The sequence below is a fragment of the Lissotriton helveticus genome, chromosome 11, assembly GCF_964261635.1.
Source record: "Lissotriton helveticus chromosome 11, aLisHel1.1, whole genome shotgun sequence".
NCBI lineage: Eukaryota > Metazoa > Chordata > Amphibia > Caudata > Salamandridae > Lissotriton > Lissotriton helveticus.
The window spans coordinates 1119419847-1119564025 of record NC_136072.1 but is presented as its reverse complement, the minus strand read 5'-3'; the positions used below and the strand labels follow the sequence as shown (position 1 = coordinate 1119564025).

Here is a 144179-nt window from a genome sequence, read left to right as displayed (position 1 = left end):
TCAGGCAATTTCGTCAGGGCTCTAGGTTCATTAATCACCAATCAGGGATACTGGTATTGTTCCATATAGTGACTGTCAAGGGTAACAAGCATTTACAATGCAATGGTCTCGGCATTATTAAAGGTAGAGCTATTGGCATTGCTCATGACATTTTTTTTTTTTAAATCATAAATAAATGGCATTGTCATTTACATTGCCAATAGCTTAATCGTTAAATAAATGGCATTGTTATTTACAATGCCAATAGCTTAATAACTCGCAAATGCATGACCTATTGCATTTACACCCACACCGAGCCACACACACAAAGCCACCCACACACATACAGAGCCACCCACACACATACAGCCCCACACACACACACCCAGAGCCACACACACACACCCAGAGCCACACACACACACACACCCAGAGCCACACGCACACACACCCAGAGCCACACACACACCCACACACCCAGAGCCACACACACACATCCAGAGCCACACACACACACACACCCAGAGCCACACACACACCCAGAGCCACACACACACACACCCAGAGCCACACACACACACACCCAGAGCCACACACACACACACCCAGAGCCACACACACACCCAGAGCCACACACACACACACCCAGAGCCACACACACACACACCCAGAGCCACATACACACACCCAGAGCCACATACACACACCCAGAGTCACATACACACACAAGAGAGCAAGCACAGCGAAGGGGCAGGGGAGCAAGCACAGCGAGGGTGCAGGGAAGCAAGCACAGCCAGGGTGCAGAGAAGCAAGCACAGCCAGGGTGCAGGGAAGCAAGGACAGCCAGGGGGCAGGGAAGCAAGCACAGCCAGGGGGCAGGGAAGCAAGCACAGCCAGGGGGCAGGGAACCAAGCAGAGCCAGGGGGCAGGGAAGCAAGCACAGCCAGGGGGCAGGGAAGCAAGCACAGCCAGGGGGCAGGGAAGCAAGCACAGCTAGGGGGCAGGGAAGCAAGCACAGCCAGGGGGCAGGGAAGCAAGCACAGCCAGGGGAGCAAGCACAGGCAGGGGGCAGGGGAGCAAGTACAGCCAGGGGGCCGGGGAGCAAGCACAGCCAGGGGGCAGCGTAGCAAGCACAGCCAGGGTGCAGGGGAGAAAGCACAGCCCTCTGGAGCGCCTCTGTACGGCTATCGGCAACGGTCCTACCAACTCCCAGGCATCTCGTCACACACACACCCAGAGCCACACACACACCAATGTCTTCCCAGTACCTCAGAATGGTTCAAATTACTTAAAAAGATGATGCCACAATGTTCAGTCTTTCAACGGGTTGAATGCCCCTAAAACCACTCCACTTGTGCTTCAGGCACTGTTGTTATGCTTAATACACTGTTTGTTGCAGCAGGGCCGGTCCTAGGACTTCTGGGCCCCGGGCGAAAGGGAGGATGTGAGGCCCCTCTAATTTGCATGTAACATCACAAGGATTGACATCACAGAAAGTGACATCGCAGGACTATTGATCTTATTTGACGTCACTGAAGAGACCTAATGTGGACATCAGTAACATGGACAAAAAGATAAATATACAAATGCAATAAGTACATATATTTTAAAACTGTATAACATGGATTACATTTGTTACATTGGATGGAAAAGCTAGGTGCAGGTCTCAAAAGAATGGATATTTTTTACTCCATGTTAACTGATTGTTTCCAGATGAGCGCATGATAAAAATCCCACAGCATTGTGGAAAATAAATTGAATGGCATCACTGGGAAAATGTTTGCAAAAGGGAATATATAGCAAGATTAGAGTTCAGATACATGTATTTTTCATTTTACTTTGAAAGATATGTAACTCCCTGACCATAACACAAAAGGGCAGCTGAGAACTAAGAACCAGTGCTTTTGGATTTAGAGTACAGAATTATTCACTTTTCCTCACAAGGCTTGAGGGGATGAGAGCATGGTAAACAGGTGAGCAAATCTACATTTCTTATAAAAAGCAGATAAAAGGAAAGACTGCAATCAAACAATGAAGAGAGAATCACTCCAACATTCTAGACTATTCTTGTTGAGTGGCTCCCTGGTATTGATTCATTAGGGAAGGTCTAGTATCTGGGTGTGTTTAAAGTAAAAGTATGCTGTGTAGATTCAAGGGGTTTTCAAATCAATGTTTTTGATTTGGTATTAAACTGTAAGAAGTGGTACTGGCCGGCTTTAACGCTGGTGAAGCCCTGTGCGACAATGTTTGTTGGTGCCCTCTAATGACGCCCTCCGCTACAGATTCCCTCACTAACACCCTTTAGCAGTGCCTCTGAAGTCTCCATAACCACACTCTCGCTCAGATGCATTTAATTTGATTTACAGTGCCACTGATACCAGTGTAGAGTGTCAGAACACTTTTTTTTTGTTGCAGAGTTACGGAATCGGGTATCAGAGCGCTTTACATAGCACCAATTACGTTACATGAGGACACACATTCATTTTTGTTAGGCAGGGGGAGATTAAGTGATTTGCCCAGAATCACAGGATGTTTGGCGTTGTTACCGAGACTGGAACCCATATCCCCAGGTCTGAGATCGAGTGCCCTAGCCGTGAGGCCAACTCCTCTCCCCCACTTAATATCACATACATTACACAGAGACAATAAATCATACGTGTGTAAATCACTCTATAGGAAATGTTACGTACGGCAAAGGACTCACATGACAACACATGACAACCATACTAGTAGGAAGTATAGTTTAATAGTGATTGGTCAGAGGAAACACAAACTTTGAATTTAGAATGAAACACCATGGTTGAGGGTTCTCCTTAATAACCATAATAATTGATTTCTACCTCAAAGAACCCTTTTTGCAACATTAGGATATTAACAGACTGGGGGAAAAACATAATGCTCTAATTTATACCTTGCAGTTTGCATCAAGCTCTAAGATGACAGTTAACAGCTCACTGTTCTTTGTTAGGATTTTTGACTTATAAACTGAAACAAACAAAAGGCTCTCTCTGACAAAAGCAGTAACCCACTAACATATTTATATTATGTGCACTTGGTGTTCTGCATAGTACGTGTTCTTTGCAGCAGGCACATTAACCGTCTGTACTACCTTTCCACGAATCAAAACTTCCACTTGACAAAACTCTATCTCTGACTAGGAAGAATATAAACCACCAGAGTTATCATGATATTTGTATTGTTGCCGGAAATTGCTGGAGGCCAGGAGGAGGCATTAAGTGCTTTTAAAAACATAATATACCTGCAAACATGACACCCCACCCGAAGTCAGCGCCATGTGCGATAGTACCGGTCGCAACGCCCTAGAGCCTCCCTGCTCAAGGGTCCTCTGACCTCAGTGACAGTCATAGTCGCACTATGGTGTGCTGCTTCGTAGGCCTCCGTGTAAAACTGGAGGTGAACTTCAGAATGGATTGTGGTTGCCAGACTTTCAAGGTTAACCCATGCTTGCCACTGTTAGGGCCCACCTGCTGGTGCTAAGACACCAGGGCTTTTAAGGTCTTGCAGGGCCTTCGACAGTCTAGCACGGGAATGTGCTCCCTCAGGAGAGTTGTCTAGCGGACAGGTTATGAAGGCTGTACCTGGTTCCCCAGTTACAAATTCAGCAGCTCTGGCCATAGTGCCACATCTTCTCCCCCACTGAACACCATACTGCCCCACTGAGAGAAACTCGCACTGCTTTCAGCTACAACCCAATTGTGCCCCGCTATAAACACCTGTTTGTGACTCAATTGAAATAATGCACTAGACAAGAGTAAGATGCTGCTGAAAAAAACAAGTTACAACATCCTGGAGAAAGCAAACACTCAAGGGAAAGCAAGATTAAGAAACACATGCGAAATGTAAGAAGGAACAACATAGTTAGTTACCTTAACACTTTTGCACTTATTATTCAGAAATCAGAGAGTGTTTTTGCCTGAAAAGTTAAGGTTGTGACTACATGTCCCAGAAGGGATATTTTGTTATCCAATCCACCCTTCAAGCAGGTATTTCAGTACTTCCAGGAGTGGTGCACTTCTCGACCGGGGAAAACAATGTTGTTCAAAGAAAGACTAGAAAACAAAAGTAGCGCTTCTCTGGTAAACTCTGTAATGTGGTGCTAATGTGTTTGGATTTCAATAAAATTCATCAGGCCACTTTGCAGCGCACTGTGTCTTGCTTTATTTGGTTATATTTCCCATCTAGAAACGTATTTCCCCCGTGCAAGAAGTAGGGGCCTGCCCCCAAGGCTCTAGACATAAGACCTAAAGACAGGCAAAATACTTCGCAGTAAATCTATAGGCCATCTTGACATGCCTGGGGCTCATTTGCTCTTAGCATAGCAGCACTACAAAATGGATACAAGGCCCAGGCAAGGGCCTCCCCCCACACCTGGGCCTTGCAGCTTCTCCGGCGCTTAGAGGCCCAGGGAAGGGGGCCCCCCACACCTGGACCTTACAGTTTACTTCAGTGTTTTGAGACCCAGGGAAGGGGGGCCCTCTCCCCTGAGTCTCGGAGCAGTAACGAGCAGGCACATTTCCATAAAAAATAAAACGTCGGTATCAGTGATGCGACGGTTAACAAAAGCCAGATGATCTGGCTGCTCCCTTCTCCCCTCACCCACCTCTCCTTATCTAAACAAAGGGGCCTTCTGTCACCTAGAATGGCCGGTACTTAACTGGGGCGCTGTGAGTTAACATAATTGCTGGCCCCTTCCCATTATGTTTGTCTCTTCCCCCACTGCACCCCCTGGAATGCCACCACTTTTGAAGAGAGACACCAACACAGTTGAGTTCATAGGAGTTGGTTTATTTGTACAAATTCAGGGACCTCTGGGACACAGCTTCACCTTCCCACACAGGCTTTGAAACCGTCATTCCAACCCTCCAGCTCAAGTAACCTAGTAACCCCCAAGATTCCACATGCTTTGCACAAATCATAAGAAAACATGAAAGCATATGAATATACCACATCTCCCTTCTTAAAATAAATAAAGAAAATGAAAATCATACAAATCACAAAGGAGAAAGAAAAATATATACAATTAAGAAAACATCTCTAAGCACACACATAGGGGTCGATTCCGATCCGGTAAAATGCTCTCCGAATCGTCGTACGGAGAGTTTTTTCCCCATACGAATCGTACCTGTAGACGTCCCGTACGTACGACGAAGTACGATCCGTACCAGGTGCCAAACTCCGTACGAGTCGTACAGGACTCCGTACGACTCAAATCTCCGTACGAGTCTCACTCACTCGGAACCGGCTGTACGCGACATCACTACGGTTCGCGGCTGGTTTTTACGACCCAGCAAATACGATTCGTGTTGGGTACGCGCCGTACGACCCTTTTCCTACGGGAGCCGAAAACAGTCGTAAACGCAGAGTTCGCGCCGAAACAGGTACGGAACGCCCCCCCCGGGTACGGCACGTACCCCCCATGATCGCAGGGGTACGTGCCGTACCCCTGCGATCATGGGGGGTACGTGCCGTACACCCATGTATGCTGGGTGTACGGCACGTACCACATGTACGCTGGGTGTACGGCACGTACCCCGCATGATCACAGGGGTACGGCGCGTACCCCTGCGATCATGGGGGTTACGCGCCATACAGTGTGTAGGTGATCGTGCGCTTTTCCATACGAATCGACGTGTACCGTACGAATCGCGTCCAGGTCGGCCGATCGGGATCGGAATCGTCCGGTCGTACGGCGTCCGTACGAGTCGTACGGAAACGCTCCGGATACGATTCGTACGAACGGGGATTTTACCGGATCGGAATCGACCCCATAGTCATCAAATCTTTTTGGTCTTACATGACAACGTTCTGAAGGTCTTCTAATCAAAACATTTCTATGCACACACATAGTCATCAAATCTTTTTGGTCTTCAATGACAACGTTCTGAAGGTCTTCTAATCAAGGTATTAGAAACATCACGAGCATGAACCGAAACATCACAAGCATGAACCGATGAATCATGTTTATCAGGCAATCCATCAACATTGAAACACGCTCTTCGACCAGAACCTGTAAATACCTTTAATTCAGTATCAGAACACAATGAAACTTTTCTTGTATTCCACCAATTTCCATCATCTAACTTTACACTATTTCCCTTAACACAAACCACCTTTTTTGGAGATGACCATTTAGACCAACCTTTCTTGGATATGTCACCAACATATACCCTGACAAACATGCCTTGAGTAAAGACACGCTTGGGCATGACAATATTCCTGTTGTAACGATCACAATAACTATGTTGATACTTCAGTACTCTCTCTTGTAATTTTCCTAAATCTATCTCATGTTTACCAGCTCTGTTCATCCATGCTGGCACAGCTTGAGAACATGGAACCCTTCCCTTTAGAAGAGAAAAAGGTGTTTCATTAGTTACAGAATGTGGTGTTGTACGATATGACCACAACATGTTCCTAACATGCTCCCTCCACGGTTTCCCATTGGTGCATGCTAACTGAACACATTCCACCAACACTCTATTAAAGCGTTCAACAAGGCCATTACCCCTTGGGTGATAAAGAGGAGTGGTGCTGTGTTTTATAGCCCAACTATCCAAGAAGGACTTAAACTCGTCTGAAATAAATTGTGGCCCATTATCCGTGATAATCTCTGCTGGACACCCTTCTCTTCTAAAAATGTCCTCACAAAAAGAAACCACATTACCAGACTTAATTTCCTTCACAGAGGCAACCTCAGGCCACTTAGAAAAGTAGTCAATCATGACCATTGCAAATCTCTCTGAAACACCAAGAATATCAAAAGGACCACAAGTGTCTATAGCTAACCTTTCCCAAGGACCCTTGGGAAATGAGGATGACACAATTTCAGTCTCCCTAGAACAATGAGTCGTGTCACTACATGTGCACGCAATGCAATCACGAACAAAACGCTCCATTTGAATATCCATACCGGCCCACCAGAAATTTTCCCTACACTTCCTTTTCAAAGCAGACATACCTCCATGTCCTTCATGCAAAATCTTTAACAATCTCTCTCTAATACTAACAGGTACTACCAACCTATTCCCTCTTCTGAGTAAATCATCAATAACATTTAATTCAGACCATATTAACTTAAATGGCAACAAATCTTTATGTGCTCTCCAACCTTGTTCATCAGACAAAACATCCCTACCTAAAACTTCATCTTCATCTAAAGCCTTTTTCCGATCTGCTAGACTAATGGCACAGCATACGTCCTCCACCTCAGCAACAATCCAGTCATCTTCTTTGATATCTTGTCCAACATCCAATGGTAACCTAGATACACAATCAGCATTAACATTCTTTGCCCCAGGAATATACTTGATATCAAACACATACTCTTGAAGACGATACAGCCATTTAGCTATCCTTGGAGTAGCCTTGCTTGCCCCCTTAGTAGAAAAAAGATCAATCAAAGGTTTATGATCTGTATGCAATTGAAAATGATTTCCCCACACAAACATTCTGAAATATTGCACGCCCCACCAACAGGCTAGAGCTTCCTTCTCAATTGTAGAATACGTGAGTTCTGCACCCTTCAATGTGCGAGACGCAAAAGCTACAACTCTTTCTACACCATCATGTATTTGAATAAGTGCAGCACCTAAACCATAGTTGCTGGCATCTGTGGAGACAACAATCTGATCAGCAGGATCAAAAGGTTTCAGAGAAACAGCATTTGCAATACACTTTTTAATGGAGTCAAAGCTTTGTTGACAAATGTCTGACCATTCAAATTTGACTCCCTTCTTCATCAATGTTCTAAGCTCATGCACTCTGCCTGAAAAATGATCTACAAATTTAGAATAATATTTGGCAAGACCAAGAAATGATCTTAATTGGTCCTTGTCCTTGGGAGCCGGTGCTTTTTCAATTGCTTCTACCAGATTTTGTTTAGGTTTAACACCCTCATTGGATAAAGTGTGACCTAAGTACTCAACCTCCTTCATGCCAAATTTGCATTTTTCTCTAGCCACTGTCAAACCAGCATCCACTAGTTTCTTGAGGACTTTTTCTAAATTACAATCATGATCGGATTCACTTCCTCCCCAAACTAAAACATCATCCTGAAATACTACCACCTTATCTAAACCAGATAGAACTGATTGCACCTTTTGAAACACAGCCGAAGCTGACGCCAAACCAAAAGGCATGCGCACAAATTGAAATGCACCTTCAGGAGTAATAAAAGATGTAATATGTTTGGAGTCTTCATGCAATAAGATTTGGTGGTAGGCGTTAGATAAATCCAAAGTTGTAAAATGTGTCCCCCCTTTCACAGTGGCTAATAACTCATTTATTCGGGGAAGAGGATGGCGGTCAACCCAAATTTTATCATTCACATCTCTTAAATCAATGCACATCCTAATCTTGCCATTAGGTTTCTTAGCTAAAACGATCGGACTTAACCTGTCCGACGCCTCGATAGGCTCAATCACACCAGTATTACAAAGTCTAAGTAGTTCTTCTTTCAATTTACCTCTTAAAAACAAAAGGTACATTTCTAACTTTATGAACTTTTGGAACAGCAACCTCCTTAAGAATTATTTTTTGCTTGAATTTTTTAAGACAACCCAACTGTTCACTGAATAACTCAGGAAATTTAGTATACCATTTGGAGGTATCATCCGCAGAAACTGTTAGTACTTGTAAAGGATGATTAGGATTTAAAATAATTCCAATGGCTCTTTGATCTTTCCAGCCCAACAGAGCTTTGCCTTTATGAACAATATACAATTTTACTATAGTTCTCCTATCATTAAATAGCAATTCAGTTTCAATAAAACCAATAACAGGCAATTTTACCCCACAATAGCCTTTTGGAAGAGCATCTGTTAACTGTAAATCTTCCAACTTTCCTCCTATACTTTCCCACGTGGACTTGTCAATTATGGTAAATGGAGAACAAGAATCCGCCCATACCTGTACATCTTTTCCTTTTAACTTGATGTTGCATTTAGGAGGACGATAACCATCAAGTTTATCTATGTTGCACTCCAAAACTTGCTCATGTTCAATCATCATGACTTCAAAATCATCATCCTCAGCAATGTTATTATCATCATCTATATGCAGACTATGATCAACCTCATCAACTAAATTGACAGTAGACTGAGATGAACTAGGTGATTTACACCATCTCGCAAAATGTCCTATTTTTTTACATTTATGACACCTAGTTTTTATGGCAGGACAAAAATTTGCATCAGCAGTATGTTTTGGACTACCACATCTAAAACAATATTTAGTTTTAGGTTTAAAAACATCTCGTTTACCATCTGTAAAAGTTTTCTGGAAACTCTTTTTCTGAGTTTTACTCACAACATTAACAGACTCATTATCTTGCTCAACCTTTTTTGAAGGACCATTTAGTTCTTTCATGTACCTGGAAGTGTTTTCCATTCTTTTGGCTACAGATAAGGTTTTTTCTAAGGTGGGGTCTTTTAAATCAAGAAGTTTTTCTTGAATTCTGAGATCAGACATTCTATTAATTAATTGATCTCTTATAATGTCATCTCTCATAGTATTAAATTTGCATGTAACCGCTAACATTCTTAAACTTGCTACGTACTGTTCAATGGTTTCAGCAGAAGATTGTGCACGTGAGAAAAATTTGTGTCTTTCAACAATAACACTAAATTTTTTACCAAAATTCTCTTCTAAAGCCTTTATAGCTATTTCATACACATCCACATTACTATCACCGGAAGATTCACTATCAATAATAGTTTCTACACGTACCGTTTCAATTAATGGTAATTTTTTCAAAACATTTCTTCCTTCTAGACCCAAAAATTGTTTTAAAATAGCCAATTTTCTTTTAGAAACATAAACATCACCTCCAATAGCCTCCAAGTAAGTATCAAATGTTTCCTTCCAATGCTCCCATAAAATGCATGGTTGACCAGGATTTTGTAAGAAAAATGGTGGTGCAGGAATAATCTGAGAAGACATCATTATCAGATAACTAGCGAATATCAATTACCAGTGGTTAGAAGGAGAAGAAAAAAATAATTAAAACATGTAGTATAAAAGTTATAGTTTTATAAACAATGGTGTGTGTATCACCGCTGATGAGAAATAATAAAGAAGAGAAAATAATAAATGTTGATAAATCCACAAGGTGGCGCTGTGGCGGAGATACACGAATTGAAGAGTAGAGGACACACTTTATTTGCTGCAGATTGTTGTTAGAAACGCCGAAGACTGGAGTTGTGGAGATGAATCAAATCCAGACAATTACAAGATAAGTAGCTGAATTAATGCTTTCCTCCTTGTGAAATCGTAGTGAAAATTACTATAGTTGAAAGTCTGAATGCTTTGTGAATCCTTAAAGGAAATGCTGAAAAATGTAGCTTTAATCCTTCACATACGGGTTAAATGTAATGAAACATTACATGAGAAGTGAGTCTGTTGCTGCGCTGCGCAAGAGTCAGGCTGAATGCATCATTAAACACACGAAGAATGTAAAATGACAATTGTCGATTGATTTGTGAGCCACTCAGCTATTGAAATGCCGGGCTGTATGCATCATCAATTACATGCTCGAGCGCCTTCAAGCTGAGTGTTTAAATTCAATTGTAAATTCAGCTGGCCTCCTGCTCCGTTTAATCACAGAGCTTTGAGCACTGTTTATAAAGTCAAGAGAAATTGTCTCGTCTTCGACACTGAAAACCATAAATAACATACAGTTTCTTTTGACACTCGAACACAGAGGATTATATTCCAAGAAAGCTCCCAGAAAAAAAACGTTGTAAAGCCTGCTTTGAAAATGAAGTTAATTCTCAAGACAGGAAGCACTCAGTTGCAGGAAAAACAACAGATAAAAGTCATAAAACTTCTCTTGACAAGTAGCAGAAGTTAAGAAATTCGAAGCGCATAGAAATCCAATTTTAAATGAAACTCGAAGAAAAATGAGTGCTTCTTAACAGTAAGGTGTAGCAGGGAAGCGCAGATGTTTAAACGGAGTGTTTAAACTGAGCTCCTGAGCCCTTGAATAAATTAATAAAGAAGTCAGTGTCATAAATACCTTATCCAGAGGTCACTTTAAAGTAGAAATGTTGAAATTTCGAAAGTGGAGTTGTGAAAAAAATGTCAATCTTCTTCAGTGAAGGAGTTCTTCATAACAAATGAACAATCCCATCCTCTGTCGCCAATTTTGAAGAGAGACACCAACACAGTTGAGTTCGTAGGAGTTGGTTTATTTGTACAAATGCAGGGACCTCTGGGACACAGCTTCACCTTCCCACACAGGCTTTGAAACCGTCATTCCAACCCTCCAGGTCAAGTAACCTAGTAACCCCCAAGATTCCACATGCTTTGCACAAATCATAAGAAAACATGAAAGCATATGAATATAACAACCACTACCTCACCAGCAAGATCAAGGCACCTCTTTTTGTAATTGTAATATGATAGTGTGGGGCAGGGTGCCTCAGAGGAGCAGGGGGCTAACTGTGGAAGTGTGGCCTTTCACACGGAAGCGGGCCCCCCCTGTGTTTTAGCATAGCGTGAGGCCCTGGGCAGCTGCCCACACTGCCCATGCCTAGCGCCGGCCGTGCGTTGCAGGTCTGGGCCCTCTGGAGCGCTCCTGTACGCTCCGTACGATCACGGCAAAAGGCCAACCAAATATCACGCATCTAGCGTGAGACTCGTACACCTTTTGCAATGTTAAACAATGTTATGAGCCGTCTGGGTCCGAAGCAACCCCATGAAATGGTGGGGGAAGGGAGTTCACGACTGTGCAAAAAGCTAGAGTAACCAGCAGTGTCAGTATGACTTGGCATTAGCCACCGCTATGATTACCATCGCAAAGCTGCTTGTGACTGCTGGCTTCTAAGACAGGAAAGCGGAGTATGTTTGTGCTCTGACCCTCCACATCTAGAAAAGTAAAACTCAAGTAAAACTACAAAAAATGTATACCTACCAATCGTAAAACTTTAGACTTTCATTCATCAACTGACTTAAGGCGCCGTGAACTGCATCAGTTCCCTACATTAAAAGAAAAAAAACATGTTAACTACAGACAAACTTCACTAACCTGCATACAATTTATAGCCCTCATGTCCTCATTCTGAAAAATGATAATCACTGAAAATCATGATGTGAACAGCAGAAAGGGTATAATCCTAGGACATGCGGTAAACAATGAGCACAAACATGGAAACAAATTCAGACAAAAGCGAAAGGCACGCAAGAGCAGCTTTGAAAAGGATTGAAGATGAATGCCGGTCAAAATAGGTGGTGAAATTAGTAAAGCTTCCGTTGCAGAAAAGCAGGCTAGTTGAAAGGTCCTGGACAAGTCAACTTACTTGTCATGACTGATGCTTTACTGAATCGACATCAAGAGAAGCCACCTCAGCAGCGTTCCTGTAGCGATCTCCAGGGAACTGTAAGAAAAAATAAATTATAACTGGATTTGAAAATCAAATGAAAACCGCAATGCACGACAAAAACCAGTAGCTGAAGCAGATTTTGAATGAGTGATGAAAGAGTGTAAAGGGAAACTATGTGTGAGACGCATGGGCGTAAAATCCGTTCCGCTCGCGGATTTTTGGGATTTTCGGCAAATTCGCAATCCGCGAACTCTCGCGAATTTTTCGAAAATCCGTGAATTCGCTCGCGGCGGATTTTTTTGCTTGGTGATACAATATTGCGGCGCGCGGCGCGGTGCACGGCGTTCACTTTCCGTCATTAAGCGTTTGCCGAGTTGTTTTTCTCGATCATATTTTGCGAGTGCTCCACCATTTTGGATCTTGCTGCGGGATCCCGCGGGAGTTTGGCGCCCGCGAATACGTAATCGCGGCTTGCCACCTTGTACAGCACGCCTCGCGAGAGTACGCAATTGCGAACACGTAGTTGCGGCGGACAGGAACAATCTCGCACTCGCGAAATAGAGATTTTGCAATTCTGCACAAGAAATCCACCAGGAAACAGGATAAACCTTCAGAAAATGATGATTTTTATCAGAATCAATCCTCAGGTTGACATTTGCATGGCCTTTTTTTTTGCAAGGAGTCCATTTTTGGGGGGGGGGAGGAAGTGTCCCACAGTCTCCAACTTCCTGTTCCTGTCCAGCAGGCTCCTCCCAGTGCTTTCTTCATGTGCTGGTCACTTTCATTTGGACCTTGACCTGGAAGGATTACTTTTTGTGGGTGCTGATGGATATTTGGATTTGAGGCCTTTTTGACTTTCTTTGGATCACTTTTGGATTAGAAATCAACTTTCACAAGTAAGTTTGTTTGGGGCATTACAGTTGCTGCAACTACAATTTTGGAACTTTTTCAGAACATTAAATAAAATATATTGTGGGTAGCCACAGTATCCAGTAGGACCAGGGTTGGTTATGGGTGTATGATACAACTATTTTTTTTTAATTTAAACACCATTGAGGCCATGGATGGGCTGGGATTGTGCTGATTTTTGTTGTTTTTGTCGTTTTTTTGGGGCTGCTGGTGGGGCCCTTTGCCCAGGGGTGGTGAGTGTTGCATGGGCCTAGTCTTTCTGTGGGGTGTCTTCTTGAATTTAAACATCATTGAGGCCATGGATGGGCTGGGATTGTGCTGATTTTTGTGTTTTTTGTCGTTTTTTTTGGGCTGCTGGTGTGGCCTTTTGCCCAGGGGTAGTGGTGCATGGACTGAGTGTGCCTGTGGTGTGGTCTCACTCTCTTTAATGTAAACATCCTGGATGGCATTGGATTGTGGTGATTTTTGGGTGTTTTTCTGTTTTTTTGGGGTGTACTGTTGATGTGGACTGGCCATGTGGGTGGTGGTGGTGGTGGCCATCTTGAGTGCTGGCTGGTACAGGCAACATGTGCTTGGGGTGCAAGGGGCCATTTTGAAGAGAGGCAGTGTCTGAGGCCTGCACTTATTTTGCCTACTTTTCATCCATTATGCCCAGGGGTAGTGAGTGTTGCATGGGCCTAGTCTTTCTGTGGGGAGTCTTCTTGAATTTAAACATCATTGAGGCCATGGATGGGCTGGGATTGTGCTGATTTTTGTGTTTTTTGTCGTTTTTTGGGGGCTGCTGGTGTGGCCTTTTGCCCAGGGGTAGTGGTGCATGGACTGAGTGTGCCTGTGGTGTGGTCTCACTCTCTTTAATGTAACCATCCTGGATGGCATTGGATTGTAGTGATTTTTTGGGTGTTTTTCTGTTTTTTTGGGGTGTACTGTTGATGTGGACTGGCCATGTGGGTGGTGGTGGTGGTGGCCATCTTGAGTGCTGGCTGGTACAGGCAACATGTGCTTGGGGTGCAAGGGGCCATTTTGAAGAGAGGCAGTGTCTGAGGCCTGCACTTATTTTGCCTACTTTTCATCCATTATGCCCAGGGGTAGTGTGTGTTGCATGGGCCTAGTCTTTCTGTGGGGTGTCTTCTTGAATTTAAACACCATTGAGGCCATGGATGGGCTGGGATTGTGCTGAATTTTGTGGTTTTTGTCGTTTTTTGGGGCTGCTGGTGGGGCCCTTTGCCCAGGGGTGGTGAGTGTTGCATGGGCCTATTCTTTCTGTGGGGTGTCTTGTCGAATTTAAACACCATTGAGGCCATGGATGGGCTGGGATTGTGCTGTTTTTTGTGTTTTGTCGTTTTTTTGGGGCTGCTGGTGTGGCCTTTTGCCCAGGGGTAGTGGTGCATGGACTGAGTGTGCCTGTGGTGTGGTCTCACTCTCTTTAATGTAAACATCCTGGATGGCAATGGATTGTGGTGATTTTTGGGTGTTTTTCTGTTTTTTTGGGGTGTACTGTTGATGTGGACTGGCCATGTGGGTGGTGGTGGTGGTGGCCATCTTGAGTGCTGGCTGGTACAGGCAACATGTGCTTGGGGTGCAAGGGGCCATTTTGAAGAGAGGCAGTGTCTGAGGCCTGAACTTATTTTCCCTACTTTTCATCCATTATCCCCAGGGGTAGTGAGTGTTGCATGGGCCTAGTCTTTCTGTCGGGTATCTTCTTGAATTTAAACACCATTGAGGCCATGGATGGGCTGGGATTGTGCTGTTTTTTGTGTTTTTTGTCGTTTTTTTGGGGCTGCTGGTGTGGCCTTTTGCCCAGGGGTAGTGGTGCATGGACTGAGTGTGCCTGTGGTGTGGTCTCACTCTCTTTAATGTAAACATCCTGGATGGCAATGGATTGTGGTGATTTTTGGGTGTTTTTCTGTTTTTTTGGGGTGTACTGTTGATGTGGACTGGCCATGTGGGTGGTGGTGGTGGTGGCCATCTTGAGTGCTGGCTGGTACAGGCAACATGTGCTTGGGGTGCAAGGGGCCATTTTGAAGAGAGGCAGTGTCTGAGGCCTGAACTTATTTTCCCTACTTTTCATCCATTATCCCCAGGGGTAGTGAGTGTTGCATGGGCCTAGTCTTTCTGTCGGGTATCTTCTTGAATTTAAACACCATTGAGGCCATGGATGGGCTGGGATTGTGCTGTTTTTTGTGTTTTTTGTCGTTTTTTTGGGGCTGCTGGTGTGGCCTTTTGCCCAGGGGTAGTGGTGCATGGACTGAGTGTGCCTGTGGTGTGGTCTCACTCTCTTTAATGTAAACATCCTGGATGGCAATGGATTGTGGTGATTTTTGGGTGTTTTTCTGTTTTTTTGGGGTGTACTGTTGATGTGGACTGGCCATGTGGGTGGTGGTGGTGGTGGCCATCTTGAGTGCTGGCTGGTACAGGCAACATGTGCTTGGGGTGCAAGGGGCCATTTTGAAGAGAGGCAGTGTCTGAGGCCTGAACTTATTTTCCCTACTTTTCATCCATTATCCCCAGGGGTAGCGAGTGTTGCATGGGCCTAGTCTTTCTGTGGGGTGTCTTCTTGAATTTAAACACCATTGAGGCCATGGATGGGCTGGGATTGTGCTGAATTTTGTGTTTTTTGTCGTTTTTTGCGGCTGCTGGTGGGGCCCTTTGCCCAGGGGTGGTGAGTGTTGCATGGGCCTAGTCTTTCTGTGGGGTGTCCTCTTGAATTTAAACACCATTGAGGCCATGGATGGGCTGGGATTGTGCTGTTTTTTGTGTTTTTTGTCGTTTTTTTGGGGCTGCTGGTGTGGCCTTTTGCCCAGGGGTAGTGGTGCATGGACTGAGTGTGCCTGTGGGGTCTCACTCTCTTTAATGTAAACATCCTGGATGGCATTGGATTGTGGTGATTTTTGGGTGTTTTTCATTTTTTTGGGGGTGTACTGTTGATGTGGACTGGCCATGTGGGTGGTGGTGGTGGCCATCTTGAGTGCTGGCTGGTACAGGCAACATGTGCTTGGGGTGCAAGGGGCCATTTTGAAGAGAGGCAGTGTCTGAGGCCTGCACTTATTTTGCCTACTTTTCATCCATTATGCCCAGGGGTAGTGAGTGTTGCATGGGCCTAGTCTTTCTGTGGGGTGTCTTGAATGTAAACATCATGGATGGCATGGGATTGTGCTGTTTTTTCTGTGTTTTTCGATTTTTTGGGGTGTATAACTGAACTGATGTTCCTCTGTCTTCCATTGCTTTTAGGTGCACAAGACTCAAGAGAACCACCAGTGCCAGGAAGAAGTCCTGCAGCGGTGTGTGTGTGCAGCATAACGTCACGCGACGTCACGTCTGGACACAGACAACTCTGCAACTCGTGCAACTTCTGCCTGCTGTTCTGACCTGCTCTGAAGAAGATGGCCCCAAAAAAAGTTACCCGTAGCTCCTCTAGCAAGGAAGTTGCCAGTAAGGAGCAGAAGAAGCAAGTTACCAAGGAGACTGGTGTGCCGGCCGCCCCTTTTTTTGGGAGTAAAAAAAAAAGTATGCCTGCAGCAGCAGCGGGATCTGCTGGGGACCAAGCTGGGAGCAGCACCCCCGCTCCATTGGACTCAGTGCCACCACCACCACCACGCCAACTTAAGTCCAAGCCCTTCACTGCTGCAGAGGCACTTAGTCTAATTGTTCAATCACCATCGACCAGTGAAGTTGGCTCATCGCAAGAAAGTAGCAGCAATGTCCCTCAATCAACACAGGTTGTTGTAACTCATCTGACGAGTGTTGAACAACCACAGCCGCAACAAAAACCACATGTGCAAGTACAAGCCCAAGTACATGTGGAAGGAGAGGCAGCGCAAGGAGATGCGCAAGCAGAGGTGCATGGAGGGTCACAAGTGCCCACAATAGTTGTTCCTCCCGAAGTAGGGGCACATCAGGAAATCGACAATCAAGGCAGGTATCATTTGAGGAAGACACTCCTCCTGATGATCATTCATTGTCTTCCACACCCCTAGCAAGGAAGAGATCAAGGGTGGTGTCTACATCTTCTTCAAGCAGACCTCCTTCTGATGATACGTATCAAAATTGGGAACCAGCACCACTGCCGTCTGAGAGTGAGGCACATGATCTGACAAAGGTAGTTAAGCGTAAAAGGAAGCTCGTCCAAAGTCTCAGAGTTATGGAGTGTGATGATGAGGCTCAACAAGAAGTGGCGGATACTGCTGCTGATGAAGACTCTGACAACGACAACCCAGTCATCATAAAGGTCACTGCAGCCCCAGCGGGCATGCAGCAAACAGACATTTTGACCCTAGCCCGAAAAGCTGCTGAGCGTGATGATGATGATGTTGTCGACGAGGAGGCAGTGGAAACACCACAATCATTGGAGTTAAGTAGTACACCAACTCGTACCGCTTCCATATTTCTTTCTCACAAGAAGGGACCTCCATCCACCTCGACCTTAATTAGTGGCGGTGAAAGTGCACAACGTACAAAAGTTGGGCAATCCAGATCCTCCACTTCATCTGGCATTAGCAGCATGACCACCACCACCAGTATCGCCGCCTCCTCCAGGCCCCACAGACACTTCAAGTCCCCAGTTTGGGACTTCTTTACTGTTTGCCCAAAAAGGGAAAAGTTCGCCATTTGTACCCTTTGTAAGCTTGCAGTTAGTCGTGGTAAGTCAGGTACCAACTATGGTACCGGAGGCCAGAGAGGTCATCTTGAGAGACAGCACACTGTCCAATGGTTTGCGCACCTAAAGGTGATCAAGGAAGCCCGAATTGGAAGTAAAAAAAACTTTGATGTTTCATCTGATGATGACGAGGAGGAAGAAGACGTGTCAAACACTTCACTTACACCCAGTACCCCTGTCAGCAGCACACCCCATGTGAGGCACACTAAGAGTGTTGGAGCGAGTGAGACACCAACGCGAAAAAGTTCACCAGCGAGCATAATTGGGTCAAAGAAGTCATTATCATCCCGTAAATGCTTGGTCCAGGGCAACATTAGAACCATGTTTTGTTCAGACGCGCCATATGAATGCAACCACCCACTGACGCGTCTGTATAACACTAAGCTGGCTAAAATGCTAGCTGTGGACCTTCTCCCTTTTTATTTTGTAGAAGCGGTAGGTTTTCTAGAATTTGTGGCAGCGCTCTGCCCTAAATGGAAGGTTCCTAGCCGGTTCTATTTTGCCAGAGTTGCGGTTCCAGCACTACATGAAGATGTGCTGGAGGTGATTGGGGCAGCTTTGCAGAAGAGTGCTGTTCACACTATACATCGGACAACAGACATGTGGACCAGTGGCGCAGGCGCTGATTACATGTGCATCACTGCACACTGGGTCTCTTTTTCAGGGGTTAAAGCAAAGCTAAACGCAGGTGTTGACCCGGATCAAGTTTTTAAAGCTGCTCGGAAACATGCAACACTAGCCATGTTTGGCTTGGAGAAAAGTCACACAGCACGAAACATTTTGGATGAGTTTAACAAAAAGGTCTTTCACTGGCTGTCCCCAAAAAAACCCCCAGATTGGTTATGTTTCCACGGATAATGGCGCCAATGTAGTTAAGGCCATGGCGCTGGGTGACTATTTCAGAGTGCCATGTTTGGCGCACTGTATCAACCTGGTAGTTCAAAAATTCTTGAGTGATAAAGACAGTCCAGCGTGCGAAGTAATGGCCACCTGCCGAAAAATGTGCAACCATTTCAGCCATTCTTTTAAGGCCCGGAAGCATCTGAGGAGCCTGCTACATGAACGTCGAATGCCAGTGAAAGCACTCATCCAAGAGGTGGCAACACGTTGGAACTCAACCTTCTACATGCTTGAGCGTCTGTATGAGCAGTATACGGTACTCGATCACTATTTCTTAACACTGGGTACAGCTCAGAAGGACCTGAGGATGGATGCGGCGCACTGGGAAATAGTTAAAAGCCTGACAGAAATGCTTCGTCCTTTTGAGGTCTTCACGCGTGCAGTCAGCAAGGAGGACTGTAATTTGGGAAAAGCTATCCCATTGTTGTGCATGCTGGAGCACCAACTGAAGGCGGTGTCTTCTGAGTTAGAAAAAGATAAAAAAAACAAAGACCCTTTTGTTTTGTCGGAGAAATTATTAGAGCGCCTACGTGGTGATGAACGTCTTAAAATGATCAACTCAGAAAAGCATTACATTTGTGCTACTATTCTGGATCCACGCTACAAAAAGGCGCTGGCAGGCCAAGCATTCTTTCCTTTTGCTGATGAAGATGTTAAAAAGTACAAACGTTGGCTAGCCTGGTCAGCCAAGAGGTTTGAAAAAGAACGGCAGGATATTGAAGGAGAAGGCAGTACATCAGCATCAGCATCAGCAGGCCATCCCCAGTCAAAAGAATCCACTTATGCACCTGTGGCTGTGGCACAAGTGACCTCTCAGTCGTTAAAGACACCGGCAACCGGATCATCTGCACCACACACAAGAGTAACATTGGCTGCTGAAGAGGATTGGCTATCTTGGCTTGGGTATGGTTCTCGAAAAAGAGGTCACAGGCACAGCAAAAAGTAAGCAAAGTGGAGGAACCGTTGAGGACCTTGAGTCGATGGTGCAGGACTATCTGAATGACTCAACAGAGGTCTTTCTTAATGATGAGCCATTGGAGTATTGGCATGGGAAAAAACAATTGTGGCCACAGCTCTCCAACCTGGCTATAAACTACTTGTCTTGCCCACTCGCAAGTGTGTCTTCTGAACGTGTTTTCAGTGCTGCTGGTGGCATTGTAACTCCCAAACGGAGCCGCCTCTCGCCCAAAAATGTGGAGAGGCTAACAATGGTTAAGATGAATCAGCACCTCATACCACCAGATTACAAAGTACGAGAAAGCACGCCGCATGAAGACAAGGAGGACATCAACGTAGATGAGGGAATTTGTTCTCTGTTCGGTGACGCTGACCTCATCCTGCCTGAATTCGCAGAGTATGATGACGAACTCTTATTCTTATTCCCTGACACCGAGCCCTGAAAATGAGACAATGAATCAATAACTTTCTTTTTCGTCCTTATTCACTTTTATTCCTGTGTGTCTGTCTTTCTTTGTTTTGCACAGTTAATTTAATTCAAACTTTAATCACCTAACCACAAAAACAAGCCCATCAGCAGAACTGTCTTCACTTGTTTGCTTATTGATTTGAAGGTGCCGCAGTCTACATTCCTCAGGTTCACAAGTTCAGAAGAACATGCTCCTCTATCCTCCTCCTCCAGACTCCTATTTCCCTCAAAGCAGAGGGCTGGATTACGCCCAATGAAGAAAGACTCAGCACTTGTGGAGGTGTTCTACTTCTTTGCGGGTGAGTTGACGGCTCTGGGCCCATTGCTGTGAAGCTCTAATAACGGATAAAAGTGTTTTGGACCAAATATGAGGCGGAAATTTCTTGCAGTTTTTGCTGACTTGCTTGCCTTTGAGGTGCTCTTTGGCGGGGTTCTGGGTGTTTGTGGGTGACTTTTGGGGTCTGGGAGCACTGCTGCGACAGTCTAATCTTGATTGCATTTGCTTTTCAGGAAATCCGTGGTGGAAAACAGGAGTTATGATTATTGATGACCTAGCTGCACAGCGCGTTTGGACCGAAGGCCGAGAGATATTGTAAGTAAGGGATTTTGCTTTTTGGCTGTTTGGGGGTGTTGTCGCGTGCTTTTTTGCGGGTGGGTTGGCGGGTCTTGGGGCATTCCTGGGAAGGTCAAATACCAGATAGAAGTGGTATGGACTAAATCCATGCAGAATTTCTTTTGGCTATTTCTTCTGACATCTTGCTGAATGTAGCGTTTTCGGGGGCCTGTTTGGGGGGCTTCCTGGTGTTTGTGGGTGGGTTTTGGTGTCTCTGTCGGAGCACTGCTGCGACAGTCTAATCTTGATTGCATTTGCTTTTCAGGAAATCCGTGGTGGAAAAAAGGAGTTATGATGATGACCTAGCTGCACAGCGCGTTTGGACCGAAGGCCGAGAGATATTGTAAGTATGAGATTTTGCTTTTTGGCTGTTTGGGGGTGTTGTCGCGTGCTTTTTTGCGGGTGGGTTGGCGGGTCTCTTGGGGCATTCCTGGGAAGGTCTAATACCGGATAGAAGTGGTTTGGACAAAATCCATGCAGAATTTTTTTTGCCTATTTCTTCTGACATCTTGCTCAATGTAGCGTTTTCGGGGCCTGTTTGGGGGGCTTCCTGGTGTTTGTGGGTGGGTTTTGGTGTCTCTGTCGGAGCACTGCTGCGACAGTCTAATCTTGATTGCATTTGCTTTTCAGGAAATGCGTGGTGGAAAACAGGAGTTATGATGATGACCTAGCTGCACAGCGCGTTTGGACTGAAGGCCGAGAGATATTGTAAGTATGAGATTTTGCTCTTTGGCTGTTTGGGGGTGTTGTCGCGTGCTTTTTTGCGGGTGGGTTGGCGGGTCTCTTGGGGCATTCCTGGGAAGGTCTAATACCGGATAGAAGTGGTTTGGACAAAATCCATGCAGAATTTTTTTGGGCTATTTCTTCTGACATCTTGCTCAATGTAGCGTTTTCGGGGGCCTGTTTGGGGGGCTTCCTGGTGTTTGTGGGTGGGTTTTGGTGTCTCTGTCAGAGCACTGCTGCGACAGTCTAATCTTGATTGCATTTGCTTTTCAGGAAATGCGTGGTTGAAAACAGGAGTTATGATGATGACCTAGCTGCACAGCTCGTTTGGACCGAAGGCCGAGAGATATTGTAAGTATGAGATTTTGCTTTTTGGCTGTTTGGGGGTGTTGTCGCGTGCTTTTTTGCGGGTGGGTTGGCGGGTCTCTTGGGGCATTCCTCGGAAGGTCTAATACCGGATAGAAGTGGTTTGGACAAAATCCATAATGAAAAGCCTTTTGGCACTTTTTGTAACTTAGGGTTCATTAGGGTTAGCCCTAGCAGCAGGATTGCATGTGTTTCAGGGTGTTCTAGATTTTTGCAACTGAGTTCTGGGGTCTTAGAGCACTCTTAGAGCGATGCTGGCTATGGATACTTTTGCTTGCTTGCAAGTGGTTTGAATACAATCCACGGTGCGTAAGGGGGTATTTGGGCCTACTTTTACTTTCAAAGTACGTTATGTCACCATTTTTCTGCTAGGCCTCGTTTTTTGAGATCTGATTGGGGGTCTTCTACATTTTTGCGACTGGCTTTAGTAAGGGTCTTGGTGGGAGCATTGCTGGGAAGGTCTAATTTTGTTCTAAAACACAGTTTACAGTACACCTAGCTTGAGGGGAAAGATCCGCTAAATTAATTTGGCCATACTTATTTATCCTTCAAAAGGTGACTCAGACAGAGTACGCAATTTCAAAAATATTGTTCTGTCTATTAGGAAAATCAAAGTGTGACTTTTTGCACCACACAGCGTACATACCTTATATTTATTTATCAGTGGTATTGTAATAGCACTTCCTGTTTTCCGTTCAATAATTACAGGCCGGGCTTCAGTCAGCATCCTCCAGGCAGGCAGTGGACAGGGTGTCTTCTGTCAGTGGTCACCAACATTGATGGACGAAGCGTCAGCTGGAATGGAGGAGTGCCGCTAATAAGAGGAATTGTTTGCTGCATGCAACTTCCTTACCAAATTCAACAGGACAACTCCAACAACATACAGATACAGTATCCATTGTTTTCTTCTATGAGTGTGACTGCATGTGGTTAGCTTTAGTTTGTACCCAAAGATTTCTTTATCTTCAATTATTGTTTGTCCATGCTGTGCTTTTTTTTCTTCTCTCAACAAAACCTACCCAAAAAGAAACCCCCATTCCCATCCATTTTCCAAACCCTAACCCTCTTCCCCCGGGCTGTGTGGTTTTGCTTGATGTCTGACTAAATGACATCAATAATTCCACACACTTGCTGGGGAGGATAAGGTCATAGCAACAGGCTGGTGAAGGAATACGAGGGTATATTCTAGACTTACTCAGCTTCAGTACTATTTCTTGTAGTAGTAGGAGCCAATGTCAAATAAATTCAACGCAAGTACTAGTTATACTTGCAATACTTCACCATTTCTTAGGCTACATTGTGGCACTGTTCTAGTGTACTGTCACCTGCTATATTCTCTATCGTACCGTAACCGTTGTAATGCTACAGTAAGGACAAACCAGGTTTCGTTTTCTTTTTTTCCAATAGGCATGCAACTGCCACTGTGTCACACCACTAGTACCACCGCAATGAGGACATTTCATCCGCCCAGGATTGCCAACCTTAATCCCCATTTCCCGTGGAGCCAGCCCTGGGCCTAGCCCTAATTTCAAACACAAATTACAGGTAAGATAAGCCTTTGGTGGGAGGTAGTATAATGGAGTATTAGGACTAGACGAGAGATTGACGGTAGTACTACTAAAGTCCTAGGACTCTTCAGGAAAACAAACTTACTGTTAAACCCCCACCCACCAGACTCAAAAGCAGTAAAAAACAGGTATGGTCAGATAAAGTTTAAAAAAGTATATTTATGTAGCCCTAACAAAATAATCTCCCTCAAGACCCTCCCTAACCCCAACGATTGTCTTTCAAAAGTCCCAAAAAGAACCCAACTCCCAAATCCCACCCCCCAAAAGTCTCTAAAAAAAGGGCAAGGGACACTCCACTACTGGAGGGTGCTGGTGAATTTTGCGGCCAGGGCATCATACTCCTTGCGGAGGGTGGCATGGTCGAAGCGGAGGCCCTCCACCAAGTTCTTATAGGTATGGACCTCCTGCTCCAGGTACGACATTCTGAGTCCTAATCGGCGCTGGCGTGCCTTGCAACTCCTGTGGGGGGCAGCTGGTGTTTTTGCTGCTTGGCGGTGGCGGTTGGCTTTGGTAGCCCGGCTCCGTACCGCTGGAGCACTGCGCTGGCTGGCAGCCCATGGGGGCACAGAGGAGGATGCAGCTGTCCCAGTGGAGGATGTTGTGGTTCCACCGGTTGACTGCGTGTCCTCCTCCTCCAGGGCCACCAGCCGCCGATATTCGGCGACAGTGTCATCCAGCCTCCGTTGCCGGGCCATTCGAGCCTGCTCCCTCCGTGATGTCGATTTGGAAGGAGCAACTATATGAAGAAAGAAAGACATAGTCTGTAACCAATGCTCCTTAACATTAATAACACAAAGTGATTGAGCCGAAAGTTGTGTCACAGTACAAGTAGCAAATTGAAAGCACAGTACATAACTATTGAGGACAGTATCTATCTAACCTCCCACTTCTGCATCCTTGCAGAAGTATCTTATTCTTTCTTGGTGGTCATTAGTGGGAGTTTAATGAACAAATTCTACGACCACTATGGACTTCCATTACAGTCGACTATGACAGTACCCCAGTCTTATTCTTCTTCTTCTTCTCTCTTGTTTAGGAAAATTGGTACGTTATCTTATGCAAGCCGGCAGAATGCCAGCGCAGTGAACTTGCACCCGAGAAAAACAGACGCACACCATGATGAGTGAGACAGACTTGCGTTACTGTACCGGTCCAGTACATGCAGGTGGTGAAGCTATTACTTTTCTATTACGGGTGGCACAGAGAATACTCTGTTACAAGGGCTACTGCTTAATTAATTTACCTTTCACCCTACAGTGCAAATGAGTACTAGAAAAGGAAAATGAAGAAGCTAAATAATTTGATTATCTATCACTTCACATGGGATGTATTTGATGACATATGGGATGACTTTAGGTGCTTTGCTTATTATTGAGTGAACAGTGATACACCCACACATGAATGACGTACTACTACTTACCTAAAGTTATTAAGAGAGGTACGGAGTGTCCACCGTAATAACAAGTACATTTAGAGGAGGCTACTACCTGGTTGATTTATAATACACCCGTGCAGAAAGCACACTATGCAGTCTTCAATCTCAATAAGTAAGGAATATATAGCTTACCTCTTCCCGCCACCACCGTGCGAACCCTCACAGGAACGTGCACCGCCTCCTCCCCAGAGTCCGCGTCCAATACCACCACCGCCGCGCTGGCCCCGCCACCAGATGTTCCACCTACAAAGTGCATTTATTTATTTTTTTAAAACCTTTATTAGCATCAAAAGGATATACAAGTCTAGGCCTACAACCAAATCGGCCGGCATCAATATGTAAAGCGGTCAAAGGTTCCAAGGCAAACAGTACAGATTCAATCAACAAAAAGCAGCGGCAAAACAATCATAAAAAAGGGGAAAAAACACCTAGGAACCAGACGGCCAAAAAACAGGAGTAAAAAAGGTTAATTTTATAATATGGGGATAAGGAGTACGACAGGCTCACTTTCAATATAGAGGTGTCCGAATTCCCAAAACCATCCTCAGCGACAATAAGGGAGGATGGGGCCGTAATACAGGAGAGGCAACACAATACACACCGGGAAACAGGGACATTTTAGACCTAATCTACACGTGTTCATTATCATCTTCACATGCCACCACCCAAACCACAGCCAAGCCAGGACAGAGGGCCCAAACCACAGCCAAGCCAGGACAGAGGGATCGGACAAACATTACATCAAAACCAACCCGTCATAGTGACCTCTAGGAAAAAGGGGGGGGGCCGAGGAAAGGGGGAGAGAGGGGGAAAGAGGGGGAGGGGAGGAGGGCAAAGCGGAAACACGAGAAAAGGAAATGAAACACAAAAACGAAAGAAAGAAGACCACGCCGAAACAGGCATCCCGTGGCGAGAGTACAGGAGAGAACAGGAGCATCCGTAACAAGGAGGGTACAGCAATCGAGACGAAAAGTAACCAACCCAGAAGAAGGGGATCGACGAAGCCACACACCCCACCCCAAACATACCACGGGATGCAAGGACCAACGCGGCCCTACTATAAAGAGATACAAAAGGGCCATAGAACCATAAAACAAACAACAAATAGAACCCAGCCCACCCATCCCACCCTGCACCCCTGTAGAAGGCTATGGCCTACCCTTCAGACAGCGTGCCTGTCGCCCTAAACCAGAACCCGAAATATAGCAAGAAAGAAAGAGAGAAGAACGAGACAAAAAGAAACAGAAACATAAAGAAAGAAAACAGGAGGGAGGAGCATGAGAACAAAAATCAATACGGTCGGCCGCAGCCCTCCGCCCAACCAGATAATCGCAGCAAAAACAGACCAGGACGACACCATTGCCACCGCCATAAAACTTACAGAAGAGAGGACCTCACACCTCGCAATGGGTACAAACAATCGCGCCACGAAGTCGTACCGCAATAATCCCCAGGAGTCACGCATATCACCCCCAGCCCTTCCGAACAACAAATCCCACCCACCACATGACAATGTAAAGTGAGCTACTCAATACAAAACCAGCACACAATCGAAAAAAATAAATTCTGCCATGTAGACAAGGGGGGTCAATCGATACGCAAGTGAGCAAAAGTCCAAGTAGAGAGTTTATAAACATCAGCAATCGCAGCACGGGTGATGAAGAGCAGGAGATCAGTTCCGCCGTTTGGGAAATCGAGGGGTTCTCTGTAATAGACAAATGCGAAGCCATCGGTGCAGGCGAAGGCGGCAGTCCACCAATATTTCCGGGCATCCCAGCCGAACAGGGCCGCAGCACAATATCCAAGTCCCCGGGGTCAGAACCTCGAAAAGCAGGGAGTCCCAAAGTCACCGGTACACAAAATGATCGGCGATCAGCGACGGCAACACTTGCAGCAGTCGAGGGGGCCGAGGCAATGGAGTCTCCGACACAAGAGGGAGGCAAGAAGAAACGGCTGCTCAAAATGGCGGCAGATCGTGGCGGGCTCCCGGGGACAACGGGGGCCAGGAATGCGCGCAGGGATCGCAGAGCTTCCAGGATATCTCTGAGTGTAAGCTCCCGCTCACCAGACCAGACCCCTGCGCAATCAGGCAACCCAAGCCCACCGCCACGAGGCGACACAAGGTCCAGATGGTCGGCCGCCATTTCGCAAAGGCAGCCCAGTCGCCACCCTCCGCGACTCTCAAAAACAGTTCCAAAATGTAGGACTTTACAGAGCTCCGGGGGGCTCCCAGCAATGGCAGCCTTGGTGCAGAAAGGATGTCTGCCCAATGCGGGTCTCCGCCTACACCAGCACCGGCGCCCCAAACAAGCAGAGTCCGGGCGAAGAGGTCCAGGGCCGCCGGACACAGCAGCGGCGGGGGGGACCCCCTCACAGAATCAATCCCCGGAGCATCTCCCCCACATCAGCCTCGCGGCCACCAGGGCAGGCCCAGATCAGGATCGCCGGGATGTTCGCACAACGGCTCTCATCATTGGTTCACTCTCTCGACCGGGGCCGACAGTCGTCGGATCCCACAGGCTAGGTCCCGGTCTAGGTTCCACGGAGGCCCCGGTCTTGCGGAGGGCACAACTTCGGAACCGCTGCACGTCGAGACCTCCGGACCAAACGGTAAGTACAAGTGAGGTGTTCCATCTCCAATTCTCCGATAATGTGTCGTCTCCGGACAGGATATGATACAGGATATACGATCAGGCCGGAGGGCTGCGGGAGCCGAGCTAAAAGGCGACCATTACGCTCGCGAGCTAGGCTCCTCCCCCCCTACAAAGTACATTTAAGAATGTTACAATACACCACTCACTACTATATAATATTTGGTCTAGGAGTAATAAAGAAATGTTAAAAAAACGAAATACAATGTAATAATTTGTAACTGTCTACTCTAAAGTAAAAATGTCCCTTTTTCCAGGGAAGGCTGTTGTCTTGATGCACTTTTTGGCACAACTGATGAATGCTTGCTTTTTATTTTTAACACACACCACTTTTTCTCCTAACAGAAGCTTGACTTATAAGAACACGATCAGGGTCAAGCTCAAGTTCAAACCAGGTGAGAGCTCAGCTCGACCACAAGAAATGTGTCCAATTAATCGTTAGCACTAAGCACTTTTCCATTTTCTGTTAAACGTTTACTTTTATGACAAAGTTGATTTTAATAAATGTGTTTAGTTTTAATAAAGCTTTTAAACTTAAATAGACTCTGTGGTTTTTGGTCCTCCAGACTAGAGTGGATGAGCTAAAGGTTTTGGAATTTTTGCAAACATGAGTGCCTCTGACACTTCTTGACTGTGACTCCGTACTCTTGTCCTGCGTTGGATAATCTAATCATCATTGGGGATCAAACATCGGTGACTTTGGGAGCTAAATGACTCTGCCACACTATCTAGTCAGTAAGGAGAGTGGGGGTTCTTCAAAGTCTGATATCACTGAGGTATGTGGAAAGAAAGTCTACCTGCGCCTATTATAATTGATAAACAATGCACTATTTAGTGTTCATAGGTTGGTTTGTGCAGATTTGTTCCTGTAGTAGAATAGATTGTCCTCCTACCCAAACCAAAAGTAAAGTAGTATCTTATTCTTTCTTGGTGGTCATTCACCTTTTTATTGTTGGCAATTGTCAAAGCATAAACATTTAGAAGACTTGAAAAGACATTATGGACAATCCCAGAGGACTGCACTCAGTGCATAGAGCTATTGCTGACTAGAATGGGAGTCCAATGGAATTGCCAAATGTGCAATCTTAGTTAGCTACACAGACAGACTAATAAGAATAATCTAGTAATACCACAGGGAGTCATAGTCGAGGCAGGATAAGAATTTAGATCCAGTCTACAAGAAGATCAAAGACGATTTAGAAAAAATCGAATGAGGAACGCTAGGAAAAAATAGGTACTCTATATTAAAATTAAAACTTACTGGGGCCAGCAAAGGAGCCCTCGCCTGCCCGATCCTGGCCTGCATCCTCCTGAACAGCACCCTCCTCCTCCTCCTGTGTCCTCTTGCCCTTGGGGGGAGCTGATGTACAACATGAAAGAAAGAAAGACCAGAAAACATGGATGAGATTTGTCAACCAAATCAAACATTTCAAAAGAACAATAACAAAATATTTTGGAGAAATAGCAAATAGATAGACAACTATTCCACAGGATATATTGACCAATCTCATATGGTATACTACGTTATTCGTATTGCCTGATTTGCGGACCGTTGACTTTGAAAGTTCCTATGTAACTCACTAAACAGACTACTAAAAAGGTTTGCCTAGGCCTGGCAGGCAGCAGTCCGCAGCACGCGAAGTGACAGACAAAGTCCTTCGTGCTTGCAGATCAGTGAATACTCAAACTATCAATCCACCGACCACCACCACTATTTCTTCTCATGTGTCTAAAGGAAGTACTGGACTTCAGTCTGTTGGGGCTGATTTAGAATTCCCTTGCGGCTCATTTTCCTCCATTGTTGCGCGACTTTTGTGATGCAGCGGCAGAACAAAAGAGGCGCCATGGTGCGGCGTATATAAAAAAAAAATGACGCATATGGGAGATGCATCACGTTGTAAAGCCCTGCGCCATCAGGGGGCGTTCCGGCGCAAGGGAGGGCGTTCCTGCGCAGGAACGAATCATAAAAGTGGCAGAGGGAAATCTACAAGATGTCAATCAGTCACTTTTAGGACAATGATGCGTGACTGAAACACTGCGCCTGCTTGAAGCCGACGTACGGCTTGATGCAGCATTGGGGAGATAGGGCACCCCAGAGCATTGCTGGAGCTGCGCCATCGTTGGCACGCAACTCCAGCAATGCGCCGCCTTTACGGCACAGATGCGTAAGGCTTCTGTGACGTTTTGGGCCCATGGGTGGTGGTGGTGGCATGGCGCACAATTACTGCCGCATCCCTGCTACTTTGCAGGGATGCGCCGGCAATTGAAAATATGACCCTTAGTGTCTAGCATTACGCAGTTCTTTACACTACACTCATACATAATTTCTCAGGCCAATGAAATGAACACAAAATACAAAACAAATAAGCATAGTAGCAAGCAAGGCTACTGAGAAGGAGAGCAGTGCACCTGAAATGCATAGAAGATTTTGAAATATAATTTACCTACAATGTAATCGGCAGCATTATTGCTCTTGGTAAAGAACAAAGATTTGCAAATAACAGAGCCGGATAAAACAGAGTAGTGATGAAATAGCTAGAAATAGCTACTACTACTCACCAAGCCCGGGGACCTCTACGCCGAGCGCGTCCAGCAAGTCGCGTTCTTGGTCCATGACATCCGTCCAGCGGTGGGTGGCCTGGTTATAGGTGCGCCGGACCCCAGAGAGCTTAAACATGGCCCGGCACACCTTCTCCCACTGCTTCCGGCGCTCCCGGATGCCATAGCCGGTTGCGATCTTGCCGCCTCCCAGGATGGTCTTGGGGAGGCGGCGCTGGACGTGGAATATGAGTGCGGCCACCTCCTCCGCGCTAAAGATCTCCCGTGGCATCACTAGCTCCCCCCTCAAATGCCCGCACGGGAGCCGGGCACGGGGTGCGGGACCCTTGCCCTTCTCAGGGTGCTTCCCAGCTCCCTATACCATGGTCTGGGCAGAAATGAAGTTAAATAATAAAGAAGAAATAGAATAGGGAAGAAGAAAAGGAAAGAGTTTAAAAAAGTAGTTTAAAATTAACAAAAAGTAGCAGAAAACACAAAAATATAGAGCTAGAAAAATAGAGGGATAGATAATAAGTAAAAGTAGATCAAAAAAACTTCAAACAAGCAAAGGATGGCAGAGATTCAGAGAGGATACAGAAAGCATGCCCAAAACCATAGCAATGAATGAGAAACAAGATGGCCGCGCCCGTTCACGACTGCGTGGGTAAGTTCGCGCGTGATTTTCCTCGCGATCACGCGCGAAATTGTACTAGCGAGCAGCACACTTTGCGAGATTACACATAGCGGCCGGAAACGGAATTACGTCACGCAAACAAGATGGCCGCGCCCGTGTACGACCGCTAGGGTAACTTCGCAAACGTATTCCTACAAGCGCCTTGCGAACATGCAAAAAATCACGCGAACATACACGCCGCAAAAAACAAAATAGTGTATTTGCACGTATTTGCGGCTTCCGAAATCGATCTCGCACGGATTCGCGCCCCGCAAATGGCGCGAAATTGTAGAAAAACGATTTTTGCTAAACTGAAAGCAATCAGCAGGTGCAAAAGTTCAAACTTAACATTAGTAACCATTCACTCTAGTGCTTCCTGAGGGGCCCCTCCAGAGTTCAGTTGCCTATTTGCAACTATTCTATGACCCTGCTATGACCCAAACAGCAGGCTCATAGAACAGCTACAAGTAGACCATAAAGGTCCTGTGAAAAAAAAATTCACTGCAACAGAAAGTAAATTACAAATAAGGAAGGAAGCAGGTGCCAGCCAGACTGGAAGTTTCAAAATTACTGACACATTAATGACCCCCAAATTAATTCATGGCAGTTGAAGAAGGGCAGGTGTGCTTGCTTTCACTGCAACAGAAAGCAAATTACAGATAAGGAAGGAAGCAGGTGCCAGCCAAGACTGGAAGTTTCAAAATCACTGACACATTAATCAACCCCACATTAATTCATGGCAGTTGAAGCAGGGCAGGTGTGCTTGCTTTTTTTCACCCCCATAATCTACAGTTATAAACAAACCTAATGGGTGGCAGTGAGGATGTACCAGAGGGTGGCATGGGTGTACCAGAGGGTGGCAGTGGTGAAACAGAGGGTGCTGTGAACCTGTGATAATAAACCAGACGTAGAAACAACGTAGTCGCGGCCGCAGCGAGCCGAAAAGTAAGTTCGCAATTGCGAAATGGTCCACAAATCCTCGCGAACGCTCGCGAACACAAAAAACACAAAAATCCGAACATCCGCGAGAGTTCGCGGATTTTGCGGATTGCGAATCCGTAAATACGCAAATTCGCGTACGCGAGATCCGCTAGATCCGCCCATACTTAGAGACGAACTTGAGACAAGATACATAACAGGTGACTGTTTAACACTGCCTTTGGGGAGTACTGGTGATGGTTTGTAGATGTCACCAGAACCATAAAAAAGAAAAATCAAAGCATGTTACACGTTATCCCTTAAATATTACATGTTTACTTTGGGGTATTATACTTGAAATTCCCACAACGCAGCCTAGTTTGGCCACTAATTGGAATTATAACTACTTTACCTTCCAGGAACAATAATATTTACGAATAGTGATGCATGTTACTTTTGAAAAGCAAAAACTTAATTTGCAAAATTAGTAATCAGATGCCCCAGCTCTAAACTCCGGTCGCCGTTTTAGCATGTTAAATGCCTACATTTCAAATGAAAAACTGAAGAATGAGCCCGATATTACTCTGCTCTAAGCAAGGGGCGCTTGTTTAAGAAATGGAGGAGGTGGGGGTAGAAAGACCATGGCTTCCTGTTTAGCTCCACCACTAGGTGACAATTCACCAACTCCTGCACCACTGAGGGTACATCTGCACCATTACGCCTGCTAGAAGGTATTATATTTGCAACATCTTTACGCGTCCTCGTCGAGTTGTAGAGTAATCACAGTGGTTCATAAAGTGAACAGCAGTGACAACTATCTTTAATCATCGGACGTTAAGGAACGAAGTTGCATAAACCCAAGCAAATGTAAAGACACATTAACGTTTGTCTACATAACCCATAGAAAACCCAACCCGTTCTAAATCGGCGGCAGTGGGCTGATAAATTGAACCAGCAGCACTTTCATACTTTTCGTAACTTTCGACTCCGGTACCACTGCACCACCGATAGCTACACATCTGTGAACTCACGACGTGGAAGACAGATTGTGCAGGCTTATCAATACTACCGCAACCGTCAAATGGGGACCCACGCCCGATTCAATATTTTTTTTTAAAACTGCATCAATGCACTACATAAAACTTGACACCCAAGGTTTATCGGTGCATATTTTTTTAGACCAAAGCTTCCAAAATAGTTTTAGAAGATAGCACAAAATAAAGAAGACTTTCCAAAAATGTTTTGAGCGCGCATATCATTTTTGCCAAGAAGCGACTAAAACGTCGCAGCCTCATTAAACACAGCAACAGCCCGCGCAGGGAATACTAAGTTTTGCTTTCTAGAGGAGTAAGACCGATATTTTAACCCATTGGTCTGGCTGCGCCGCCCCGTATCACTGCTTTCTCTACTATAACTAAGGAGGATCATTTCAAGCGTATCTAATTCACCCCTCTGTTAAAAGGTTGTACGGGGAGGGTAGAGTCAGCAAGGAGTAATCAATGCGTGAGGTGAATTGGTATTTAGATTACGTTAAAGACACGCGGACGAGTTAAACATCCACCGGCCGTAGGCCCCTTCTGTTCATCTGTCGCGGCTGGAAGTCAAGGAGGCAGCGACCGGTCACACACGCGGACACTCCACGAGAAAACATCGAATTCAAGACTCAGGCCCGCCACAAATAATGACACTGAGCACGCGGTAGCCATGAGCCCAGGAACCGCAGATCCGAACCTAACTACTGACACCAACCGAAAGACTCAACGAATCGTCCGACACGGCTTAGATCGGACCCGCAGGAGGCATTTTTTTTACTTGGAAATCGGTGAAGAAAAAAAAATGGCGGCCGCAAAACTCCGCAAATTTCGGATTCGGGGCGTGTATTTGTTGTTTTGAGTGACGGGTGACGTCACTGGCGAAAGAGCAGCAAAATGTACGCCCCCGAATCCGAAAGAGACGGAGCTTGTTTCGAGTGATGCCTCTCTCCTCCAATGGCTGGCCTCCGTTTAGGAAGCCAGCCAATGGAGGAGAGGTGGAGTACAGAGGCGGGTTCAAGCCCCATACTCAAAATCATTAAATCTCCGACCGGAAGCTGGCCAGCCAGCATTTCCGGTCCTCGACCTAAAAAGTAAAAAGAAAAAAGAAACACAGCATGATTACTGAAACACATTTTTCACAAGAAGAGCACACATCATAAAACAATCTACCTATTGTCATTACTATGTGGGAGCCAAAGTCGCTCGTACCAGCCCTCCACTTCGTCACACTGAGGAAAACTCCCACTGTGAGTACCTCATGTGGGCTCATACACTACTGTCATACCGGGTCTGAAAACAAGCAAGGACAAGCAATTATACTCACTGCACCCCTTCTCGATCGTGGCGGTTCCTCACTCAGTATTTCAATCTATCTACACCGCTGCAAATCAATGTCCATTACTCCCACATCGCCTATGATTTAGGCTATCACTCAGCATTCAAGTCTCACTCTCCCACTTACTTGCTTAAACTCAGAAGTAACCTCCATGGCGACACCCCCTGTTACGTGTATTGTTGCTCGGTGGGCTTAGTTAGAACTTCAAAGCACTATTTTGTTAAATGAGTTTGACCTGCCCGCAAACAGGCAGGACGGGATCTCTTAAAAAAGGCTTCATATATTTTTCCATAGCACAGCACACAGTAATGGCGGCTGCGCCTTTGGTTCATTTATGGCACCTAACCTGGCTGCATGCTTTTTTTCCAATTTTTTCTATTTTTGTTTGTAAAAGCGCCCCTGCAGCGCCATCACTTCAATGGCGGCAGTGCCCCTTTTCTTAGACACGGCTCATCAAAAGAAAAGGACCCAGCCACCCTTTAAGTGAAAGCTCATACTGGAGCGCTTTTGCAAACAACCTTTTGCACTGCAATAGGTCTTGCATTTTCGAGAGTTTCTAGTAAATGTGAGACCTATTGTATTGCAAATGCTTGTGTTTTCCTGTTTCTGAGTTCCAACGCCAGAGGAGAGATGTCAGCAACGCATATGGATCCCTGCGCTATTATCCCAAAAAGAGTCCTGAGTTTCAAAGGTACTGGTCTCTGGACTTCACAGCGCAAAGCATGGAGAGGAATGCAGGGGTGTTCCAGGTGTGGTGTCTGCGTCCCGCTGGTAACTTGTGAACTTTCTGTAGAAAATCAAACTCACCCCTCTCGAATCATGAATTTAAATGTCCAAGTTTAATTAGTAAGGTTAAAAAAAAAGAGAACATACTCCGAGTGGTAGCTGTGTCCCAAGGTGAACACCATATCATTTGATTGGTTGGTCTGTTGATTCTTCTAGCCTGTGATTGGTTATTGAGCCTAGACCCAGACAGGCTTTAGGCTTGGCTGTTTTGATTTTGTCACTAGCCAGTTTAGAGATGGTGGCTCTCCCTAGGCTCCTTCTGAAAAATGTGCATTGCTGCCCACAGCAGAGTCATTTGTGTAGATTCAATTTTAGAGCTAATGGAATCTGATGCTAGGTTTGTTTACTTTACCATCTGTTGGGTTTAACGGTCCTCCTCTCAAGTGGCGCTATAAAAACCAATGCATTTCAATGGAGACCCAGAGAGAGTGTGTTTACTTCAAGTCAAGTCAAGTAGTTTATTTACATAGTTAATTAAAACCGTTGCAATACAAAAAATGTGTTCAGTTAAAAACTATCATATACATATATAAAACTCATTCCTTCATGTTTCTTATATCCAAAAACCATGCTAAAACAGCTAGCTAATTTTGAGCAGATGTTGCAGCATAAGTGACTTCATCAGCTTGAGTTATATGTTGGAAGTATCCTCAAACTGCCTAATGTCTGCATTTCTGGCATTTTGCTTGAGCACAGTCTCACATACTTTACTGCTCTGCAGTTCAATTGTTGATCACTAGGTGCAAAGCTAGCCAACAGAGCTTGCCTCCTGGTGCGAATCCCTCATTTATTGAAAAGTTGTTTCAACAATTTATTTCATTCTTTGAGGAGTTCTTTACAGGATATAGTAAATGCAGCAGGTCTTCCCGAGCCGATCCATAAGCGGCACACTGAGCCTGTTCTATTGCATAGCCAGGGTGGAAGATGATATACACAGGGGAGGAGTCCAAATCTATATTTCATACATTTTTTTTATATTTTTGTTGTATCCCAGGTCAAAATAAGCTTTGGCACCCGGCTTCGTGTATGTATTCAGGGTCATCCATCCGTGGGCTCTCTTTGATAGTGCTGTATTTTCCTCCGGCTATGAGAGGAGTTTCACTGTCGTCCACACTAATTTTTTAAAGGTTAGGGTGGTTGTTGATGTTTACCAAAGTTGGTTCAGCCCCAATTTATGTAGATTGCTATGTAGATATTCCGCAGCTGGTAATGAGGCATGCAATTGTAACTCAGCTTTTATCGTTCCCCGATGAGCTTTTTGCACTTTGTCCTATGCAGTGATAAAGGTCCCTTGTCTAGCAAATGATTTTTCAGAATGCCAAACTTAAGTCTAATTTGCGCAGGCTTAGTGTATTGTGACAGCTCAAACATGACCTTATATGCTGTTGTTACTGTGGCATTAAGTATTTCCGTGTCCCTGTCTTTCTGTGCCTCGCTACCGTAGGTGATTGTTGGCAAGAGTTTTGCCCGAGCCACCTCAACGAGCAGCAGGATCGATGGGCCAGTTAATTTAGAGTTTAATGTTTTAGGGCGATTGCAAGTGCTAGTCCTTTATGCCTTATGCTGTTCATCTGTGCCAAAAAGCGGCAGCCTGTATCCAGCTTCACACCAAGATATTTATATTCTGTTGTATCCTCTATTCTGGTATCTCCCCAGAACCAGGCTGCAGTTTTTTGACTTTTTTTTCCGACTATCATTGTTCTCCTTTTATCCAGATTAATCGTTGGATAATTTGCTTGGGAGAAGTCCCGCATTGTGTTTAAGAGATGTTGTAGCCCTACTTTTGTTTTGCTGATCAGGGACTATGTCGTCTGTATAGAGGAGACAGGGTAGTGAAATGTCTCCTAGTTTCAGGGCATGTGAATTACAACTGATTAGCAGCGGGACTAGATCAGCTATGTACAGTTTAAAAAGAGTGGGTGCTAAAACACAGCCCTGTTTCAACCCTTTTTCCGTGGGTATGCGCCTCAACAAGAACGTTCCATTGCCCAGGTTCACCTGTAGCCACGTGTACGTATGCAGATTTATTATCAAACTAAGTAGGGGCTAAAGCAGCTCCCCCGCTATGCAATTTGGACCAGAGTCTGATACGATTGACATGATCAAAAGCAGCCTTGTAATTGATAAAGCATAGGTATAGAGAGGTCCGTGTAGCCTCAGTCAGCCTTGACCATAAGCATAGCCATGCTTAATACGTTAGTTATTGTCCTGACTGATTTTGCGAAGCTGGTCTGTTGTAGGGGAATTGCGGATTTTTCTTCCACCCATGCCTGGAGGTCCTCCAATAACAAACCAGCGAAAAATGTATCTTTGTTATCTAATAATGCCACTAATCGGTAATTTTGTGGTTCCGACTTTTCACCAGATTTGTGGAATAGGGAAATAATTTATCCTCTCCATGAGATAGGCAAGATGTTCAACGTTCTAATTTCTCTGAAGAGAGGGTCAAGTGCTTCTGCCCATAAAATGTCCTCCTGTTTGTATAGTACCTGTGGCATTCCATTTGGGCCGGGAGCACCTTCTCTTCTCCCCTTTCCTATTTGCCGTTTGATGGCGTCTATATGAATCGTTCAGAAATCTTCAATCGGTAAGTCTGGCCCTAATTTCCAGAGTCGGCAAGGTTGGTTTCGGCCCAGGCCTTGAGTGTCGTTTGGCAGTCTGATTCGTTTTGATATGCTTGACACTGCTTGCTGCATTCAGTACCTTGTTGAAAATGGGACCTGGGGTATTTTGCCAAGACTTCCTCTGTAATGTTCGAGGAGATACTGTGAGAAGTTGGCCTGGTATATGGTACTCACTAGTTCTAGTGATTACCTTGCATCAGTCCAAACAACCCTTATGGTGATTGTTGTAAGTCAACTTTATAGACCAGCTATCCCAGTGGTAGCGTGGACAGAACAGTCTTAGGCTAAAGGACTCTTGAGGGCGTGTAAAGCCAGCTGTTTTACCATATGTAACCCCTTGAATACCAAATGAAAGGACACCACACAGGATATATATAAAATATATATGTATTTATTCACTAACATACTCCTCAGAACTCTTTATGAGGTCAGAGGCAAAAGCACATAACAAGTTACACTTAGAAATACTTTAAATAGCACAATTTACAGTTAGGCCCTAGGGGCACGTAAAACCATATATTAAGTAAGTGGTATAAAAACTACGACTTGGGAAAGGAGAAGGCCTAGGGCCTAGAGAATCGCTGGGGCTACACTATCTGACCCTTAGGTTAGGAGTAGGAGGCCCACAGGCGGCGCGTGCAGAGTCAGTACACTCACGCGAGAGTCAATAAAAAGTCAATGGGAACTTAAAAAGGTAAGTAATGAAGATTTAGGACACTTCCGGTCTAACTAGGATTACACAACTAACCAAACTAGACACTAGGATAGTCAATCCCTACAGGGGCACCGAAGTACTCGCGTTACCTCACCCGCGGGCTGCGGGTGCAAAGGTGTCAAAGTGTGTCGGGTTTTCTCGTGGTTTCCTATGGAGCCTTGGAAGAAGATGCTGCAGGCGACCAGGAGGAAGATGTCCGGGTGGATCCAAGGGTGGATCTAGGATGAAGAGGACCTGAAAGCAGAGGGGACAGAGTCTAGGTCACTATCCAGTGACCGGGTGGAACCAGGGAGGAACCAGACGTCGTCGAAGAGCAATCAGGTGCAGATGTGAAGCATGTCATTGCAGCCACGCTGACCAGGAGGCATCGAGGATGACCAGGTGCTGGAGAGGAGCTGTCCCACGAAGGTTGTCCCAGATGGAGGGGTCGACTTCAAGATTGGAGCCAACAAGCCTAAGCAAAGGCATACACAAGGAGCTTCTGGTGCAGACTGTGAGAAGTTGGCCTGCTATATAGTGCTCACTATTCTAGTGATCACTTTGTATCATACCAAACAACCCTTATTGATGATTGGTTGTAAGTCAACCTTATTAGACCAGCTATCCTAGTAGCGTGGACAAGAGCAGTCTTTAGGCTAAACTCTAGAGGGCGTGTTAAGCCAGCTGTTTTACCATCACATATACCCCTTGAACACCAAGTGAAAGGACACCACACAAGTTGTTATAAAAATATAAGATATTTATTAATAACAAGTCTACCCTGAACTCTTTATGAGTCAGGGAGCTAAGCACCGTACAAAACTCTTACGAAAATACTATAAGTTGCACAATTTACACAAATGCCCGAGGGGCACGAAAAACAATATACTCTAAAAGTGGAATGCGAAACACTAGCAGGTGCGTAACACGATCCAGAGGCTTCAGGACCGCTAGGACTACCTTACTGAACCCTCAGGTTAGGAGCAGGAGGCCTAGGGAACCCGGGTGCAGAGTGGGAACTCTTACGCGGGATGCGGGACAAAGTCTATGGATGCTAGCAGTTCTTAAAGTTACTGTTTCCGGACGAATCCGACTAGGTAGACTAAAAACGAAAAAGGATCTGGACACTAGGAGAGTGAACCTGTGCTGGAGCACCGAAATGCTCGAGTTACCTAGCCCAGGGGCTGCGGCTGCATAGGGTTCAAGTGACGTCGGGAATCCTCGTTGTAGTCTATGGAGCCTGAAAGAAGAAGTTGCTGGCAGGCGACCAGTGAAGAAGTTCGGTGTGATCCAAGGCTGGATCAGTGAAGGAGACGACCTGAAAGCAGTGGGGACTTAGTTCTTAATCACTAGCCAGTGATTAGGTGGGCACCAGGATGGCACCGGATGAAGTCACCTCGACCAGGTGAGTGGGCGACGCTGGACTCTGCAGTCACACGGACCAGGAGGCGTTGTCGGCGTCCAGGCTGGAGGTGCGAGCTGTCCCACGAAGCTGTCTACTGTCGGCGATGCTGGACTCAAGATTTGAGCAACAAACCTTGGCAAAGGCAAGCCCACGCGGTGGAGTCAAAATAGCGTCTGGAGTGGACCAGGAGGGTCCAGGGCACTTCTTGTTGGACAAGAAGCAAGGGCCAGTCTAGGGGACCTAGACCAGCGGTGAAAACGTCGTGGTACCTCGTCAAAAGTGTCACTAGCCAACGGGCAAGTGACCGGACAACGTGGCAAGCAGCAAGGAAGCAGAAGGGCCCACGCAGACCCCGTGGATGCTGGGGGACTGGACTTCGGTGCTGGAGCTGCTTAGGGTTAGGGCTCCTCAAACCCCAATGCACTTACTCGAGGGTCTCTTGGGGGTCGTGCTGGTGAAGCGTCGTGCAGGTCTTGAAGATGGCCGGTCCCTCGGGTCTCGTCACACCCACGAATCTCAGCTGGGCTGGATGATGTAGGTAGAGGTCAGAGATGGCAGGGAATCCAGGTCTCGTCGAGCTGGGCAGTCTTGATCCGGAGGATAGACGTGCAGCAAACCGCAAGCGCTTCAATGGTGCCTGCTGGTGCAGGGTGGCTACTCCTTAGCCACAAGGGAGAGTCTTCAGAGATGACAAGAGTTCCTTTCGTGGAAAGTACTTCAAGTTTCAAGATGATCTAATTTGGGAAGGGGGCCTGCTCCTACCTTTATCCAAAGAAAAGGGGCTGGCACGCGACTAGGTCCTGCCCTATGGGTGGGACCAGAAGGGGGGTGGTTACACCCCTCTCCTTTGTCCGGTCTCTCCCCAGCTCAGGGGCTGGGGTGCCCCAGGAACTGGTTTGAGCCGGCATATGCACAGTGAGCACCGGGGTGCCACTTGCAGTCACCTTCCTTTCAGCCCTGCCTACCTGGGATACACAAAATCCTGTCTGGGATGGTGCTAGCACCGCCCCTGACAGGAAACCCTTTGTCCAGGCCTCCGTTGCTGGAAGGAATCCCAGCAGCAGGAGGGCAGACTTGTGTCTCGGTGGCAGCATCCATTTTGTGGAGCTGAGGCTGTGTCTGACTTTAACCGGGGTTCACAGTTACATATATGTCGTGTCCCTCTAGAAGGGTGGAATGCTAACCCCGTCGCCAGAATTGGCGAGGGGTTAGTATTCCAATTCGTATGACACCTTACTCGACATGTTTTGATAATGCTATGCCAAAGTTAGCATTTGACCGCGAGGATTATAATGCACTTAAGAGTATATGGTATAGCGTTATCATGGAACAGTTATTTGGACTTGGTTCCGCAAGCTGCAAACGGGCTCAGCTCATGCCAGAGCACCATCTCACATAATTCCAAGCACTCTGCCTTCAGGATCGATAAGGCCTGCCATAGGATTGACTGATAGGAATATATGTGTCCATTTTAGGGTTAGATATAGGTATACTATATCTAAAGCAAAGGGTGATTACACCACCTTGCCCCAGCTGTCGTGCAGCCAGTTGTGTCAGTTTGGGATGGCCAGCCAGGGGTGGCATAATACATGCTTCAGCCCCTGGTAGGCCCTGGGTACACCTATGCCCTGGATACCTAAGGTATACTGTACAGGGACTGATAAGATGACTAAGTATCCAATAGATATGTACCTAGAGAGAGCAGGAAGTCTGGGGTCCTGAATAGCAGGATCCCAGGCCAACTAAGTCAGAAACCAGCAAAACACTAGGCAAAAAGTTGGGGGCAACCATAGTCAGGTATCCACCTTCCTACACAGACCAGGAGGGTCTGAGGTACTTCACCTCTTCAGGGAAGCAAGTGCCAGTCTGGAGCAACCAGACCAATGATGGAATTTCAAAAGGATCATCGTCACAGGGCTGCGTCGAGCAGAAAACAAGCAGAAGGGCCCCACGCAGATCTCGTGGAGTGTGGAGGGCTGGTGTTCGGTGCAGGTGGAGCTCGGTGTCGGGGTGTCTCAGTCCCCAGTGCACAGCTTTGAGGATGCCTCAGGAGCTGCGCTGTTAGCAAGTTGAAGACTTTCCAAGTTGCCTGGTTCCACGGATTCCGACGCCTTCCACGGAGCTCAGCTGTGCTGGAGTCGGGTCAGAGGAGTCCTGGAGTTGAGGTCTTGTCATGCTCTGCGCTCGAGTTACGCCGGGAACGGGGACAAAGCAAGTCGTCGAGTTGCTGGATGGTGCCTGGTTTCCCAGGGTGGTCACTCCTTGGCCACAAGGGAGATTCTTCAGTCTTCAAGTCGGTATGAATGTCGAAGGGTCCAGAGTTCTGTTTCAAAGTTTCATCAGGATAAATCTAAAGTCTCTTGGGTCAGCTCCTACCTTTATACAACTAAAGGGGGCTGGATTGCTCACTAGGTCCCTCCTATGGGAGGGACCAGGGACGTAGCTAGAGCTTGTGGTGCCCGGCGCTAACCCTCAGATTGCCGCCCCTTGTTGGGGTGGGGGTGGTGGGGAAAAAGGACGGTGAGCACACTGGATACCACGCCCTCCTAGCTGTCCTGCCTGCAGATGCATAGGACTCACACAGTTTGCGAGGGGGGGGCTTTTTGTGAACTTGCCTTGCCACCTTCCACCAACTCCTGGCTAGACCTGCTCTGTATCTCTCACGGACAGAAGCACCAACATTAAATATGCCTGCTATGATTCCCCCAGTGTGCAAAAGTAAGCAGTTCGAGGACATAAGCATGTTCTCTAGCAAAGCAGCCGACACTACTTCAGGTTCGTGCATAGGAGCTCCCTGGGAGTGCTCTAATGATGCCATTCTGTCTGGTATCACAGGTTACTGGCCCGGGCAGTGGCAATTCGACACTGGACTCCATAGCTGCCAAGGTTTCAGATTGCTTATGTGTGTCATTTTCATCATTTCAGTGTAATTATGAGTGACATTCAACAAATATGAGAGACACTTTCTCGCGAACAAAACCAAGAAGTGAAGACGATGGAAACATATATATTACACCCATTTGAGCAACAAGAAACTCTAAGAAGATCTTAAAACTGCTGTAATGTACCAGAAAAGGGAAGGTCACTACCATAGTAAAAAGTAGTAACTGACAGCCAATCCTCATAAAAAACAGTTTTGAGAATAGGCTTGGTTTATGTTCTGCATGAAACAAGTTAACTCCCAGTCTCAGTTTGAAATGTAATGTAAATTAAGAAAACCATATCTCGTTAACTGTAAACTGACTGAAATCACTGGCCTGGTGGGCATAAGCACATGCTGCAGAGATCAGATGAACTTCAGAATGCAGAGCCTGTAGACTGAGTGTGCATGAATGACAAGTGTTATGACAAGTGACAGAAGTTTGTGATGTCGAGCTGAGGAAGAACAGAAACTCGCCTTCCTGACTTTGCCTCCAAACAGCCTGCTTTGTGAGCTATGGACAGCAAGCATTTTTGGCATTAAGAAATCTTAGACACGGAAACTCAAACATCAGAGAAACACATGCTTTATTTATTTGATAGGGGAAAACCATAACTGACTTTGGTATTTTTTGTGTCCAGTGGTCACTCAGTTTGTTATGGTTAAAGGAAATACAACAGTGGGCCAGAGACTGTTTGACCACCGTTTACACATTGATAACAATGTAATTTAAGTAGGCACTAATGAGCATTGCCTAACATCAAATTATTTACTCAGTCAGCCAAAAACGGGTTCTGCGGGCAAAGAGAAATAGAAAAAAAGTAATTATAGGGCTTTCCTGGTGACAGACAATTCAGGAATCTCAGACGGCATAATTAATGCGCGGTAGAAAGAGTTTGATATCAGCGACGCTGTTAGCACAAGCACCACTGAAAATATCGTGTTTCAACCAGGCCTAAAAGACATGATATTAATACTGTCCTACATACGTCCGGAAAACAGGGCCCTGTGAGACCAGACCTCCGTCTTGAATACAAGTGGGCACAGTCCGGGCAGCTGCAACCAGATTACAAACTCCTGTCCTCTCCGACTCCCTCGGCTGGGCTCCGGTATTAATTGAGGGTAAATAAAACTGCGACGGCATGCGCTAGCACGGACGGGGCTGGTGCAACGTGCAAGCTGCCTGCAGCAGGTAGTGCAACACTGACTGCAAGTGCCATAACTAAATAAATTTGCTGCAGCGGCGCCTGCAAACCACTAGCCACCTGCCACTTTAGCTTTTCTCCACAACTTCTCAGACCCGCTCTGGCAACAGGATGTAACGTCCCTCTGCGGCGCCAGCCAGAAGCACACCCGCGGCCGCCTCAAAATCGGTGCCGCCTGGGGCGGACCCCCCCCCCCACCGCACCCCCTAGCTACGCCGGTAGGTGGGACCAGGAAGGGGGGTTACAGTTTCGCGCCAGAGCTGAGGCTGGAGTGCCCCAGCAACCGGTTTGAACTGGGGTATGCATGGAGCATCTAGTGTGCCCCAGGCATGTCTCATTCTATTCAGCCCTCCCTGTCCCAATACACAAAATCCTGTCTGGGGTGGTGCTCGCTCCTCTCCAGGCAGGAAACCTATTGTTCAAACCTCCATGACTGGAAGGACTCCCAGCAGCAGGAGGTCAGACTTGTGTCTGTGGCAGCAGCATCCATTTTGTGATGCTGGGGCTCTGGTTAACTTTAACCGGGATAGTCAGAACTAACATGTCTTCTCCCTCTAGAAGGGTGGAATGCTACCCCCGTCACCAGAATTGGCGAGGGGGTAGTATTCCAAAGTGTATGCCACCTTACATGACATGTTTAGATAAAGCCAAACCAAAGTTAGCATTCAACCGCGAGGATTATAATGCACTTAGTATATGGTATGGCAATATCATAGAACAGCTATAAGGACATGGTTCCATAAGCTGCAGACAGGCTCAGCTCATGCTAGAGCACCATCTCACACATAACCAAGCACTCTACCTCCAGGATTGTTAAGGCCTGCCATAGGAGTAACTTATAGGTTACTATGTGTCTATATATAAGGTAGTTATAGGGATACTATACCTAAGCAAGGGGTGATTACACAACCTTGCCCCAGCTGAGTGATCAGCCAGTTGTGTCAATTTGGATGGCCAGCCAGGGGTGGCATAATACATGCTGCAGCCCCAGGTAGGCCTTGGATGCACCTATGCCCTGGGTATCTATGGTACACTATACAGGGGCTGATAACGTGACCCAATATCCAATTGGAGATGTACCTAGAGTACATGGAGTCCATTTTACAGTGAGAGCAGATAGCCTGGGGTCCTGATTAGCAGGATCCCAGGCCAACTAAGTCGAAAACCATCTAAACACAAGGCAAAAAATCTACGGTAACCATAGTCAGGTATCCACCTTCCTACAGATACAGTCATGATTGTGATGGATAAATTGATTTATAGTGCTCCAAAATCTGGCGCTGTTATTGTGTTTGACATCGGCATATAGTTTGGCCCAGAGATCTTCCTTCATAACTCTATTTGCATCCGTTTTTAGGTTTCGCTGGAGGGCGGAGCTCTTAGCTCCGCCTCCAGAGAAATCTCTTGATTCCAGTAAGGAAAATGGAAAACGCCCCCCTGTCCCATTGGCTAGCTCCATAAATGGAGGCTAGCCATTGGAACAGACATCTGTCCGTCAAGGCCGGACCAGATTCGGGGGCGTTCCCGAGATTTTTTCCCAGGGCGGAGTTACGTTTTTTCCCGTTCCCTCCCCTTTCACTGAAAGTCTGTCCATTCCCGCCCCCTCCGTGTGCCTTTCCGCCCCCCCCTCGCTGTCCTGTGCACGTTTCCCGCCGTCCGTGTCCTCTCCCGCCCCCTCCCGCCGTCCGTGTCCTCTCCCGCCCCCTCCCGCCGTCCGTGTCCACTCCCGCCCCCTCCCGCCATCCGTGTCCACTCCCGCCCCCTCCCGCCGTCCGTGTCCACTCCCGCCCCCTCCCGCCGTCCACTCCCGCCCCCTCCCGCCCCCTCCCGCCGTCCGTGTCCACTCCCGCCGAATATGCGAACTGCAGGTTTCACATTGAACTCCACGGAGGCACTCAACAAATGGACCTAGGCTGGAATAGGCAAGGGGTGTTGGTGCCCCGAAAGAGTGCTTGAACCACCAGAGACCCCTTCCTATGACGTGCAAGCGAGACAGACACGCCCTATCACACAGCCATTGGGGTCCCAGTCCTGAGGATGAGGGAGGGAATAAGGGCATTCCCTAGTGATTGGGCTCCCGAGGGAAAGATCCGGGTACGAGGGGCGTGGCTGTCACACTCCTCAGCGCACTCACAGTCTGCAGCGGGCTTGGAGAGGCAGGCAGCGGCTCAGGTGGCAAGCAGCATGAGCCATGAAGTAATGGATCATCGTGAAACAGGTTGTTCATCTTGTGCATTGAGTTAGAGCAGTTGGCTTCATGGAGCAGCACCTGTAAGGAAATAACAGAGAATATCAGCTGTAGTGGTTAAAGTACGAACCAGAAAAGGATTGGAAAAAGCCTTAGCGCCTGGAAAAGTAGTTGTCATTACGCATGGGTAAAACTGGGAGATGCTGGCTCTATGTATATAAAAGCTCTGCGTATATACATAAAAAAATACCGTGAGAAAAAACAAAGTTTGCAACTCGTAACCTGACCATTTACTATAATACCTGCAGAGCCCAGCCAAGGTTGTTACACCCGCCCCTAGGCTATGTCTTTGTTAATGTGCGAGCTTCCTCTTGCAACACTCCCAGCGCGAGCCCGCCTATGATGCCATTGCGGTCGCGCGCTGCCGGTAACTCCCCAGTGTTGCCATTACTGCGGATTGACGGTCTCGTGCTTCGGAGACACCACCCGGCTCTGTCCACCGTCCTCGCCTTGTTTGGGAGGGTAATCTTTCACCCGATCACTTCACGCTCTTTGTGGTACCTACGACCAACCAAGGCAATAGATTATATTAATAATACCAAGACTACCGAAGTTTAGACTCTCGGTGTCAGTGGTTTTCTAAAGGAGGTTCTTAAGACAAAGGCTCAATTTAAACGTGTACGACAGGGCACGGGCTTCTGAATTGTTTGTTTGTAGGTTAGGGATTATGTATTATGTTCTACATGTCAGAAAGGTGACTGTTTTTTTCTCTCTGCTTCCTGTTACAGCACTGTGGTCCGTCACCGAGACCCTTCTACAACACCTGGCACTGCGTCCAGCGGAGATGGAGAAGTCTGATGACCGGACTGAGGTGGTGCTGCTGGCCTGTGGCTCCTTCAACCCCATTACCAACATGCACCTGAGGTTGTTCGAGCTGGCCAGAGACCACCTACACGCCACTGGTACGTAGGAGGCCAAGGGGGATAATGGGCCCCCGCGCCCTTTGTGCAGGGGTGGGAGGCACAATCCAGGTATGTGCTGGACATGGGACACGGGGGCTCTCAGTGACTTGCATGCATGTATAGAACACTTTTCACCAGTGCTCAGCTGTACAAGAGCACCTGGCCCAAGCTAGTCTCAATGAATACTAACTCCGAAAATATCGCAGGGAACCCATTTCTGGGGCTACTTTTGTGACTGGAATTCTAGGCTCTGTTGCCTCCTTTATGTGTGAGTATCTCGGGTTATAATCTGAGATTATGCTGTAAATTGAGATTAACTGCATTTGCGAAAACAACGAACTTTGTAAGTTTTGTATATTGTGAGTGTAAATTATCTTGAAAAATAGACTTGGATAGTACAGCAAGATTACTGTTCACACCTGTGTCGTGTTTCTTGTGACATAATCTAAGCATCACACAATTCAAGCGTGCGTGCCTAAGATGTGGCTTTATAGCATGTGAACAAGATGGGGAGGAAGAAGTCAGAAGAGGGATGGGGTCTTCTACTATTGCTCTACCCCTCTTTCTAGTCCAATGTTTTCATTACTCTCTTCCATATTCTGTCTCCTCGGTTCCATATCTCCCCTTATTTTCTCTTGCTATGTGCAGTCCCATTCCCACCCAATCTCTTCGAGACTCCTCCTTCCTCTCTTTGTTTTGTTCCAGCTTTCTTCCTTAGCCACTGTACTCTTAGTCCTAGATTTCTTCCGTCCTTTCTCTTTTTCTGCTCTACCCCTCTCTTCTACATTAATTCTTATCTCTCGGTTTGTGCTTGGTTGTTTCTTTTCCCTAGCCTTCCTCCGTCACCATCTATGTTTTTAGTCACCTCTGATGTCCTCTTCTCCTTGTCTTTACTGTGCCCCAGTTTCCTCTTCTAGCATCTATCCGTACTCCTCTATGCACTGTAGGTATCTTCCCCATCCTCCTTTTTTTTTTTTTTACTCTGTGCAGGTTCTTTACGTTAGCCTCCCTATTTACTCCGTCAGTGTTCTGAACAGTTCTCTACCTTAGCCTGTCTTATCCCTCTGTACTTTCCTAGTTTACTTCCCAATCATTTCACCTCCCCCTTTTAGGGTTCTCTGTTTAAATTCTCTCCATTAGCTACACTTTGTGTAAGATTGATAATGCAGACACACCACCGCTTTTACAGTGGTGAATGTCATCTTCACTGTTTTAAGATTAAGGAGCATATATGATTCAAGTTAGTCTGCTAGGGCCACCAGTCCCTGCACAGAAAATTTCGTGGTTATTTAATAAAGTGCACGCTCAACCTAGAATTCTTAAATCTGCAGGAAATAACGTATTGGCCACTGTCAAACGTTGTAATCATTGAAACTGGATTTTCTCATCTCTGGCCCAAATGATTCGAATACACTTTCTAGTGAGAAAAGGCTGAAAGTCCATTATTTCAAGTTTCAGGCACTTGTGATATCTTCTGGCTTTTTTCCCCTTGGCGTGGATGATAAAGACCTATCTTCCCTGGGTCTATTCCTGGTATGCTGGCCCATCACTTTTCAGCATGATTGCAAATCTTACACACTCCTTTAATTTCTTGGTGGGTTATACAAAACTAGGCATCCCAGCATCTAGAAGCATTTTCATAGTATGTGGCATATAAATAAGAACAATAAATCTAACTATACTTGACCCTGTCTGGTGTCTCCCTGTTCTCTCAATTTCTTTTTTGCCTTCTTTTCTGCCCTCTTCCTCAGAGAGAATTCCTTCTCCACTTGTTCTGGTGAAAAATCTCCATGTCAGAAATTAGCTTTTGGGCTGAGAGAAGTCACCAACTTCTGTTGGTTTCATGCAATTGTATGGGCCTTATGCCACTAATAATTTTGTAGATGCTATAGATGGTTTGGTTGGAAAAGGGAGACCCCAGATTTTTCATTTTGGAGGAGTGGGAAGAGAAGATAAACGCTGGGTAAAATAATCAACTGTCTAGTTGAATCTGAAGCGCTTTTGCAGCAACTATGGTTTGTGCGCATGTATTTCAGAAATGTGGGCTAGACAAAGGGAACATCGCTATTCTGGCAATTTGTGATAAGCATTTGCTATGTCAGGCACAGTAACTGGTGTTATGATGTATGCTGTGCATATTTACATAGACTTAGTATGTGTGTATTGGTACGTGGACTTGGCCAACCAAGCTGGGGGGCAACAAAGTGCTGGAGTGGACAATAGCCTGGCGGTACGATTTAGGTTTGTTTGCAGTTAGGTGGGTAATAAGTTAGTTCATATCAAACAGACTGGTAAATCTCTTTGAAAAGACGTATCTTAAACTTCATTCTCGATTGCAGGTTGAGTCCGAGGAGTTCTCATGTCTGTGGGGATGTTGTCTCCGATGTATATGGTTCAGTAAAACAAAGCCTTTACCATTAGGGTGAGGGCTATCAAATGACACTGATTGGGTTTTTATGTACACATTTGCAAAATGTAACAATATTAAGCTACATATAATGCTACTAAAGCCTGAAAGCAAGATTGGTGATTGTTTACTTTCAAAATGAATTGTATACAAAAGTAAAAATTGTAACTTCAAAAAAGGTTTTGCTAAAATATTGTGCAGCTTTCAATATCATTTCTTTGACGCATTGTTTGGTAAAATGAGTTTGATGCTTGATATATTAAATATTGATGTAGAATTGGTGTAAGACCCTTATGGTCAGCATTAATATATTCTTGAAGATAAAGTGCACGAGGGTCCGTATTACACATGGCTGCGCTGGTGCTAGTTGTGGCTGTGCGCCAGAGTGCACCCGTTGGCATTATGGAAACTCGTCTTCCAATGTGCCGTGATGTTGACTTTGCGCTCTGTCTTCATATGCGCTTGCGACTGTGCGCATTTTGTATAAGTGCCGGTGCAAATAGATTTTTGGCTGTAGCATCCACGTGCGTGTGGTCGCATAAACGATTTGGCATTTTAGAAAGTATTGCTAAGAGATCTGAACATGGGCCCTGTTCCATATTACTTGTGCCGACTTTCTTATGGCGCAGTTTTTGCTTAAAATGTGTGATTTATTTTTATTTTTATGAATACCTCACTGGATGTTTTCAGGGCAGTTCAATTTCAACCTTTTCATAAAGGAGGGCTGTCCTACTGTCACTTTAATGTCAGTACGCGTCCCTTTGCATGTTTGTATAGATACATTTTTGTTTTGGACATTTTCACAGAAAGGGCAGCGTAACTCAAAGGAGAACATAGCCTGACTAATGGAGTGAAAGTGAGAGGGGGCTGGAAAAGGTCAGGACACGCATAAGGGACTTTCCCAGATAGTAGAGATAGGTAAACCACTGAGCAGTCAATCTCGTGCCAGGTTCCTGGATTGGGCTCGGCTCAAGGTCACCTTAGACCTTTGAGCTTCAACCGATAAGAGCGTTCATCTGCCAAGATTTAGAGAGAAAGTATTAACCATTGAAGGAAAACAAGAAATGCCCTTTTGTCAGCAATGCTAAAAACCCAGGATCAATTCCTGGTTCCCACATGCCCAATTTGTGTGATCCTCGGTTCCATGTTTCATTTCACCATGTCTCCTTTTTTAGGTCTCGCCTGAGCCAGCTCATGCACTGCGAGACATTTAGTAAGTGGGGTTTTCAAAGTGCTACCACACACTTTTGCTGGCCTACGCTTGCGGGCACGTGCACGCACGCAGCCGGCTGTTTTCAGCACCCGAGGTGCCATCTGGATCGCGATCACTTTCACTTTTGCTGCGCGCGGACCACTCGCGGGCTCACGCCCCCTCACTCCATTCCTTTCTTTGATGTATTTTTTTACGCACTGTTACCGTTTCTATCCAGGCGCCAATCACACTAGAGGTGTTTACCGTCTCAAAACCGGAGACACCGTTGTTGTATCAGTATCCATAAAATCGGCTCACTTCCCAGGCTATTTCGCTTTACATTGTGGCCCAGTATTTTTCCCTGGTTCCTCACCCTCTTGACAGATATAATTTACTCCCTGTTGCCCCCTGATATGTAATTTCTCTTCGCTACCTCAATACCTTCCCGAGCTTGAACAGTAACCGTTGGGACCTGGAGCCGTCTGCAGGGACGCTCTAATTATATTGCCCCAGAGCTTTAGAGAAACCAGTACTTAACCTTTCAAAACATTACTCGCTGTTTATTTATTGGGCAATAAGTCCCACCACCTCCGGGGATACTTTTGTCCCGCTTGGTCTTCGGTTACGTGCCCTGGAACCCACCACTGCAAACTGACAACCCCCTCTGTGTACACTGCCAGGTCCCCTCTGGCATCCTTGCCAAGCCAGGCTGGCATCGTGGGAAAGACCACCGACTCCACGCAAATGTGGCCTACCCTGCAAAAACAACTATCCGTCCATGTTGTGTTTGCGCTGGGTCCTTACATGTGCACGTGAATTATGTAACCGGAAACTCATGGTTCAGCGGATATTATTTGTCAGTTGAGTTGAAAGATGTATATTTTCTGTGCATTGAAGGATAAAGGAATTATTTGCAATGCAGTGTTTATCTGGAACGCACTGATTGTCGATAAATAAGCAATTTAAATAATTATTGATCGATTCATGGGCAAAAATTTTAAACATTTTACTTAGTGTTGTGGCTTTTTTGAAGTTTTATATAGCGTAAACTCGCCCGAAGGTATTGGAGCGCTTTACCTGAGCACCAGCTACATTATTTCATGCACGCAGAATTTAAGTGATTTGCCCAGAATCACATTATGTTGAACCAACGCAGAGACTCAAATCTGGTGCCCCAGTTCCAAAGCCTGCAGCTCTGGCTGTTACCCTGATTTCAAGCTCATAACTGGGGAATGTGGGATACCACATGCCGTCCGTGTTCAAAGCACCAAAATTCTCATACTTTGCCTTTTCCCGAGCATTTTATACTGATACATTTTGGCAGTTCTGACCTGCAGAAATCCGCGAGGGAAAACAGAGGGGTGCAATAATTCTCGAACACCTCAGAATTCTGGTAAATATTTATTTCCTGGCCATCTAAGTCCTACACCTGGTGCTATGTAACTCGCTGGTGGGAGTGGTTGAGCTTTAGCAAATAACTTGTCCGCATTTGACAACTCTACTTAAACATCGGTGCCCTTTTTGGGTTTCGCCTGCCGAAAGGCTGCGCTCTGCGCAGCTTTTCAGCGCAGGTGAAATCCTATGTCGACACTAAGCACTTCGGGAACGTCCCCCGGCTCTCATTGGCTAGCTCCATAAATGGAGGCTAGCCATTGAGTGCCGGATCTGTCCGTCAAGGCCGGACCAGATTCGGGGGCGTTCCCGAGATTTTTTCCCAGGGCGGAGTTACGTTTTTTCCCGTTCCCTCCCCTTTCACTGAAAGTGAATTCAGATGCGCTGTCCATTCCCGCCCCCTCCGTGTGCCTCCCTGCCCCTCCCTCGCTGTCCTGTGCACGTTTCCTGCCGTCCGTGTCGCCGGAATCATGTTTGGAGAGAGAGACTTCGTGGGAGCTGCCGGACGTCCCTTCGCACTCGCATCTGCAGGGGCAGCCGCCTTAGGCTCAGCTTCTGTGTTCACCCGAGCCGAGGCGCGGGCTTTCAACGCTGCACCAGCCGCCTTTGTTTGGGGCTTCGGAGGCATGTTGTCGAGCGAGGTGTCTTGCTCGCAACAGGAATCACTTCCTCGGGTCTGTGGAGTTGTGGAGTTGTGTGGGTGTCGACCCAGGTGTGCGGAGATAGAAGCGAGGAGCCGCCCGCCACACCCAGAGCAGCTTAACGGTGAGTCCCAATCTCACGTAGTTCAATCGGCAGATAAGCGCCATAAAGTACAGAAAACTCTATTAGCATGTTCTTTTGGCACACATATTATCCTTTAAAGTGCTCAGGGAAAGGAATATTGAAATTGAGCTAGGAGGATAGTCACGGACCAGAGGAGTCAAACACCAGCTTACACGGCTGACATCACGGCCGCCATCGATTGACGAATTTACTGTGGTTTCTTATGCACATTTTAGCTGAGTAGCCAGCATATCTTTGTTAAGGCCAGTTAAATAGGACAAAATCAGCAAAAGGGGGTATTTTTCACTTTCAAATGTCAACTTAAAGTAGAAAATTTGTGAGAAACCACTTTAAATGTATTTTAGAGAAAGTGTGTGTGTGCATGCGTGTGTGTGCGTGCATGTGCGTGTGGGTGTGGGTGTGTGTGTGCATGTGTGCATGGGTGTGTGTTTGTGTGTGTGTGTGCGTGTGCATGTGTGGATTCTCATTGACCAAGATATTGCACTGACAATGCTACTTCAGTCTCTTTTTAAATCACGTTATTACTTACTGTTTCTATTCATTCTTTGCTTTATTTTCCTACCCTCCACTCTCTTTTCCTTATTTCCTTTCTCTTTTCCCTCTCTCTGTGGATGCCGGCAGTTCCACATCATAGGCATTTATTATGCTTTGTATGCAAGGGAGTTCGCACTTGAGTAACTGTTCTGTGTCTGAATAAGTGTGCACTTCTGCCTGCCATTCCTGTGCAGCCCAAATTGTACGCATTCGGCTTTTTATAAACTATTTCTGTACAATCTTGAGCTGCTGCTATCACCACCTGCCTTTTACCTGTTCGTGCTGCCCTTATTTTGCATGTTAGTTAAGCTTACTGAAAACCTTCTCAGTATAGAGGAATCAAAATGATTGACATTGGCAATGCTTGGCAAGTCCCATAAACTTAAAAGTTTGTATGGGAGTTAAGAATTTAACAAGGGTGTTAAAAGCTAAGCCTGGGCAAAATTGAAATCCCTATGGCGAAATTCCTGAATTTTGCATTACGCGAAATAGGCAAAACTTCTCAATTTTGCATTATGCCATTTTGCGTCATTTTCACATACAGGAGACAATTGTGACCCAAAAATGTATCGCAGAGACATTTTCTTTCCTGGCCACTCTTTTGCTTTTGGTATGTTGCATAGCAGTTATGTAGGCGGTATGACTTGGTGTTAAAATAGCAAAAAAAAGTGGTTTGCCGTATCTTGCTTGACTAATAGTAATTTAGTTTTATTAACTTCCATGAAATTTAGTAAAACATAATTACATAGTTTAATATAGCGTTAAAACCAGCAAGTGACGTTTTCTGGCTCTTTGTTTGTAGTTTCCTCTCTGCCCCGGGTTTGAATTTTTTTGACACACCAGGGCATGATTTCTGTAGGTTGATGCTGTGGGTACTAAGGTGTATGTTTTTCTTGCTAGTGTGTGGCATCTCTGCAGCCAGAATTGCTTTTGTGCAGTTGTATTCGACATTGGTGATAGGGTTTAAAGCAATCTGTTAGGATCCAACTGAGTCTTTTACAACAGCAGCAAAAGTCCAAAACCCTTTTTATTAGGTTCGCAAAAAACTGAGACCTCATCCACACCAGAAGCTGCTCAAAGGTCCGCTCTTCGTGATATCTCCAACTGGAATCCGTCTCCCCATTCATTGTCAGCATTTTATTGATGATACAGTGGTTACATCATCACTAGAGTACAGAACACATCACAGCCCTTTCTCTTGTTTATTTTTTCACCCCATTGGAGCTGCTTTGTTGCCTCTCCTAGGGGTTTTAGAGTTTTTTGCATCAATTTTCATTAGAAGAAAAAAGGTTGTCCTCTTTGGCAACCACTTGATTACAAGCAATTTGTGAAGTTTAATAGAGATTCTGGTGACAACCAAAATGTACTTGCATGCTACAACCAAGTGGCACTTTTGGAGATTGATTACAACATTAGTACTTCTAGAATTACTAAATTGGCTATGCTGAAGGCCTGCAGACCATGATATTTTTCTTTTTAAATATACACCAATACCCACAACTTCAAATTGCCCCTTGAAAATGTGTGGTTCCTAGTCCCTTGTGTCCCTGCTGATGGGTACTATTGTTGGGGGATCTAGTTTCATATACATCTGCCTCAGGAGACTGTTGTACCCTTTGTTCTTGGGTGACTGTACTTTTGCACAGGTTCTCGTTGTGCTCCCTATAGCAATATCACCGCCAGAAAGCTGGACAAGGTAGACCCCAGAGAGTTGTACTTATTAGACCTTGTTCATCCATTCATGCTCTCACCCACTAGTCCAGCAGCCCATCTATCCCCTCATTTTTCCATCTTTGCGCTCAGTCACTCACCCAGCACTAACTTGGCACGTGTTTAATCCCGGGGCCCTCAGGATTGCTGTTGGCAATCAAGCGAGTTGTAGTGTTTTCTGTATTTTGTTGCCAGTGGTAGTGTTTCCTCTATTTACGTGCAAGTGGTAGTGTTCTGTTCACAGTCAAATGGTAGGGTTTTCTGTTTAGCCGCAATTGGCAGTATTTATTTTGTTTACGTTCTGGTGGTTGTGTGTTTTCTGTTTTACATTCTGGTGGTTGTGTGTTTTCTGTTTTACATTCTGGTGGTTGTGTGTTTTCTGTTCACAATCAAGTGGTGTGTGTTCTGGTTAAATACAAGCTGTAGTGTGTGCTCTGTTTACGTATAAGTGGAAGTGTGCTGTATTAGCGTGTATGTTTTCTATTTGCATGCAGGGGGGGGGTGTATTTTCTGTTTAAATTGGAGCGTTGGTGTTTTTTTTGTTTACTAGAATTGGTAGTGTCCTCCTCATATATTAGTAGTAGCGAGTTTTCTGTTTAGGTGGTAATGCAACTTTTTTTTTTGTTCATTTTTTTTTATATCGGGAACTTGACCCAAAAGCATTAAAGCCCTTTATATCGTATCAGATTTTTTTTTTTAAACCTGGGGAGCCGGGATGAGCTGGAAACAACCCACACCTTCAGTGTGAGAGACATTGTGTATGAGAGACAGCAGTGTCTGTAAGAAAGACAGCAGTGTGTGTGAGAGAGACAGCAGTGGGTGTGTTCAAGGCAGAGTCAGCAGTGTGAGAGAGACAGCAGTGTGAGACCTTTTATTTATGTTTTGGTTTTTGAAACATAAATAAAACGAATTATTTGCAATGTCAATAGCATAAACTTGCTTAAATACGTGACCTATTGCATTGAAAATGCAATACAAATCGCATTTGCGAGAGATTAAGCTATTGCCATTGTAAATGACAATGCCATTTATTTATCTGTTTTCAAAACCAACACATAAATAAAAAGTTTGTAATTCACAATGCCGATAGCTCAAACTTTTCCAAAGGCGAAACCGTTGCATTGTAAATGCTTGTTAGTTTTGCGAGGTCTGCCCTTTGTTTCCGTGGTTCTTGTAATTGTACTTTATCGCTGGGCTTGTGCCGAAGGTGTCTCAGTAATTGATTAAACCTTTTTTTTTTGCAAGCTTGATTTCTTGCTTTGCGATGTATGATATGGGCTTCGTGCCGCTAAACCTTTTCTGGTTTGATGGTTTGGTCTTAGTCGCATATGCTTCCATCACTGATAGGAAGTTTTTCCATTTCTCAACTTCGCCATCTCCGACCCTTGCAGCGAAATGTTCTTTGGTTTCCAGCATCTCGCTGTCTGGGGCTATTTTGAATTTTATTCTTCTTATGTTAATGGTGATAGTTAGTCCTTGAGGCTCCCGGCAGCGTTCGAATGTTGGAGTGACTGTTCTCAGTTCTATTTCTTGAGGCCGATGATCACTATCGCCTTTATTGTCCAACTAAAACAATGCAATTTGTTGAAAAAGTCCTAGAATTGAGCTTGTTTTTGTGGAGCTGTATGTTGTTACAGGAGGGTTGTCTTCAGGTAATCTTCCATTTAGTGCCCTCAAATTAAGATGTTCCAAGTCCTCCAAAGTCGTTTGTCCTATCTTGGTTTGTTTGCACGCTTGAAGTTTTCCTTGCAGCGGAATACTCCAAATTGCGTTTTGCATAAGCACTTCTTAGTCCATAGGAGGAGCCCATTAGATTATGGTTTAAGTCCCCTGTTAAGATGAGATCAGTTGTAGGTCTCCCTCTTATACATGTTTCCGCAAAAATTGCACATTTCCTTTACTAATTTGGTTTTGATATTTCGGTTGAATATACACATTTATTATCATGGTGTTAGTATCCCTTTTGTTTATCGATTGTGACAAAAAGGATACAATGACTGCTAGTGTTGATTGTATTGTGGGGCCAAAGATGCGAGCAGAATAAGCAATTGTATTTGCGACGTATGTGATCAAGCCTACTTGTAGATGTCCATGTTTTGCCCTCCTGATGGCTTTTATATAAAAGCGAAAAAATCCTTGGAGATGAGGCGGGTCTATTACCCACGTTTCTTGTAGTGCCACTATCTCAAAGGCCCTAACATAGGTGACAAATTCCAGACCAGCTTATTTGTTATCGAGCCCATTTACATTCCAGGAGAAGATCTGTACTGTACCCTTTATATTTGCTCTGTATAGTGGGCAAGGATCTCGTCAATCTTTTGTGTTATTTATGGTTCTCGCGATCCATCTTGTGTCTTCTTCCCGAGCTTGTGATATAAAGGGATTGTTACGGCTTCTTAGTTCCTCTGGTTGATACCTCATATCCGTATTACAGGTGCCTGAGGCTTCAATATTAATTGCCTGCTCTTCCCTTGCACCATTGATCTCAATCTTATTTCCCCTGTCTTGAGGAGAATCTTGTTGCGCCTCTGAGTGCAATTCATCAATCTTTTTCTCCGGGGTCTTAGGGTTCCAACTTACGGTGGGTGCTAGGCCATGTGAGGTTATTATTGAGCTATATGGCCCTTGCCTTTCCCCCGTTCATCCTTTTGATGGCAGGCCATTCAATCTCTTCCTCCTTGCTCTGTCCACTTGACGAGAGGGCAGGAGTGGTGTTTGAATACCCGCAAATGCAGGGGGGCGTGAAAGCAGGATGTCACCTGCATTTTTTTAAAAGCAAAATTTTGAGTCGATTTCAGGCTGGAGTAGCCGGTATTTTGACATTTTAGTCTCTGTCGTTAAGTTGTTTAGCCTCATTGAGTCTGGTGTTATTTCAATTATGGAGCCATCTTCCTGCATTGCCAGTCTGGTCTTAACCTGCGGCTCGCCCTCTGAACTATCAAGTATTTTCAACTTCCTTTTCCGGTTAATTGTATTGCTTAAGTTATAGCTAGTGTTACTTGTTCTACTAACGGATTTGTTTCCCCGCGCACGTGCCCTGATCTCATGCTTTCAGTTCTATAAGATCTATTTAAGGTGCTTTTCTTTAGGCTTTTATAGACTACTGTGGTCCGTGTTGCTGGCCTAGTTCAGTCCAGTGGATTTTTCGGTCTGAAGGCAAATGTTGTATGTTGAATATTGTATACTATTGAATATTGTATATTGTGTTGATATTGTATAAAAGGTTGCAGACCCCTCTTAGTGGTCCTCCTGCTGAGTGTGTGTTTTATGACCACAGAGACCTTATCCCCCCCATAAGCAACTTCCCTTCTCAGAGTGGGGATTGACTTTTTATGAAGGACTCCCTCAGGCGCGCACTCGGCTCCTGAGATTAGAGCCTTGTTTTGCGCTGCTTTAGACTGACTGTCGCACCCTCTACCCTCTGTCCACAGGCCCCTCGGACCTCTGCACCTCAACAACCCAGTAGGCCAAGTCCAAGGGTTGGCAAAGGGTAGGATTTTTTATCATGGTGCAATGCAGAGTGGTGAGGCGGGAATTCCTTGTACTGCTTATGCTATCAGTGCTTACTTTAAGCTTGCTTTACAACATGGCGTTGACTGTGGCGTTGTCTTTCTCCTCCACTCTGCTGCTGCTCCTGCTGCTCCTGCTGCTGCAGCGTTTGTTGCGTAAACCGTACAATCATGTGAGGTGTAACGCCTTGGAAGATTTCCTGCAATCCGGGTATCCCCCTGCTATGGCCACGCACGCCAGCAACATGCCGGTCTCAGCCACCCGGTCCCAGGTCTCCGTCCGGGCCGCTTCCGGAATGGGGGCTGTAGCTGTACAACCACGCAGACCAAACCATTGTCTTGCTGCCGCCTCGTTCCAATACTGTGCTCTGCCGCTACGGGGGAGGGGATGCACGGCCGATGCGCTGCCGGTCACAGCTGGTCCCTGCCCCAGTCTCAGCCCGAGCTGGTTGATTGGCCTCCAATGCTTAAACATGACCCTGGACCCCCTTGTATGGGAGAAAAAACCTCTAGGGTCAGCAAGACCGCAGGGGCCATGGGCCACACACTGCGGCACGACGGGGCACGATGCAGCAACAGTCCAGTGTGCTTCCTGCTCGCAGCTCGCCGCTCACTGCAGCATGAAAAAACCAGGTACCTCCACGACGTACCAATGCTCAACGCTGGAAACGGTAAAAAGACAAGCAGTCTGCGGCCCCTGCCATATTGAACAAACTTTCCCGGCTCCCCCTATGGCTCCCACTGTGGCCGGCAGCACCTGCCACATTATTCGAGCTTTCCTCCGCTCTGCTCCGCTCCACGCTGGGCAGCACCACTGCGGCACAGAGAGTCCAGAATCCTCAGGTGAGAGATGGCCAGGTTGAGTGGACAGAGCCCGTCTACGGCTTCCCGGCGGTTTCCCGGCAGCCGACACACCGCCGGTACACAACCTGCTCACTCGCCCTTCGCGCAAGAACCACACTCCACGCTGTTACTTGAAGCGTAAAAGGCCATTTTATTAGGACAAGGTTGCACTCCTTTAACTTTATTACATGGTACATAAATGCATCAAATATACATTCCCCATCTCATTAAACTTTATTACATGGTACATAAATGCATCAAATATACATTCCCCATCTCCTTCAGACTCATTCTCCATTCTTCCTTCTCCAAACCATCTCACCTGTTTGACTCTTCCCCCATTCACTCGGTGACCTCCTTCCTCTAACCATTCTCACCTTCACTTGCCCTCCGCACATCCTCTGTTGAATTTCCTTTCATTGCCTCCCGCGCCCCCGCTATCAGTCACCAGTGTACCGTTCTCCCCCCCCCGAGGGGTGGATCTGCCCGTATTTGACTCACCACCCCTCCAAAGTACCGCCAACCAGGGAAACCCCGGAGGGCGGTTCCCTGCCCCCCCCCCCCTCGAGCGCAGCGAATGCCTCCGCCACCGATGTGGCCACCTGTGGCTGACCAGCCATAACCCCATCGATGCCTCACGGGCCCCAAAATACCCTATTTCGAGGCAATCCCCGACCGGGAAAGATGCCCCCCCTGTCACAGTAAAACACCAAGCCCATACTCGTTTGCAACCCGATTATCCAACCTTCCTGGGACCAACCCCGCCAGTGACAGGAGTCCCCCTTGCTGGTGAACGACCATCCACCACCTACAACCCTGCCAGACACAAAGCACATCCTGTCAGGCCAAATCTGGGGCCGGGAAGAAGCCCGCTTTCCCCGTGCACGCCCATCCACCATCCAGGACTGCGCCCCACATACACCAGCACATAGCATGGGCCAATCTCCACCCTTGAAAGGTGCTCCCCCTCGCGGTCAACGACCATCCACCACCACCCTGCCCTCAGGCAGATAAATAGCATGTCTGGCCAACTCGATAGCGGCAACCGCCCCCTTTCTGGTGAACGACCATCCACCCTTTGCATACAGCCAGAGCAACAGACCATTCCCAGGCCAAACCGTCAGTGACAAGGTCCCCCTCCTCTGTGGACGACGTCCACCCATTTCGTGTCTTCCAAGCAAAAACAGCCAGGCTTCATGTGCCAATCTCCACCCTTGAAAGGTGCTCCCCCTCGCGGTGAACGACCATCCACCACCATCCCTGCCCTCAGGCAGATAAATAGCATTTCTGGCCAACTTGATCGTGGCAACCGCCCCCGTTCTGGTGAACGACCATCCACCCTTTGCATACAGCCAGAGCAACCAACCATGCACAGGCCAAACCGTCAGTGACAAGGTCCCCCTCCTCCGTGGACGACGTCCACCCATTTACTGTCTTCCAAGCAAAAATAGCCAGGCTTCGCTGGCCCGAAAGCTGCTCCTGCCAACCGCACCCCTGCGGTGAACGATCCTACCCCTTAGTGTTCGCCCATCAGAAAACCAAATTGGAAAGTGGGATCAAAACATCGTGCGGCCGAAGTGCACCCCCACGCGGTGAATGACCATCCACCCATTAGCTCATCCAAGTTGAAACAGTCAGGATCCTCGGACCAGAAACTTGCTCATGTCACGCGCCCCCATGCGCGGCGAACGGCCATTCGCCCATTGGCTTGCCGACCATCAAAAACAACCACCAGAGTCCCCAGGCCACAAAACCTTGCTCACGCCAATCGCCCCCCCACCCCATCCGGGTGAACGACAATCCACCCAAGTGTTCGCCTCCATCCGCAAACAAGTTCTCCAATGGGACCGAAAATTGTGCACCACAAGTGCACCCCCCACGCGGTGAATGACCAACCACCCGTCCGCTCTTCCACCTGAAACAGAGAGGACTCACAGGCCTCCACCATGCTCATGTCAAGCGCCCCCATCCTCGGTGGACGACCATCCACCCCCAGCTAGCCGTCCATGGAAACAGCTAGGATCATCAGGCCAAAACCATGCGCATTGCAAGTGCCCCAGTTGCGATGCACGACCATCCACCCCATTGCTCGTGACAATCTTGCTTGTGACAATTATCACCCCCGTGGTGAACGACCATCCACCATCAGTACCCCACTCTCAGGAACAAGGAACATTCCCCTGTGGACTGGCGGGCTCCACAACCCCGCTGACGTCCCCCAACCTCGATGCAATTCCTTCGCTTGCACCCGCGTTCAGTGTGGACAAGCGACAACTAGCAGTCCAAAATCGGCCATGACCGGTGACTCCCCCCATCCCATGGACGACCGTCCACCTCGTGAATATTGCAACGTGTAACAATGCACCAACAGGCCAACCCCGGCCCAGGAACCTGCTCACCCCCTTCAGCCACCTACACTGCCCTCCAGGTCCAGAGCCCCCCCTTTTGCCCCCCTGTCATAAGCTCTCCGCTCCAAACTGGGACCAACTCGCCCCCAACCCCACACCGTGCCCCCCTCCACAAGTCACAGTGCAAACCATATCAGAGAAATCCCACTGCACGTCTGTCTCTCACCCTTACATGCAGCTCGGGCCCATCCGCTGTCACGCACCAATGCCATCCGCACTGGCCACAACACCCCCCACGTCTCCCAGCATTCCTCAACCTTCCGCACTCCTCCAGGAACTGGCCATTCAGCCCCCTCCGTTGAGACACGCCCAGGAGAAGGGGCCATTCCCCCGCCAGGCGACCGCCTGGGGTCCTGCTCCACACCCAACTCCTGTAGTAGAAAAGAACAATTAGTCCTACTTGAAGGGCATCCCCTCCCCTCATCCCCCGTTCAGCAAACGCCCCGTCCCCCCGGCGTCCTCAAAAATACCTTGTCGCACCAGTATGCCGATCCAGCAGCCCCCCCCCTACCCCCCATATCTCAGTCCACCCCCGCTACCACTGCACCCCAACAATAAGCAACCACCAAAACTTCACCCCAAAAGCCCGGGTCACAGACCCACCAATCTCACACGCAACAAACGCAAAAACGTCACCCCGTTCGGGAATCATGCACCCCGCCACGTGCCCCAACAGACACGCCAGGTGCCGCCCTGCCGAACACTGTTACCCCGCCCATGAAACCGCCACTCTCCATTGCCCACAGCAACCCGCCTCCTGGGGTAAACCAGAAACCCAAGACCCCTGCAACCCTAGAGCATAGCACAGCGCCAGTCATGCCACCACCGCCAGCAGGCCTCACCAGAAACTTCCCATTCCTACCCCGCTCTCCTCCAGCCACACCCACGCACTCTACACCCCCCAAAAAGGACACCCGCTGGACATTCTGCGGACACCACTCCCTCTCCTGAGGGCCCCCCTCAAACAGACAAGCTGTAAAGACGCCTGCCCCCCAGGCCCCACGTATGACACCAAGCCCCCATGGACCCCACCGCACGAGATGACCCAGAAGGACTACCCACCCCAACGATCCCTCGCACAACGTCGCCCAGCATCCAACCGTACTGAGCCAGTCCACCCATTCGAATGGTACTCAACCAAACTATACGCCCTAGCCGCAGGCAAGCCATATCGCCTAAACTGACCCTCCATCCACTAGGCAGCCGGCCCCCCGGGCCCCCCAAGCACTCCGCCACGCCCATTGGTACAAAAAACCCCAATGCTGAAGTGAGAACACGCCCTGATCCCACCTCCGCTTCCCCCGCAACCGGAGTGCTCCTCCAGCTTCCTGTCCCCCCCCCATACCTACCCAACATGTGCCCCCGTCTCTCCTCTTACACTTGTTATTAATGTATGACGAACAGACCTCCAGCGGCCCGCCGCAGCAGCCCGCAGCCCCCTCAAGTAGCACAGACCAGTGCACCCCGGCCAACCAGCCGGAACCCCCCAACCACACCCCCCCCCATTCTCATATCCGTACCTCAGCGTCAAACCAGGACCTTCTCCTCCAGCGCCGGAGTGCCCATCGCCGTCGATCCCATTGAGAGTCCGCACCCAGCGTAGCTCCTGTAGCAACAACAAAACAGTCGTTAACCAGAAACCCCCCCCACCCCTCTAGTGGCCCCCACTCAACTGCCACCCCACACTCACTACATCATCCTTCACAAACCCACGCGCCATCCCTACCGCATCACCACAGCCTCGTCAACCAAACAAACCCCACTCCTCCGCAGACACCATACACCGTCACACACTAGCAAATGCATCATCAATTCCATGAGCTGAAATGTTATGTGCTGCGCGATCCCACGATGGAGGGGCAGGCCGCCGCGGACCCCCCTACAGCTTCTGGCCAGCGCCCCAGAGGCCGTCGTGCGCCCCCGCTGGCAGTCCACGTGCCGCCGGTACAATACCGGGCCAGGTACCCCCCCCCCACCAGGTCGCTCCAACCAGGTGAGCCCTGAGCACCACCGAGCCTCGCGCCGTCAGGCGGTCCCTCACCCCTACTTCCGGAGCCCCCGGAACCCCCACCCGCCCGCCCGACCACCTCCCCAGGCCCTCCCACACAGCAACTCCAAAGCAAGGCCTAAGCGCAAATTACCCCCCCCCCCCCCACCTAAACTGGACCCGCCGGAAAACACAACAATCCCTCTTCCTGCACCCGGGACAACAGCATCCAACGTAAAAAAAGGGGGGGCACCAGCACCGCCCCCCCATATATCCCCCGGCCGCCCCCCCCCCCCACAGGGAAAAACGTCCGAGGAAAGGGAGCACCGACAGTCCAACCAGTGGCCCCGCCCCCCCACAGCCCACGAGGCACACATCAAGGCTCGCCGACCCTCCCCCCCCAGACCCCGCGGCCACAAGGCCGCCAGCACGCAGTACCGTGCGGAACCAGCCCAAAACCGGGACATGCCGCCGGCAGCCACCCACCCAGACACGAGCAGCCGGGACAGCTCCCCCCCCGCCCGCCAAGGCCGCCTCCCGCTCTGCCGGGCGCCGGAGGCCGCCCCCCCCCCCCCCCGTCGGGACCAAACAGCGTCCTGCGCCTCCCTCCGCTGGCACAAGGCCCAACCAAGCCCGCGGACCGCACACACTACCGCCGGACGCCGACACCGGGTGCCACGTACCCACACACGGAGCCCTGGTCCACAGGCCCCAACAACAAAGCCGGCCCCACCCGCCCGCCCACGACACTGTACCCGGAACGTACACCAAATGCAGCCTACCGGACCAAATGCGAAGAGCTCCGGAACCACAGGAAAACACTCCGTCAAAATTGCAGGCACAAGAAAGTATTAAGACAAACGAAGCCCATGAGAAAAGCACCCGCACGCCCCCTACAATAGACAAAATGCAGGAACAACAAAGTATTAAAGAAAAATGCAGCCCCTGAGAAGAACACCCACACGCCCCTTACCACAGCCTGCAAACTAAACACCCACCGATCGCCAAATCGGCCCTCGCCCCAACCACCCACCTGCCGACGACAAACTTTCTGCGAGCACGGTGGTGCTTAGGAGTTAAGAAGGGCTGTTTCCGCCTCTTCCCACTCCTCATAGCCTCCTAAACCCCACCCCATCCCATTCTAATCCCACCCCTACACCTTGTCCTTCCGGTCTTGCCCCAGGGGAAGACTGGTCTGCGACCTTTACTTCCCCTGGGGCCCGCAATGCACAGCTCCCTTGCTCTGCTCTGCTCCTCGCCGCCCGGCAAAGTGTGGCAAAACGTGGATTCGAAACTGGACTGGGAATTCCCTTGTCTTCCCTCTTTAGCAATTAAACTTGTAATTTGCACAAAAGCTGAAGCGAAGCCATAACTTTGTTGTTGTTTTATTAATATCAGGCACACAACCAAGTAACTGCCTATTACTGTATGTGTATTTACTCCTATTTGGGGGTGCTTGGAGCCATGGATGGCAGAAGTATCAATTGAATAATGTAAAACAAAATAGTAGCTCTAAGCCTGCTAATGTTTACTTGAGGGTGTCGTTGGACTGCTTATCCAGTTTTAACGATCAATTGAACTGGCCTGGCATGAATATTTTAGAAGAGCCTGGAGTGCATTGGTCTTCTCTCTTTTTAGGTCTCACCTCGCATTAGCAGCGTGCATGCGCTGTCTCGCCATGCATGGGCTTCTTGGAATCGATACGGGTCCAGAAGTCATGTCTGAGCTCCACCCGTAATTGTGATTGGTGTGCATCGTTTGTCATCACTTATTATTCTGAACAGACGTTATTGATTGTCCAGGAGTGTTTTTAGTCCCTGATGGTTGCCACCCTGTCTGTTTTACGCCACGCCCAGAGGGATTAGATCTTTTACTGGCGGCGTGAGACTATTGACTTGTTGCACTTTTTTAACTATTGCATGTGTTTGCGTGTGGAATGCATTCTACGCTATTTTGGTATTTAACCTATTGCATGTGTTTGTGTATGGAATGGATTCTACTCTATTTTATTACCCTTCTTTGTTACTATACACTTTTTTTAATCTAAACAATGCATGGATGTGCACATGCAGTTGGAAGCGTTTTGAGGGGATGTTCATAATATTAGCATCCAGACGGCGAAATCGGAATAAAAGTTAAGCTTTTGTGGATGAGGGCTTGGAGCAAAATGTAAGCTTTAGTGGAGTATGCATTTCTTTAGTTTTTTTTTCTTTTTTTTAAGATTCTTTTTATTGAAGCAAGAAAAACCAAAAAAACAGTGGTCTACAGAGTCGCACCCTAGATTTACATGGCGCACAGAGGTTCGCACAGGGAATATAGCATTGCATCATTTACAAGGCATTTACATCACAATTTATATCTCTCTCAAGTTGCGAGCTGCGATGCTGGGGCGGTTCACAGATGTAACCTCTGTATTTGTTCCATTTATCCCATACCGCCCCCCATTTTTTGGGGCATCCCCGGGCCATGTACACAGTCCTCTCTTTGAGCATGCACCAATCCATGTCCCGTTTCCACTCGGTAAGTCTTGGAGGTGCAACTGCTCCCCAATGTCTTGCAATGTTGCGCTTAGCCACCATCTGGCCAAGCGTCACCAAAAGCTTCCCTCTCGCCGATAGATCCGTTGGCTCCCATATGTTCAATATGCAACGTTTCGCCTCTGGACGCAGTTCCACTCCCCAAACACCCTGCATACACCAGACCACTTTTACCCAATATGACTGTAGTGTCGGACATTCCCATATCATGTGGAAGAAGGAGCCACCATTCCGCATCCCCTCCGACACCCATCGTCCTCGCTCCTACCCATCCTCTTTAGCCTAGTGCTGGAAATGTATGCCCTGTGTAGAATTTTAAGTTGGATGAGCCTTAGTCTTGACGAGATTGCCACCTCTTTTGGGGAGGCTAGCGCACACCTCCAATCCTCCTCGTCGATCTCCAGACCATCCCCCTCCCACCTCCCCTTCAAGCCCAGAAGTAAGTCAGGTAGTTATTGATAAGCTTGAGTGAGATTGCGTGTTCCTGTATATGACCGTCTAGTAGCCTGTCCTCCAGGGGGGAGGCCGGAGGGGGCACAGTGTCATGTGGAATGTTCTTTTGAAGTGAGTGACGGACTTGCAGATACCTAAAGTACTCCGTGGTCGCGAGTTCAAATGTGTTTTGTAAATATGCAAAGGATTTTACCCCTTTAGCGTCCCAGAGGTCCTTTACCTGAGAAATACCAATGAGGTCCCAGTTTCGGAACCCCTTGGTGCGGCCCAGTAAGCCTAGACGTTCAGAGACCCAGAGCGGGGTGGCCATGGTGAGAGTGTTGTGCCAGCCCATATTGCGTTGGACAGCGTGCCACAATTGTACCAAGTGAAGGGTCGGCCCTGTAAGTGCATGTCTGGCAGGCCTGGAATAGAGTGCTCCCCCCCCGGCAAGAGCCACCTGTCCATACCATACCCCAGAACGTTACCATCACAGTAGGTACCTTGGTTGATAGCCGAGAGATGCGCAGCCCAGTAATACCTACGGATATCTGGTAAGGCTATCCCCCTGTCGTACCATCCCAGCGTCAATTTCTGCAGTGCAATGCAGGGAGTACCGGACCAGAGAAGGTCCCTCTGCGCCGCCTCAATAGCCCCGTAGTAGGAAGACGGCACAAGATCCGGGTAGTTTTGCAAGGCGTACAGGAACCGGGGTAGCGCCATCATTTTAAACAGAGCCGTCCGGCCCAACAGGGAGACTGAGAGCTTTTTCCAGGTGCTGGCATCACGTTTAAGTCGTGGAAGGGGCAGGAGCAAATTCCTAACGTACATCACTGCCTTGTCCTTGGATATAAAGAGGCCCAAGTATGTGAAGCCCTTGGTGACCACCTTTATTGGACAGCCGCATGGAAGCACAGGGGGCCTACCATGCAGGACGTAGAGGAGGGACTTACCAAAGTTGATGCTATATCCGGAGTCTGTGCCGAAATTAGTAAAAATGTCAAGTGCTCCGATCAAAGACCTCCAGGGCCGGGTGAGGTAAAGGAGGATATCGTCTGAGTACAACGAGATCTTGTCCTCCCAACCGTCTGCCCACAGAAGCCCCTTTAGAAATACATCCTGTCTGATCCAGGTGGCCAATGGCTCAAGGGCAAGAGCAAATAGGAGGGGCGAGAGAGGGCATCCCTGGCGTGTCCCTCTCTCGAGGGAGAAAGCCTCCAAGACCTTGTTGTTCACGACTACCTGGGCGAGTGGGTCCGCGTAAAGGAGCCGCACCCAAGAAATTAAACTGGGCCGAACCCCAGTTTGTGGAGGACTGCCATCAAATACAGCCATTCAAGGGTATCGAAGGCCATCACGGCATCGAGAGATACCACAGCCACGTCCTCACGTAATGTATGTACCCTCCCCAACACACCGTTGAGTCGACGGAGATTCAGTGCCGTGTTGCTGTGGGGCATGAATCCAGATTGATCTGGGTGGACCAGTGTGGTGAGGACCGGTTTGAGTCTATTTGCCAGGATTTTTGCTAATATCTTTGGTTCAGCATTTAGCAGGGAGATAGGCCTATACGAAGCACACAACTCCCTGGGCTTACCCTCTTTAGGAATTGCCACGATCGTGGCCAATCTTTGGTCGCAAGGCTCTATCCCTTTGGACTTACTTTCAGCAAAAATTCTTTTAAGATAAGGGCTGACCCCGTCGGGTTTGAGCGTGTAGAGCTCAATCGGAGGGCCGTTAGGCCCGAGCGCCTTACCGGGACGGAGATCCCCTATAGCGCGCTCCACCTCTGTCGTGGTGAGTGGCGCCTCCAAGAGGTCACGTTCTGTGTCGGAGAGGGCCGGCATGCTGATGTCCGTCAAGAGTTCCACCGAGTCCTCCTCTGGACGATCGGACCCCCGTTTGTACACTGTCTTTTAATGACGGGCAAATTCAGCGACTATATCATGGGGTTCCGTAAGTATGGTGCCATTCGCTGTATGAATCTCGACTATCACTTTACTAGCTTGGTGCTTCTTATCGAGCCAGGCCAGGAGCGTGCCCACCTTATCTCCCTGGTCATAGATTCTGCCCTCCCTGGTGGTAGCCAACTTCTTTGCTGCCTCTGTGACCAGTGCCTGGTACTCAGCGGTTTTCAGGGACAGCCGATGGCGCGCCCCTGGCGTGTCCTACCTTCGCGCTATCTCCTCCAGAGACCCAAGGTCAGCCTCGATCACAGACAGCGGCGCCTCTCATTGGTTACTGCGGTCAGCAATCGCCGAGAGGGCCTCCCCTCTGAGGACCGCCTGAAAGGCCTCCCATAGTGTAACCGCCGAGTCCACAGAGTCGTCGTTACTATTGAAGTCGTTTTCTATCGAGAGGGTGAGTGCCTTACGGAGGTCCTCACTACGGAGGTGCCAGGCATTGATGGGTGCTACGCATCCCTCTCGCCTATTTCCGACGGTAAGGTGGGCCATAACCAGTGAGTGATTGGAGATACCTTGCGCCAGGTGTGGTGTGGTACGGACTTCTGTGTCACGATGTAAAGGAGTGAGGATATAGTCCAGGCGGGAGAAAGAGTGGTGTGGCCCCGAAAAGAAAGTGTATTGTGTGTCTACGGGATGTGCCAAACGCCAGATGTCTGTGAGGCCAAATGTCTCAAGGAAGTCCCCAAGCCAACTTTGCCCCCGAGGCATGTCCCGTGGCGGATGCCTGTCCAATGTACCAGAGACTACTGCGTTAAAGTCCCCCACTATGAACAACTGCCCGTCAGGGAGAAAAAGGAGGAGTGTACCAAGGTCTTTGTAAGCCTGTGTTTGGAGACCCGGTGGGATGTATGCGGAGACCAGTGTAAGCCTGCGCCCCTCCCACCTCCCCGAGACTGTGGCAAAGCGACCCTGTGGACTCAGTGTGGTCAGGTAGGAAAGGAAAGCCACAGCGGAGGAGGATGCCCAACCCCCGGGACCCTGTGGTGAAGCCTGAGTGGACTGTCAAGGAGTATCAACACCTGTTTAGGGCGTGGCAGGTGTTTCCTAGCAGGTGGGTTTCTTGTAGCATCACAACATCGGGCATGTGTCGCTTGATGAATTGAAGTACCATGGTGCGTTTTAGTTTGTCCCCCAGCCCGTTAACGTTCCAGCTCAGCAGTTTGAGGCTTTTGTCCCATTTCTTAGCCATTTTCGAATATCACTTTCAGTTCCGACCCTGGGACCCCTGCACGCCACACACCCTCTTCTAATATTTCTAAGTGCGCCCAAAAGACCAACTCCCTTCCCTCCCCAACTCCCCATATCTCCCGATCCCTACTTTAGTGTAGTTCCTATATTCCCAATAGGCTCTGCGCATTGGAATAATATATTCAGCAGTGTAGACGTAGGACTGAGGTTATCAAGGTCTCTACTGACTATATTAGACTTAAGGTTTGCCAGCTAGCTCAGAGGTCACTAGAAACTTTCTCGAATAAACGAGGAGGAGTTTATCCTCCCTGGATAGACAAGAAGGGATTAGCTTCTGACAACCATAAAACATGACAACTTTGCTCTCCCTGAATAAGAGTGTATCTCTAGAGTCGTGTGAAAACAATAGACAGCTATTTCACTCAGTCAAATGTGCGTACTTAGTTTCACCAGAATGCAGAGAAAAGAGAGACGGGCGTTTTCAATAAAAGGTGTTATTTATTGAGCAGTCTTCTTCCTCATACAAGAGAAATGAATTGCCACGATTGTGGTACTCATGGTAAAGTAAAGTGCGTACAGTAATAGGAGGATTATAAAATAATACTGTAAAAGCATTGATATGGTTTCTTAGCCATATGATACTTTAAAATAGATAAAATATATACATACATATATACATTGACTAATCGTACTCAACTGGTGCTTCTAAATACGCCTACCCCGGTGTACCTGACCTAAGCCTAATACGTGGGAAGGAGTAAGTAAGTAGCAGTTTAAGTTAAGTTTGTTTTGCCAAGAATCTGACTCAAGAATTCTCTGTAAGGGTTTAGTCAGTTCCGTACCTGGGTAATAGAAAGCAGGAGGTCTTGTATCTCTTTCTCAGGACTCGATATCCCAGTAACCCCCAAAGGTATCTGGAAACACCGGAGCTGGATTTCTCGGCAGGAGAAAAGACAGCATCTCCCTCAGTGCGTCAAGGAGGAGGGGCAGCGTCCGTGGGCTCTCGCATCAGCTGGGCTCTCGGGCAAGTAGATAGCTGCTCTGCTCCAGAATCACCACCGTGTGTTTGCTTAAGGCAACGTTGGTATATTTATACCTGAAAGGTGCCTAGGTTTGACGTAAGGTTGGACATAAGACATCAATAAAGATGTCACTAAGAACTGTCCATTCTTACAGTGCTTTACAGGAGTTCTAGAACGAAATCAAAACAAAAGCAAGGGGGATTTCCCAGGTTGCTGGAGGCTTGGTTTTGTTTAGAGAACTCTGTGTGCTTACTAGGGGGCTGGAAAAGTAGCCTTGCTTAATGTGATAATGTGACAGCATGTGCAACGACTGAATTATGGATATGTTTATTATGCCGTTGTATGGATATTATTGATTATAGCCGGACAAGGGCATAAAATAGGAATATCGATTCAGGTTCCTAGATAAAACACTACACCCACTCCACGAATTAATGTCCATCATTACTAAAACTTAAGCAATAGTAAACATAAAAGGTGCATGTGTATACCAACCCACCCCAAAATTTGAAATGGTGTATGTGAAATACATGAAAATGATTATAGGTACTGTACGCTTTTCAAGCAGTGTAATCATTCATTAAAAAGGATGCATATATATATCAGCATGAATGATTTGCGAAATTTACACATGAAATGGCTCTTAATACAGAAAAAAAAGAGGTCGAGACCATTCCATCACATATAAATACAGTTGCTGTAAATGTGCTAGAGGCTGATGTAATATATTGTCTTTAGAGTTCCTAAAATAGAAGCTCTGTTCTCTAAGAATAGTTCTACTTCAAGCAGAGTACATGTGCCAGAAAAAGGGTAAATATTTTGGAATCGGGAGAAAAAAATAATTTCGCTTTCAGGGGTGAGAGAAAAAATATAGTTCCAAATATGTTCAGTAGCTTTTGTTTATCAAAGCCGAAGGCCGAATTCATGGAACGCTGTGTACTGGTTTGCTTAAAAGTTATTCTTTTTGTTCGGGGAAAACATCATTTCAGACAGACTTTCAAAAAAGTGGTTTACCGCTTTAGGTGAAAGTTGGAAAATGCTGCAACTGTGCAGTCGTAGGAATGATTGCTATCATCGATGTCAGGATCAGCAATGCTCACAGAAGGTCGTACCTGGGTGATGTTGCTCTCATCTCGTACTTCACTACCCTTTAATCGCAGTGGTGAAGTCTCAACGAATGCCGTCATCAGGATTGGTAACCGCTGGGGACAACACGATGCATGAGCCATTACAGGACTTAGAAAAGTATCTGTATCCAATGGTACTGCTGATTGTAGTGTAAGACAGACGTCCAACACGCCTTCTTCTCCACACAGCATACATCGAAGCACAGGTAAGATACAATTCTGCCAGATGGGTCTGAATGAAAGAAACCAGGTCATATTTAGATCTCTTAGCCGGGCTAATCCAAGGACTTTAGTTATGCGGTCCCGATAGCTTTTAGCTAGGATCGTTTCTTCCATTGTTGCTGGAGTCTTGTCTGTGTTTTAGCTTGCCATAACGAAGCAGAAGTATCAAAAATAAAATGCCTGCTACGAGTCCCAACAGGAGTGGTAGGCCGCCAAAGACTGAATGGACAAAATTAGGAAAAATGCCCAGAACTGTTGTGAAGGGAGTTAACAGTCCCGAAAAAATTGTCTTAAATACATGTGGGATACCGCTGGTATCAGACATATTTAGGATTTGGCTTAACATTTCTGCGAAATGTAGGGGGCAATTTGTTGATAATAGAGTATGTATCTCTGCCGTTGTCCTTGCAACTTGTAGATCATACGTTTCTTTTGATGACGTCAAGGGCACAGTTGTCTGCAATAGGACAGACTTCATTCTGCTTAAAGTATCAATTCGAATAGAAGAGATATTCAAAAAGGGCCACATTTTTTCCTCCCTGTCTGGAGTGCTGTTTCGAAACAATACTTGCATACAGCAAGTGACCATGGAACTAACGCTCACGAGATAAGCTTTTCCTGGCACCATGCCACAACATCTGTGGTCCACTATTAGAATATAGCTCCCGTTAGAAAGCCGTCTAAAGAATGGCTCGAGTTGCAGGTGTGCCATGCTGGTGACATGAAAGGTTATTTGAAGTCCCCTCACAGGCCCCATGCAGGTTAATACCTTGACACAGAAGTATACCACTTTGTGACCTTCTACAATTATTACCACTAAGAAATACATTCTGTTCCTTTTCACTATAACATGTGTGTGTGTAAGGTAATTTCCATGATGACTTAATGTACCCTTTACCCAACCTTTCATACTGGCCTGCTGGTATATACTCTTGACAGAATTTAAATTGGAAAGTTGTTATCGGAATAGTTATTATTCCGTGTATTATCCATTCAATGACAGGTCGTTCTGACATTGTCAATGGTAATCTCTCAAGTTTTTCAATGCTCAGAATTGTATATTCTGCTCCTTTCTGTGCCAAGCTGATTTGTGTATCAGTAAGGTTAAAGATAGAGAATAATGACGTTGTGTTGATTAACGCCAAGGCACGTAGCCTGAACACAGATTTTGTAACGTCCAGCCAAGCTGTAGAATAGAACGTAATTGGGACTGACCGTGTTGTAACATTAGCAAGTCCTGCTCTATTATATCTATAGCAGATGATACAATACTGTCCAGTGAATATATTCTGGAAGACAGAGTCATTAACCCATTGTCCACAACAGAAAGTGATTTTTCCAAATTAATATGGTCAATTTCCCGTATTTTTCTGCTGTTTCAATTTGCGTTTCTTTCCAAGCTTCGTTGTAAGCTGCATATATACCGGCCGCTATGAAACGTTTTTGACGCTGTTTGCGTGGTCCCATTATGAAATCACGCAAGTCAGCACCGTCTTTAAGTAAAGTCAAGTGTTGCTTAATTTCTGTCAGTGTGGATTTCTGTAGCCATTCGAGGCAGAGTTTTCCTACACTGTATGTTGTAACTATCCCTGGATGTTGTCTCTGGGAGTATCTAGGGTCTGGCCTGGTCAATTTGAATCCCTGTATTTTGTTCTGGAATCTGTCTTGACAGTTATTTGTGTCTGTGGGCCAGATCAACCATTTTTTCCAATCAGCATGTGTTCTGTTTTGGTTAAAAATATGGGATACGTCTATCCCAACATCTGTAGTGCTATTACTGTCAGGTGTTGGCTTTGGAATAGACGATTTGTTCAAGTCTTTAATTTTGGCTAGGCCAAGACAGGTTGTCCGTTGAATGGTATCATTCAAGAATATAATTTGTTCTGGGATCATACAGGCTCTGAATAATGATTCTATACCTTGTACCTGCCAATCTTTGGTACCCCAGATCGTTTTTGTTTCAATATTGTTTTTCCAAAAATCAAAACCAAATGTAGTCATTTGTTCATAAAATGCTTCTGAATAGAATAATTTAGTGTTTGTCAGCATTGTTTTCATTCCTGTCTTATTTAACATTTTGAAATAAAAGGCTTCTGCCTCACTTGTGTTAAACCCTGAGAAGTATGGGAATTTCTCATAAAATGTTTTTGAACTGTCCTTTGGTGGAGTTGCACAATGTTCCCATTGATTATAATTTAAAACATTTCTAGGTTGAGCAGATTTATGCAAATAGTGATGTGCAAAGTGGTTGTAGCAGTACATTTCTTCATAATTAGATGAACCCTGCAAGTAATCATGTTCTGTAAATTTTGCTGATATTACTAAATCTGACATCACATCAGTAATACTTTCAAAGTCCCAATCATCAGAGAATGTGCTCGGTTTTACAAAGTCACTCAATGAAATCTTAAACTGGTGTGGATACTTTAAGAGCTCGACCGGGCCATAAATTTCATAATCTGTTTTGTCCCAAGCTACCCCACCGGGTATTCGATTGGCTGTGACGTTCACGGATGATAGTTCTCTTTTCTCGATGTGAGATGACTTATGTGGTTTTAGGACCAAGTTGATGTTCTGACTTGCTGTGTCCATTGTACTATATTTTCCCTCTATGAATTTTCCCAAACAAAGAACCATGATGAGCCAAAGCAGGAGGAAAAGTACACCTAAAATAATCCAAAATTCAATCCATGGAGAAATCAGGTAGGTTTCTTTGAGTTGATGAAAGAGTTCTGTTACTTTATTTTTAAAAGATTTAGTTGTTGGCTGTTCTTCAGGCTCACTCGGGTCCTCAGAAAAGTCATCGAAATTGATGAAGTAGCCAAATGCAGTTCTGTCAATTGTTGGAATCGCTTCCGGATTTTTATTTGCTTTTGGAATTTTCATTGTTTCATTAGCATAGTCTGTGGCTACATCGTTGTAGACAGGCGTTTCATGATGAACTGTTGCAATTTGGGTTTCAAGAGGCACAAGTTCCATGGCATTATTGCATAGTCCTTTTTTTATTCACTGCAGGTTTATCAAATGTGATTAGTCTCTCAGTTTGAACCTCTTGTATTGTAGCAAACTTTGGTGTTCTGCTATTTTTTGGGAGTCCACTGGGCCTACTACTTATTATCGGCCACATGATTGTGGTTTTACCAGGTCGATTGATACAACTCGGTTCTCCTTTTTACCAGCAAGGGGCGGTAGTACAACTGATCTTGTTCCGTTGACAGCTAAGACAGGTACTGCTTTTCTGTAAGAAGGCCCAAATTCCTTCTTTACCACGATCTTCTCTCTGACCAGATCCCCAATCTTTGGAATCCAGACAGGTCTTGCTGGGACAGGTGGTTTCTCTTCAGTGGCTGTTGGCTGCTGTTTTAGCTTTACGTTGCTCAGGTCTTTTCTTGTTCCATTTAAGTCCTGTAAAATAGCCAAACGATCTTTGATATCAAAGCATTTTTATTCTACCACTGAAGTCTGACTATCGAGGTCCTGAATGTGCATTCTAGTCCCGAACAATAGTTCATACGGACTGAAACCTTTTAGAGAATTTCTTGGCAGATTGTTAAGACTACGTTGGACACTTGTTAAATGTTGGACCCACCCATCACCCGTACCTAATACCCTCGCCGTTATAGATTGTTTTATGTCTCGTTTTTTTTTTCTTTCCACAATCCCGTTTCCCTCAGGATGGAAGGGACAAGAGTACCGCAATGCAATGCCCATGCTGGTCATGGCCTCCTTATAAGCTCGAGAGCATGCCAATTACGTATGTGCCGATATAGACTCGCAAATCTTTTATAACAGTTCTGGCGTCAGCCGAGCGCTGGTGTCTACATTTTGAGTGAATCTAGTCTTAAATAATATACATTGGGACGCATGTTTCCCGTTTAATCATGCGTATAGATCGCCTTATGCTTTCTATTTGGTGTTCCCGCACTACTTCGGCCGGTTCGCCACTGCGATCTCTGTTGCAGTTTTCACAATTTTTCGCAAATTTGTGATTATGCAAGCTCATTCCTGGCCACCAGTATTCTGATTGTAATTCTGTCAGAGATTCCTTGATCATCTGATGCCTTAGACCCAATCTCATATGTGCTTCTTGTATTAAGAAGATTCTCCTGTTCGTTTTGGAATTACTCTATCCCCCACTCCAGGGATTTGAGCAAAAGGAACGGAGTTTGCATCGATTATGTATGTATAATTGAGTGGATAGTTCACGGGTAATGCTGCACAGTCGCCTTTTGAAGACGTTTTTACCGCCAGCATGGATTCCCCGTCTATGTATTTTTCTGAATGCTTTTTTGTGGCTACGGAAGCCGGATTAGTTGCTTCCACTGTGGCTGTCTCAGCCAATGAATTCCCTGCAGCGTGAACGCCATCACGCTGATGACTCAGTGTGTGTATCACGTGAGTCTTTTGTAGTTGTTTCTTCAAAAGAACTACTTGTTCCCAAAGCAATTTTTGCTTGATTGTGCCACCTGTGTCATCTTTGTAACCGTTTTGAACCCATATCTGCAAGTCTTTATTGTATGATTTGATGCAGGAATGCGAATCGCACACTATTAGTGTCGGGAATTCGCGATCGGCAATGTCGAGCGTCATTTTTAAAGCTATTAATTCAGTTTGTTGACCTGAATTGTCTTTTACAGATTGTGACATTGATACCAGTGGTCTCAATTTACCTCCGCGCCACCGGCATTTGACAACCTTGCACGTAGCGTTATAAGCTTGTTTTCCCCAAACTGAGGGTTGTGCATATCCGTCTGTATATATTACACAGGCGTAAAGTTGTATGGGCAGAATTTCGATTGGCAGAGGATATTCTCTTTCATACGTTAGATATTTCAATTTTTTCATTTCCGGGTCAAAATAGTATTTCACTTTTTCTGTAGCAAGAGAATTATCCCATTGTATCCAGTTTGGATCCAATGCCACGGTAGTTAAATTGCGTGGGCTTGTTAATGCCTCGAAGGCTGATTCTGCTGTTAAAACAGTAATCTGTCTCCCTTGGGCCTGGGCTCTTTCTTTTGCTACAGCTGTTTGAACCGCATTTACAACATTTTTTGCGAGACTGAATGTTTTTTCAGCTTGTGAGTACAAGTGTGATTTGTATGCTATTGGTACCTTTTCTCCCTCATTAGAGGTCAGGTACGTGAATCAGCATCTTCCTGGGATGACTCGGATTACAAGGTTGCGTGTATTATCGCGAGTTTGCAATTTTGTTTTTGGTAACATGTCTGTTTGCAATGATCTCAAAATTTCTGTGTGTTTTTGAGTCCAATTGATTGGTTTAAAATAAGGTTTTTTTAATTCATAGAGATTGCCAATTCGTAAAATCCGCCCATGCTTAGTGCCAAGGAAATAAACTCAGCTCGATTGTGAGTAGTTAAAGGATGGATAGTAAGACTCTAGATCATCGGGTAATCTCGACTTTAGATTTTCGTCGAGCAGTACCAATCAGGATTGAAACTCCAATAGGGCTAAGACAAGAGAAACGTAAAGCCAAGGTGATTGCGAAGTTAGAGTGTTTGAGAAGGCTCGATGATTCATCATAACAGGAATTGCATTACAATTTAAGGTTTAAGAACTATAGAACTCGGTTAGTAAAATACCTCAATGTTAGTGTGCATCAAGCTATGGACCGGGAGGGGACGTTCATTGAGGTTCCGGTTTCGGTGTTTGCTACCCGATGCCGACACTCTAAAAAAACAGAATTTAGGACCTTTGTTTTAGATAGTGTGCTAAGACCATATCTCGAAAGATAGGATTGATTAATCTCGTTTACTCGTTAACAAAGATAGAGAGACTCACCGTGTGTATGTGATCCCTCCTCCTGTAGTTCCCGGTCGCCGTTTTCCGAGTACGGTCACGTGACCGGAAGCTGAAGGGCTTAAATAGTGATCAAAGTTAAAAGACTAGAACGGGAACTAACTGATGGGTGTCTACCACAATTCAAATATAGTATGACGCTAAACATAGAAGATAGGGTTGGCTTGGGTAACAAGCGGTAGCGTTTAAATAAAAAACACGTGATAAGTAAGTAGGATAATATGAAATATGGTTCAGTCCGTAAGTAGTTGAAATCCTGATGTTTATGAGTGAATATCCGATAAAATTAAATTTAAATGATATCCGTCCCAATTCCGGCTTCACAGCGGTGATTGTGTTTGTAAAAGAGAACCAATAGAAAACACCCAACTCAACATGACTGTATACATCTGGCATCGTTAAATATACAGTTATGCTAAAGATCAAATAGATGGCATGGGGTGTAATGCGTTGCACATCTCAATCATGGTATTTTGATCGCAATTCATATAATATTCCACAAAATCATTCTGAAATGTGAGGCAAATCATGCAAACTCGATTAAATATTCTTGGTACAGCCTAATGTATATTAAATAGGAACTCCTCAGTATACACTACTATATGCATAGAGACATCAAACTACAAATTTGTTTCGGGTACTTGCTAAGGTGTGAATCCAACATATAGACATCTGTTCAAAACCATTACGTCTCAATCTCCTAGGAAAAATTGAAGCTCAGGATCGTAGTTGAGCCCATGTTCAATGCAGTGTAGACGCATGATCCACATTGCTTCCCTGCGTCTAAGAGTAAGTTCACGGTTTCCACCTCTAATATTTGGTGGAATAACATCGATACCATAGAACCGTAATTTTGCCTCATCCTTCATAGGTTGACAGTCAGCAACATGCAATGCCACTGGGTATTTAGGGTCTCTTTTCTGTAAAGCCCTTATGTGTTCAGCCATCCTATCTTTGAGAGCCCTGATGGTGCTGCCCACACAGTATTTGCCACATTGGCATTCTATTATGTAAACCACAAATATGGTTAGGCAAGAAATGTTGTGTTTAATCTTGTAGGTAGCTCCATCAAAACCCACAAAAGTTTTAGTCCCATGTTTGCCCCTCCTCCACATGGAACAAAAGCCACATCTGAAGAAACCTGTGCTGAGTTGAGACATCCAGTTGCTAATGGGAATACGGCGTGGGACAGTTTGACTAAGTCTATTTTTCAGTGTAAGTCCCTTTCTGTATGCAATTGATGGTTTGTCAGGAATCAGTCCCCTCACTATGGGGTCTGTCTTCAGAAGATTCCAATGTTTGTTGAAACTTTTTTGTACAGTGTTGTGTATTGCGCTGTATCCCGTAATGAGTCTTATGTAGTTAGTGGAGGATTTAGGTTCAGTATGCTTCTTTAGACTGTCTGATCTCTGAATTCTGATTCTTTTCTTGGCTTTGTACACAGTAGACTCAGAATAACCTCTCCTTAAGAATCTGTCACTCGTATCAGTGACGCAGTTATCGAATTCAGTTGGATCACTGCAGTTGCGTCTAGCCCGTAAGAATTCCCCGTAAGGAATAGAATGTATTTGGTGCAATGGGTGAGAGCTGGACGCATGTAGAATCGCATTACATGAGGTAGGTTTCCTATATAGTCTGCTCTGTAAGGTAAGGCCTTTCACATAGAATTCCAAATCTAAGAATTCAATGTTCTTTTTGCTTTGTTGCATGGTGAATTTGATCTCCCAAGAGTTGGTGTTGAGGTATGCGAAGAAATCTGCTAAGGTTTCCTCGGAACCAGACCACAACAAAAAACAGTCATCAATATAACAACCCCAATATATAATGGAGTCGATATATTGAGACCCTCTAGTTCCCCAGATCAAGTCTGTCTCCAAAGCCCCCATAAAAAGGTTGGCAAAAGAGGGGGAAAACTTAGAACCCATGGCCACTCCCCTTCTCTGTTGATACCATTTACGGTCAAACATAAAGAAGTTGTTATTGAGGATGAGGTCCATCATTGATAAAAGCATGTTAGTATGTGCCCATAGTGAAGCTGGTCTGTTTGATAAGATTTTATTCATGGCTGCCATGCCAAGGTTGGGATTAATGCTGGTGTACAAGGACACCACGTCCATAGTTACCAGAGTGGTGCCCGGTTGCCATTCCATGTCAGTCATAATACTTAGTATATGCTTTGAGTCTTGTATATAGGAGGGTAAGTTCCTAACAAGAGGTCCTAGAAAAAGGTCAACATATTCCGCAAACCTTTCCGTAGGCCCACCGATCCCCGAGACTATAGGTCTACCAGGGGGGAATGGGAGATCTTTATGTATCTTAGGTAGTGTGTACAACCAGGGAAAGGATGGTTTGAATACTTTCAGGTAGAGGTATTCATCGTCGTTCAAGAGGCCAGATTGCTTCCAATGGAGGAGCTTCTCATTGATTAACAATGTTAGGCGGCCCATTGGATTATAAGTTAGCTGGGAGTAACAAGCTTCATCGCTCAATTGGTGCAGAATTTCCTGATTGTAGTCAAGAAGATTCATAACAACAATATTGCCTCCTTTGTCAGCCTCCCTGATAACAATATCAGGGTTGTTGCTCAACACAGAAAGTGCATGACGTTCACCTTTACTGAGATTGTCTTTGTATTTAAAGGTAGAATTTAGGTTCTTTGTGTTCAGCCTATTGAGATCTTCTAAGATGTGTCTATGGAAGTTGTCAATGGCATTGCCCCCAGGTAGCGTTGGGGTCCATTTAGACTTGGATTTTAAGCCACTGGCCAAACCGTAGTCTGTTTCTATATCCAGCTCATTAAGAAGCCTCTCCATGTCGTATAGACTTTCTTCTCGTTCAGTCAAGGAAAGAAGCAAGTGTGTTGATTGCACATCCTTTATTGTAAATTGATCAGCATCAAAAACAGTAGGAATATTCTTAGATCATTCATTGATATTGTTAACTCCAGCAAAGTGTTTCTTGAGTTTTAAATTACGAACAAACTTAAACACATCTATCTTAGTCTGGCATATGTCCCCAGTACAGTAAGGATTAAAACTACGGCCCTTACTAAGTAAAGAAATAATGTCTGTGGTTAGTGGGAATGAGGAAAGATTGATAACCTGTACATCTTGGCTAATAGCACTTATAACCTCGTGGTCCCAGACCTCAATTTCTTGCGGTAATCCTCGTTGTTTACTTCGCCTGCCCCTCTGGGTTTTGGACCTTGTACGTTTCTTGGTAGCAGTGCCCTGTTGCCTTTCCTGATACGTTGCATTTCTACTAAAAAAGCCGAGCTGGTGGTGCCACTGTTCTCTGCTGCCTCGTTTTCCGACCCACTAAGTCCCACTGTACTGAGTGATGTGTTGCTAGATGTTGCTGAGCTATTATTGGTGGATATGCCTGCTTGTTTTCCTTGTTTATAATTAGGGATCATAGAGTCGTACTTACGTGCGTAAGTAAAAACCCTACCATCCCTGTAGTCTGCCTCGTCCCTTTTTAATTGGCGGGCCTTTCTATTTTTAATCTCTGATTGATGTTTTAAGAGGATTTCGTCCAATATGGTATCATTCTTAACAGTCGCCTCAGGAAGATTGAGGTCTTTTATTTCTTGCTCTAGGGTAGAGATATCCGTCTGCAATTTGGTAGTCTTACGTTCTGCACTTTCTATTAAAATATCAATAAGTACCATGGAATTATTGTTAAGGGAGTCCTCCCATTTCGTCATAAGGTCAGTATCCAAGTCGTCATAAGTTGGGAAGACTTGGGAGCGTAAACCCCTAGGTATCTGTTTAAGTCTCATGTATTCCTTTAAGGTGGTTCCATCCCACCATCGGGAGTTTTCCTGTTTCTTTAATTTTTCCAGTCTGATGAACTTGTCTTTAAGACCTTCTACACGTGGTGGACCTGAACTTGCTGATGCTTTGTGAGTAGGCATGCCCTTAGCTAAATTTTCAAAAAGTTCTGCAGCTGCCTTAGCTCTATCCATAGGTATGTCTAAATTGGTTTACAAGATAACAAACGTGGAGGCGCCCTAACTGAAACAGCACAGTGTACACTACAGATAGGGTTTTTTAGTATTCAGAAAGAATAGGCGCACTACCTTGGGTGGACGTGAGAGTATAAGGAAATTACTGGTAGGGTTGTGATGCGGAAGAGCGAACGGATATAACCCCTTAACCGTTCAAATGCGGGTTAAAGTCTAACCTGCAATACAGCAAATGACTACAAAGCCCTCACACACACAATTAGGGTATAACAAAAAAGTAAATATTTGTTTGCAATAACAAAACACAGTATAGAGCAAGAATAAGACAGTTGCAATCCAGAACAATATGTAATGAAATCAGGTGTAGGTTTATTGGTTCCAAAAATCCAGCCGACACGTGTTTCGTCGTGTGGGAACAAATTACTGCGACTCCTCAGGGCTGGGACGGAAGCACAATAATGTGGGTATATCGTATTTACATTATGTAAAAACATGTGTACACATAACACAGGTAAAAAAGGTAAAAACTACCTCTTTAACATTACATGTGCTCATCAAAAATCTCAGTGACTGATAGTGTTTGGGAAAAGATAAAAGTGAAGAAAAGAAAAGAAAAGAATATACTGAATTCCCCATTTGAAGAAGGCACCAGAGTTGGTGATTGGCGTGCTGATGTGGAGAACCCAACGATTTTAAAATAAAGTTCACAGTTTTATACAGGCAAAAGGGTCCTCCATTTCAAGTTCAATTCTTAACAATAGAAAAAACACAGTGGTGATGTTACAGAGTCATAGATTTTACCCAAATCGGAGAAAAAACAGCATGAGCGAAGAAAGAAACACCACCCGAAATAAGGTGTTGGGGCATAAAAAAGAAAAGCGGTGCTTGTTTGTTTGGTGCCCAAAAATTTGGACACGCAAGCATGCATCCCCAACTATTAGGAAAGATGTACAGAGATTTAGCGCGTATGATAAGTCGCATACCTTATGGCACGACCTAAAGACTCGTCTGTCTTAGTCGATAAGTATTATTCACCCAGATTGCTGCAACAGAGAAAATAACAAAAGGGGATAGTGAGTATTACGAAGAGGAAACAAGGAAGGCAAGGGAATCACTAAAAAGCCTATCAAAGACATTTGTCTTAGATGATTCTTAAAGAACTAACGTTTGGTATTCTGCCATGATACGCAGATATTAAAATTAATGAGGTATAATGACAGGGCCTCTCACCATGATAAGAATCGTGATTACATACAAGTCATCAAAATATTTTCTCTGTTGCAGCAATCTGGGTGTATAATACTTATCGACTAAGACAGACGAGTCTTTAGGTCGTGCCATAAGGTATGCGACTTATCATACGCGCTAAATCTCTCTACATCTTTCCTAATAGTTGGGGATGCATGCTTGCGTGTCAAAATTTTTGGGCACCAAACAAACAAGCACCGCTTTTTTTTATTTTTTATGCCCCAACACCTTATTTCGGGTGGTGTCTCTTTTCTTCGCTCATGCTGTTTTTTCTCCGATTTGGGTAAAATCTATGACTCTGTAACAACACCACTGTGTTTTTTCTATTGTTAAGAATTGAACTTGAAATGGAGGACCCTTTTGTCTGTATAAAACTGTGAACTTTATTTTAAAATCGTCGGGTTCTCCACATCAGCACGCCAATCACCAACTCTGGTGCCTTCTTCAAATGGGGAATTCAGGATATTCTTTTCTTTTCTTTTCTTCACTTTTATCTTTTCCCAAACACTATCAGTCACTGAGATTTTCGATGAGCACATGTAATGTTAAAGAGGTAGTTTTTACCTTTTTTACCTGTGTTATGTGTACACATGTTTTTACATAATGTAAATACGATATACCCACATTATTGTGCTTCCTTCCCAGCCCTGAGGAGTCGCAGTAATTTGTTCCCACGCGCCGAAACACGTGTCGGCTGCCTTTTTGGAACCAATAAACCTACACCTGATTTCATTAGATATTGTTCTGGATTTCAACTGTCTTATTCTTGCTCTATACTGTGTTTTGTTATTGCAAACAAATATTTACTTTTTTGTTATACCCTAATTGTGTGTGCGAGGGCTTTGTAGTCATTTGCTGTATCGCAGGTTAGACTTGAACCCGCATTTGAACGGTTAAGGGGTTATATCCGTTCGCTCTTCCGCATCACAACCCTACCAGTAATTTCCTTATACTCTCAAGTCCACCCAAGGTAGTGCGTCTATTCTTTCTGAATACTAAAAAACCCTACCTGTAGTGTACACTGTGCTGTTTCAGTTAGGGCGCCTCCACGTTTGTTATCTTGTAAACCAATTTAGACATATCTGTGGATAGAGCTAAGGCAGCTGCAGAACTTTTTGAAAATTTAGCTAAGGGCATGCCTACTCACAAAGCATCAGCAAGTTCAGGTCCACCACGTGTAGAAGGTCTTAAAGACAAGTTCATCAGACTGGAAAAATTAAAGAAACAGGAAAACTCCCGATGGTGGGATGGAACCACCTTAAAGGAATACATGAGACTTAAACAGATACCTAGGGGATTACGCTCCCAAGTCTTCCCAACTTATGACGACTTGGATACTGACCTTATGACGAAATGGGAGGACTCCCTTAACAATAATTCCATGGTACTTATGGATATTTTAATAGAAAGTGCAGAACGTAAGAGTACCAAATTGCAGACGGATATCTCTACCCTAGAGCAAGAAATAAAAGACCTCAATCTTCCTGAGGCGACTGTTAAGAATTATACCATATTGGACAAAATCCTCTTAAAATATCAATCAGAGATTAAAAACAGAAAGGCCCACCAATTAAAAAGGGACGAGGCAGACTACAGGGATGGTAGGGTTTTTACTTACGCACGTAAGTACGACTCTATGATCCCTAATTATAAACAAGGAAAACAAGCAGGCATATCCACCAGTAATAGCTCAGCGACATCTAGCAACACATCACTCAGTACAGTGGGACTTAGTGGGTCGGAAAACGAGGCAGCAGATAACAGTGGCACCACCAGCTCGGCTTTTTTAGTAGAAATGCAACGTATCAGGAAAGGCAACAGGGCACTGCTACCAAGAAACGTACAAGGTCCAAAACCCACAGGGGCAGGCGCAGTAAACAACGACGATTACCGCAAGAAATTGAGGTCAGGGACCACGAGGTTATAAGTGCTATTAGCCAAGATGTACAGGTTATCAATCTTTCCTCATTCCCACTAACCACAGACATGATTTCTTTACTTAGTAAGGGCCTTAGTTTTAATCCTTACTGTACTGGGGACATATGCCAGACTAAGATAGATGTGTTTAAGTTTGTTCGTAATTTATAACTCAAGTAACACTTTGCTAGAGTTAACAATATCAATGAACGATCTAAGAATATTCCTACTGTTTTTGATGCTGATCAATTGACAATAAAGGATGTGCAATCAACACACTTGCTGCTTTTCTTGACTGAACGAGAAGAAAGTCCATACGACATGGAGAGGCTTCTTAATGAGCTGGATATAGAAACAGACTACGGTTTGGCCAGTGGCTTAAAATCCAAGTCTAAATGGACCCCAACGCTACCTGGGGGCAATGCCATTGACAACTTCCATAGACACATCTTAAAAGATCTCAATAGGCTGAACACAAAGAACCTAAATTCTACCTTTAAATACGAAGACAATCTCAGTAAAGGTGAACGTCATGCACTTTCTGTGTTGAGCAACAACCCTGATATTGTTATCAGGGAGGCTGACAAAGGGGGCAATATTGTTGTTATGAATCTTCTTGACTACAATCAGGAAATTCTGCACCAATTGAGCGATGAAGCTTGTTACTCCCAGCTAACTTATAATCCAATGGGCCGCCTAACATTATTAATCAATGAGAAGCTCCTCCATTGGAAGCAATCTGGCCTCTTGAACGACGATGAATACCTCTACCTGAAAGTATCCAAACCATCCTTTCCCTGGTTGTACACACTACCTAAGATACATAAAGATCTCCCATTCCCCCCTGGTAGACCTATAGTCTCGGGGATCGGTGGGCCTACGGAAAGGTTTGCGGAATATGTTAACCTTTTTCTAGGACCTCTTGTTAGGAACTTACCCTCCTATATACAAGACTCAAAGCATATACTAAGTATTATGACTGACATGGAATGGCAACCGGGCACCACTCTGGTAACTATGGGCGTGGTGTCCTTGTACACCAGCATTAATCTCAACCTTGGCATGGCAGCCATGAATAACATTTTATCAAACAGACCAGCTTCACTATGGGCACATTACTAACATGCTTTTATCAATGATGGACCTCATCCTCAATAACAACTTCTTTATGTTTGACCGTAAATGTTATCAACAGAGAAGGGGAGTGGCCATGGGTTCTAAGTTTTCCCCCTCTTTTGCCAACCTTTTTATGGGGGCTTTGGAGACAGACTTGATCTGGGGAACTAGAGGGTCTCAATATATCGACTCCATTATATATTGGGGTCGTTATATTGATGACTGTTTTTTGTTGTGGTCTGGTTCCGAGGAAACCTTAGCAGATATCTTCGCATACCTCAACACCAACTCTTGGGAGATCAAATTCACCATGCAACACAGCAAAAAGAACATTGAATTCTTAGATTTAGAATTCTATGTGAAAGGCCTTACCTTACAGAGCAGACTATATAGGAAACCTACCTCATGTAATGCGATTCTACATGCGTCCAGCTCTCACCCATTGCACCAAATACATTCTATTCCTTACGGGGAATTCTTACGGGCTAGACGCAACTGCAGTGATCCAACTGAATTCGATAACTGCGTCACTGATATGAGTGACAGATTCTTAAAGAGAGGTTATTCTGAGTCTACTGTGTACAAAGCCAAGAAAAGAATCAGAAAAATTTAGAGATCAGACAGTCTAAAGAAGCATACTGAACCTAAATCCTCCACTAACTACATAAGACTCATTACGGGATACAGCGCAATACACAATACTGTACAAAAAAGTTTCAACAAACATTGGAATCTTCTGAAGACAGACCCCATAGTGAGGGGACTGATTCCTGACAAACCATCAATTGCATACAGAAAGGGACTTACACTGAAAAATAGACTTAGTCCAACTGTCCCACACCATATTCCCATTAACAACTGGATGACTCAACTCAGCACAGGTTTCTTCAGATGTGGCTTTTGTTCCATGTGCAGGTGGGGCAAACATGGGACTAAAACTTTTGTGGGTTTTGATGGAGCTACCTACAGATTAAACACAACATTTCTTGCCTAACCAAATTTGTGGTTTACATAATAGAATGCCAATGTGGCAAATACTATGTGGGCAGCACAATCAGGGCTCTCAAAGATAGGATGGCGGAACACATAAGGGCTTTACAGAAAAGAGACCCTAAATACCCAGTGGCATTGCATGTTGCTGACTGTCAACCTATGGAGGATGAGGCGAAAGTACGCTTCTATGGTATCGATGTTATTCCACCAAATATTAGAGGTGGAAACCGTGAACTTACTCTTAGACGCAGGGAAGCAATGTGGATCATGCGCCTACACTGCATTGAACATGGGCTCAACTACGATCCTGAGCTTCAATTTTTCCTAGGAGATTGAGACGTAATGGTTTTGAACAGATGTCTATATGTTGGATTCACACCTTAGCAAGTACCCGAAACAAATTTGTAGTTTGATGTCTCTATGCATATAGTAGTGTATACTGAGGAGTTCCTATTTAATATACATTAGGCTGTACCAAGAATATTTAATCGAGTTTGCATGATTTGCCTCACATTTCAGAATGATTTTGTGGAATATTATATGAATTGCGATCAAAATACCATGATTGAGATGTGCAACGCATTACACCCCATGTCATCTATTTGATCTTTAGCATAACTGTATGTTTAACGATGCCAGATGTATACAGTCACGTTGAGTTGGGTGTTTTCTATTGGTTCTCTTTTACAAACACAATCACCGCTGTGAATCCGGAATTGGGACGGATATAATTTTAATTTAATTTTATCAGATATTCACTCATAAACATCAGGATTTCAACTACTTACGGACTGAACCACATTTCATATTATCCTACTTACTTATCACGCGTTTTTTATTTAAACGCTACCGCTTGTTACCCAAGCCAACCCTATCTATCTATGTTTAGCGTCATACTATATTTGAATTGTGGTAGACACCCATCAGCTAGTTCCCATTCTAGTCTTTTAACTGTGATCACTATTTAAGCCCTTCCGCTTCCGGTCACGTGACCGTACTCGGAAAACGGCGACCGGGAACCACAGGAGGAGGGATCACATACACACGGTGAGTCTCTCTATCTTTGTTAACGAGTAAACGAGATTAATCAATCCTATCTTTCGAGATATGGTCTTAGCACACTATCTAAAACAAAGGTCTTAAATTCTGTTTTTTTAGAGTGTCGGCATCGGGTAGCAAACACCGAAACCGGAACCTCAATGAACGTCCCCTCCCGGTCCATAGCTTGATGCACACTAACATTGAGGTATTTTACTAACCGAGTTCTATAGTTCTTAAACCTTAAATTGTAATGCAATTCCTGTTATGATGAATCATCGAGCCTTCTCAAACACTCTAACTTCGCAATCACCTTGGCTTTACGTTTCTCTTGTCCTAGCCCTATTGGAGTTTCAATCCTGATTGGTACTGCTCGACGAAAATCTAAAGTCGAGATTACCCGATGATCTAGAGTCTTACTATCCATCCTTTAACTACTCACAATCAAGGTGAGTTTATTTCCTTGGCACTTCAATAGCTGACTGATAACATATCCAGGCATTCTCTAATTGACAGGTATAATCTATTACAGGAATTTACCACCACACCTGGGAACCCTCATATTTCGGAACTGTGTTCCGATGATTGCTGAAAGTGACATTATTTTGATGACTTGTATGTAATCACGATTCTTATCACGGTGGGAGGCCCTGTCAATATACCTCATTAATTTTAATATCTGCGTATCATGGCAGAATACCAAACGTTAGTTCTTTAAGAATCATCTAAGACAAATGTCTTTGATAGGCTTTTTAGTGATTCCCTTGCCTTCCTTGTTTCCTCTTCGTAATACTCACTATCCCCTTTTGTTATTTTCTCTGTTGCAGCAATCTGGGTGTATAATACTTATCGACTAAGACAGACGAGTCTTTAGGTCGTGCCATAAGGTATGCGACTGATCATACGTGCTAAATCTCTCTACATCTTTCCTAATAGTTGGGGATGCATGCTTGCGTGTCAAAATTTTTGGGCATCAAACAAACAAGCACCGCTTTTTTTTTATGCCCCATCACCTTATTTCGGGTGGTGTCTCTTTTCTTCGCTCATGCTGTTTTTTCTCCGATTTGGGTAAAATCTATGACTCTGTAACATCACCACTGTGTTTTTTCTATTGTTAAGAATTGAACTTGAAATGGAAGACCCTTTTGTCTGTATAAAACTGTGAACTTTATTTTAAAATCGTTGGGTTCTCCACATCAGCACGCCAATCACCAACTCTGGTGCCTACTTCAAATCGGGAATTCAGGATATTCTTTTCTTTTCTTTTCTTCACTTTTATCTTTTCCCAAACACTATCAGTCACTGAGATTTTCGATGAGCACATGTAATGTTAAAGAGGTATTTTTTACCTTTTTTACCTGTGTTATGTGTACACATGTTTTTACATAATGTAAATACGATATACCCACATTATTGTGCTTCCTTCCCAGCCCTGAGGAGTCGCAGTAATTTGTTCCCACGCGGCGAAACACGTGTCGGCTGGCTTTTTGGAACCAATAAACCTACACCTGATTTCATTAAATATTGTTCTGGATTGCAACTGTCTTATTCTTGCTCTATACTGTGTTTTGTTATTGCAAACAAATATTTACTTTTTTGTTATACCCTAATTGTGTGTGCGAGGGCTTTGTAGTCATTTGCTGTATCGCAGGTTAGACTTTAACCCGCATTTGAACGGTTAAGGGGTTATATCCGTTCGCTCTTCCGCATCACAACCCTACCAGTAATTTCCTTATACTCTCACGTCCACTCAAGGTAGTGCGCCTATTCTTTCTGAATACTAAAAAACCCTACCTGTAGTGTACATTCATTTTGAATCTGTCTTAGTACATCGGGTATTACCGCCATGGACGGACCATGTGTTTTTGTGTAAATGGAAGCAAAGACTGTGCCCCAAGTGTCACAGTCCTCTACATGTTGCGCGATCCCCATTGGAAGACAGATAGTCAGAATTCTGTGTTTCTCAGTAGGGGTAGTATCCGGAAATACTGCCTCTATTTGAGTGATTTTTTGTGCTAACCAGAATGGAATTTGTTCCCGTTTTATGGGTACTTTACCCAGACATGATTGTATGTTCTGTGGTGTCATTTTGTTTGTGTTCCCCTGATGAGGGGTCAGCTGTGGAATGTTAACAGTCGGTTGGACTGTTGAAGTCCGCATTACATATTGGACTAATTGTCTATGTATTTTAATTAGTATTTTTAGCTGGACTAAAAGTTCTGATACTGACATTTTTTCAATGTCTGGATGTGGTGTGTAGCTGGCTAGTACCGGCCACGTTGCTCCTGGTCTACCTAGTGGACCGAGCCTGGTGATGTGATTATTATGTTTTAGGGCGCCTTTAAACCAGAGCAGGTGCTATTGGTATTTTAATGGGATTTCCACCTCCTTGAAAGGAGTGTATTCATCCGGAGGTTCCTCTATTTTGTAATAGTGGAATTCGTGTGTGACAGCGTTTGCTGCTGGAAAGTTTATCCATGAATAGAATACCTCTGTCTGCCGATATTCATGTGCCTCAATTACGAATATGACTGTACCACCTCTCGATGTTAGTCCATTTTCTATAAGTTTAAGAGTTATAGTTTTTTTTATGTTGACCTGAATGAGTATTGCATTCGGGTCATTCTGTAGGAGACTTGTGTCATCCTCTAGGAGTCGAGCTGCTATTCTAGCTGTCTCCCTTTCGTCTTCACTTTCTGTCATTTTTACTTAACAGAAAAGTTTTTGTTACAGATCAAGTTTCAAGGAAACAAAGATTAGGTGCACAATATTTTTGGAACACTGTATCCTTCAACGTTGACTAAACCAAAAACTATACATAGAAATCTCTTCCTACTAAGTTCCGGCAGATTTTTAACCTTTTACCCACTCCAGACGTCTTTTGTAGTATTTACGGGAAAAAGGGTCTGTGTGAAAAAGCACGACTGAGTTACGTCTTGCGTTAGATTTATCGCCTTACCAAACATTGGGCGCCGTGTAGTGTAGTTCCTATATTCTCAATAGGCTCTGCGCATTGGAATAATATATTCAGCAGTGTAGACGTAGGACTGAGGTTATCTAGGTCTCTACTGACTATATTAGACTTAAGGTTTGCCAGCTAGCTCAGAGGTCACTAAAAACTTTCTCGAGGAGGAGTTTAACCTCCCTGGATAGACAAGAAGGGATTCGCTTCTGACAACCATAAAACATGACAACTTTGCTCTCCCTGAATAAGAGTGTATCTCTAGAGTCGTGTGAAAACAATAGACAGCTATTTCACTCAGTCAAATGTGCGTACTTAGTTTCACCAGAATGCAGAGAAAAGAGAGACGGCGTTTTCAATAAAAGGTGTTATTTATTGAGCAGTCTTCTTCCTCATACAAGAGAAATGAATTGCCACGATTGTAGTACTCATGGTAAAGTAAAGTGCGTACAGTAAAAGGAGGATTATAAAATAATACTGTAAAAGCATTGATATGGTTTCTTAGCCATATGATACTTTAAAATAGATAAAATATATACATACATATATACATTGACTAATCATACTCAACTGGTGCTTCTAAATACGCCTACCCCGGTGTACCTGACCTAAGCCTAATACGTGGGAAGGAGTAAGTAAGTAGCAGTTTAAGTTAAGTTTTTTTTCCCAAGAATCTGACTCAAGAATTCTCTGTAAGGGTTTAGTCAGTTCCGTACCTGGGTAATAGAAAGCAGGAGGTCTTGTATCTCTTTCTCAGGACTCGATATCCCAGTAACCCACGAAGGTATCTGGAAACACCGGAGCTGGATTTCTCGGCAGGAGAAAAGACAGCGTCTCTCTCAGTGCGTCAAGGAGGAGGGGCAGCGTCTGTGGGCTCTCGCATCAGCTGGGCTCTCGGGCAAGTAGATAGCTGCTCTGCTCCAGAATCACCACCGTGTGTTTGCTTAAGGCAACGTTGGTATACTTATACCTGAAAGGTGCCTGGGTTTGACGTAAGGTTGGACATAAGACGTCAATAAAGATGTCACTAAGAACTGGCCGTTCTTACAGTGCTTTACAGGAGTTCTAGGACGAAATCAAAACAAAAGCAAGGGGGATTTTCCAGGTTGCTGGAGGCTTGGTTTTGTTTAGAGAACTCGGTGTGCTTACCAGGGGCCGGAGAAGTAGCCTTGCTTAATGTGACAGCATGTGCTATGACTGAATTATGGATATGTTTATTATGCCGTTGTATGGATATTATTGATTATAGCCGGACAAGGGCATAAAATAGGAATATCGATTCAGGTTCCTAGATAAAACACTACACTACCTCCCCCCTCCAGCCCCATTCCCCACCCCCCATCAGACCCTTGTAACCAACCCTCAGCTCCCCAACCTAGCCCAGCTGTACTCATCTCCCCCCCCAACAGCATGATCAGAAAGATCTTCCCATACGTTCCTCTAGATGCCCGCAGAACCATTATCCACGCTCTCATTACATCACATTTGGATTATGCCAACAGCCTATATGCCGGTGCCCCCTTATATCAAATTGAACGCCTGCAGATTGTGCAGAATGCGGCGGCGAGACTGATCGGTAACATCCATTATCGTCAGTCGGTAGCATTCTACCGTAAGAAGCTACATTGGCTTCCCATTGCATGTCGCATCCAATTCAAGATATTGACTCTTGCTTTCCGTGCTTTTAATGGCTTCGGCCCAGGATACCTGAAAAAGCGACTGGTTGTGTCTCAATCGGTCAGATCCTTGAGATCAAATAGTCTACGTCTTTTGATTGTGCCACGCTTCTGACGTTCCAGAATGGGCGGTAGAGCGTTTAGCGTAATGACCGCCAAGCTTTGGAATAGCCTCCCACTTGACCTGAGGCTCAGCCCCTCGGAATCCCTTTTTCGCAGTAAATTAAAAACTTGGCTGTTTTCCATCGCCTAAATTTGTTCTAATGGTTTTCCTTTTCTTTTCTGAGCCTTCCGTCTTCAGCGCCGGGACACCCCTTTTGGTGGTAGCCGCGCGCTTTACAAGCTTCTTAAATAAATAAATAAATAAACAGCACCCCCCCACCCTGCTCCCTGCTCTGTAGGTTTCAAACTACCCACTGCCCCAATTAGCAGAGCGCCTTTCGCCCAATCCCGACCCGGGAGTGAGGAAACCGCCCCCTCCCGAGGAAACTCCTTCAGGGGAACGTGCACCGGTCCAAACTCCAGCCATCACACCGGCACTGCCCCACATCAGTAAGGTCCCTTTAGTCTCGGAGCACCCCCAGCATGGCAACGAGGCCGCAGAGCCACCGGGCAAATGTAAAGACCGCCCCTATAACAAGCAAGGTTTGAAGACAGCACATGAATATTATACATTACAGTTCAGCAGGGTCTCGTCTCTTAGTTCTAGTCCTCAGCGTATGGCCGCCTCGCGGGAAGGGTCCCACCGGGGACTGGCCGATCTTGAATGCCATGAACGCTGGCTCCGCATGTCCCCCTCCGATCTGTCCGCCGCGGACCCGAGGGACACAGCCCGGTTCTCCCTCCATGAGCCGTATTCTTGCTGTGCCCGTTCGGCCGGAGCTGCTGTATCAAGCCAATTTTGGACCTCCGCTGGCGATGTGAAGAACAGGGACTTACCCCCCGCGATGACCTTCAACTTGGCAGGGAAGAACATCATATATTTAATGCCTCTCTCTTGGAGCGCCGCCTTAACTCCCAGAAAGGAACGTCTTTCCAGCTGGACATGCAATGTGAAGTAAGGGAAAAAACGGATTGTGGCTCCTTCGTACTGTAGATCACCCTGCTGCCTTGCCGCCTGGAGGATGGCATTGCGGTCTCTGTAGTTCAATATTTTTGCAATGATTGTCCTGGGTGGCGCCCCCGGCTTAGGCCTGAGGACCGGAGAACGATGCGCCCGCTCGATTGTGAAGATCTTGGACAGCCTTTTAGGCTGCAGATGCTGAAGGATCGGGTCCTCTAGGAAAAGTTCCACGCTGTGCCCCTCCATTTCCTCCGGCACACCCACCACGCGAATGTTGCTTCGCCGGTCCCTCCCTTCCTGATCCTCAAGCCAGAGGGCCATTTGGCGGTGCTGGTGCACAAGGTCGTTGATCCGACCTTCAAGTCGCTTCTCTGCCGCTTGCAGTGCTTTGACGTCCGTCGCGTTTGCTTTAGATCTCTCCGTGGTTTTACCCAAGTCTGTTCTTAACAAATTAACTTCAATGGAGATCTTATCCATTTTTGTCTCTAGGTTGGTGCCCAGCGTCTGGATGGCGGCCATTATGGAAGTAAGGGATGGCTCCTGTGGGCCCGCCTGGTCCTCAACCGCCGCACCTGGCTGACCTTGGCTCAGCGGCACAGCATATTTGTCCAGCTTATTGGTCTGGGTGTTGGCTCCCCCTTTAGGCCTCATGGTAAAAGAGTCGTCTCTCCTGTGTCCCACCCGGCTGACCGCACTCCGCTGAAGGACCGCCCGAGGGCCGTGTGGGGCACCAGCGTGATCGTCCTCACCCCACCGGGCCTGCCCTCTCCCTCAGCCGGGAGGGCCCCACGAGCCGCACTTACTCGAGCCTGTGGCTATGTGGTCACCTCTGCCAGGCCCAGCCTCTCCAACCGCCGTCCGCTACGTTCTGGGTCGCCTCACCGCATCTGCCACCAGCACAGCCCACCACAGCAGCAGCCCTGCACCGCACGATTCGGCCCTCGGGCCCAGCAACAAGGCCGCAAGTGTGGATTAGATCAAGTCGCACTTCTCCGGCCTCTCATGAATCTCTGGCCCCGAGTTCCTGACCCAGTGTGCTCCAACACCCCGCCGGGTTCACCCTTCCTCTTTTCCTGCCGAAGATGTGTATGCACGGGGCCTGCAGCTCAGGACTCCACTGTACGGGGACTCAGGTCCCCCGGGGATCCACTGCGGTGCGGGGGATACTTAGTTTGTCTAGGCTGTAATTCGGCCCTGTACCAGTGCCATGGGCCCACTCCTGCACCAGGGGCGCCCGCACTGACCTTCGGGTCCCCGGTGCGTGTTCCACAGCTCCGCTTTGTCAGGCCCGGCCTCCGAGGAATCACGGCAAAAATGGCCCCGCTGCGTCACAGCACCCGGTCCTCGTTGCTCCCGGGGGATCTGTTTGCCCTCCCTCTCTCCCGGATTCAGAGCCCCCTTGATGGTCCAGTGAGACTCAGCCCAGGCGTCGCTCAGGCAACCGGCCCGCAGGCCAATCGGCGCTCCGATGCGCGAGCCCCGCGACCAGGCCTCAAGCCAGGGCCTCAGGTCCGTCGGCGCCCGGCCTTAGGGCTCCAGGCGGCACCACCCCAGTAGCCACGAAGACAGAAAGGGCTGCGACTCTGACACCGCGCGACCCCCAGCTCCGCCCCTCAGAGTATGCATTTCTGATTGATTTATTTATGGCTTTTTTGGGTGATATTGGTTATGCTATTAAGGTGCGGTTTCTTGAATGTGGGATGCATTTTGTTTATTCTACGCTACTTGTTGCTACATCTTGCTTGTGGTATGCTTTTTCTTCATTTTATGCTACTTTGTTACTATACGCTTGCGGTGCGTTGATGTTTTCTCTATCTAAAGAATGCGTGAATGCGCACATACCGCTGCTGGCACGGCCCTGCTGACCAACCCTGGGCAATGAACTCTGCTCCACTAGCGGAGTTTGCAGAGATTTGTTAACTACACATTCCATTAAAAACACGGAATTCAGGCAAAAACTCTGTTCCTCCACGTAGCGGAGTCAGCTACTAAACTGCACCCACAAATGCTTTGATAAAGCAACTTTACATGCTAAAAAGCATATAACCAATTCGGAAAAGTGAACTATGAAAATGAAAAATATCAGCCAAGGAGAGAGGTGATGAATTTGGGGTCCCCCTAAAATAGTGAGAGGACCAATCAGATGCCTTGAACACAAAGAGCATATCATGCTGAATGATTGAGAGTGGTCCCATGCTCTTAAGACACCCCAAAGCACAGTTATGGGCAAAAATACAATCCCAAACAAAGGCCCTGCAAAGCATTATGGGACGAGATGGCACTAGATACATAGAGTGAGGGCAATAGATAGAGTGAGGGCGATAGATAGATAGATAGATAGATAGATAGATAGATAGATAGATAGATAGATAGATAGATAGATAGATAGATAGATAGATAGATAGATAGATAGAGGGAGGGCAATAGATAAAGTAAGGGCGATAGACAGATAGAGTGAGGGCGATAGATAGATAGAGTGAGAGGTGTAGAGAGAGGGGGTGTAGAGAGAGAGGGGTATAGAGAGAGAGTGGTGTAGAGAGAGAGGGGTGTAGAGAGGAGGGTGTAGAGGGGGGTATAGAGAGAGGGCTCACTCTGCAGAACACACCCCTGGACTTCCAGCTGCGCATTGGGCCCTGGTGAGAATTCCTACTCTCGCAGGTCACGGAGGCGGCAAATGGTCAGCGCACGAACAGAGGTGCTGTGACGTCATAGGTCACATCTTAATAATACAACACACTAGAAGAGAATAAACTTCAGGCCTTTCTATGAAGCCAGCCTCCCAGTCATTTAAAGTCGGCAGTGCGCTCAGAGTGAGAAGCCTCCTTCGCTTCATCATGCCGGCTGAGAGGGCAGCCCTTATATGTGCTTTTAACTACTCTGCAGATTTCTCTAAAAATACTGATTTGTAAATGAGCTACGTTTGTTTTACGGCTGCTCTAATCCCTCGACATAGTGATCAATTGGTCAAAAAAATCACACAGTAAGCCTACAGTTTCACTAGAGAATGAAGGCAACAACAAGTTCTGGCATTGCGCGGAGGAGGGGCGGGGGAGCGGAATCCAGGTCAAAAGCAGCTGGGGTGTTGTGTGTAACCAACAAGCTCTCGGCATTGCGCGGAGGGGGGAAGGGTAGCGGATTCGTTTAAAGTGTTAGTGCGGGCCCCCAGAGTGAAGGAGAGGTGGGGGGTGCACACGGGGGGTACCTGTGGTACCCCCCTGCATTTGCATAGACAAAGCGCTTTGTGTATGCAAATGCTTTAATGCATTGTTAGCATTGTGGCGGGCGGTGCTGAGAGCACCGCCCGCCACAATGCTTACAATGCAGGATTTGCTCGCCACTGTGGCGGGCACATCCTAATACCCCCCACTGGACCCCCGCCCTTATGGTGGGTGGTCCCAATCCCCGTGAGGATGGCGGGCAGGCAAAGTCCGCCCGCCATCCTAATGAGCCCCTTAGTGTGGAGAGAGGCTCACAGGCTGATGGTGTTTGATGTGCACGCGCTTGGCTCACATGAAAAAACAGATGATAATTGTGTCCACTAGCTGCAAAATGAATAAGGTGAGCCACACTTCATTGCTGCCATATATGTAAACGATTTTAAAAGTTGCAGTCAGTTTCCCTCCTATGAAGATAATACGCAGAAGCTGCTCCCTGCTGGAGCCGGAGGTATGTTATGGTGTGCACTCCGAGCTCAGAAGGCGGTTGACGATAGAAATATTCCTGCATGCGGCATGCGAAGAAAATATACGGGCAGTGGAAAACAAACAGAAGCAGATGGCATATAGCTAAACAGGAGCTCTGGTGATGAAGCACAGGCGGGAGAGGCGAGACTGAGGGATGAGCAATAGCTCGCCAAAGCACACAGGCAGCAGTACTGGAGGTTCCTGAGAGCTCATTATCTTGTGTTCTTTCTCAAGCATACGGGAATCTTGCAGGTTCTAGAGTGCTTTTGAGTGCTTTTGATTTAGTGCTTTTAAGCTCACAAATGGCAGCATTGCAGGTTCCATAGGGCTTACATTATTGTGCACGCTCTGTGAAACATACAGCATAGGGCAGGTTCTAGAGTCCTTCAGGCCAGGCTCAGATTGACACATGCAAAAAGCTGTCCAAAACAGCTAGGACTAGCTGTAGGTGTTCCACGTGGCAGATGCAGTGACGTAATGCAAATAATGCCCCCAACCCCGCAGAATGCTAAGAGGACCCCCATACCTCACAGATACACACTGTCCTTTGGCTTTTTTATTTATTTATTTATTTAAACTTATAAGGCGCGCAGCTACCCGCAATGGGTTTCCCGGCGCCAAGGGATAGACTGGAGAAGAAAGAACTGCTAGGCTTCAATAAGCGAAACTACCCAAAGACTGTTCAGAGTTGTTGCTGGAAAAGCCAAGTTTTTAAACCCTTGCGAAACCGAAGAAGATCGGTTTCCAACTTGAGCATCACAGGCAGAGCATTCCAAAATTTGGTGCCCAAATGGGAGAAGGAGCGGCCGCCCAGCTTCACCAGCCTAAATCTAGGAATAACAAAATCTCCTTTTCCTGCAGATCTCAGACTACGGCTAGGTCTGTAAACATGAATGAGATTTTGAAGATACCTGGGAGCAGAACCCTTTTTTATCTTACAAAGGGTCTTGAATTTAATTCTGTTCTTAATTTTTAGCCAGTGCAAATCATAGAGGGCTGTGGAGGCAGATATCTTCCGAGGAACGTTGCGTAGCAGCCGTGCGGCCGCATTTTGAACAACCTGAAGTTTGTTCAGAGTTGTCAAATCAGCGCCAAGATATAGGACATTCCCGTAGTCCAGGCGAGATGTTATCAAGGCCTGGACCACCGTCCTTTGTGTGGAGATAGGAAGCATCCACAGGATTTTTTGGAGCCATTTTAACGTGGCAAAACAGATGGAAGCCACCTTGACGACCTGTTGTCGCATTGTGAGCTTTTCATCGATTAAGACTCTGAGATTGCGAACCTGGGTCACGGGCTTTGGAATAGAATCCATGCTCTCGGGCCAATGTTGGGGGCCCCAGAGGTCTTTATCTTTGCCCAGGATCACAATCTTGGTCTTATCGCCATTTAATTTAAGGAAATTTGCCTGCATCCATTTGGCCACTTGGGACAGTCCTTGTTTAAGAGCCGAAACATCATTTCCCTCCCTATTAGATAGGGAGAAGATCATTTGTGTGTCATCGGCGTACGAAAACAAGGTTAAGCCAACTTCCTCCACAATAGTGGCCAGGGGTCTAACATAGATGTTAAAAAGTAATGGATTGAGAATAGACCCCTGAGGAACGCCGTACGCTGATGCACAAATTTTCGAGGATGCTTTGGCCCAGAAGACCTGGAACGTGCGCTCACTCAAAAAGGAGGCTATCCAAGTCAGGGCAGCACCTCCAACTCCCAAGGATTGGAGGGATGTGAGAAGAATGGAATGGGACACGGTATCGAACGCTGCACTTAAATCCAGCAGGATACGCGCCGATGTCTCCCCGCGATCGATACAGTGACGTAAGTTCTCAGTGACCCCCAAGAGAGTAGTTTCCGTGGAGTAATGAGCTCTGAATCCAGATTGTGATGGATGCAGAAAGCCCAAACTCTCTACCAGATCAGATAGTTGAGACTTTATGTGCCTTTCCAAGATTTTCAAGAAGATAGGCACCAACGAGATGGGCCTATAATTAGATAAATTTCCCACATCCGCTCCGGCTTTCTTCAGCAAGGGAACCACCATCGCGTGCTTCCATTTCTGTGGAACACAAGATTCCATCAGAGAAGTGTTTGGCTTATGATGGGTTAGTGGGCCCCTGAAAAACTAAGAGGAAGCAATAGAAGGGAAAGTAGAGGCGGGAGTAATATAAATGCCGTTCAAAACATAAATGAGTGGAGAGGGCCGCGCCAGTATTTCCACGCCACATCTAGAGTTGCCAACTGGGCTCACGACACGAGTGACGGCATCAGCCAGTCTAGTCATTTGACCAACGGCACTGAATGCTGTGATTTTTTAACCTATTGCGGAAACTGGTGATAGAATACTACAAGTCCCAGCATGCAAAGTGCTGTCCAAAACAGCTAGGACTAGCTGTAGGTGTTCCACGTGGCAGATGCAGTGATGTAACGCAAATAATGCCCCCTCCCCCGCAGAATGCTAAGAGGACCCCCATACCTCACAGATACTCATTGTCCTCTGGCTTATGATGGGTTAGTGGGCGCCTGAAGAGCGAGGAGCCTCAAATGTTATGATAAGAGGGGATGTACAGAGTGATAAAGTGCTTTGCTGAAGATCAGAAGGAAACAGGGCAAATTAAAAGAGGCAGTAGGCCACGTATCACTGCATATTGTTGAAAGTATTGGCAGGGGGAAAGGGTTAATGATCTGAACTTGCCGTTGGTGCCACCAAAGTAAATGGAGGCAGGCAATGGGTGAGTGCTGGGAGGTGAGGGGGATTCGCAGTGCGAGGTCTCAGCGTTGGCTCTCCTCTGTGAGAAATCCACAGCTGCGTTTGTTCTTGCAGGGTAGAGAGGGCTTCAAACACGAGTAGGGAGGGGGAAATCCAACAAGTATACAGTAGCGCTTGTTAGAAGCAGAGCGCTCTTAAAACAAGCTCTGGCATTGGGTGGAAGGGGGAGGGGGAGCGGCTTCCTTTGAAGTCTGATGGGGGGTCGAGGGGGAGCGGCTTCCTTTGAAGTCTGATGCCGAGGCATGGTGTGGGATGTGGCTGGCGATGTGCATGCGCCCAGCTCACATGAACTGTACCAAATCCACAGTTTGGGGAGACTTTTCGGAAGCCTTACTATGATCTCGCCCACCATCCCTACGGGAAGGCTTAGACGAGACCTAAAAACGGGGCAAATCTCTCCTGAAAAGTCGGCAAACGAACAAAGCAGCAACAGTTTGATGCCATGAATGGAAACCTGAGGACAGCACTGCATACACATGAACAGCACAGAGCAAGCATCCCACCTGAGCCCACAGCAGTTTGATGCCATGAATGGAAACCTGAGGACAGCACTGCATACACAAGAACAGCACAGAGCACGCATCCCACCTGAGCCCTTATGAAGAAGGCAGCACTGATGCAGCGAGGGATATCACCGTGAAGGGTCCCTGAGTCTTGGGTCACTTGTCACTCAGGGGTAGATTTTCAAGGTAGAAATGGTTTGCACGCCGACCCTTCCATCATTGCACTGAAGGCGCATGCTGAGCGCGGCTCTGTGCAGTCAGTGAGTGTGTGTCGGACCTGCTGAGGTTTTTGTCGCACGTCCCTTCCTCTCTCTCTAACTGTGCGCCTTCTTAGACTCATCAGTAGTCGAACAGTAGTAATCCGCGTCGTCCTCGGGCCGAGCTCCGGTGATGTTTAATGTAGTCGTATTTCCAGAACTAGATCCGGAGAACCGGTCCGGGATCCCCTCAGGACGCTCTTTGTCGTTGTACATCACCAGGAGGGGGGCTCCGCCGGGCTTCTGTTGGTACCAGTCTATGTACCTCTTACTGACGAGGCTTCCGGAGCAGGGGATCAGTGCCTGCCCCCCGGGCTTCACGGGCACCGAGGCGGGCTGAGTCAGCACAAACTGGGAGAGGGCTTCTGCGGCAGAGAGAAGGAGAGAGTTAACAGAAGGTGGAGACGGAAGGAATCAGAGAACTGTCGGAGGGACCAGGCGGACTCACTGGCAAAGGAAGTGTAAGCTGCGGTGCTTGATAAGGGAGTTACAACTTCTCTCACCTGCGCAGAGGGCGCTGAGCGCGAGGAGGAGGAGAGCCCAGGACATGGTGCAGGGTTCAGCAGGGCTCTGGTGTCTGGTGCAGAGAAGCCTCTGGGTGGGGCCCTCCAGATCTTCCTTAAACACAGCCCGACTGGAGAGCCCCTCCCCCCCTCCATGCAAATCAGCACAGGGCTCACTGCCTACCGGGGACTCTGCACCATCATCGCTCGACTGATCCCGTGCGTGGAGCATCTCTTTCCTCCCCAGTGATTGGTCCTTTCTCATGTGAAGGTCACGAAGTTCATCCTGGTTTGCTTTGTAACCTGGCGAGCGCTGGAGAGGTCCTCCAGTGGATGTCAGCCCAGTCACCGAGTAGCCCCAGGTTTATTCTATGCACGAGTTGGAGTCAGTGCCATGTGGGATTTGGAAGCAACATATGGGGGTCCTGGTGAGGTTGGAAGGGGATCTGTACATTTAGTGTAGGAACTGTGTGGAGCGTCTAAACAACTCCGAAATGGAGAGATCCAGCAGGGACAGAACAGTGGTACTATGTACTCGACGGCCTTCAGTGCACATAGCAAGAAGACAGCTCATCTCTAGCGCACAGGGCACAAGTCCGAAAAAAAGAAGTGGGGGGACGCTGTCACCCATGTACGTTTAGGTGTGCATGTACGCTTCAGCCGTGCGTAGGGCATGCCCCGAGCACTAGTACTGCCCAGTGCTGAACGTATTGCAATGTATGGAACTGATACTTCTTACGTGTTCAGCAGGTGTACTGGTCCCAGAGAGGCCAAAGAGTGAAGTGCAGCTCTTTGACAGGGGGGACGGCGTCGACCTGGTAAAATAAGTGGGGGGATGCCGTCCACCCGCGTGGTACCCCGACTCGAGCCCTGCACTCGCAGCAGGAGATTTGCAAGCAGACACTAGGGGTGGAACTGAAAGAAAGCAGGGGGGGGGGGGAATCAGAGCCACACAGAGAGTTTGAGAACAGAGGAGACCGTGGCAAGTTTGTCAATATGAGAAAGATCTTATAAAAGCTAGGCCTAGGTGGAGTTCACAGAGTAGTGACTAAACATTTCTGTCATCTTATGCGGAGTTCCGCAATCAGTGGAGTGCACCATTCGTGCAGATTTTTAGCAACTGGCATTTTTCCCGAGTTGGAAAATCAGTGCGAATGGCACCACGCGCAGCGCAATAGGGTGCTGCGTCTTTCTGCTGCTCGTGTAGATTTTCTACTCAAGTGGCTGCTTCTTCAACGCAAACGGATGGTTTCTGAAAGCGAGTGGTCGCAGTCATCCATGACCACCCAGAGAAATCACACTAGGAGGAGATCTAGCTTTGGACCTCGCTCGCACTCACCAACTTAATGTTGGCTGGCGCGACCAAGGAAAAACTCCTGTTCTTTAGAAAGCCACATGCACCGCAGAGGGCAGAGTTCAGAAAAACTCTGAAAACAGAGCGGACTTCACCACCCAGGCCGAATGGAAACACAAAACTATCTCCTTCCCAACGAACACCTTTTCCTTAACAGGGTCTGTAAACATGGCTGGCTTTAGTGTGGTGCAACTGTTACAGCTGCACCTGGTGCTGGCATGGGTGTGGGGGGTTAGATACTGTTTTTAGAAATATCTTAAAAGCACCTTCTGCAGAGTTCCTTATCATTCGAGCAGGGCTGGACTGGTACGGAAAATAAACTTGGGCACCAAAATAAAAGTGACCCCAATTAGCTAACCAGATAGCTAAAAAAAAGTAGCCCATTTTTGTAAATTAGTCAAGTTTTGAACTTGTAAAGACACACTGTGTAGGTATTCTGCAAAGTAAGGGAAACTGCATGCATGTGTGCTTGCTACAGGATATGCTTGTAGTAATATCAGGGATCTCAGCAGTAAAAACAGCCACACCTGGCCTTAAAAACGGTCTGCAAAGTGTTAAAAAACAGTCCACACACTGGTCTATCAGACCAGCCCATGAGGCACTGTCTGGTTGCCCTATAGGCTAGTCTAACATAGGAGTCCAGTAGTTTCCAGGCAACAATAAATGTCAAGTTAACTCTGGTGATTAAGGTAGTGCAGATGGTTAATAGGCCTGCAGCAAAAAGTGTAACCCATGCCAATCACAGAACTGTATTTTATGGGGATAGCTCAGAGGGTTACTGCTTTTGTCACTGAGATCCTTTTGTTAGTTGCAGTTCATAAGCTACAATCCTAATATATCACAATGACCCATGAACTGTCATCCAAGAGCTGCATGCAAACTGCATGGCATAGGTTAGACAAATGTTCACCAGTCTTTCATTATCCTAATATTGCTAAATATGGTTCTGTTGGGTAGAAATACATTATTTTTAGTGAAGTCAGCCCTAACCACTGTGGTAAGTTTTAAATCCTGAGTCTGGGCTTCTCCAGACCAAACACTTAAAAAATATTCCATCTACCAATACGGATTATGTGATTTTTACACCTTATAACCCTCATTGTCTTATGTAATATTTCCTATAGGCTAATTTACATGTATAATTCGATGTCTGTAAAACGTGTGAGTGATGTAAAGTGCTCTGACAACCCACACTGTTATGAGTAGCACTATAAACAAATGAAATGCATGTGGGTGGCTATGCAGAGATGAAGGGTACTGCCAGAGGGTGGTAGTGAAGAAATAAGTGGAGAAGGAGCTCAAGGGTGGGCGAGGGGGCAAAAAAGACTGTTGCACAGGGTACAACCAGCATTCAAGCCGGCCGGGCCTGCAACCCACTGCATCCTGTGTTGTTCCCTACATACATGAAGTGGAGCCCAGAGGTACCGAGATATCTGGAGGGGATAAGAGCACATGGTCTCAAATACACATCATTATCTTCCAGGGTGTTGAGGGTCTCTGGGAGCACAGGGGCATCAGGGATCCAGTGAAATCCCTGTCTTGGCTGCTGGAGGCCAGGCTCTGCTTTCCTAGCGGGGATACCTTAGAGTAATATTTCAAAGCACTATATTTTATGATAACTGTGAGTTGCCTTGTTGACTGCTTTTGTCAGGCCCTGTGGACTTGGTCTAATGATGTGTTTGAATTGTGATTTGTGCACTTGACGTTTCAAGGGGCCTAGGACCATAACTTCCTATTTCACTTCCGTGTTTGTATAGCAGTAGCCAAGAGACAGAGAGTAACAATAACTGACCCTCTCCTGCCCCAGACGGCAGGGCATTTACCACAATATTGGGCAATCCTGGCTTTCTAAGAAAGAGACACTCATACACTCATCCACTATACTAGATTACCATTCCAGACCATTCTTTCTCACAGTAGTCCCTTTAAGACCATAACACCTTTTACGTACGGTCTGGCCTGAAATCAGGACAATCATCAAACATGGCATGAATACATGCAAGAACCGTGGCAAACATCCAATTCAGCTTTAGTAAAAGTCTTTGAAAATACTCAACATTTTTGAAATTATGAGAAGCCACAGCTCAGTCAACATTTGCAAAATTTAGGATTTGCCACTTAATCCAAAATCTGCCACAAAATCTGATAGTTTCAGGCATTTTTTGTTTTTGCTCATATTGCTCAAATGTTGCTAAAACAGATACGCTAGGCACTTGGTGCCAGGTGTACTAACATTAAGAATAGCCATTTTGAAATGGTGATTTTCTGTGAATTGCAATTTGGAAATCGCTATTCCTGATGTATGAAACTCATTGAGTTTAATTTAGTGATTCCTAGTTAGTTGCAAAGCTACCTACTTCATGAATATTAAAGTGGCAGGTAACAATATTCCAACCATAAGCAATGGCAGTCATTACAGGGCTAGTGGCCTTCTGTGGTCAGCAGACCACCATGCCTTGACTTCTTTTTAATAAAGCATTTTTTTAAAATGCAGCCAGTTATCCTTAAAGATAAATGGAATGTGTTGAAAAAGAAAAATATTTACAGTTTCATAATCACTTTTATGAGTACAGAAATCATTGCCAAAAGGGAGCCCAGCCCATTTGTGTATGGGTTACCACCAACTTTGAGTGGATAGTAAAGTGCAAATGTTTTGCAACCACTTTTGGTCGCAAAACATTCATACATCCAATTTTGATTCGGTATTTTGAAAGGATGCCCTAAAAACACCCCTTCTGAATACTTAATTGGTACCTACTTGCAAATCCAAATTGCAATTCGGTAGCATGTTACTGAATCCCAATTTGGGATCAATACATACAAAAATTAATTTTTGCAGTCACAAATAATCCGATTCTGCGATTCGGGCCATTGCGACTACAAAAATGCTCGAGATAGATTCCATCTCACTTTTCATATTTCACCACTCCATAATTGTTTTTTTCCATGCATTGAATTTCTTATAACATATGATCTGTGAAACCTGTGAAGATTATGGCACTGCCTGAACCACTTCTTTCTGGCTCAATAGATCGTGAGTTACAATGTCAGAATTTGGGTGTAACATCAAATGTAATATTCTTTCATACTGATATTTTAAGTTAAGCGATCGTATGAAACTCTCCATACGCTCAGACTGGTCCTCTCTGCAGCAGGGATAACACTTTGCGGACAAAATTCGGTATGTGAAAGTAAAGTCTTTCAAAGAATCTGGCAAAGTAGCAGCACAGGGAGTGCTCTTCCTCAGTCACACGGGCATCTTTTTGTATTCACTAGGCATTGCTCAGTATTGTAATATTAATGCTTTTTTAATTTCAAAGAACTTTTATGAATTTTGACAAAAGACAAACAAAAAAAAGAAAACAAAATTGCCATGGTACAGCAATACAAATTATATATTTCAAAAGGATACTGAAGTGTACTGAACACTTGAACAAACATACGTAACACAATAAGCATTATAAGGAAAACCAAAGGCAAGGAAATCGAAAAATAAATAAAAGTACTAAATATTCAAAATGTACATTGCACAATGGAAAGTGCATAACATAAAATAATGAATAACACCAATAGGCATGATAATTCTGTAGTGGGGATTTAGAGCGAACACGCTATCAGAGGGGTAGCATTCTGGTGGCGGACATCATAGAGAACGTGTTAGGGACTGACTGCAAAACTGAGGAATGTTGAAATAGGAGACTTACAGGGTTTGGTATAGGCGAAGTAGTTGTCTATTGTCTTCCAAACAGGTCTGGTCTGAGTTAATGTGAGTGCTCTGTTAACTATCGTAACCCTCTATCTTGTAGTAAAGTTTCAACATACCTGTCTCCATGCCAGTGCCTGGCACCATCCCTGTTCTTAAGACTTTTGCTGGTATTGCAGGTGGGGTCGGGCAGGGCACTAGAGGGGGAGGTGACAGAACTTTGAAGGATCAGAGATGGTGCTTTGGTGGCCTAGACAGGGAGAGCTTCTAGTGGATGCTCTTGCTGAGCAGACAGCAAGGGTGCAGGCTCAATGCAAGGGGCTTTGCAACCCGAGGTGATGAAACGTATGCTTCCTCTTGTCCTTGTCCATGCAGCACTTTTGCTGAGAGGGACGATCTGTCACCGAGTGGGCAGGTGCCGTAGGTGTGCAGTGGAAGAATCAACTTTGCACTTATTTTTTCAGACCAACACTTATGTGTCCTCGTGAGACTTAGATCAGGAGCAAGAGAGCGCAAAACTCACAGGGGGAACGAAGGAGGAAGTGAAAGACATCAAAACATGAACAATAAAGAAAAGAGGAACCTGCCAGGGTGAGATAAAGGTGCAGGGTGTGTCTGGTGGTGCATTAAAGCGGTAGAGGTGGAGTCAAGTCTGAGCAGCCTTTTTTATTTGTCCTTCGATGGTGCCAGCTGTGTGCTTCAGAGCAAAAGGTTGAGCCTTGGCATATCTATTTTTTTTTATAAATGAAGCACTGATTAATAGTGCAAACATGGCTAGTGCAGGAGGGGAGTGGTTATAAAGGGAGCGCAGGATTGATGCAGTCAGTGACTGTTATTACTGCATGGCTGATGCAGGAGGGAAGTGGTTACAGAGGAGTGCAGGGTTGACGAAGTCAGTGACTGTTATTACTGCATGGCTGATGCAGGAGGGAAGTGGTTACAGAGGAGTGCAGGGTTGACGAAGTCAGTGACTGTTATCACTGCATGGCTGATGCAGGAAGGGAGTGGTTACAGAGGAGTGCAGGGTTGATGAAGTCAGTGACTGTTATTACTGCATGGCTGATGCAGGAAGGGAGTGGTTACAGAGGAGTGCAGGGTTGATGAAGTCAGTAACTGTTATTACTGTCTGGCTAATGCAGGAAGGGAGTGGTTACAGAGGAGCGCAGGGTTATCGAAGTCAGTGACTGTTATTACTGCATGGCTGATGCAGGAAGGGAGTGGTTACAGAGGAGTGCAGGGTTGACGAAGTCAGTGACTGTTATTATTGCATGGCTGATGCAGGACGGGAGTGGTTACAGAGGAGTGCAGTGGTTACAGAGGAGTGCAGGGTTAACAAAGTCAGTGACTGTTATTACTGCATGGCTGATGCAGGAAGGGAGTGGTTACAGAGGAGTGCAGGGTTGACGAAGTCAGTGACTGTTATTACTGCATGGCTGATGCTGGAAGGGAGTGGTTACAGAAGAGTGCAGGGTTGACGAAGTCAGTGACTGTTATTACTGCATGGCTGATGCCGGAGGGCATTGGTTACAGAGGAGTGCAGGGTTGACGAAGTCAGTGACTGTTATTACTGCATGGCTGATGCCGGAGGGGAGTGGTTACAGAGGAGTGCAGGGTTGACGTAGTCAGTGACTGTATTTACTGCATGGCTGATGCAGGAGGGAAGTGGTTACAGAGAAGTGCAGGGTTGATGAAGTCAGTGACTGTTATTACTGCATGGCTGATGCAGGAAGGGAGTGGTTACAGAGGAGCGCAGGGTTGATGAAGTCAGTGACTGTTATTACTGCATGGCTGATGCAGGAGGGGAGTGGTTACAGAGGAGTGCAGGGTTGATGAAGTCAGTGACTGTTATTACTGCATGGCTGATGCAGGAGGGGAGTGGTTACAGAGGAGTGCAGGGTTGATGAAGTCAGTGACTGTTATTACTGCATGGCTGATGCAGGAAGGGAGTGGTTACAGAGGAGTGCAGGGTTGATGAAGGCTGATGCAGGAAGGGAGTGGTTACAGAGGAGCGCAGGGTTGATGAAGTCAGTGGCTGTTATTACTGCATGGCTGATGCAGGAGGGGAGTGGTTACAGAGGAGTGCAGGGTTGATGAAGTCAGTGACTGTTATTACTGCATGGCTGATGCAGGAAGGGAGTGGTTACAGAGGAGTGCAGGGTTGATGAAGTCAGTGACTGTTATTACTGCATGGCTGATGCAGGAAGGGAGTGGTTACAGAGGAGTGCAGGGTTGATGAAGGCTGATGCAGGAAGGGAGTGGTTACAGAGGAGCGCAGGGTTGATGAAGTCAGTGGCTGTTATTACTGCATGGCTGATGCAGGAAGGGAGTGGTTACAGAGGAGTGCAGTGTTGACGAAGTCAGTGACTGTTATTACTGCATGGCTGATGCAGGACGGGAGTGGTTACAGAGGAGTGCAGTGGCTACAGAGGAGTGCAGGGTTAACGAAGTCAGTGACTATTATTACTGCATGGCTGATGCAGGAAGGGAGTGGTTACAGAGGAGTGCAGGGTTGACGAAGTCAGTGACTGTTATTACTGCATGGCTGATGCAGGAAGGGAGTGGTTACAGAAGAGTGCAGGGTTGACGAAGTCAGTGACTGTTATTACTGCATGTCTGATGCAGGAGGGGAGTGGTTACAGAGGAGTGCAGGGTTGATGAAGTCAGTGACTGTTATTACTGCATGGCTGATGCAGGAGGGGAGTGGTTACAGAGGAGTGCAGGGTTGACAAAGTCAGTGACTGTTATTACTGCATGGCTGATGCCGGAGGGGAGTGGTTACAGAGGAGTGCAGGGTTGACGAAGTCAGTGACTGTTATTACTGCATGGCTGATGCAGGAGGGAAGTGGTTACAGAGGAGTGCAGGGCTGACAAAGTCAGTGACTGTTATTACTGCATGGCTGATGCAGGAAGGGAGTGGTTACAGAAGAGTGCAGGGCTGACAAAGTCAGTGACTGTTATTACTGCATGGCTGATGCAGGAGGGGAGTGGTTACAGAGGAGTGCAGGGCTGACGAAGTCAGTGACTGTTATTACTGCATGTCTGATGCACGAGGGGAGTGGTTACAGAGGAGTGCAGGGTTGACAAAGTCAGTGACTGTTATTACTGCATGGCTGATGCAGGAGGGGAGTGGTTACAGAGGAGTGCAGGGCTGATGAATTCAATGTGTGTTATCACAGTATGGCCGATGCAGCGGGGCGGGGGGATAATTGAAGACTGCAGGTCTGATGAAGTCATTGGGTGGTATTACTACATGGTCGATGAATGAGTGGAGTGCAGAGCTGATGAAGTCAATGTGTGCTATAACAGTATGGCCGATGTAAAACAGGATTGGTAAGTGAGGAATGAAGTATTTATGAGTCAGTGAGTGTTATTATTCCGGGCGAGGTGGTGGCAACTGAGGAGTGCAGGTCTGATGAAGTCATTGAGTGCTATTACTGCATGACTGATGCAAGGGTGAGCTGTAATTGAGGAGTGCAGGATATATGAATTTGCTGAGTGCTTCCACTGTATGGCTGATGCAGGTTGGGAGTCATGACCTAGAAGTGCAAGGCTGATGGAGTCTGTGAGTGCTATTACTGCATTGCAAATGCAGTAGGGGGAGCAGTGGCAACTAAGGAGTGCGGGACTGATGGAGTCTGTGAGTGATATTACTGCATTGTAATGCAGTAGGGGGAGGGGTGGTAACTGAAGAGTGCAGGGAGGATGAAGTAATTGAGCTTTGTTTCCATACAAATAATGCACGAAGTGGCTGATAACCATACACCCCTAGGAAGGATGCGCCTATAAGGAGGCGATCATATCTCATGTATGGAGGCAGACCTTTGGCAGACAATGTTCAGCTCTCAGGAAGTGCATTAAGTGAGGGGGTCCAGACACTTTTATTGACCTGGTCTTGAGTTGAACCCAGTGAACATAGCTGAAGGGCCCCTGTTGGAGTTTGCTGACACCAGGACACATTCAGCAGCACCCGACCTTTGTCTGTTTCTGCTGGGAGCAGCAACTTGTAGGCGGTAAGGGGGCTTCTTTTTTTCTCTTCTATCCTCAGGCAGTTTGGCCATCCCCTGGGTGGAGACCACCGGGATATTGAACAGACCGCATTGATGGGGAGGTCTCCGGAGTCGGTAACTCTGGAGATGTCACCGAGCTGAGAGGGATGACCATTGATTATGGTACACCCCCCCCTAGTATAGTAGTTCCAGCTCCTATACGAGAGAGTAATCAGCTTCCCGGGGGGCAAGGTGGGTTTGGCAGCCTTGCAATCCAGGTCCTTTTGGAGGGGGGAGGAGGTGCCGACTCTGGCGGTGTCCCAGCTGTGGCGGATCCAGTCCTTAGGATTTTCAGCTGGAACATCGCAGGAATCGATAGGAAGTTGGGGTTGCCTGACTGGAACACTTTTGTTGAGGGATATTCCATCTGTATATTCCAGGAGGTGTGGGGTAAGGAGCCCTGTCATAAGGTGGGCTACTCATCCCACTTTGTTCCAGCTGTCCCCCCTTTGTCAGGGAGGGGTCGCCCTTCGGGCGGTCTCCTCATTTGGGTTGCTGTATCCCTAGATTGTAGGGTGGAGGAGCACCCCACAAATTCACCTGACATCCTTAACATCACGTTAAAGGATTCTCGAGGATGTCTGTTTCTTGATATCTTTAACATCTATGCTAGAGGTACTAGGGGAGGCGCACAATCGCCCACCATTGCTCTCTTGGAAGATCTCCTAAAGCAGCGGCCAAAAAAATCGTGCATTTTGGTGGCGGGTGATCTAAATTGTACGTTTGAGCCCCTAGGCCTTGATGACATACTTGGCATAGAAGAGGAGGATTCGAGAAAGGGGATTCCGGCCCTGGCTCTGCCCCCCAATTAAAAGGTGGTCACAAGTGGCGTTGCAGATCAACGCACTCAATATGGAATTTGATCTAAGGGCGGTCAATGGGAGGTCGAAATCTGATCTGATTGGTGCACACACTTACAACAGGCCCAATCATACGTCTAGAATAGATTATATTCTTCTCGACGTATGTTTATGAAGTACCCTGAGTGACATGGAGGTTATCAAGACCATTGAGAGTGATCACAATCTTCTCTCTCTTGTCTTATCTCCTGAGTGTCTCAGGGGCAGGGCTGGGTTACAACCATCGTTGGCATCCAACTCTCTGATGGCCAGTGTGTCTAACTGTGGGAGGCGGTTGAAGTGGGCCAAGTTCGTCCTGTCTGTTGAGAAAGTCGCAGCTATAGGGGTGCTGCTGGCTGCAGCCCAGAGCAATCTTGGCTCATTGTCTAATGCGCCAGAGGAGGCCACGTGGATTTTTTGTGACCTAACTAGGGACCTAAGCAAACTTTTTATCTCACCTAGTAGTGCCCCTGGCGCAACTAACAGGCATAAACCCTTGATTAGACAGGGATGGTTCACGACCAAATGTAGGACCATGAAAAAAGCCTTGATGGGGCAGTCAAATCGAAGTCCGAACTAGCAATTAGGACAGCAAGGAAGGACTACTCCCACACCTTAAAGGCAGCGAAAAAAGAGTGGGAGGAGAAGTTTTGGGAAGACCTTTTGGCAGCAAGTACGGGAAAGGATGCAAGGGGCTTTTGGAGTTTGGTCAGAACTAGGAACAGGCCAGATGTATCGTTGGTTACGTGTAACATCCCCGCCCAGCTCTGGTATAACCACTTCGAGGCCCTGTACTCTCATCCTGGTGGGGTTATTAGTGAGCCTTTTTCCTTGATGGATGATGTAATTGCTAGTGGCATTGATGGTCTTACTGCGAGGGAGGTGGAGGCTGTAATTAAGTCCCTGGTTCCATTAAAAGCAGCTGGGCTGGATGGGATACCAGGCGACTTGTTACGAGCCGATCCCAAGGAATGGGGACAATTGGTCTCTACGCTACTAAATGCTATCATGGGGGGTGCTTTAGTACCTGATTCCTGGAAGGGGGCGGAGGTTGTCCCGATATTCAAAAAGGGGTGTCGGGACAACCCCGCTAACTACAAGCCCATCAGTCTCATTGACTCCTCCCAAAAGGTGGCTGGGAAGGTGATTTTGGGGAGGGTCCTTCAATGGGCTGATGACCACAAGATACTGTCTGATTTTCAGGCGGGGTTTCGTGCAGGTACTGGGACGATCGAACAGGCCTTCAGGCTGACGCTCCTGTATTGGAAGGTGGTGGTGCTGGGAAAGGGCAGTCTTTATCTGGCCTTCATTGACCTGAAGACTGCCTTTGACCTAGTACCTAGGGAGGAGCTATGGAGGGTTCTGCAGGGGCTGGGGCTGCCCCCCTATGTCCTGTCGCTTTTGATTAAACTTCATACAGACAATTATGCACAGGTGCGGTGGGGTACGAATGGGGAGAAAACCAACAGGATTCCGGTGTGTAGGGGTGTCCGCCATGGATGTGTGCTAGCTCCCACACTATTCTCATTGTATGTGAATGGTGTGTAGAGCACCTGCTTAAAGAACCAGCAGATGCTCCGTCCCTGGCGGGCACTCGGATCCCCACCCTGCTCTTTGCCGATGACACCCTTCTCATTGCAAAGACACCTCAGGGTCTCCAAAAGCTCCACAACCGCTTCCAGGAGTTCTGCTCTCTTAGGGGCCTGACGATCAATGTAGACAAGACCAAATTCCCGACTATGAATCCTCCTAAAAAGCTAGGGCCCTCCCGGGTTTTAAATGCCGTTCCCCTGGAGAGGGTCAGGGAGTTCGATTACTTGGGGATCCGCCTTAGCAATTCCATGAGCTGGGCCCCACACATTCAAAAGATGCTGCTCAGCCACAATAGGGTGACTGGAGCCCTACTCAGGGAACATCGCTCATCCTCTAGACATTGCATTGCCCCGGTTATAGACATTTACAAAGCTAGAGGGGTCACTGCCGCCCTGTATGGGGCGGAGTTGTGGGGCAATTCAAACCTTGAAGTATTAGATAAAGCGGAAAGAAAATTCTTGAAAGAACTTATGGCTCTCCCATTGAGCACTCCCACAGTCCCGGTGCTTCTCGACTTGGGCTGCAGATAAATTGCGGACCGGGCGCGACTCCGGCCATTGCTCTTGTGGGCTCGCTTGTGGAGGGTTCCCGAGCTAGCCTCATATGCAGCAGGTATGTCTGAGGTGATTGCAATGGAGGGATGGCATCGAATTAAATGGCTAAGGGATGTTAAGAGTCTACTGGGGAGCTGGGTATGGAAGACTCTTGGGTTACTCGTTCTGCTCCTCCCAAAGCCACCCTGAAGAAACTATATTGGGATTCTTCCAAACTCATTGGCAATCCTCGACACTGCAATTCGACCGCAGCATTCCTAAGAATCAAAGATGTGGTTGCATATGAGCCTTATCTGGACCTCCTCTTTATCCCACTGGACAGGGCTCTCTACTTCAAGTTCAGAGTGGGTACCTTACCTCTAGGCAACCTGGTGTCCAGGTGGAAATCATCTTCCGAGTCCTCGCCCTTCTGTGCTCTGTGTTCGACACGGTGGAGACGGTGGCACACATTCTTTTTGAATGTCCGGACTATTGTGCTCCAAGGAGGCGCTGGCTTACACCATTGTGCAGACTTTTAGGTACACAACAGCATTTGGTGGCCCTCTGCATCTTATTGACTGACACATCCTCCCCCATTGTTTGTGGTGTTTCAAAGTTTTTAAAATGGGAATGGGTGATTCGTTCCAGAAGGCTTTCTATTTCAATTTAATTCTTTTTTTAACTATTTATTGTAATAACTTTGACTGTTTTATTCCTTTGTAATTTACAATGTATTTTATTCTTGGCCTTGTGAATGCACTTTTAATGTATGTACTGCTTTTAAGATATTTATGTATCGAAATAAAGCATATATCACTCACTCAACTATTACTGCATGGCTGATGCAGGAGGGGAGTGGTTACAGAGGAGTGCAGGGCTGATGAATTCAATGTGTGTTATCACAGTATGGCCGATGCAGCGGGGCGGGGGGGATAATTGAAGACTGCAGGTCTGATGAAGTCATTGGGTGGTATTAATACATGGTCAATGCATGAGTGGAGTGCAGATCTGATGAAGTCAATGTGTGCTATAACAGTATGGCCGATGTAAAACAGGATTGGTAAGTGAGGAATGAAGTATTTATGAGTCAGTGAGTGTTATTATTCCATGGCCCATACAGCGGGCGAGGTGGTGGCAACTGAGGAGTGCAGGTCTGATGAAGTCATTGAGTGGTATTACTGCATGACTGATGCAAGGGTGAGCTCTAATTGAGGAGTGCAGGATATATGAATTTGCTGAGTGCTGCCACTGTATGGCTGATGCAGGTTGGGAGTCATGACCTAGAAGTGCAAGGCTGATGGAGTCTGTGAGTGCTATTACTGCATTGCAAATGCAGTAGGGGGAGCAGTGGCAACTAAGGAGTGCGGGACTGATGGAGTCAGTGAGTGATATTACTGCATTGTAATGCAGTAGGGGGAGGGGTGGTAACTGAAGAGTGCAGGGAGGATGAAGTAATTGAGCGTTGTTACCATACAAATAATGCACGAAGTGGCTGATAACCATACACCCCTAGGGAGGATGCGCCTATAAGGAGGCGATCATATCTCATGTATGGAGGCAGACCTTTGGCAGGCAATGTTCAGCTCTCAGGAAGTGCATTAAGTGAGGGGGTCCAGACACTTTTATTGACCTGGACCTGAGTTGAACCCAGTGAAAATAGCTGAAGGACCCCTGTTGGAGTTTGCTGACACCAGGACACATTCAGCAGCACCCGACCTTTGTCTGTTTCTGCTGGGAGCAGCAACTTGTAGGCGGTAAGGGGGCTTCTTATTTTCTCTTCTAGTTGGGCCCAAACCAAGGCTTCAGTTAAAGGACTAGTGCCCCTTCTTCTGTTTGCGCGTGAACCTGGCTTGGAGCTATCTGGAGCCTCACACCTACATGCCAATGCAATGGAGGGAAACAAAGGCACGCAGCTTGTTACTACTTCACAAGTGCTTAAGAGAAAGTATGAATTGGAGGCAGGCTTTTGATTTTCAATCCCTGTATGTAAGAGATATGCCTGCAATGTACTAATGTCAGCTGTAACTGTCTATGTGAGTAATTACACAAATAGAAATTTAAATTGCATTCACTATTTTATTTTTTATTTAAATATTTTATAGCAGTTAACTCAATTTAGGATGCCAGAGCACTTTACATCTCACACATTATACAGAGACTATACTTTTTTTTCAAGTGTGTAAATCAATATACAAGTAAGTTACACAAGGCAATGAGGGCTAAAAAGTAAATGAGTCAAATAGTGTCCTTACTGGTCGGCATTGTATGGTAAAAGTGCATGATTGAGCAAAACTTAAAGACAAGATTAAACATATAACACAATGGTTGGCATTAATTGCACTAATATGCCTTTTTTTTACTATCAGATCTAACACTTATTAACAACCTTCTAACAAGGATTTACAATGCAATTGGTCTCGCATTAGCAAGAGTTAGAGCTATTGGCGTTGTTAATGAAAATGTGGATATTTATTGTTTGTAGTGGAACTATGGGGCATATTACCAACCAATAGAGAGAATTTTTGTCTCTAACTTGTTTAGAGACAAAAATTATCGCCGCAAATTGGCGATTTTTATCGCAGATAAACCTTGCTATTAGCAAGGTTTATCACAAATGTGATAAAAAACGGCCGCAATGCATGAATATCGCTGAAAAGTCAGCGATATTCATGCATTATCGAGCAAATGCTCTTAGCCATGTTATCCACCTCCCATTGGATAACATGGCTAAGAACTGCTCAGGGTAGGTGTTAGCTTTTGGAGATATTCGCGCTTAGCGCGAATATCTCCAAAAGTTGGTAATAGGAGATAGCGATGTTAGCGACTGTTTCCAGTCGCTAACATCTTGGCACGCCCACTTTGCATGTCATTAGTGATAAATATCACTGACATGCAAAGCAGGGCCCAAGATGGTCACTATCTCCTATTAGCTGTCGCTAACTGGTGTTAGCGACAGCTTGGTAATAGGGAGATAATTTTATCTCCGCTTTCTTGGCTTTTAAAGCCAAAAATGCGGAGATAAAGCCCCTTGATAATATGCCCCTATGTGTATTGAATTGGAATGGTTAGTTGTGGAATTGTGTGGGGTGGAATTGTGTGGTGTTTAGTGTATTTGTGTAGTGGAATTATGTCGAATTGTGAATAGATAGGAGTGGGAGCTGCACAAAACAGATAGAAAGGAAGCTAGAGAGAGATTGGTAGTTTGTGCACAGAAAGTAAACAGCGGGCTATGGTGCTTCAACCAACAGCACTTAGCATTATGGACTTGTGTTAACAGAAGCAATGTGGACTTTTAGCTTTTATTTAAACATTTTAAGCATAATAGTCAATATCTCAGCACACAAATTACAGTTGGCTATATAAAACGTGTTCATTTGTTACTGGAGTACAAATAAAATGCACTGATTTATAAATTAAAAATTTATATATTATGATTAAAAGTAAAGATGGGAGATACCTTTCTCCTCTTAGTCCCATATACCTTATGTCACAGTAACAGGTACTGCTCAAACATAAGTACAAAGCAGGCAGCCATTTGTGGAAGCTGCGTCAGGTCTATGAGGAAAGACCTCTGCCCTCCCACAAGCTTGCATTTATTGCAGATAATGTGGCACCTGTGAGTGCAAGGCTCAGGCACAACCTTGAGATGAGGGCAACTTTATTGCATAAAAGGAAGGAACAACTGGAGAAAGATGGTGGAGAAAGAGATAGAGGACATAGGAGTAGAAAATAACACAGGAACCCCGTCCAATGCAATCTGTGTCATATAAGAATAGAGAGGTATTACTCGGCCTTTGTATGCTTCCTTTTAACATTTCCACCACTTTGCTTGGACACCAATGAAAATTCAGGGTAGGATTCATTGAGGTTTTAGCAATGGCTAAGCAACAGCATGGGACTCAGAAAAACAAGTCAGAAAGTCCTTGTAAACAAAATACACCATTTTAGAGAGTTCTGGCACCTAGTGTGAACCCTGCTCCTGTTATTAGGTCCCACATTCCGCTTTGCAAGAGAGTGCCATTGTAACATATTTTGACATTGTTTAAAGTCCCTCCTTGCACACTGAGTTCAGTTTCAAAGTGTGTTTGGTTGCAAGGACAAATGGTGCAAGAGGAAAAAGAGCACAGGTGACTGAGACCATTGCATGCACCAGATAGCACAGAAATGACAAGTGAGTGACAATTTCCCTTTAACAAGCATTGGCATGGCCAATAGGTCTCGCTTTTGGGACCTTCTAAGTATTTATTTATGCAGCACAATATCCTTGGTGCAACCACATCAACTGTTGCGTGGCTAAACACTTATAAGGTTCCAAAGGCGAGACCTATTGGCTATGCCAATGCTTGTTATTTTTTGTTCTTGGGGAAAAACGGGCTAGTGCCAGGAGGGTCAAGGGTGAGTGGCAGGGAGGTGAGGAGTGAATGCCAGGAGGGACAAGGCTGACTGTCAGGCCATGGGGGTGAAGGGTGAGTGCCAGAGAGGTGAGGAGTGAGTGCCAGGGAGATGAGACGTAAGAGTCAGGAGGGTCAAGGGTGAGTGCCAGGGAGGGTAAGGGTGAGTGCCGAGAAGGGGAAGTATGAGTGCCCGGGGTGAGGGGTAGCTGCCAGGCCAGGGGGGTGAAGGGCAAATGCCATGGAGGTGAAGGTTGAGTGCCAGGTCAGGCGGATGATGGGTGAGTGCCAGGGAGATGAAGGTTGAATGCCTTGGAGGTGAGATGTAAGAGCCAGGAGGGTCAAAGGTGAGTGCCAGGGAGGGGAAGGGTGAGTGCAAGGAGTGAAGGGTAGGTGCCAGGCCAGGGAGATGACGGGCTAGTGCCATGGAAGTGAAGGGTGAGTGCCAAGGGGGCAAGCAGTGAATAAAAGGAGGGACATGGGTGATTGTTAATGAGGTGAAGGATATGTGCCAGGGAGGGGAAGTTGAGTGTCACGGAGGGTCAATGCTGAGTGCCAGAAAGGGAGAAGGGTGAGTTCCAGGTGCGAGGAGTGACTGCCAGGCCTGAGGGGTGAAGGGTGAGTGCCAGGGAGGTGAGGGGTGAGTGACAGACTGCAAACAGTAGTAATCTGGGGTCTAGAAGGAGGTGTGGAGATCATCACCCGGTGTGTGCACGGCTGGGACGTACCAGTGCCAGGCCAGACTTGGGTGGGTGCAAGAACCTCTGAAAGGTGGGTGCCAAGTCACTCGTAACCTTAGTACAGTAGTGGGGTTTGCAGGAGAGAGTAACATCTTCAAACAAGAAACTATTCAAAATCCTGAAAACTCCACTTTATGGTCTTGCAACCTTATGTGGAAAATAATTAGCAAATGAATGGGCTTCCATAGCGGACTTGCAGATTGTTACAGCAACTTATTGAGATAAAGTTTGCATTGCAAATAAGCCAAAGCTAACCAAATTTGAATTAGTAATAGTAAGATTTGCAATGAACTAGCAAGTTGAAAAAGCACACCAGAATTGAACAGAGGATACCGAATAATAAAAATGGGCATTTTGGGTATGAATTGTGCATTCAAGAATCCTAGAAACTTCCAGACAGAGGAAAAGAGCTCCAGGTTTGCCAAGGTAGCACCAGTACTGCTGTTTGAAGTGCACACAAGGAGGTTTCATTCTAGGGTGTGACATATTCAGTCATCCTAGAGGTTAGCAGGACCAGGTGTGAGCAAAAGGTCTGGTTGACACCCCCCTCCATGCCATCAGAGACCAGGTATTCAGCCCTGGGATTTAACATGACAATCTAAATCTTCGTTGGCATTGTAGTCTGGCCTGCTCTCACTGGGATAATTAGGCTGGCGAGCCTCATAGCATTTATCTGTGGCTTGAAAGCCTGGTCTGCAAACAGTGTCCATGAAAAAGTGGAGTGATTTGGCCAACTAGCTAAGAGGTGGCCCTATAGATGAGCATGGCTACTTGCACACAGATCCCTCTACACGGAGTCAGAAGTAGGATACCACTGCTTCTGCGAGCGACTGGTTCTGGGCAGTGGTGGTATTTCCTGGCTGTCACTAAAGCAGATAGGAGCCAAACAGAGCCCTAGGTACTCTATCACAAAAAATGTGTCAACTGCCACCAACCAGAATCCACCATCCAGAGAGCTAGTTGAGTCAGCTGTGCTGTGAGTACACAGTTGTACTATCCCTTTCCCCATCAAGCAGAAGGAAGGCTTCTGGGGTGCACATCACGAATTGTCACCTGGCCAAAACTCTGGCGATCATAGACCCCACAGTGACCTTCCAGAAGACATGTATCAAGTTAGCAACATTACAAGAAAATGTGTGCATCCTCCGACAGATAAAAACTAGATCTCACACGAGTGCTTCTCACCCATAGCCAGTCTTTGCAAAGAACTTTGCATGCGTGGAAGGATTTGATTGACAAGCCCTCAGTTCTTACCACCTTTCCAGACACACACAAGGACAATTCTGGAGATCTCAAAAAGCCCAGGTCTCACCTGTGCCCAGGAGTGTGCAATAGGTGAATATAAACAAGAGATCACTTAAACTTTACATACAGAGCCCATAATTCAGAAAGGAAGTGGAACAGAGGATTTAATAGAACACGGGGAAATGTATTATTTGGCTTTGGAAAGTGTTTGCTTTTTAAAGAGTTAACATGGTTATTTTGCCATTGAGACGATAAAAAATATATTTATAAAGGACATGAAAGGAAAAAAGAGGGAGAGAAATAGAAAAGGAAGCGGAGGGACCCTGTTAGAGATGAAGACGCCGCTTATCGTGGATGTGGGAGGGTGCTGGCGGGTCTTATCATTTAATTAAAAGCTACAGTCTGAATATCCCGGCTAGGAAGGGACACAAACCGAGAGGGAGACAGGGAGACAGAGCAGCAGAGGACCCCACAGATTAGGCATTCATCTTTCCAGCACTTAGAATGAAAGGAGGGACAGAGGGATGGACAGACAGGGAGAGATGGATGGAGAAAAGTCAGGAGACCTCACAGAGAAACTATTCATCTCCACAGCAATTAGAGAAAAGGGAGGAAGACTGAATGGGGAGGAAGAGAGGCTGTGCAAAGAATAGTAAAAGGAAGCAAGTAAGCAAAACGGGAAAAATGAAGAAAATAGGATGGGAATGGTGGGAAAAGGACACACATGAAAAGCATAAATATCAAATAAAAAAACAGAAGCAGTGACAATACCAAACTTTTTTTAATGAAAAGGTTTTCCCAAGCTTTGTAAAAATACAAAGAAAAAGTTGACATGGGCAGCGGAGGTTGAGCTTTCAAAGTGATACAACTTTGACAACAGCAGTGCAAGCAGTGCCCACAACTGAGCTCGGGGACATCACACCCATTACACAGGTAGTGACACCTGTTTCCCTCATGCTGTGTGTGTGAGACAGAGAAAGAGGGAGTGTATGTCTAGCTACACAAGCATACATAAGTCAAAGTGCAGGCCATGTTAGCCTATCCTTCAGTCACATACACAAAAAGCTCCAGTAAAGGTAGGAGTGGTGCAGGTCCGATGTGAGGGTGGGAGTCAGTAGCCTGGTGTGCAGCATGATGCGGCTCCGTGTGGATCTGTGATGTTTTTACACAAAGTCCTGTTAATTTTAATCATCATTTCAGATCCATGGGCCCTGGTCATTCAGTGAGAAGAGCATCCTACTCAAAAGGTCATGGGAAAATTGGTCACGATTTGCATTTAGCAAAGAATCGCTGTAACTCCATGGGTAAAGGAGCTACAGGTGTGCCATGGCAGGGCTCATTATAGCCACTGTAATATGGAGTAGGGTGTAGTGGGGGAGGGGGTATATTTCTCCAAGCATATAACATAAATCCAGTCATCCTAGAGGCGAGCAGGGTCACTCCATGTCAACAAGGACACATTTGTCAGATCTGGGCCTGTAGTCAGGTTTAGCTCTATTAAAGAAAGTTCTGGCAGCAATGCTGTCCGGCCTCAGGTGTGCTGGCAGACCGTTCATTCGAATAAGGGACACCCAGTGCCTGGAAGCCATCAAGTCTCTATGGGCTTTGCAAGGCAAAAAAACATTACAACGCAGCAGGTACGAGGTGAGAAAGACAGAGATGAGAGCGAGAAGACAGAGTGAAGCATGGTTCTCACGGAGGGAGTGCGATGAGATGAAAGAGGGAATGAATGCACGAGAGCGGAGTGGAAGCAGGGAGTAGGAGGAGAGTCTTGTGGAGTGATAAACAAGCATTGGCCACGCGGCCGTAGAAGTAAAGCCGCGCGGCCGCGAAATGAAATAAATAAATAAAAAACACGAGTGGTGATGCGCGTGGTTCACAAGCGCGTCACCGCAAGTGCTACCTTGTCGGCCACCAGCCTGCTATTACACGCATGCGTGTGCGCTCTTGTGCGCGTGATAGTAAGCTGGTCGCCGGGAAAGTAGCACTTTCCAAAGCAGCTACTGAATGTATCGGCCAGACCAGCGCATGCGCTGGATCAGGCCGAGACCTAAAAACAGTACTTTAAGATAACAAGTCAAGTGCTAGCTTGAGTTGAAAAAAATGCAGCACACACATTTACAAAAAAAGCACTCATCTAAATGGCACACTAAAAAATATATTATTTCTGGCTCAGTTCCCCCATCGGGCCTGTCGAGGAGACATGACTGAAATAAGGAGTGATGTACTTTCATGCTCAAAAGAATCAATGTATACCACTGCTCTTGCAGTTCATTTTGCCACATTATTTCAAGCAATTGTTGTCCTATTATTTTAAATATAGCCAGAGCAGAGTCCCAAGAAAGGACAACACATTGGGCTAGGTTGTGCAAGCTAACATTCTGATGAGAAGATTTACCAGGATCAGCCTTTTAAAAGTCAGCAACTGGATAACGACTATTTTACACTCAGATGAGAATATTGAGAGAGTGCTTAACTACCTAAACCAAGTACCCACGGTCTGGGTGTTTATGGAGGTTTGATGGCTTCTAAAAGCACGAGAAATAAAAATCCGCATTAACAAAAGGAAGCCAGCATTAATCAGGATAGGTAAGCCCTTCCATGTTCCATTGTAAAAAAAAAGAAAAATCAAACTCATTCATTTAAAAACAGAGAAAATGATGCAGGTGTTTTATGCCAAATAGGGATCAGATATATGGAATCCAACATTTCATTGAAGACATTTTGGAAGGGAACCTACATTTTCAAGATGGCACTTAGTGTATGAGATATAAGTATGAGGTTATTTCCTGCAGATGGTCATTAAATCATCATACTTGCTTCTGCTATAAGAAATCACAGTCAATATGCAACAATACTTTTTTAACAGGAGACTCCTGTACCTGCTAGTGTTACCATATGTTTCTTTAATTACTGGCCATAATCAGAATAACCACATCATGTAAATAATGGAGGCATATTTAACTTGTCAATGCGTCTGTTACCACAAATGGTATTAGTTGGGCAATCTAGTCACAGTAATAAACTACTGAATCTTCGATTTGTAGGCTTAGATACACATAACGGTATCCTTTCAAAACATGACATTTCTTTTTGCTACAAGAACCGATTTAACAATATCAAAATTAACTCCAAAACACTTTCAAAGTATAAGCTCTAAATAACTTCAATGTGTATACCCCATTTTATAAAGAGTGCAGGCCCTGCGCATCACCGCACGGTGCTTTGAACGTGGAAATATCAACTTAGTAGCGTGTGAGGTTTCGTGGGGTGATTGTGCGTACAATCTTGTCGACAGAGAACACTAGCCGCCTGATTCATCAAGCTAAATTGCACTCGCAAAGGGCAAGATTCTCAGAATCTTGCCTTTTGCGAGTGCAATTTTTGCATTTGGGATTCATCATCCCAAATGCAAAATTCGCTGTTTAAGAATTCGCACATTTGCGAAGAATGGAATTTAAGGAATCTCTATTTGAGATTCCTTAAATGCAATTCATGAAGCATTTTAAAATTGCGAAAATGCAATTTTGGGCCGCTATTTACCGAGAGGTCAGACCTCTCGGTAAATAGCAAAAACTTAGAAAAATGCTTTTAAAAGCATTTTTCTAAGTTGCATGTTGCACACACACATGTCCTTTGGACATGTGTGTGCGCAACACCTGTTTCAATTTGCATTTAAGGGGTGCTACAGGGTGTCCTTTGGACACCCCTGGCACCCTTTCAATCGCTATCTTATTTGCGATTAGCTAATTGCTAATCGCAAATAAGGAATACTCCCCATTCATTCCTATGGGCCTTTTGGCCCATAGGAATGAATGGGGAGTTATTCCCTATTTGCGATTAGCAATTTGCTACTCACAAATAAGGAATGTGTAGGAATCGCTATTTATTTAGCAATTCCTACATGAATACCGTTTTGCGAGTCCTTAATAGCGATTCGCTATGAATCGCTATGAGGGGCTCGCAAAACGGCCCGTTGATGAATAAGGCTGTTGATTTGCATTAACCCAGAGAGTGCACATGCGCAATGCGAGTAGATATTTTGCAGACAAATAGAAGAGATATGTACTGACCACATAAAACAACTAAAAACAATGTATGGCCAATGTCTGAAAATAAATGGATTATTCACCGATTTGGGCTATCGATCTTGCACAATGTATTATGCTGTGTAAAAAATATGAACTGAATTGTATCTTCAGTCAAATTTACTTTTAATTTTAAAAAGAAAACTCGTGATTCAAATGTGTTAATACTGATACCAGAGCATAAAAATGCCCCACACTCAGCTCAGTTAAGATATAACCAGTTGTAAAGCACAACAAAGAGTTTGACATATGGATGTGATTTTGCTTCTCAGACATGCGGCTGAACGTGCACAAGGGCGGCATGCAGCTGAGCAGCCTTCAGTTTGCCGCTAATTAGTTTCCCATTAATTAATTGCTTAACCCTTTGCGTGCTCGTGACGGAACCGTTCCGTCACGAACCAAGGGTGGGCTGTGCTGGTGACGGAACGGTTCCGTTACAGCCCGATCGCCGCGCCTGGGCGGCGTGAATTCCGCACATGCGCTGACGTTCTAAAGAGCGGGCGGGGCCATGACCGAACCGTTCCGTCATAAGCACAGCTCACCCGAGGGCCATGACGGAGCGGTTCCGTCATGAGTACGGGAGTGCCGCGCAGCCCCGCCTCCCCCTTAGCGCTGCAGAGGAATAGTCGCCGTAGCTAAGGGGTTAAGAGACCTCCTTGGTATTGTCGAGTGTTGCCATTGGTGAAAAGGCAATCTGGGTCACAGAAATGAGAAAAAGAAGCAAGGGTTTGAACTTTCTTTACAAAACCCTGCTTGGCTTGCGGGCACCGCAGAAATGTGAGCAGCGATGATGTTAAGTGACTATTCAGTCGAAGAAACCTTGTCGCGCGCAAGTGTCTAAAGCAAAGCGTCTGCACCTGAAGTTGTTGCACCCTGCGTTACCGGGGTCTGCAAACAGCATACAGGCGGACATGTGTTTTGAAAATGAAGTAGGGTCCTTGTGGGTAATCAGTCCAGTAGCCAATATTCTAGATTATGTAGTTTATTAGGTTACATGGTAAGATGGTATAAGCCCCATCGGGAACAGCATCCTGCTGCTCGGATGTATGTCGTTACTACGCATGCTTTTACAACGCATGCCTTAACCACGCAACTTTTACAATGCAAGTCGTTGCAGGGGGCGCTGGATAGTGAATAGTTTAATTTACTATTCCAACTCCAGTCCCCGTGGATAGTAGGGAAGGTTTTGGATAGTAAATTAAACTATTCCCTATCCTACAGCGCCCCCCCAGCGCAAGTCGTTGTAATGACTTGCATTGTAAAAGTTGCGTGGTAAAGGTAGTGCGTGGTAAAAGTTGCGTTGTAAATGCTGTTCCCCCTGCTGCTCAGCTCCCCTCATTCCAACTGTCCACTCATCCAAACCATGCACTCATGAACATTCTATTGCATCACACTCACACAGGCTGAGCAGCTAGGAACTAGGAGACATAGGATATAACAATGTGGTCTTGCACTTCCCAGGTCTGGGGTGGTGTTTACCGGAGCGCAGACTCTGTCTACGGAATCAGTAAATGTAAAATAAAACAAGAGGGTATGAAAGTAGTGGCCTATGAAGTGGGTGCCATGACAATAAAAAAAAACATAAAAGCAGGCGCCATGCTAAATATTAAGTGCGACACCCATGTACCTTTTATGCAGTGCAAAGAAATATGAAAGCGGGCACTGTGCTAAAACATAAAGCGCAACGCCCCTGTACCTACATGTTATAAACACTCACACTGTAACAGTACAACAAAATAAAAGAAGTAGGCCTCAAAGTAATAAATAAACAGCTATAGCGTAAGGAAACTGTAGGTGGCCGGTGTTTCTTAACTAGTAACAGAAGTGATCTATCGGGAGTGCCACCAATTAGGGAGCCAGGAAATACAAGGGACACAGGAGTGAGCCAATTGAAGCACAAGGTGGGATACACTCAGTTTAGTGATTACAACAGGTCTTACAGACAGCGCATGCACGCTGCCTACGCTCGACCTAATAAAAATAGGATTCCTTCAGGGGCGTAATACAGGCCCCCGCAGCCCACGCGGTGCGGGGGGGCACGAAGCTACAGGGGGCCCCCTCGGCACTGCACTCTGTCAATTTTCGTTACGCCAGTGGTTTCCTTGCAGCTTGCATGCAGCTCTGTGATGCCAATTGATAGCTTACTGTGCCTTATTAGAAGAATTGCCACTAATGAACATCAAGTAACAAAGGGATCTCTGTCATAAGCTGTAACTCAGGTACATATCTAAAGTACGGATCTCTGAACTACATGTTACACAATACTCTTTGGAGCAGGCACATTAATCCTCTGTGTTACTTTATGAGTCAAAACTGTGACTGCACAACCACAGATCTCTTTAGGAAGTGCATTAACATTCCCAGAATTCTCTCACCGTTAATATTGTGCCCTGAATATTACAGGTTGCACACATATCTCTGCTGGAGGGGTCACCCTGTAAAAGGATTTAAAAATGCAGCCTGTCACCAATTATTTAATACAGAACAAAATTACGGTCACATTTGTCATTGTTGGTCAAAAAATAATTCAGCAGAGCTTTTACAAAACAAAAGAATACGTTGTCAGAATCCTCTTCACGTGACTCCGCCCTTCGTGGCTACACCCCATTTCCGCTGGCTCACTTTGACCCCCAGTTTATGGGTGTAACTATTTCCAGCGCTGCTCCTAGACAATGTTAATGAGTAATTCAGTAAGGAATCCAGACAGATTTTAGGCATATTATTTGTTCTGTGCAGCAGCTTGCAGCATTTTAATAACGGCGGAATTACTCCCCTGAAAGAAAGTAGTTGAAGCTAAACTTGGTCTGTCTCCATCTCTGGATCTTCCGATGCGAAAATGTCAAGATGGTAGAACTAGAAAGGAGCGAGCGTCCTCTACTGGACACATGCAAAAATGCATCCCTTTCTCCATAAACTTGCTGTACTGGCTGTCGTCAAGGTGTGAGCAATGCAACGACATTATTATTATGGAGAACAAAGGCAGCAATAGCATAGGTAATAAACATCACCTTAGTGGTTATGCACCCATGATGAATGTGCTCAACATTCGCATTGAAAAATGTATACAATAACAAAATAAGCAACACCTTTTTCCATTTCTCTCCTAAGTACGATTCCTAAGAGATAACTCTCTCCTCTGTCTATTCCACGTCCACTTGGCGCTACTTTACTGCTCCCACAGATCCAGACATTGTAGCCAGCATCCAGGGCATCATGGAAACAATCCACTTCACCCATACTGCTGACATCTGCTGTGATGAAGAGGTCAGGAGATCAAACCTCATCAAGGCCAGCTAAGTCTTCTCTCCTCCCCAGATGATTATAATGAGTTCCATTTAATTTAATGACAATAAATAGTGTGCTATCTAAAGTGCCTGAAAATTGCAGAAATGTTGCACACACATCACATTTTTTCAGTGTGCCATACGTTCTGTTTGCTAATGTTCTATGCCAAGCGTTCGATTAGTGCCTGTAGAGGTCTGTGGTGTTCGTTTAGTTATTTAAGCACAAGAAAACATGAAGCATTAATAATACATCTGCACATTTAATGGAGGTGTTGATGCGGCAATTAGCAAAGGTAAAGGCTGCATGCTAACACCCATTTAGCTGAATTTGATAGCCATCTCAAAGAATGTCATGTGTCAAAAAAAGTTTATTTCTCTTTAAAAATCGAATTCAGAAAATGTGGATTTATACATTGAAGGCCTCCAACGTTCACATAGTTATGTTTTATTCACTGATGTATTCATATTTTGAGGACTTTTTGTAGGCGATGTATATCACATAAGTAGTGGCTCAGTTATACAGCAACAAAGCAAACTGCCCTTTTGTTTTATAATATTGCCCTACTGAGGCATTTGCACATTGAACTACACTTATTAAATGAAAAAAGACCTGTGAAGTACAAAAGGTAAAATGAGCTGAAAATGCCACTACTACAGATCTGTGTGGGTTACCACTTTATTTGCTAGTTTGATATAGTGCTAAGACAGTAATCGACCCAAATACAACCAGAGTCAAGGAAGGAGACCAGATTACTTTGGTACCACAATTTTATTACAAGAATATAGTCTGACATCAATACTGTTTTCAAAATATCTGCAAAAAGGTCACGCAGTTAATAATAGAAAATCTACATCCAATGTGACAATACTTTAGTCACACGATATATCTGCATACAATATTCTAACACTCAATGTCTACATGTTGGAGATGCTATAACATGAGGACCACACTCCTTAGCCACGTGCAGGCAGTAACAACTGCATCCCTGGGTACAACCCTGGGCACTAATGGCTTACCAGTTGGATATTACACCATCTTCCTCACCCACATCACTCATCGCCTTCTTGATGTGTTTACCGAGGCCATGGGGCAGGGTCATCTACTAGACTCACTTCACGAGGCCCTGATTGTGTTTCTGTCCAATCCCCGGTAGAGACCAGTTGGATGTTCGCTCATACCACCCTCTCTCTCTGCTTAACCCCTTCGACGCTCATGACGAGCTCAGCTCGTCATGAGGTACACCTCTCGTACACTCATGACGAGCTCAGCTCGTCATGATACGCGGGTTTTCGTAATCTTCAGCGCACTGCGGTAAATCTGACCGCTGCTAAGGTGTTAATCTGGATTGTAAGATCATGGGCAGGATACCAGCGAACCACCTCCTTCCTTTCATTAAGTCATTGGTTCACACTGATCAATCTGGCTTTATCCCAGGACACACTACATTTTTGGAAATTCACCATCTTCGGCGTCTCCTGCATAACACACTAGCAGAAGCTCTTGATCAGATTGCAGGGTAAACATCCTTTACAACGCAACTTTTACCACGCAGTGCCTTTACGACGCAACTTTTACAACGCAAACCATTACAACGCATTGCGCTGGGGGGCGCTCTAGGATAGGAAATAGGTTTAATTTACTGTCCAACACCTTCCCTACTATCCACGGGGACTCGAGTTGGAATAGTAACATAAACTATTCACTATCCAGCGCCCCAAAGCACTATGCATTGTAATGGTATGCGTTGTAAAAACCGCGTTGTAAAAGCATTTGATGTAAAAGTATGCGTTGTAATGTCGTACATCCAGATTGCAGTGTCATTAGACATAGAAAAAGCATTCAACACCCTGAGTTGGGATTTCCCTTTTCCGGACCTCACCAACATGAGGTTCCGACCTGAATTCGTGGGCTGGGTGTGCACCCTGTAAGCTGGCCCTATGGCATGAGTAAAGACTGGGCATGTGATTTCTGATATGTTCAGCATTTGCAGGGGTACGAGACAGGGCTGCTTGCTATCCTCTCTCATTTTTGCATTGGCAATGGAGCCCCTGGCCTGCCAACTCTGCCAGTGGGCAGCTGATTGGGGCATCCACAAATGAGACATGTATCACATAATCTTGTTATATGCCGATGATGCCAAAAAGTAGTAGTAGTAGTTTATAGCTTGATTATTTAAAATCATTACAAAAGTGCATAAAACAAGTTTCACAATAAAACCATGGTATCACATAAAAAAGAATTATTGGTACATGATAAAATGTTTAAATACAAGGTGGTTTAACTGAGGTCAAAACAATACTTTTTGTATTCCACTAACATAAAAAAAAGTCATTATCACAAACCGCAATTTACTCATAATTGGGGATTTGCTGCTAGCGCTGATAGATGAAAAACGTACAATTTAAACCAACCGACCGGTTAAAATGGCTTTTAAAGTGCCTAGTGCTTTATAACCTTAAATGTTCAAATGGCTATATTAAAAAAAAGAAATTCAACCAGTGTTCATATTCGGTTGATCTGCTTGTCGGAGTAGTTTCCTGATTTGGGCAAAATATTTTACACCTCAACAAGACAGAATGATTGATGAGCCCTCCATTCATCTATTCACAGCTTGTCTGCATGTGAAAAATATTTAGCTTGTTAAAAATCGATTTTAAAGAGGATTTCCTTAGTTCCTTTACAGCTGGGCAGACACACAACAGATGTATTAATGTTTCGTCCGAATAACCACATAGTCAACAGTTCTCAAATTGATAGTTACGTTTCCAAGATGGCATTAAGGCCTTCGAGTCATGGATTCCCTGCCGATAGTAAATAAAACTCTTTTTTATCTCGGAGCTGAAATAGGCTGCTAGGTAGGCTTGGGGTTTTGTATGAGTATAGGAATGTATTGCTGTCCATGTATGGCATCGTTTCGACAAGATGTTTTTGTCTTCCAGGAACGAATTCTTCTTGGCGGACAGATTACTGACTTTATTAAATGTTGACTTTTATGCCATGCTGTTCCATACTGCTTGGGTCTCTAGTTCCACCAGTGATTTCCTCAAATACGCTCCCCAAGAGGTAGGTACTTCTTGCACCATTTGTGCTTTTATTTCATCCCAGCATAGGTTGTTCAGTGTGCCCAGCTCTAATGATCAAAATTTATGGCTGAGCTTCGCAAAAGAATTCATGCTCCGAAACCTTTGATTTTGAAGGCCAAATTCTAGCCGTTCCTGTGCGGGGGATGCTGACTTGGGAATATTAAAGATGACTTTGTATATCTTGATCTGGAGCACCTTTAATAACTCTGCCTCTTTGCCATGTCATGTTTCTAAACCATAAGACTGTCACGGCTGCTATTCCTCAGGGTCGGAAATGATGCTCAAATGGGGTCCACCTCCTGATGTCCCCGCACTCTGACTGTGTAACTTCCAGAGTGTAAAGGCAATCAGGCGAGGGAAAACAGGGAAGGGAAAGGGAACAGCAGGGATAAGGACCTGGAATGACAAGAAAGGACACATTAGCCCACTGCACTCTAGAACCCCTTGATATATCACAAGAACTGTTGTGAATCCTCACCTGATAAGACTCAGGAAAAAACGTCCCTTCCCTCTGTTGATGTCTTTCTCAGGCTGAGGAGAATAACTACACGTTACAGCCTGTCTACACCCTGCTTGTGTTATGTGCATCACTCACCCGCCTTCATAACCCACATTCACTCACCAGTTGCCAAAGGAAGAGAAACTGAAAAGGGGGTCCTCAAGAGGCGTCTGAATAGATGAAAGTCTCTCCCAGCCGCTTCTTGCAAAGTGAACCAGCATCCGCTGTTTCAGTAAAGAAAAGGAAAAAACGAAACCCAAAGATAACCAGCAGGCTCTTCCTGCTCCCAAGTAGAGTATCGGAAAACAAACAAAACCAATAGTTCACCAACAGGAGGGTGCCATCCTGCGTCTCCTGTTTGATGTTCTCAGCCGAGAACACCGTCTAAGTATAGGTGAGCGCGGAGGGAGAAATCCCGCGTCTCCCACGGCACCTATAAGTCGCAGCACCAGCCGGTGTCTGCAGCGCAGATGAATCCGCGTCCCGTGAGTGACAGCGAGGGGGAAATCCAAGCGTCTCCTGTTCACTCACTTACCCGGTAAAACGGTAACACAAGAACGCGGAGGGGGCAATCCAAGCGTCTCACGCGTCTTGCAGAATGACCTCTAGACAGTACCAGCCGGTAACTGTCTTCGCGTAGTTTCACAGAACTTGCTCCGCAGCCACAGAGCAAAACGAACCACACCTCCCCTGCAACTCCGCGGGGACAGGGCGTCCGCAACATCAGCTCCCAATGGACAAATCACAAGCACCAGTAGCAGGCATCCATGAGAAGATATGCCTTCTGAGGTCCGCCCCCTTCATGCTAGGCATTCTGGGAGATGTAGTTCATTACTAGGTAGGCACCTTAGTCAGACCCTGACAAAGACAGAGTAGGTACAATTTGGGCTGCCATCACTTTTAGGAGGTGAGTATAAGCCGGACAGCTCAATTTTTCATTCAGCAGTCGAAAAGCAAAAATTAATGATTGGGCTTTCGCACTTAGATCCTGTTTGTGGTCCTTGTATGAGGTGCCGCGCCACATTTTATACCTAGATCTTTATAGGACGCTTGCTCTTCCACTTGATCTCCCTTGACATACCATTTAAACTTGTTTTTCTATGGGTCAACTAGGCACACCACCTTTGTTTTCTTTTTATTTACCTCTAGATTTTCCTGGTCCAGATAAAGTAATAAGCTGTTCATTGCTCTTTGCAGCCCAATCGGACTCTGACTTAGCACTACGATGTCATCCGCATAATGTAAAAATGGTATAGGCTCTTTGGGCAACATTGGCGGATGGCTCTTTGATGATTGCATATGCTCAGTTATGTCTCCTAAGTACAAATTGAACAAACTCGGTTCCAGGACGCAGCCCTGTTTTAAGCCGTACTGAGTGTTTATTCTTGTGGATACTCTACTTCCATTGCCTAGTTTTACTCTGGCCCACGTTTCCAATAGATTGATCAGTAGCCCCCAGGTTTATAATTTATTCCAAAGTCGAGTTCTAGTTACTCTATTGAACGCAGCTTTCATGTCGATGAAGCATGCAAATAATTTTGTCTTCCTTTTAGTGCTTTCTCGCTCAGAAGAGCCAAAGTGGTCAAATTTGTAGTTGTTCCAATTCCTGACCTGAAACCTGTTTGAAACTTTGGAATTATCTTCTTCTCATTCATCCATTCATGTAGGTGAATAAGTAGACATGATGCTTATAATTTGGCTTCTATGTCGATCAGGGATATCAATCTATAATTTTCTGGCTTGCCATGAAATCCATTTTTAAATATTGGGTGGATTATGTTCCCTCTCCAGGAACTTACTACGATTTTCTGATTGTAAATGTAGTTGAAAAGGGGTGTGAAATAATTTGCCCAAAACTCAGGTGCGTTATTGAAAAGAGCATTTGGTAGCCCATTTGGTCCTGCTGCCCCCTCTGTCATTAATTTTGTTATTATTCCTTTCAATTGTTTGGTATTGACGAGATTTTCTAATACGTAACTGCTGATCTCTAGCATTTGCTGAGAGTGGCCTTCCTGTGGTTGGGGACTAAGATGTTCTCCTCTGGGTTCTTTCAAGACCGTGGCTGCATTAACATGGTTATAGTCCAATTTATTGTACATGTTTTAGATATATATATATATATTTTTTATTTCATTTTATTGAAATAACCAGCTCCAGAACATAGCACATCAGCTTACCAACGGGAATTCATTGACAATCATGAATATAATCACCCACAGTTACATTGCACAGGCTAGGCCCACCACCCTCGATAGACCCTCCAACCAAACAGAAACCCATCAATGCCTACACATGGTGAACAACCATCTCTCGCTCGGCACCTCCCTTCCACCAGAACCCTACAGCCCCTCTCCTTAATGCAGTCCCAACCTCCGGAACCCACCCAGGGGCAGGCATCACAGCCCTCTGCCCTGAAGGACACAGGCCAGAACCAGCAAGTCCTACACTACTTTCCACTCATTGTGACTCTACATTCGGCTGGGAGTCCATCCAATGCCCTCTATACCACCTGCAAGCCGCCCATATCCTTTCCCATTTCTTGGGGCATCCTCGACTTTTGTAGATCACCTTTTCTGCCCACTGACACCAGTCCAGATCCAGTTCCCATTCCTCCACCGTGGGTGACAGATCACTACCCCACAATCTTGCGATATTTCTCTTGGCCACCATACTAGCTAGGGCTGTTTTAGATATATTTAATCCATGTATCTTCTCCTAGTCTGTTGTCTTGTTGGAGTCTTGAGCTCTTTGTCAGATTATTAATTATTCCCCAGAATTCCCTTGTTATTGGCAGTTTGCTTGCCCAAATTAGTTTATTCCAGATGGATTCTTTGTACTCTAGTTTTACCTCCCTTAAATTTTTCTTATATTTTTTCCGCATTTCCTTGAGTTTACCGTTATCAGATTTTTTTCCCGTTTTTGCTGCCGTTGCACGGAGGAATACCTCTCTGGCAATGCTCCTTTTAAGATCTTGCAGTTGGTTGTTAAACCATGGCTCCTTCCTAGTATCTTTCTTCATTTGTTGGCCTGGAATTTCTGGAAATTTATGAATTAGAAACTGCCCCAAAAGTTCCCAATTTTTTAACGCTATTTCTTTGTGTGTCCCTTGTGTCTTCACATAATCCTGGATTGTTCCCATTATTATGTTTGTGTCTTGTCCTCGCCACTTCAGTTTCCTCAGATTATATTTTTCTGGAAATTTTGCCAGAGACTTTAATATTTGTGTTTGAGCTAGATTGATGTTAATTTTCGTTATCTGTGGAAAATGATTGCTTTCTGGACGTGGGCAAATTTAGAAGCAATTTGTCCTAGGAAAGAGATTGTTACTGACGATGGTAAAGTCTATAATTGATTGACTCTTTCCACTCGCAAACGTGGTGGCCGCTGGTCTTTCTCCTGGTACATACCGTTCAAGGTGATTAAATCTAGATCTTCAAGCTCTTGGATTGTTGATTTAATTCCCGGGTTATCCCTCCTCTTACTTCTGGACTGTTTGCAGTTTATGAAATTACTATTAAAATCTCCCGAAATTATCAGATCACTGTGCTTGTGGGTCTTTTGTAACACCTTGATCAAGTTTACCAATGTTAGAAATTTCGCCTTCTGTTGCTTTCTCTCTGGATGATGTATATGCCGATGATGCCTTGGTCTTCCTGATGGAGGTGGGGTCTTCGCTTCCAGGCCTAATGCAGATTGTGGACAGCTTTGGAGCAATTTCTGGTTTATGCATAAACTGGCCTTAATCATGCGTGTTTCCCCTAGTGCACAGAACAAACGAAAATCATGCGGAACCCACAGGGACTCGTTTGCAGTGGTGTTATGACAATTTCAAATATTTACGCATACAGGTTGATCTCATCAAGAGAGACATCAGGGAGGAAAATCTTGGCAAAGCAATAGGCTCCATATGCCGATCCCAGTCCTTTGGGCACTTGATCCCCTTGTAGCCATTAGGTGAAGTAGCAATCTCTAAAATGTTAGTCCTTCCCTGATTGCTCTATTTCTTTGCAGCCCTTCCCATTGTGCTCATTAGGAGCTTCTTTCGGGAACTACAAGGCCTACTACTGGAGCTGATATGGAGTTGGGGCCGCCACGGGTTTCCACTGTCTAAACTACAATACCCACTCACTGAGGGCAGATTCGGAGCACCAGGTTTCAAGCTCTATCATGTGGTGGCACAATTACAATGGCATGGTTGTGCATGCTACAACACCCCAACACTTTGCTTGCACGTGCAGTACTTACGGGGAGTGGACAAAGCAAACACAAGGAGATGATGGATGGAGTGCTGAAACTTTTCAGACCTCACCCCCAGTCACAGATCTGGATTGAATCCATCATCATCCTTTAGCTCACTTTGCCACCCCAGTTCTGTCACAGCTATATGCAAATCAGTCTTGACCCTGTGCCTCATGAGAACAGTCCAGCCCGAACTGCCAAGCCATGTCTTCCCTGGACCAGCACCCTGGGACCAGTTTCTTGGTAACACCCTTCTTCAGCCAGGCTAGCTTGAATCCAGTGGTAAAGTGAGCAAGTTACCCACGTCTGGGCATACCCTGCCAACTAAGGGTGAACAGTGCAAACACAAGAAGTTGGCAGGGAACACCCAGACATGGGTTGCTTGATCAATTTGCCACTGGATTCAAGCTGGCCTATTTTTCTTGATGCATGTGCACCAAAGAGTACATTAAAAAATAAGGAATGAAGTTGCTACTAAATTCCTAGCCAAAAAGATAGATGCTTGAAGGTCCTAGATAGAAGTGCTGATCAGGGTCTTCGAATGCAGACATAAAACATGATGGAGGATGTCTCTACAATGATAAGTATAAACAGGATGGGGCCAAGAGTACAGAAATCAGAGCTGCAGAGAAGTCACACAAAAATCTTTCTTTTTCAATAGTCTTTAATTGTGAAACAATCTCCAATTAGGATTCAGTAAATTACAGGTGAGGCTCACGATCTCCGGCCTGGAGACCCGGTTATGGTCAGAGTTTTCGAGAGGTCGCACAGCTTGGAGCCGAGGTGGCGAGGTCCAGAGCAAGTGCTCCTAGCTACAAGGACAGCAGTTAGAGTGACAAACAGAAAGAACTGGATCCATAGCACACACTGAAAGCGTGTGTCGCCTACCTTGGTGGAACCTGCTGTGCTGACCGACCATAGAGAGATTCTGGATACAGAGAAAAACCAAGCCATCCCACCTGACGAATCTGAGGAAATCTTCCCGGACCACGCGATTTCTGGAGCATCGCAATACCAACTGAGACCAAGGAAAGAGCCTGCATTGTGGAAAAGGACTGGTTGAGCTACCGCCCTGGGTTGGTGAAACGGAGTGCCGATGTGGCAAGGGGGGATCAGTCCAGCGAAGTGACACCCGTCTTGGCCCTCTGTGAACAAATCAACGGCTGCCCAGGGATAAGAGCTCCTACGGTTGTTTTTTTGACAACGAAGTGATCATGTCTGCTGAAAGATCAAAAGTTGCTAAGATCTGCAATAAGAAAATCAGTTGTGCTGTAGGGTTTGTTGGTGCAATGGTGGTTATGGCAGCAATTATATGGTATGTTGAGAAAGTGGCTCCTGTTCGAGAGCTTTTGACCGCCACTACTGCAATACAAGTTGAACACCACTACTACCATGAGCAGAAGCATCGACAATCCTACTTAAACAAAACATTCATCCAAATGTTGCATCATACTCATAACGCCACGAATCCTGCCAACTGTTGGGTGTTTGGGATGATACTTGCACACCAAAAGAAAGGAGGTACACCTTTTATTCCTCTCCCTTTTTCTCACAACGGTTCTTGTCAAGCCTGGTTTGCACGTTTGTTTGCCTCTGAAAGGGCCAACATTACAGAGATGACAGTGGGACAAATCAATTATCACCTTAATAAAGAGTGTTATCCTGATGAGAATGGTTACCCTCAAGCTAGAGGAACCAAATGGGAATGGGAGGAGTACCAACCTGATAATATTTCTATGCCACATGTGTTCACAAATACAAGGACTATGAAGAACAATGGACCTTTTGTAATTTCTGTGACAAGAGCTAAAGCAGATTTATGTATTAGTAGTGTTGGGAGAATTCCAGTGGGGAGAAGTGAATGTACTGTAATTCTAACCATTGAAGGTGCTGATAACAGCAGTTTTACGTCTTCACATAATACTTACTTCGTGTGCGGAAATAAGGGATATTATCAACTACCTGTTGGGTGGTCAGGGGTCTGCTATGTGTCCTTTCTGTTGCCCGCTGTGTTTTGGCACCTGCATAGTATCATCTCAACTTCAAATTATACAATGACATTTCCAAGAACAGAAATAAGAGGACAATAAGTATGGATGAAGTTGACCAAACTGACACTGTTTTGCAACAATATGTCGACTTTAAATTAGGTTTATTCTTCTTCGTGGGTGCTGCATTGAACAGCACAAAGATAAGGTGAGGAGCTGCAAGTTGCGAGGATTATAGCACTCCAGAATCGTATGGTGCTTGATGTGATTTTGTCTGATCGAGGTGGTGCATGTCGCATCATTGGCAGCAGCTGTTGTGTTTTCATTCCGGATCACTCGCCTTCAGTATATGATGCAATTTCTAAACTGCATAAAATTGCTGCAGAGACTGGTACATAGACTTTTTCCAACTGGTTGTGGACACTCTTTATTACTTGGGGCTGGAAGCTACTGACTATATTATGTATACTATTGGTGATACTATTTACATGCTGTATATGTATACATTGTGGTCCTATGCTTTTCTCTATTTGCATCACTGCTTGTACACCTGCCAAGAGAAATGTTGCAGAAATGAAAGCCCAACAAATACTAAATAAAGAGGTCACTGAACTGATGAGTATTGATATACAAGATGCATATCTAGATTACCCCAGATGAACGAATGTCTTCAGCTAATGCTAAAAGTTTTGTCTGTTGTAATTTGGCTGCGATTGGGTTAGCATTAGCAGAAGCCATCCTGTATTTAGAGGCTATCTTGTCCGTCTTGTGAAATCCATTTTGTATTTCTGTCAGCCATTTTGTCTGCCATGTGCTACCACGTGCTTGCCATGTACTCTGTCCTACCTTATTGTTGTCTGCTCTTGAAATCTGTCTAGAGACAGGCTATATTTAGCCTCCTCTGCTTCGCACATGCTCAGTTGAGCTTGCAGCTGTCCATGCAGCTGCTGTTAGTCTGTAAATGTCAGGATGTGTTCACCAGAATTAGCAACTGTTAGCTCCTCCCACTTGTTGGCTGTGCATTTTCTGTATGACCTTATATGTACCTAAAACCTACTTCTTGTACCGCCTTCTTTTGAGCCCCTGTGTGGGTATAAAAGGACCAAGCTCCTTCCATTCAGGGTGCTACTTCATACATTTCCGAGGGTGTTGTGTGAATGTAGGTCCACCTCATGAGGTTTAATACATGTTATCTTTTCTATTCCAGTTTCTGTGCCAACTTCGATTCTATTGGTCTGAGGACTTGTGCAGAGAAGGGCGAACCCCTAGCACTGGTAGGCCTTGCTGAAGCCCACCACCACAGTCTGACAGTGTTCAATTTAGAAGAAGGCTAAGCCAACTCTTCTCCGTCCTAGCAAGTTTTGGGATGACCATCAAGCAGGGGCTGAGAAAGGGGGAGGCTAAAATGTGTTTTCTCCATGAAAGTTCCCTTGGGCTTTTTGAGCAGCACTACAGCCAAAACGACTGACCAGAAGCACATCAAATTTGGCAGAAAGCTGAATCCTTATTCAAAAAGTTGATTTGGTGAGAATTCCTTCAGCAGTTTTTGAGAAATTGAGGTTGGAAATGTATGTACATATAGCGATGCAGTACTTTTGCAGTGCTACCATGGAGTATCGGGGTACTGCGAGCTCAAAACACGGTATCTGATTGGCTGTCTGCAACCTGAAGAAAATGTTGCAGCTGTAATTTTATGACTTGGAGTTTTGGAGACTCAGCTCCTGTGTTGTTGAAAATAAAAAAATAAAAGGAATAAGGTGCCAGGTTAGGGTCCCCTGACCTTCTGGGGATAGTTAAGGGAGGGGTTTACCAGGATGACCTCCAAGGGGTCAAATTGAATATATTTGCTTCACCACTCTGTCGCTCAGCGTGGCACCTCATTGAAAATTACTGGAAGTAGCATCATGGCACCACAATAAAAGTGGGGTCCTTAGGGTGTTTCACAAACAAGGCGATTGGCCAGCAATGGGTTGCGGGGCACCAGTGGGGGGTTCTCTCTGCTGAAGAAAGGTTGGCTAAGCATATCCTGCCGGAGGTGCAAGAATACATTCACTGATTCCTGCTTCAAGTCTGTTGGATTGCATGGATTGATGTGTGGCAAGGGCATCTCTTGTGGAGAACAAAGTCACAGTGTTCACAGAAAGTATTTGTGCCACAGAATGCATGTACATATATATTTTTTCTTTTCTGAACACAGTGTATTCCCATTTTTCATGATGTGTCATCTTACTGACTTAAAAAATGCAGTATTTTAAGTATTGATTCCCCATGAAAGAAAAAACACAAAAAGTAAGATTTTAAAAACATAAAAAACACTTTAATGGGATAAAAAGAAAAGTTACAAATATATGTTAATACCTTGTTTGTGAGACAGAGTGAGAGAAAGAGTGTGTGAAAGTGTATGAGACTGGGAGAGGGGAGATGGATGAACCAGTGATTGAGAGTGAGTGATTTAAAGTGAAGGAGAGTTTGAGAGAGGGTGTGAAGGACAGGGAATGCGTGAGAGAATAGGCAAGATAGTACATGATAAACTGAGTTAATGGGTGCATAAACTGTGGTTTGAGTGATTGAAAGACAGTGAGTAAAACTAAGGTAGTCCGTGAGTGAAAGGGTGATTGAGTAAAAATGGGTCATTGAATGAGGAGTAAAGAGGTGAAAAATAAATGAAAAATAAATGAGAGAGACAGAGAGTGAACAAGGGACAGTGAAAGTGAAGGAACATGTGAGTGGAGATTGTGAGAGACAGCGAATGAGAGAGTCAGTGACTGAGAAAATAAGTGAGCAACAGAGTTACAGGCTGCGTAAAAATCAGAGTAAGTGAGATGGAGTGAAAAAAACTTAGAAAATAGTGAGTGGAAAAGTGAGTGAGTTAAAACTAGGGATTGAGGGAAACAGAGTGTTTGGACGAGTGTGAATGAGAAAGAGGGTGAGTGAAAAAAGTGAGCAAAAGTGAAGAAAGGTGTGAGAGGGTTTGAGATGGAAAGAGTGCATACAATAGTAGGCTATAGAAAGTGAGAGATTGAGTAGGACCAAGCGAGTAAAGATTGAGAGCGAGGAAAACTAAGCATGAGTGGGAAAAAGGGCAAGTTAGTACAAATATGGAAGTGAGAGAGGGGTGAGAGGTGACTGTGGAAGAGAGAGTGAGTGAGTGAGAAAGGGCGAGTACACGAACCCAGCATATTTTGTTTGTGATCGTGTGTTTCGCTATAACTATGGAATTTCCCCTGGATATTAATGTCTCTTAATATGATGCTTCAAATCTGTGCATAGTGAAGTCTGTATACTCATCCCAATTCCAGTGCCCAAAACCTGCTGTGCCTGGCCTTCAACCGACCCTCCTATAATTCAGGAAAACATTGAAAAATCATCTCTACGAGGAACATTACTAGGAGAATGAGCAATAAGTGTACGTATGGGAAATCACACAAACATTTGTGAAATTATGTGAAATGCAAAAATGGCCTTTAGTGTTGTAGTTTAGTGTGAAATGTGTCCTTGTGTCCATTTTGGATGAAAGGATGCATTTTATGCTAAAAAGTGAAGAGCAAAAACACAACTCCTGTGAACAACAGCCACTCAAATTGGGATGGTTCACTGTGTTTCCATAATCCTATTCGACAATTTTGTCACAGATGTGGCTTATTTATGCCAGGTGGCATAATGACAATTCATCCGGAATTTCACTCAATAAGCATGAAACAATTTGCGAAATTTCATCAGATTATTCTAGCGAAACAGAAATTTCACCAGGCCATAGACAAGATCTATATAGTTTTAGTGAGACCCCAAGCAGGGTAGGGCTCTTGACAGACTGATAAAGTTCTATTAACTAATTTGTAAAACAAAAAAATAATAAGTGGGGGGCAAAGGTTAATCTTCGGGGCCAGATAGCGGAATTCCTGAGCTGCTGAACACCAAGGCTTCCTAGCCTTGATTCCATATCTTACTGCTTTCTTCCACCACTCTGCACTCCTGGTCTCTTTATTAGGGGTGGGCGAAATTTGTGTAATCATGTTACGCAAATCTCTGCAAAACGGTAAAAAATCTCTGCGAACACACAGAAATTCCGCGAACACGCGGAATTGCTTGTTCACAATGCTTTTTTCCTGTTCGCAACCGCTGTTTGCGTGCTCAGGGTGAAATATCTCGCGAACACGTATTTTGAGAACACGAACAAGCAAAAATGTTCACGAAGTCACGGAATGCAGAATTTTGGCCAATTTCGAGTTCTGCGCGGTACGCAAAATTACCCGAATTCCGCAAATTCCGCGAGCGGGACGGAATTCACTGCCCAGGCCTACTCTTTATCCCTCTCTTGCAGTTCCTTTTTCTTCCATGCTTGGTCACTTTGTATCTAAATCTTTCCAGCTTTATCTTTTTTCCATTTCTTCCTTTGACACTCTGATTCTCATTCAAAGTCGATTGAGTCAGTGCCCTTCACCTGCAGCCACCAGCCCACAGTGTACCTCATCCCCTGACTAGTTTATATCATTTTCATTAAGTATTGCCCTCATTCTCAGCGCATCTTATGAGTGACTGGATGAGTCTTCCCCCAACCCATGATCTACTGAGGAACCATGCCTCCTATGCAATTTCCCCAAATCGATTGATAATACTAGGAGGACTAATATTGGTAATGCTAGGCAAAAGTTTCTAAAAATGAGCCAGCTTCTTGTGCTTGGGGATGCCATTGTACGTTACTGAATTTGACAGCATTGCCACCATCCGTGCCTATCATTCTGACATTTGGGGAGATGGTCTGTGTCAGAGTTGCTCTCAATAGGCCAAAAGGCATGTGCTCAGTGCCAAATCACATTAGCACTGTGAACTTGGATCCAGATTTAATAAGAGTTTGTGTCAGGGTTGCATCACTTTTTTTGGGCACACCACAGATGAAAAATCTATTATGGGTTTTACACAGCCACGCAAAGCACAATATGTATGGCTTTGCATGACTTTGTAAAAAAAGTAAAGCAACACAAGCACATATCCCTGCATTGTGTTACCTTGCTGGGGTATCAATACCTGGGTGAAGCATGTGTTCCTGTGCATCCACCCGTGTATTTTAATGCAAACCCTTATTTACAAAGATTTGCAAACATGGGTTTTTGCCAACATGTTGCACCTACTCAAGGCTGGCATGGAGAACTATCTCTATTTCTCCTTGTTACTTCCTGTCTGTATGTATATTGAATTCTGCAGCACACATACAAAGAGGAATACTCCTAAAAGGATAGTTGTTGTGCAGGATGGTGCTCTTTCCTGCACATAAACTATACTGACATTATTTGATGGTGTCTGTGTTGATGCTAGACAGTCCAAAGTGCACCAGTGCAAGGAGAGAGCTGAACTGCATCATATCTTCATGAACATGGTGCTGTTCCTCTCTATAAGTTTCATGCACCTCAGTGCAGCAAATTCTCTTGCTGATCTGCAGTGCATGAAATGTTAGTAAATATGCCCGCTGAGTTACACATTCTCTTTCAAAATATGAGATGCAGAGTTATAACGTCCACATGGTTGTAGATTACTCATGTTGTGAATTTCACTTGCATTCCATGGAAATCTCTAATAATGTTGTATTATTATTGTCTTCCTAACCATAAACGTGAATACATAATGAAGCATCAAGGCAGGCGGTAAGATATCTAAACCCACGCTGACATTTGCACACCCTTTTGGTGCAGTCTTCGAAAACTTTAAAAAGTATATATACCTGCAAATCATAACAGTCCTACTTTGGACACAAAGACAAGTTTGGGCAATGCATTGAAAAAATTACTGTGAATCCCTACAAAATAAAGACAGAACTAGTACTAGTGAGCAGCATGCTCGAGGGAGAATCAAGATGGCGGGTTGACGCCGTCCCGGAGTAGCAGCATCTCTTGGAGGCTCCCGGCACTCCGCCTTGCCGATTCTTTCAGGTTTCCTATGGGAGAGTAACTCGGTTTGCATGCAGAACTAGGAGGAGAAAAGAAATAAGAGGCTTTCGCTCCTAGCGGTCACTCACCTAAGACAATCGGATACGGAGACCTACAAACGGATACTGGATGTTCCGTCTTCTTAGCGGCTGGTGGAGGCGGCGTTTGCTCGCATTCAGATCACCGAGCATACAGCCGCTGTGGAGATCTGTAATTAGCTGGGTGGGACCTACCCTGCTGGTGTCTCCACTCATACCGGGGTGTAACGTTTGGGCTGTGAAGACACCAGTACTGCCTGGCTTGCTTAATGCTGGGCTGCCGCTACAAATGAGGATGGCTCCGAAGATTAGTACTAGAGCCGCTCGAGCAGGGAGAGGCACCAATTCCGAGATGCCGACTCCGACGCCGACACCATTGCCCGTCGACCTAATGGATTTAGAGGATAAAACACTGGCTTCAGGGAAAGCGGAGCAATTAGCGGGTAAGCAATTGATTCGCGCCCCGCTTTTTGTTGTTACAGAAACTAACTCCATAGGCAGAAACGACGATAATAATGTATCCGTCAATTAGATTTTAGGCAACAATGTCTCTGTTTATCCTGATTTAACAGTTGCAGCGGCAGTGGTAGGAGTTTCTAAAATTGCGGTTGATAAAAAAACTTTTTTTACTTCAACTAAACAGTCTGGCAAAAAAGTTAATCTGGTCGTGATCACAGATAAGACTGGGGTGGAAGTAGGCGCCGATGCTGGTACAATAACTGGATGTAGAGAGAAGGGGATTGCAGATTCTTTGGAGGACTAGATCACTCCTGGCAATAGTGATTCAACCGGCATCACCATTAAAGTATCAAGCGAACTCCCCCTTCAGTCTGGCTTAGCTATAGACGATCAATTCTCTGTAGCAGCGGATCTGCCCGTGCCGGTGGGGTTAATAACAGAGGAGGTGGAAGAGGGTTTGAGTGCTGATTATGAGGAGTTCCCTGATGAAGACGATGTTTGCAGTGCAGCA

The 144179-nt window shown here is 45.8% G+C and overlaps 1 protein-coding gene across 1 annotated transcript; it reads left to right on the top strand.

Moving 5' to 3' along the window:
• Window positions 1–45794: 45794 nt before the first annotated feature.
• On the top strand, window positions 45795–138545 carry LOC144791558 (nicotinamide/nicotinic acid mononucleotide adenylyltransferase 1-like). The gene is made up of 4 exons (XM_078666275.1): window positions 45795–45916; window positions 46675–46848; window positions 130381–130504; window positions 138458–138545. The coding sequence occupies exons 1-3, from the start codon at window positions 45883–45885 to the stop codon at window positions 130410–130412; spliced, it is 240 nt and encodes a 79-aa protein (XP_078522401.1). The 5' UTR covers window positions 45795–45882; the 3' UTR covers window positions 130413–130504; window positions 138458–138545.
• The last annotated feature ends 5634 nt before the right edge of the window (window positions 138546–144179 follow it).

What these genes read in the sequence shown, in the direction of transcription:
- LOC144791558 (XM_078666275.1), top strand. Translation starts at nt 45,883, where the DNA reads ATGAGCCATGAAGTAATGGATCATCGTGAAACAG. An exon ending in AATGGATCATCGTGAAACAG is followed by an intron (nt 45,917 to 46,674) that starts GTTGTTCATCTT and finishes TTCCTGTTACAG; the next exon opens with CACTGTGGTCCGTCACCGAG. An exon ending in AGACCACCTACACGCCACTG is followed by an intron (nt 46,849 to 130,380) that starts GTACGTAGGAGG and finishes TTTGTCTTCCAG; the next exon opens with GAACGAATTCTTCTTGGCGG.